The 144,179-nt window shown below is 35.3% G+C and overlaps 2 protein-coding genes across 2 annotated transcripts; both read right to left on the bottom strand.

Moving 5' to 3' along the window:
- Window positions 1-40,819: 40,819 nt before the first annotated feature.
- Window positions 40,820-51,909, bottom strand: COLCA2 (colorectal cancer associated 2). The gene is made up of 4 exons (XM_003764245.2): window positions 51,636-51,909; window positions 45,029-45,083; window positions 43,096-43,325; window positions 40,820-41,434 (listed from the first exon to the last, which is right to left on the bottom strand). Exons 1-4 carry the CDS (start codon window positions 51,744-51,746, stop codon window positions 41,054-41,056), a joined length of 777 nt encoding a protein of 258 aa, XP_003764293.1. The 5' UTR covers window positions 51,747-51,909; the 3' UTR covers window positions 40,820-41,053.
- Window positions 51,910-66,401: 14,492 nt separating this feature from the next.
- On the bottom strand, window positions 66,402-123,533 carry C3H11orf53 (chromosome 3 C11orf53 homolog). Its single transcript, XM_012545037.3, has 7 exons — window positions 123,528-123,533; window positions 120,686-120,790; window positions 110,881-110,932; window positions 110,006-110,115; window positions 74,409-74,451; window positions 69,101-69,402; window positions 66,402-67,513 (listed from the first exon to the last, which is right to left on the bottom strand). Exons 1-7 carry the CDS (start codon window positions 123,531-123,533, stop codon window positions 67,112-67,114), a joined length of 1,020 nt encoding a protein of 339 aa, XP_012400491.3. The 3' UTR covers window positions 66,402-67,111.
- Window positions 123,534-144,179: the final 20,646 nt, after the last annotated feature.

Genomic DNA, 144,179 nt, shown 5'->3' with positions numbered 1-144,179 from the left:
TTATAATTTGTTTCTTTTGTAAGATTTTAAAATTCATTTTATGCACTTAAAACCATTGTTCTGAGAAGGGGTCTCCAGGCTTTACCTCACCATAATGAGGTTCATACAAATTCATGACTTGGGGTTCATGGGGTTCTGCTCTGGTCCAGCTTTCTCATATTATAAATGAAGGGAAGAGGTTTTCCCAAAGATGTATAGATTGTAAGCCTCAAACTTAGAATTTGAATTCTGCTCCTCAACTCTAAATCTCTTTCTCTATGTGGCTTAAAATATAAGATGAAAAAACTGCATAAGTCAATCAGGTGAAATTACTGGGCTTTGTGTGCAAATTACTGTAAAGATATGAAATAAATGAAAACCGATGGCAGTTATCCCACTAAAACAAACCTCATCTGGATTGGAACTGGGTACAGAAAAAATTTGCATTCAGTTTTCTGTTTTCCAGTCACCAATCTGGCCTAGTAATTTGTAGTCACTGCTTCAAATAAAGAGGGAAAGAACAGAAATAAAACATAGCAGATGGACTAGAGGCCCACATTGCCACCAAGCTCCCTCTCAGTCCTCTGCTCCCTGGAGGAAGAGATATCCAGGATGGCTCTATCACCTGCAGATAGTTGGGAAGCCTGGCTCCTTCTCCGACTGCTCCGCAGAGTTCCTTTTCTACCTGAATTCCTGTTCAGTTATGATCTGACCCGGACATTTGCCCATTGTATCTCTGAGGACAATCTCAGGACAGAACATTTAAGTTTTATGGGGCTCTAGCTAGCTCCGGGAGGCCCTGCTGTTAGTGGCCACAGAAAGATAAAGTTGATGGAGTAGATTGGCTGACTCAGGTTATAAAAATTCTGGACAAAGGCTGCTGCCACCTTTTGGAATGCTCTGTATGAGTCGGCCTGTAGACGCCTCCTCAGCAAAGTCCATCCTGTCCCCTGCACCTGGATGGAGAAGGGATATGGAGTGACACGGCTGACAAGCTGCTTTGCCCATTCAGCCTGAGCTCTGTTTCATTCTCCTTGTGAACAACACCCATGCAAATCAGCCAGGAATTTTTAGTAGAGAGGGAGGCTGGAAATGAGAGTTTCCATAGGGACTGCAAGGGTGAGGCTTTTTGCTGAGGTCCTATGAAATCTCAATCTTCCAGATTGCCTTTACTGAGCTTGGCAATTGCCATTTCCTTGGGGGGGACTCGTGGCCAAGTTCAATGGAACTTGGTTGAGAACAGAGGGCTGCATAGTGTGTGAGTAAGGGGGTGTTGGTAAACACAAGATCACAGAATTTTAGAGCAGAAAATACCTCAATGGCTATCTCATGCTCAGAGAGGATCTACTGGCTTCAATTGGCTATAAATACAGGGACATCTTGTGTTAAACTGAAATGTCTTTTTCCAGCTCCTATTTATTGCTCTAGGTTTGACTCTTTGGGACCAAATTGAACAAATATGATCCCTCTTCTACTTGACAAACTTTTAAGTACTAGAAGATGGCTATTATTCCCCACCTTGTACACGCCGCCTTTTCTTATTCAGTCTAAATATCCCAGTTCCTTAACTGGAACCTCAAATGGTATGAGTTCCAGGCTTTTTATTATGATGGGTGCTTTTTTCTGGATACTCTCTAGCTTATCTATAACTCTCCTAAAATGGAACACCCAGAACTGAGCATAATTTAGTTTAATTCGGTAAGTGTTTATTAAGTGCTTACTGTGTTCCAGGTGCTGTGCTTAGCACTTGGGTTAACAAAGACAAAAATGAAACAATCCCTGCCTTCAAAGAACTTATCTGTCATTGGATGGGGTGTTGGAGGAACATAAACATAGAAAATTAAGTACCACGTATATTTATATATGTGCATACATGTGTAAATAAACACACATATATATATATAGTATATATAACATGATATTTCATATATGTGTGTATATATAAAATACGCACAGTCAGAATTATTTCCAAGAGGTAGGGAGGCAGAGGTCCAATATGAAGGGCAATTTGTTGGTGATAGAATCCTGATTTTAGAAGATACAATAGAAAGGTAGGGTGATAATTATAACTAATTTGTATATGGTGCTTTCTATGTGGCAGACTAAATTTGATCCTCTCAACAACCCTGAGAGATAGATGTTTTTATTATCCTTACTTTAAAGATGAGTATACTGGGGTACACAAAGTTAAATGACTTACCCAGGATCCTACAGCTAGTCAGTGTCTGAGGTTGGATTGAACTCAAGTTTTTGTGGCTTCTTAGGCAGTGAGGTGGCACAGTGTTAGATTGAGTGTTGGGAGCGGGAAGGTCTTATTTCAAGTTTGACTTCAGACACTTACTAGCTGTGTGATATTGGGCAAATCATTTAACCCTATTTGCCTCAGTTTCCTCCTTTGTAAAATGAGCTGGAAAAGGAGATGACAAAACCACTTTGCCAAGAAAACCTCAAATAGGGTCATAAAGACCAGTGTTCTAACTACTGCACCATCTGGCTAGTGTTAAACAAAGTGAGATAGGGATGCTGAATAGGGATGTCATGAATGGTTATAAGCAAGTGTGAAATGATGGCCCAAAGAAGAAAGCAAATTGTAATACATTTACTAGAGTGTTAATGCACTTAACAGTGTAACGTAACAGTGATAATGTTGATTTCATTATCAACCTCAGAACCAAAATCCTGTAGAAAGGAGTGAGGAGGAAAGGAAGGGGAAAGCTTTGGTGCTATCTGGTGATGAACACAAGCATCAGTAGAGCTTGTATGGTTATAGGAAAGTCAGGGATAGTTTAGAGACTCACCTTTAAGTTCTCAGCCAGCTCTGCTCTGCTCTAGAACATTTCAATGTTAATTAGATTGTATTTCCCTTGGGGTGTGTGGTGATGTCCTGGAGAGTCTTTCTGGGATGGAGATAGCAGGACATATGTTCTGTGTGATAGTCAAGTCAGGCATCTATGGATTCTTGGAACTTGATCTTCAAGTTTGAACCTAGTTTTGCTCAATTAAGTAAATTATCTTTCCAGGGTAGGGGGAACATAATCCTCCATATGTGATCTGGCCAGGGTAGAATGCAGTGGAACTATGATCTCCTTTTCTTGGAAGCTATGTTTCTTTTAATGCGGCATTTTTGGTGGTCCCATTTTCCTTGACCGCTATTCAGCCTGAAGCCAGTGAAGCTCCTGAATCTATTTCAGAGATCTCCTGTCTAACAATGGGTTCTCCCATCTCATAGTTGTGAAATACATTTTATCAGTCTTTGTGAGTTCAAGATCCCAGTAGCAAGAAAAGGACATTGGGACTTAACCATACAAAATCTATACAATGCATAGGAGATAGTCATATATCCAAAACAAGGCCATGATCTCTTCTCCAAAAGCAAACTTAGCTCTCTGTCAGATTCTCTCTTCCTTCACTGATCTCCATGTGAACACGAGCCAGAGCATTCTGGACCTTGGTTTTTGTGTACTTATAAAAAGGGGAAAATCCTCCTACTTTCATGGAATTTCATTATTGAGGAAGAAGAGGTACCATCTGTGGCTCAAATCCCTTTTGTTTCATAGACACTCCAGTTAGGGGGGCAGGGTAAAATAAGCATTTATATATTTCATACTATATGCCAGTCACTGTACTAAATTTTTGTAAAGGAATATCTCCTTTGGTCTTTGCAACAGCCCTGTGAGGTAAGTGCTGTTTTTAATCTTCATTTTACAGTTGAGGAAATTGAGGCAGACAGAAGTTAAGTGATTTGCCCAAAATCACACAGCTAGTAAGTATCTGAGACCAGATATAAATTCAGGTCTTCATGATTCCAATCCCCCACTCTATCGATTCTTCTACCTAACTACCAAATAGGAGTATGTTAGGAGTAGGAGGAAGGAAGGGAATCTTTGAGCTGATCTGTAGTTCCTGACCTCCATGACGAGAGATACAGTTATAGCCTATTTAGTCCCTCTTTCTCAGTGTCAGGCAAAGCAGTATGGGTGCATGGGAAAGTAAAGTCCAGGGTTTCGACAAAGAATAAAGTAGGGTTCTGTGATGAGTAATGATTTATAGTTCAGCTCAGGAACCAGTGGCCAAGAAAACCCCAAAAGGGGTCATGGAGAGTTGGACAGGATGGGAATGACTCAACTACTACAACATGCCAGCCAGGAGGAGTAAACACATTGCAAAGAGTTGTAGGCTCTCAGAGCACAGCCCCAAAACAAAGGTGGGCATTCCCCAGCAGGCAGTATGGAGAGCCCAATTATTCCTTCATTAGTGATCAATGTCTGCAACACCATTACACACAGGGATGAAAACAATCAGCTGCCACATATTCAAAAAAGACTCATCTAGATCAATTCTGATGGATGTGGCTCTTTTCAACAATGAGATGATTCAGGCCAATTTCAATAGACTTATGATGGAGAAATGGACTGTGGGGACTGAATGTGGATCACAACATAGTATTTTCACTTTTATTGTTGTTGTTTGCCTGCTTTTTTCTATCTTCCTCATTTTTTCCTTTTTAATCTGATTTTTCTTGTGCAGCATGTGAAAATATGTATAGAAGGATTGCACATTTAACCTATGTTGGATTACTTGCTGTCTGAGGGGAGCGGGTTGGGGGAAAGAAGAGAGAAAATATTGGAACACAAGATTTTACAAGGGTGAATGTTGAAAACTATCTTTGCATGTATTTTGAAAATAAAAAAACTATTATTTTAAAAAAGATTCATTTAAATAAAGTATTTGTTGAGCAACATGTGAGTTCTCTATAGTGAGCTGAAGTCCAGCAGTGGAGGTAGAGGTGAGGGTAGAAGCTATCCAGAGAAGTCATGGCAAGATTTCCAGAAGACTGGTTCAAATTCCAGCTCTACCTCTTTTGTGGCAAATTCTTTGGATAGATGATTTTGTCAGATCCATGCTCAGGTTCAAGTTGGACTAGTCAGCCTTGAAGGTCCCTTCCAACCCTATTTCTTGATCATATGCAACAAAAGTCTGTATTCAAGCCAAAAATGGTATGTTTCATGGTTTTAAACAAATCATAGCATCATTCCTCATGCAGATGGAACTAGATTAAAATGTAATTGAGAAATAGCTAATAAAATAGAGGAAAATAAAATAAAACACAAATAACAATACATTTCAAAACTAAGTCAATATAAGACCCCCAGAGATCCTTAGGTACAAATTAACAGGTCCCATGTACCTGAATTTGACATTACTGGTATATTTCATTAGGTGGGGGAAATGTAGACCTCAAAAAGGAGGTGCTCCTAGAATTTGGAGATGTCAGAAATTATCATCTTTTGAAATGTGTTGTAGAAATCAACAATGACTTTGTTCAATGGTTTTTTTCAATCATGTCTGACTCTTTCTGACCCTATTTGAGATTTTTTAGGTAAAGATGCTGGAATGGTTTGCCATTTCCTTCTCCAGCTCATTATACAGGTAGGAAACTGAGGCAAGTGGGATTTAGTGAAGTGCCCAGGTGTGCTAGGTCAGGTAAGTGTTTGAGACAAAATTTGAACTGAGAAAGATGAAACTTCTTGTCTTTAGGTTGGAACTCTATCCACTCTGCCACCTAGCTGTCCTCGACAGTGATTACAATAGCAACATAATAATACAATAGCTATATATAATATTGTAAGGGTTGCAAAGTACATTACACACATTATGTCATTTGATTCTCCTAACAGAGCTATCAACAAAACCAATGCATTCCTGGTCCACATTAAAAAGCCACCAATTCCAGGGATGAGAGATGGTTGTCCGTCCTGGGGTACTAAGTTCTCTTCTGGGAGCCATATTTTAAGAAGGACTTTCATAGGCTGGAGAATGTACAGAAGAAGGCAAAAGTGATGCTGAAGCACTTTGACTCTGTCCTAGGAGAATTATCTGAAGGAACTGAGAATATTATGATTTAAAGGGCACATTATTGCTGTCTTTTCAAAACCTGAAGAACTGTTCTGTTTGGCCACGAAGAGCAGACCCCAGAATAAAGGATGGAATTTACAAAGAGTGTGAAAAGATAGAAGAGTCTGCTGCTCCAGACTTGGGATGGGCTGTCTTGGGAGGCAGTGGGTGAATGCAGAGGATTCAAGGACTATTTTTAAGATATGTTGGAAAGATTATTATTTTCTTTTATAATTAGTCATAGGTGAACTTAATACCTATTTTCATTAAATGAAGTAAGTAAAGATCTTTTTTTTCTTTCTCTCAGCTAATCATTGCCCTAATACTTTCAGGTCATGGAGAGAAGTGATACTACCTACAGTGTTGCATTTCTCCTAAATCTGGTTACCCACCTTTATCAGTTTATTGAGACTTTATATTTTTCTAAAAGAAAGTTAAGTTTTAGATTAAGTAATTTAAAATAATATTTTCTTAATATTTTTAAAAGGAGGAGGGAAGGCTTAGCCTATTTTCATACTATGTGGTTAGTATCCAAACCTATGTCCCTGTCTCACTCCTGAGCTGATTGGACATTTAAATTTGATATTCTAAAGATATCTTCAAATGTAGCTTGTCCAAAACAAAGCTCATTATTATTCATCACAAACTCAGCATTACCAAAACAAAGCTTATTATCATTTATCATAATATTAATAAATTCAACCCTGTTTTGAATCTGACTTCCTTCTCAATGTTTTTGTTACCATAATCTGCCCCCCAAATCAGGTACATGATTGCTTCTGAGACTTGATGATTCTTTGATACAGTCTTCAATTATCATCACACCATGAAATTTGAACCCTAACCATCTCCCTCATTCTCCTTTCATCAGAACTTTGGAATCTGAACTGGGATGCTGGATTATAGGTGATAGGTACCTGGAACCAGGCCTTCTCATCACTTTCAAGCCTCTCCCACACCATGATGCTCCTCTCTTTCTCTGTTCCCTTTTAATATGTTGTCTTCTATTTTTACCATGTGAGTTCTTAAAGGCAGAAATATCTTGCTTCCTTCAATCTCTAGCACATAGAACATCTTCTAGCACATTATAAATGCTTAATTGTTGGTTTTTTAGATAGTTATAATAGCTAATATTTTAAATTTTAAATCCAAAATGTTTCATGTATTACATCTCATTGGATCTTCACAACAACTTTGGGAAGGAGGTGCTTTTATTATCTTTGTTTTACAGTTGTGGAAACTGAAGGAAGGTACAAGGTTAATAGTATAAGCAAATATATATAATTGGGAACATATGAGTTATATTCACAGTATTGATTAATATTCTTTCATAGGATTTCTGGCAGGGCTATACCAGTGGTGGGCAGCAAGGTTTTGTGAACCCATAAGAGATGAAGCCTGAATTCTATAGAGAAATGTGATTTGACTGGTTCTACCCAGAACACATAACTGATTTGAGTTTTCATGATTGAGCTTTTCTCTATTATACCCCACAATGTGATAAAGGCCTTCCCTGTCTCTCTTCTTCATTCTGTGCTGTCCTCTGCTTCAGCAACTATTTTCTTAGAAGATCTTCTGAGAGTATTATATGCTCCTAGAAGAATCCTGAGGAGAAAGATAGAATGCCAGGTCTGGAGTCAGGAAGACTCCTTTTTCTGAATTCAAATACAGCCCCAGACCTTACTATCTGGACAAGTCACTTAAGCTTGATTGCCTCAGTTTCCTCCTCTATAAAATGATCTAAAGAAGGAAATGGCAAACCACACCAGTATCTGTGCTGACAAAATCCTAAATAGGGTCATGAAGAGTTGGATTGAACATGACTAATAACAAACTTCTTTTCATCAGTACATGTGGAAATGTGTTAGATTCATTCTGCCTCACCCTGAAGGCCAAAAGTAGGAACAAAGGGGATAAAAGTTAGAGATGCACATTTCAAATGGATGTTAGAAAAAAAAACAAAAAAAACAAAAAACAAAACAAAAAAACAACCTTTCTAGAAGCTAAAGTTGTCCAAAAATAAAACCAAGTGGGGCAGCTAGGTGGTACAGTGGATAGAGCACCAGCCTAAAGTCAGGAAAACCTGAGTTCAAATCCGACCTCAGGCACTTAATACTTTCTGGCTGTGTGACCCTGGGCAAGTCACTTAACCCCAAATGCCTCAGCAAAAACAAACAAATAGATAAATGAAACCAAGTTCATGGGGGTAATGGGTTGACCAGAGTTTGAGATTGGGTGGGTGGTCTTTAAGCAGACCCTGAATACTGCCAGGGTAGATAACATTTTTGTAAAGCATTTAGTATGGTGCCTGGCACAGAGTAAGTGCTTAATAAATGCTTATTCCTGCCCTCCTTCTTCAAGTATGGATTAGATTAGTGATGCCTGTGATTCTAATATGAGGCAGTTAGGTGATACAGTGAGTAGACCACTGTACTTAGAGTCAGAAAGATATGAATTCAAATGTGATTCCCAGATACTTAAGTATCTGTGTGATTGCTATATGAGCCAATTTCCTTATCTAGAAAAGGGAGATAATAATAGCACCTTCTTCCTAGAGTTAATAGGATAAAATTGAGATAATAGTTGTAAAGTACTTTGCAAACCTTAAAATACTAAATAAGTGCTTGCTATTACTATTATTAATAATTTTGGTGGGGCAGATAGATAAATAGTGGATAGAGCACCAGCTCTGGATTCAGGAGGATCTGAATTCAAATCTTGCCTCAGGCACTTAACACTTAGTAGCTGTGTGATCCTGGGCAAGTCACTTAATCCCATTTGCCTTGCAAAAATACTCCTAACAACAACAAAAATAATTCTGATAATGAGAGTCCCATCTAGTTATATGAATTAATGAAGCTTTGCTTATGTAAGGTCCTTTAACATGTATTGGTTAGAAAATGAAGATCCTAATGATCAAAGTTTGCTTTTTAATACTTTAACTTCAGGAAGAAATACTTTCCATTTCTTAATCCTTGGAAGAAAAATAAAGCATTTATTCTTAAGAATCAGACTTGTTCTGTGAACCTCTTAAAGGAAAATTTGGAATTATGGGTAGAAGTTCCAGGGAAATAGATTTTGGCTTAATATGGTAAAAAATAGGAGATGAGAAAATTGCTTATTAGAAGATAGCATAAAACTCATGAATCAGGGAGGATCCTGGGAAGTTGGAGGAGTAGGTCAGAAAATTAGAGACTCTCCAGATTTTCCTGACAAACTAAGCAAAATTCTTCCTCAGGATGAATGGATAGTGGTTATAAACAAATAGGAGTTGGAGAAGAACTGTGGTCCTCCTGGGATAATTGGAGAAGATCCAAAGAAAGATTTCAGGACAGAGATTTGACCAGTGTGAAGTATAAACATCTCTAGGCTAGTTCTGATGAAACTACAAACTGCAAGTAGCAAGCATTGGAGCTAGCTGGGTTGGACAGTAATCTCAGTCCCACCCAAAGGATTTTTACCTCCCAAACAGTGTGAGGATTTGGGTGACTGGATTGAGGAAGATTGAGGGAATCTCTACCGATAAGGAATGCCAAGTCTGTGGCTCTTAGTTGTGCTGTTTAGATGTGGCTCTAGGCAAGAACAAACCAGCACTTGTTTGGGGAGGTCAAAAGCATTGGAGTAGCGACAGTGCTAACTGTGGTCACTTATAGGAGGTTAGAATTCCTGGTTTTGGGTTCTAGGCCAGAGGGAAGCGCTGAAGGAAGACCTGAGGCCAGAGGCAACATCCATACCATCTAAGGATTAGATGTGGACTATACTAGCAAGCCCTTATTTTTTTTTTAAATAAACAAAGGAAAAAACTCCAACCATGTACAATTGTCAGGAGAATGGGGAAGACTATGGTTCATCTTCAGAGGAAAATATTAATGTAAAAAAAAGTTTCTCCTCTCCCCAAGAGTAATATTCAATGATCAACTGCCCCCCAAAAAGAAAAACATAGAAAAACTCAAAAAACCCACTTAAAATCAATTTTAGAGAGATTGAGGAAAAACTAAAGAAAAAAAAGAACAATTCAAGAAAAACTAGAAAAAGAGATCCAGAGTCTTAAAGAAGAAAATGTCTCTTTGAAAATTAGAAATGGGCAAAGAGAAGCCAACAAATCTGTAATAGACCAAAAAATATAAAGAATGAAAAAATAGAAGAGAATTTGAGACATGTCATAAAAAAAATAGCTCTGGAGAACAGATCAAGAAGAAAAAGCATAAAAATAATTGGACTACTTGAAAACTATGATCAAAGAAAGAATCTTGATACAATAAGAAATAATTAAAGAAAATTGTCCTGAAGTTTTAAAACAAAAAGGGAACGTAGAAATAGAAAAAAAATCCACTGATCACCACCTTAAAGAGACCCTTCAAGGAATATCTACAGGAACATCATTGTCAAATTCAGAAACCCTCCAGATCAAAGGTCAAATTTTACAAGCAACAAGAAAAAATCAACTCAAATACTGAAGAGCCTCAATTAGAATCACACGAGACCTAGCAACTGCTACATTAAAAAACCACAGGTCTTGGAACACTATATATCAAAGAACAAAAGAGCTAAGGTTGCAGCCCAAAATATCATACCCAGCAAAGTTAAGCATAATCCTGAATGGACAAAAATAATACAATAAATTGATTTTGTTGCAATCCTTTCCTCCCCAGATCCTTTAGACTTAACAGAAAATTTAACTCATAAAATCCCAGAGAAATATAAGGTAAACATTAAAGACTAATTTCAAGAAATTTATTAAGCACAAAGTGTTTACATTTTATATGTGGAAATGTAAACAATATGTCTAAGATTGCCATCAGTAATTGAGTAGTTTGAAAAAAAGATTAGGTTAGAACTAACTATTGTGTGATTCAAAAAGCAAAACTCAGTTAAAATTGAATTAAGAAACTTAAGGTTAGAAATGACATCTTTTATTTAAGGGTGATGTTTTTCTTGTTGAATTGTGTGTATCTCTTTGTGATCCCATTTGGAATTGTCTTGGAAAAGATACTGGAGTAGTTTACCATTTCCTTCTCCAGCTCATTTTATATATGTATAAAGTGAGACAACTGGGTTTAAGTGACTTTCTTAGGGTTTCACAGCTAATATGTACCTGAGGTCAGATTTTATCCACTACATCATCTAGTTACCCATTTAATAGTTTTTAGTAAATGTAAAAGGTTCTAGAGGAACCTTGCCACAATGGCTAGAGAGCTGCCCTGCTTTTAGGTCCCGATTTCTTCCTAAGCAAGGCATTTTACTTAGGTTGTCAGGGTCCCAGGCAACTCCCTAAGAGCATCTTTACAAACAATTCCTAACGTATACTGACAGCATCACAAATCCAGTTACCCCTTTATCCTCCTTTCCCTTCCCCCCCAAAAAAACCTGATGGGAATCATAGTCTAGCGTGAGATAGACTAACTAAAGTTTATAAATCTTTCTAAAGAGCCTATGATGTTTGCCTTTATTTTGGGTTTGAGTTTTGAGGCTGGACCCAAATTATTTCCATTGGCTAAGAAGCATTGTATAGTAGAGAACAAGTTAGCAAACATTTATTTGTTTGCATATTTATTTTAAATCCTATTCTCTCCCTCCTACCTTCAATCACCCCATAGAGAAAGTAAGAAAAACAAAACCTGATATAAGCAAAACAAATTCTTTCATTGGTCATGTGGGGGACAGCTAGTTTAGATACTTGGAGTTGAGAGATGGCATGTTTGCTGCAAGGAACAGTGTCTCTGAATTATATAGTATATAGAGAGCAGTTAAAGATAAGAAGACCAGAAAGATAGGAAGGCCTCAGGTTATGAAAGGTTTTAAAAGCAAGCAGAAGATTTTATATTTGATACTGGAGGTAATAGGAACCCTCAGGAATTTCTTGAATGTGGGGGGAAAGGGATGACATGGTCAGATTTTCATTTAAGAAAGATCAATTTGGCAGGCAAGAGGAAGATGGATTGGAATGTGAAGAGATTTGAGCAGTACATTAACCAGCAAACTTTTACAAAAGTCCAGGGATGAGGTGATGAGGGTCTGCCCCAAGATGGTGTGAGCTCAGAGGAAAGAGGGGGCATATACAATAGTTGTTACAATGGTAGAAACAATAGCACCTGGCAACAGATTGTATATGGTGGGGGGTGTGTGTGGAGAAAATAGTTGAGAATGGCACCTATTTTTCAAGCTTTGTAGATTAATATCTTTGACAGAAAGAAAACTCAAAAAGGATTGCGGATCTGGACAAAAAGATGAATTTGATTTTTGATGTTCTGAGTTTCAGCTGTTCATGAGAAATTTGAGATGGCCAAAAATCAGTGAGAGGTGTGAGACTGAAGGTGTGGAGAGAAGTTAGAGATGACCAAACAGATCTGTAAATACTGTATGGAGATCATTGAATCCATGGGACTTGAGATTGTCAAGTGACATAATATAGAAGAAAAAGGAAAGAAGGTTCAGGACAGAGTCTTGCAGGGCATTTTATTGTTACCAGATGTAACATAGAAGAAAATCCAGCCAAGGAGGCTGAGAAGGAGAAGTCAGAGAGGTAGGAGGAAAACCAGGAAAGTGCACACCACCACAAAAACCTAGAAAGAAGAAAGTATAAAGAACTTAGGGGGAGATAAACAATCTAACATCTTCAGAGAGGTTAAGAAGGTTGAAAATTGAGAAGAAATCATTAAATTTGGAAATTAAAAGATCATTGGAGAGAGTTATTTTGTTGAATTATGAGATTACAAATCAGACTATAATTAACAGTTAAGGAGTTAAGAAGGAGTTAAGAAGAGAGTGAGAGAAAATGAAGTGGAGGCACCTTTGTAGACAAACTTTTTAAGGAGTTTAGCCACAAAAAGGAGGAGATATATAGAACGGCAGTAGGGTTGAGAGTCAAGTGAGAATTTTTTGAGTCTGAGGGAACCTGCCAAAAGACAGGGAGAGATTATTAAAGATAAGTGAGAGTGGGAATGAGCTAGACAATCTGCTAGAGAAGACAGGATGGATTAGAACCACTTGTATATGTGTAGAAAGAGTTGCCTTAGCAAGGAGGAGGGCCACCTCTTCATGTGAGACAGAATAAAGGATAGAGTAGTGAAAGACACCTAAGTGATACAAGAAGAAGAGGATAGGGAAGAGGGAGCTCTTGGCAAATGCCCTCAATTTTTTCAGTGAAATCTGAGGCACAATTCTCAGCTACAATGGGGAACAGCGAGCCATAGGAGATTTGAAGAGGGAAAAACAATAGTGTTGGGTAACATCAATTATTGAAGTACAAAAGGACTATCTTGCTTCAATAAAGACTCTAGCTGAAATTACGTAACATAAATTTTGTGGTGGACAAAATCATGGTTTTCAACTTTTTCTCCACCTGTATACAGCAGCAGGTTAGTAGGAGCAGAAGTAGCAAATGGTGTGAGTAATACAAGTTTGAAACTTGGCAAAGCAAGTCTCTGATGGAATAAGAGGCAACAGAAAGGAAACAAATATTTATTTTTATTATTATTTATTAAGCACCTATGTATCAGATACTGTGCCAAGTCTTTTACAAATATTTTCTTATTTGAAATTCATAATAAACCTGAAAGGTAGGCATTATTATTATTATTCATATTTTATGGTTGAGGAAACTGAGCCCAGATTTGGACTCAGGTGTTCATGACTCTAGGTCCAGTACTGTATCTGGCATCTATCTGCCTCTAAAGAAACAAGGGACTAAAAAGAAAAGATCAAAGTATTTGTTGAACTGATTCACCCAGGGATCAAGATGGGAAAGAGGAGAGAGTATAGCTAGTATAGGGGTGATGCTCTGGAAAAGAACTGAACAATGGAGAAATTGGGGGTCACGATGAAAGTGAAGATCAGGGTTAGGGACTACAAGGCTGAGGGAGGGAAAATGACAGACTAATATCAGAGAAAGGCATTTCAGAGTTTGTAACCAGAAGTAGAATACTTAATGGGTAATGGAAAGATTAAGAATGTGGCCATCTCTGTGTATGCAGAATTCTCCCAGAATGAGGGCAGGAATTAGAGAGGAAAGAAAGGCTGGCAAACATGAGTTCATTGAAGAAGGAAGGAAGAAAGGTGCTGGAGGTTAGGACAACAACCACCAGAATCTTGATTAGGTGATAAATATGAAATAAACTTCAGAGCAAGAAAATTCACTGAATGACAGATATAGAAGTGGAATCTGGAAGTAGTGATGGGAAACAAAGAGTATTCTTTCAATATCCCCACTATGAACAATTGATTGAAAGTGAAAATACAAATAGTCTTGGAAAGGGCAGCTAGTATCATCAAGAATTATATTAGTGAAATACACTGTTGGTGGAGTTATGAAGTAATTCAACCATTCTGGAGAGCAATTTGGAACGATGCCCAAAGGGCTATCAAACTGCATATGCTTAGACTCAGCAGTGTTTCTACTGGGATATAAGTCCCAAAGAGATCTTAAAGGAAGGAAAGGGACCCACATGTGCAAAAGTGTTTGTGGCAGAAACTGGAAACTGAGTGGATGCCCATTGTTTGGAGAATGGCTGAATAAATGATGATATATGAATGTTATAGAATATTATTATTCTATAAGAAATGATCAACAGGCTGATTTCAAAGAGGCCTGGAGAGACTTACAGGAACTGATGCTGAGTGCAATGAGCAGAACTAGGGACATGGCTCTCTTCAACAATGAGATGATTCAAACCAGTTCCAATGATCTTGTGATAAAGAAACCCAGAAAGAGGACTCTTTTTGTTGTTGTTTTTTTGCATTTTATTTTCTTTCTAATTTTTTCCTTTTTATTTAATTTTTCTTGTGCAGCAAGATAATTGTATAAATATCTATGTATATATTGGATTTAAGATTTTTTTTACCATGTTTAACATATATTGGATTAGTTTCTAACTAGAGGAGAGGGTGGTGAGAAGGGAGTGAAATTAGAACATGAGGTTTTGTAAGGGTTAATGTTGAAAAATCCATGCATATCCTTTGAAAATTAAAAAAGCTTTAATAAAAAAGAATTATATTAGTGAATAAAAAAAGATGGAGAGTGAGAAAGGAAAAAGTTTATGATGAAAGTTTATAATGGAAGTTGGGCAGAAGAGGATGGGAATAAGGGAATGGTCAATGGGAGACAGAATAGAGTTTGAAAAAATGGAAGCCAGGGGTTCAGAGTCAGTGGAATGGGGAGCATATGGAGGGCTGAATGTATGTTAATCATTGTGGGATGAGTTCACTTAGGTTATCATTTTCCAGTGGGGTATGATTTTGGGATGGAGTGTCCCAGAGCATTAGAAAAATGTCTGTAGTTGGAAAGTGGACAAGGCAACTGTTACAGAGTTGCAGGAGTCTGGAGAGGGTGCCTGGAGTGGTGGAATGTCTTCTCAAAGGAGAAAGGGGACTCCCCTCCTTTGAGAACAGGTGCAGAGGCAAAGTTTGCAGAAAGAGAAAATATATTGTAGTTGGAATCAAGAGGCCTTCATTTGAATCTTGGCTCTGATACAAGGTATGTGATTAAGGACTAGTTATTTAAACTGGAGCCTCTATTTCTTCATTTAGAATAATAGTCCTTGTACTACCTACATCACAGAGTTTTTTGCAAGGAAAATGTTTTGTGAATCTTAAAGCACTGAGGAAATGTGAGTTGTTAATACAGTGCTGGAGATTTAGATAACCTTGGAGGGCTCCATAGCATTGATTGGCTAATTAGACTTTTCTCAAGCCTCTATAACCTAAACCATTCTTTTTCTCCTCTTCCTCCTTCCTCTATTTTTTAAAACATGAAATAATTCTTAATTACTATCAGTCAACTGAAATTGCTCTTAATTTTCCAAATTGGATGGCTTTTTCTTTTCATCCTTCTTGATCTTTCTGTAATATTTGACTATCCTCATTTCCTTAATATTGTCTTGTTGGCTTGAACATTATCTTTTTTTCCCTCTAAACATATTTCCACACTTATTACACTGCACAAGAAAAATCAGATCAAAAAGGAAAAAATGAGAAAGAAAAAAAAAACAAGGAAGCAAACAACAACAAAAAGGTGAAAATATTATGTCATGATCCATATTCACACCTCATAGTTCTGTCTCTGGATGGAGATGATTCTCTCCATCCAAAGTCTAATGGGAATACCCTTGAACCACCACGTTGTTGAAAAGAGCCAAGTCCATCACAGTTGATCATCACACAATCCTGTTGTTGGTGTGTACAATGTTCTCTTGGAACTATTTACTTCACTTAGCATCAGTTCATATAAGTCTCCAGGCCTTTCTGAAATCGTCCTGCTGATTGTTTCTAATAGAACAATAATATTCCATAATATTCATATACCACAACTTACTCAGTCATTCCCCAACTAATGTGCACCTGCTCAATTCCTTGCCACTACAAAAAGCACAGCTACAAACATTTTTGCATATGTAGATTCTTTTCCCTTTTTTAAAAATCTTTTTATTCTTTCTTTAGGATACAGACCCAGTAGAGACATTGCTGGATCAAAGAGCATGCACAGTTTGATAACCCTTTGGACATAGTTCCAAATTGCTCTCCAGAATGGCTGGATAAGTTTACAACTCTATCAGCAAAATTTTAGGGTTCCAATTTTCCCACATTCTCTCCAACAATTATCATTGCCTTTTCCTGTCATCTTTGCCAATCTGAGAGATGTGAAGTGGTGCCTCAGAGTTGTCTCAATTTTCATGGCTTGAACATTATCCATATGATATCCTATAACTGTGTATGTTCTAAAATTCTACCTTGGGCTCTTTGCTTTCCCCATCCCCTTATCCTCTCCTTTGAGTGACCTTGTCACATCCCAATGGTACAATTATCATGTTTTTTCAGAAAATTCCCAGATCTATGGGTCTGACTGATATATTTCTGTACTGATCTCCAATCCCAGACTACTGTTACTGGATATTTTAAGTTGGATATCTCTCATAGGAGATCAAAATTCAACATATCCAAAGCAGAATTTAGCATAATTTCCCCCAAATCCATCCCTATTGCAACTTCCCAATCAGATTTACAAAACTGAAGTTATTCTTGATTTTTCACTTTTTTCTTCTTCCTCCCCAAAACCAAATTAGTTTATCAAATCTTGGGAATTAATTCTACATTTATAACATCTCTTACCTATATGCTCCTCATTTGGATCGCCAGCATAGTCCAGGCCTTTATACAGCTATTCTGGATTATAACAATAGTTTTTTAATTGTCCTGTTTCAAGATCTTCAATTCATCTTTCAGTTTCCATAGTAATATTTCTGAAATTCTATGCTTACTGTATTATAACCCTACTTATCATTTTCTAGTGATCCTCCCTTATCTTTTGAATCAAATACAAATCCTTTATTGGTATTTAAAACCCTTCAAAACCTACCTATTTTTTTCAGCCTTATTATACAAGATTTCCCTTCATACACTCTACAAGTTGCCAAAATTGCCCATACTCATCACACTCTATTTCCCATAACTATACCTTTGAACAAGCTGTTTCCTTTGTCTGGAACATGCTTCAATTTACCTCTTCCTTGTATCATCCCAGGTTCAAAGATCAATTAAAATTCTACCTCTGATAGAAGACTTTTCTTGATTAATCCAGCTACTAATGTTTCCTTCTTTCCTTATCTTGTATTTATTTTGTATATACTTATAAGTACATAAACTATCCCTATTATACCTGATGTCTCACCTTATAAAGTGTCCTCCTTGAGGGCAGGGATCATTTCATTTTTGTCTTTGTATTTACAGTGCCTAACACACTGCTTAGCACATAGTAGGCAAATAATAAATGCTTGTTTACTAATTACTTGAATATTAAAATAGCAGTATATAAAATTAACTGATCTCTATGGTCACTAATATTTATGTAATAACTCTGAAAAGGATATTTTATATGGTAAGACACAATTAAATGCTAACATCTAGGATATAAATTAAGAGCCTTCTTACACAAAATTACTATTCTTTGTTTATTCTTTAAATTGCCAAGCCTTTGTTAAAACAAATAAAAAAAACTCTTAGCCCTTTCCTGGGTTAGAAGTCTACTGGCTATACTGGCTCTGATGGTGCTTCAGGGATTAAAACAAATAAACCCCTGCAGGTGGCTCAAATTCTAAATAGTTGCCTGGATTTATCAGGGGAAAAATTCATTTGTTTCCTTAGTTCTAATAATTTGTAGAACCAGTCCCTCCAAGTAGAAATGTTGTTTTATATTGTGTGAATTTCTTTGATCTACTGTTTCTTGGCTTTATGATATCCCTTTCACCTTTGACTTAGTACAGGAGAACAGGAAAGGAAGTGTGCTACAGACTCCCAGCCCCTGTAGCAAGAAGACTGTGAAAGTCTTTTGCAAATCAGTAAGAAATTTAGAGTGACAACTGTTTTAGAAACTCAACATTTGTGCAAAGCCTACATTGAATTGCTTAAGATTGTACATTAAAGATATGTCAACATCGGGTCCTTTTGGATAAGGGGGTTTCATCATAGAGACTATGCTTTTGAATAGTCTGTTCCATTTTCTGACAGGATCATAGGACTGAACTTTTTTTTTTTATTTATTTATTAGCCTTTTATTTACAGGTTATACGTCTGGGTAACTTTACAGCATTGACAATTGCCAAACCTCTTGTTCCAATTTTTCCCCTCTTACCCTCCACCCCCTCCCCCAGATGGCAGGATGACCAGTAGATGTTAAATATATTAAAATATAAATTAGATACACAATAAGTATTCATGACCAAACCGTTATTTTGCTGTACAAATAGAATCAGACTCTGAAATATTGTACAATTAGCTTGTGAAGGAAATCAAAAATGCAGGCAGGCAAAAATATAGGGATTGGGAATGCAATGTAATGGTTTTTAGTCATCTCCCAGAGTTCTTTCGTTGGGCATAGCTGGTTCAGTTCATTACTGCTCCATTGGAAATGATTTGGTTGATCTCATTGCTGAGGATGGCCAGGTCCATCAGAACTGGTCATCATCTAGTATTATTGTTGAAGTATATAATGATCTCTTGGCCCTGCTCGTTTCACTCAGCATCAGTTCGTGTAAGTCTCTCCAGGCCTTTCTGAAATCATCCTGTTGGTCATTTCTAACAGAACAATAATATTCCATAATATTCATATACCACAATTTATTCAGCCATTCTTCAATTGATGGGCATCCACTCAGTTTCCGGTTTCTAGCCACTACAAAAAGGCCTGCCACAAACATTCGTGCACATACAGGTCCCTTTCTCTTCTTTATGATCTCTTTGGGATATAAGCCCAGTAGTAACACTGCTGGATCAAAGGGTATGCACAGTTTGATAACTTTTTGAGCATAGTTCCAAATTGCTCTCCAGAATGGTTGGATGGATTCACAGTTCCACCAACAATGTATTAGTGAGGACTGAATTTTTATCTTACAGAAAATTGTGCTAGAGGGATTGAGTGAGTTATTCAAGGTCACATAGGTAAGAGTTGTTCTTCCAGCTGTAGATTCAGTCCATCTTCCTCTACATCACAGAACTGTTGACTTGTTGACTGTTTTATTTAAACTGCTTTTCAGACTTGGTGTGTTTCATTTGGCCTTTTCTTTTGAGTGTCTAGTGATTTGTGGTCCTGAGTTTGAGCCAAAAAAAGTTAGTTGTATAACTTTAAAACATTCCTTTTTAAAACACCATCTAATGCCATTCTTTATTATTTGCCAATAGATGATCTACTTACATTGGGATAAACAGGATTTTTACCTTGTTGATGGACCATGAATGGGAAAAACCAGAGTTTTAGACCGAGTCATGTTTTTTTAATTTGACACTAAAAACACTGTTTGAAAGTGAGAGTTTTTCTGGACTTAGATTTTCACATGATTAACACTTTCATAGACCCATATCCTCATTCTAATTCCCAACCATAATACATATGATTGAAGGAGTTGCATTTTTTTACTGTTGAAGAGAATAAAAATCTCTTACATGCCAAATGATCAAATCAGATAATTTTATTTCTAATTCATTCATTCCATAAATATTTAAGTTCCCGGTCCAGGTCTCCTACAATCTGTTGGACCACTTCTTCAAGTGCCCAGCAAACCCCAGGACCTGGCTCACTGTTTCCCTCTACTGGTCTATTTATTTATTTATTTTTTACAAATATCAGCTATATTCTATCACTGACTGCTCTTAGAAAATAGCACCTAACACTTTAAGTTTTTAGGCCTACTAGTTTATGTAATATAGGTAGATAGCTATAGCCATGCATTTATGTATATGATTATTTAGCAATGGGCATATGTATGTGTATATAAATACACACATATTTTTGTTCAGTTATTTTTCAGTTATTTCCATTTCTTCCTGACTTCATTTGGAGTTACCTTGGCAAAGATACTAGAATGGTTTGCCATTTCCTTTTTCAGCTTATTTTAAAGATGAGGAAACTGAGGCAAACAGAGTTTAAGGGATTTGCTGAGGGTCATACTGTTTGTAAATGTCTGAGGCCAGATTTTAACTCAGGAAAATGAGTTTTCTTGATTCCAAGACTGATGGTTCACTATACCAACTAGTTGCCCATACACACACACACATACAACATATGCATATATAAAGTATTATATATCATTTATGTATATGTGTATTTGTACACTTGTATACACAAGCAAAAATAAAATATACATGTATATATTTAGAAGAATATATATATGGATATACCATATACATTTAACATATATGTTCACATATACATTGTCTAGAAGCACATGTGTTTAAAAAAATACAATAAAAATTCAAAGGCAAAAATTTTAAGAATATTAAAAGTTCTTATGGTCCTGTTTGTTAACTTCTGGGAACTGAATCTTAGTCCTTCATTTTCCCAATTTCTTTGACTCATTTTGCCCCTATTCAGCTTCCTCTGAGAACAAGCTCAGGGCTCTAAGGTAACAGTAGATATTTGGTTCCAAATTGTTTCACTCCACAGAGAGAATATTAAATACATAAACAATTCACAAAAACCAATATATAATTGATATAATCATTTTTCTTTTTGGTTCTTTTTGGTGAGTCCTACTTTCTCTGCAGAGAGCTATTAGAGCCACACTGTGATTTTGACCTTGTCAGAAAAGAAATGAATTTTGGTTAAATAAAAAGGTACCCCCTAGGGTGATTTATTCCTTTCCTCAGGAACCCACATAAGCCTCTCAGTCTGCTATAGCAGCAGTTATAGCAGAGTTTGGTGGTCCTTCCAGTAGGAAACAACCCTGGGGTTATTAAAGAGGCAATGTATTCTTCTCATAGGACTTTCACTACTTGAGAATTCATGATGGTAGCGAAGGCAAAGTTCATAGATTTTTTTTTTTGGTTTGTTTTTTGTTTTCCTTCATGCTCCTTCAGTTTTGAAGTCACAATGTGATCTTTTCATCCCTAAAAAGTCTGAGAATTAAGAAATGAGTGCTCCAGGAGCTGAATATTATTTGAGAAATCTTACCCTATTCTAGCAGAAAATGTGGTTGCTGAACTTTAATCACATAGTGATATGGCCTCTTTCTCCTGGACCATTTGGTTGAGCCTATGTGCATCTACCATGTGTTTCTATTATTACTTCTCCATGCTTTGCTCCAGCTGATCATAGAATTGTTCTTATCAGCCCCTTCCACAAGTACAAGATAACTTCAGATGTACAAAGTACTAACAACTGGAAAGTTCAAGGAGAGCCTCCTAGAAAATGTGACACTTAATCTAAATATCGCAGGAAGATAAAGACCCTGAGAAGTGGAATTCAAGAAAGAGGGCACCCCAGGTATGAGATATAGACTGTGTTAAAGCATGGGGAGAGGACATAATATTTCTATTGCCTTAACATGTAGTATCGTAGTAGTATATAATAGATAAAATATCCTGGAAAAAAGAGGGCATAGAGAATATGAAATATATTTGGAAAACTACATTAAAAAGACAACTAAGTGGTGCTGCAGATAGACTGCCAGGTTGCAAGTTAGGAAGACTCATCAAGAGTTCAAATCTGACCTCACACACTAATAAATGGGTGATCCTGGATAAGTCACTTAACCCAGTTTGCCTCAATTTCCTCATCTGTAAAATGACCTATAGAAAAAATGGCAAACCATTCCAGTACTTTTGCTAAGAAAATCTCAAATGGAATCACAAAAAGTTAGATATGATTGAAATGATTCAACAGCAACATTTTAAAAAGAATTAGATTACAGAAGGTCATATATGCCCAGTTTAAGAAATTTATATTTTATCCCATAGGTAATGGGGAACGATTGAAAGTTTTGAACCAAGATGACATAGGTCTTAGAGTCTTAGGAAGATTATTCTCTCTGTTTTTAGGAGGTTGAATTAGAGAAAGATGAGAACAGAAGTTGAAAATTCACATGGGAGATAGGGTGCTGGATATGAATGAAGAGAAAGAATTTGAGAGATATTGTGGCTATAAGATCAATGAAACTTGACAACTGATCACTCAGAAGGAGAAGAAAAGGAAGATTGGAGGATAGTTCTTGGTCTGTGAACATGGGTAGCATCCTCAATTGAAATAATAAAAGTTGGAATAATGATAAGTTTTGGGGAAGAAGATATTGATTTTTATATTATATAGGTTGATGCCTGTGGAATACCCAAATGGAGAGATATCTAGAAGAAAGCTAACAACATAGAACAGAAATTCAGGAGGGAGCTTAGGGTTTGAAAGTCTTCTCTGTAGAGATGATGCTTGGCCATGACCCTCAATGGGATTTCTAAGAGAGAAAGTCTTCCAAGGGAAAGAAGAGAAGAATGCCCAAAAAGAGCCATGGGGAACAGCTATACTAAGGGGCCAAAAGATGTATGGTGAAATTTCAAATGAGACTGAAAAGGAAGGAGCATTCCTACTTATGTAGGAAGAGAATAAGAAGAGATCAGTGTCACTGAACCTAAGAAAATGAGAGTCTAAAGGAGAAGGGAATGATAAACAAGACTGAAAGCTACAGTGAGGTCAAAGAGGATTGGGAATGAGATAAAACAATTGAATTCAACAATTCAAAATTTTTGGTAACCTTGGAAAAGTTGGTTTTCATAGTGTAGTGTAGTTGAAAGTCACTTTGCAAGGTGTTGGGAAGAGGGCGGGATTTGAAGAAGTAGAAGCAACAAGTATAAACTGTTTTAAGAGTTTGGCTGTAATTGTTAGTCTTAAAAATGAAAAGATAGAACTCTCCACTAATGAAGAGGAAATTAGAGCAACTTTATGCTAATGAATTTGATAACCTAAGTGAAATGAATGACTACCTTCAAAAATATAGGCTGCCTAGATTAATAGAGGAGGAAGTAAATTGCTTTAAATAGTCCCATTTCAGAAAAAGAAATAAAACAAGCTATTAATCAACTCTCTAAGAAAATCCCCAGGACCAGATGGATTTACATGTGAATTCTACCAAACATTTAAAGAACAATTAACTCCAATGCTATATAAACTATTGAAAAAATAGGGAACAAAGGACTCTTACCAAATTCCTTTTATGACACAAACAGCTACTGATATCCAAATTAGGTAGGATGGAAACAGAAAGAAAATTATAGACCAATCCTCCTAATGAATATTGATGCAAAAATCTTTAAAAAATATTAGTAAAGAGATTATAGAAAATCATCCCCATCATAATACACCATGACCAAGTAGGATTTATACCAGGAATGCAGGGCTGGTTCAATATTAGGAAAACTATTAGCATAATTGATTATATCAATAACCAAATTAACAAAAACCATGTGATAATCTCAATAGATGCAGAAAAAGCATTTGATAAACTCCAATATCTATTCCTATTAAAAAGACTTGAGAGTATAGGAATAAATGGACTTTTCTTTAAATAGTCAGTAGCATCTATTTAAAACCATTAGTAAACATCATATGTAATGGGGATAAATTGGAACCATTCCCAGTAAGATGAGGAGTGAAACAAGGTTGCCCACTATCACTGTTACTATTGAATATTATATTAGAAATGCGAGCTTCGGCAATAAGAGTTGAGAAAGAGAATAAAGGACTTAGAGTAGATGATGAGGAAATCAAATTATCACTCTTTGCAGATGATATTATGGTATACTTAGAGAACCCCAGAGATTCTACTAAAAAGCTATTAGAAGCAATCCACAACTTTAGCAAAGTTGCAGGATACAAAATAAATCCACATAAATCATCAACACTTATATATCACTAACAAAATCCAGCAGCTAGAGATACAAAGAGAAATTCCATTTAAAATAACTGTCGATAGCATAAAATATTTGGGAATCTATCTGCCAAGGGAAAGTCAGGAACTATATGAGCAAAACTATAAAACACTTTGCATACAAATAAAGTCCTATCTAAACAACTGGAAAAATATTAAGTGCTCTTGGATAGGTTGAGCAAACATAATAAAGATGGCAATACTACCTAAATTAATCTATTTATTTAGTGCTATACCAATCAGACTCCCCAAAAAGACTATTTTAATGACCTAGAAAAAATAACAACAAAATTCATCTGGAAGAAAAAAAGGTCAAGACTTTCAAGGGAACTAATGAAAAAAAATCAAATGAAGGTGGCCTCGCTGCACCAGATCTAAAACTATATTATAAAGCAGCAGTCACCCAAATCATTTGGTTTTGGCTAAGAAATAAACTAGTTGATCACTGGAATAGGTTAGGTTCACTGGACAAAATAGTCAATAACTTTAATAATCTAGTGTTTGACAAACCCAAAGACCCCAGCTTTTGGTACAAGAATTTACAATTTGACAAAAACTGCTGGGAAAATTGGAAATTAGTATGACAGAAACTAGGCACTGACCGACACTTAACACCATACGCCAAGATAAGATCAAAATAGGTTCATGAACTAGGCATAAAGAATTAGATTATAAATAAATTAGAAGAACATAGGATAGTTTACCTCTCAAACCTGTGGAGGAGGAAGGAACTGTGACCAAAGAAAAACTAGAGATCATTATTGATCAAAAAATAGAAAATTTAGATTATATCAAGTTAAAAAGTTTTTATACAAACAAAACTAATGCAGACAAGATTAGAAGGGAAACAATAAACTGGGAAAACATTTTTACAGTCAAAGGTTCTGATAAAGGCCTCATTTCCAAAATATATTAGAGAATTGACTCTAATTTATAAGAAATCAAGCCATTCTCCATGATAAGTAGTCAAAGGATATGAACAGATAATTTTCAGATGAAGAAAAGGAAAGTATTTCCAGCCATATGAAAAGATGCTCCAAATCATTATTGATCAGAGAAATGCAAATTAAGACAACTCTGAGATACCACTACACACCTGTCAGATTGGCTAGAATGACAGGGAAAGATAATGCGGAATGCTGGAGGGGATGTGAAACTGGGACACTGATACATTGTTGCTGGAATTGTGAATACATCCAGCCATTCTGGAGAGCAATTTGGAACTATGCTCAAAAAGTTATCAAACTGTGCATATCCTTTGATCCATTAGTGTTACTACTGGGCTTATATCCCAAAGAGATCTTAAAGGAGAGAAAGGGACCTGTATGTGCAAGAATGTTGTGGCAGCCCTCTTTGTAGTGGCCAGAAACTGGAAACTGAGTGGATGCCCATCAATTGGAGAATGGCTGAATAAAATGTGGTATATGAATATTATGTTCTGTAAGAAATGACCAGCAGGACGATTTCAGAAAGGCCTAGAGAGACTTACATGAACTGATGCTAAGTGAAATGAGCAGGACCAGGAGATCATGATACATTTCAATAACAATACTATATGATGATCCATTCTGATGGATGTGGCTCTCTTCAACAATGAGATGAACAAAATCAGTTCAAATTGTTTAATAATGAAGAGAATGAGCTATACCCAGTGAAAGAACTATGGGAAATGAGTGTGGACCACAACATATCATTTCTGCTCCTTGTTATTGTTTGTTTGCATTTTTGTTTTCCTTTTCAGCTTTTTACCTTATTTCTAAATCTGATTTTTCTTGTGCAGCAAGATAACTGTATAAATATATATACATATATTGCATTTAACATATACTTTAACATATTTTTTAAAAAAGAGTTTGGCTGTCAGCAATGAGGATATACTCTTTGTTTCCAGGGGTAAATGTCCATTGTCACTCCTATTGTTTGGTATGGTGATAGATAGACAGAATAGTAAGACAAGAAAAAGAATTTGCTGTTGTTGTTCAATTGTATCTGATTCTTTCTCATTCTATTTGGTATTTTCTTAGCAAAGACACTTGCTTACTTAGCAAATATCCAATTCATTTTACAGATGAGGAAAGTGAGGCAAACAGGCTTAAGTGAACAGCCAAGAGACATAGAACTAGCATGTATTTGAGGTTGGATTTGAACTCATCAAGATGAGTCTTTCTGACTTCAGACTCAGTACTCTGTCAGTTGTGCCATCTAGCTTGTCCAATTGAAAGAATAAACATAGGCAAAAGAATTAATCCCTTTTTAGCAAATGATTTAATGATACTTAGGGAACCTAAGAAACTCAAGTGAAAATTTTTGATTGAAAGAGTTAATAACTACAGCTAAGTTGCAGGATATGAAATAAACCTACATGAATCATCAGTATTTCTGTATATTACCAATAAAACCTAGTAAGAAGTGATAAAAAGAGAAATTCCACTTAAAATAACTATAGAATGAATACCTATCAAGATATACACAGAAACTATGTGAATACAATTTACAAAATAATCTTTATGGTAATAAAGACAGATCTAAATTGGAGAAATATTAAGTACCCATAACATAATAGCCAATATAAGAATGAAAGTGCTAAATAAGTTGAATTGCATAGTTATTACCACAACAATCAAAATACCAGGGAATTAATTAATATATCTAGAAAAACAATATCAAAATTCACCTGAAGAAACAAAAGGTTAAGAAGTCTCAAGGGAAATAATGAAAAGAAGCAGGAAAGGAATATGTCTAGCAAATGACAGATAAATTAAGAAATTTTGCACAAACAAATTCAATGCCATTAAGACTAGAAGGGAAACTGTTAATTGGGGGGGGGGAACTTAACAACAAATTTTTCTGATAAAGGTCTCATTTCCAAGATATATTCAAATTTTTAAGAATGAGAGCCATTCCTCAATTGATAAATGGTTAAAAAAATCTGACTAGGTAATTTTCAAAAGATAAAACCCAAGATTTCTATAGTCACATTTAAATATTTTAAATCACTAATAATTAGAGAAATGCAAATTAAGACATCTTTGAGTTTCACTTCATAGGCATTAAATTTCCATAACCAAAAAAAAAAAAAAAAGGAAATGGCAAATATTTGAGGGCATATAGGAAAATTGGACAATTAATGCACTATTTATGGAGCTAGCCATTCTGAAAAGCATTTCAGTACCATGCCTCCTACTAAACTGTACATGCCCTTTGACCCAGCAGTGCTATTACTAGGCTAATCCCTTAGAGAGTTCAAAGAAAGAGGAAAAGTTTATATATATAAAATCACATACACACAATATAAATATTTACAGCAGCTGTTTTTTGTAATGGCAAAGAACTGAAGTGTGGGGGGATTCAATGAATTTGGTAATGGCTAAACATACTGTATGAATGAAATGGAATATTATGTGCTGTAATAAATGAAGAAAGACAGGTTTCACAGAAATACGGGAAGAGGCCACATTTGAACTCAGATCTTCCGAATTACAGACTTGGCACTCTATTGTGCCATCCACCACTCCAATATCTTTGCCAAGAAAGCCCTAAATGGAAGAATTGGACATGGCTGATCAACAGATTGAAGGAGGAGTATAATTTTAACAAACTAAAACAGGAGAAAGGTAAATAGGGAGCTTGTATGGACCAAAACATATTTGTGAGATAACACTGTGATTCTAATTTTCTTGATAAATGGATCAAAAAGTTCACCTGTTTACATGCTCCCCAAATGGATTCTGGGAGCTAATGACTGATCCCTTGCTTCAGTGAAGGTGAATGCACTAAGAATATAGAGAAAGGAGGAGATTCTTGTTCTCGGGCAGTCAGGCTTCCTCAAGTACATACTGAGACTCTGGAAGCCTGGACAGAATGGAACAGATCTTCACAGAGCAGTCAGACTGTCTGAGAAAAGGATCTGGCTTATTGTACCTTTGATCCATCCTTAATCCCCAGAGAAATTCTGAGGGCAGAAGCAAGACTTCAGTCTTTTCTTTCTGTTATTTACAAAGCTTAGCTAAGGGTGCTTAGTACTTTGCATTCAGCTCTTGAAAGAAGAGAAGTTTGAATGAGGTTGGTACACAGCCTGTGCTGCAGACTATCTCCTTTTCTTGGGAGAGCAGTTAGGGGGAAGTTATTTACTTTTTATGTACTGAGAAGGCTGGCACAGCTTAGTTTGCAGAAAGACAGCTGGGTTTTGAGTGGAAGACTTTAGTTATAATGCCAGAACAATCATTTACTACCTATGAGATGCTGGGTAAATCACCTTATCTCTCTGAATCACAGCTTCCTCATCCACATTATCTTGTTGATTGCAATTAATCAACAAGCATTTATTAAGTGCCTACCATATGGTGAGTGATACACAAGGAGCCGGCGATACAAAGACAAAAATCAATCTACTTCTGTCTCCAAGAAGTTTTCCAAAGTACCTTCCTACTAGAAATCTATGATCTTCTAACTGATGGATGAGCAAGCGGTTAGTGATCTGAGTGGGGATTATAAACAATGAGTCAGGAAAAAAGCCTTGTAGTAAGAGTACCAATGGCATAGTGGGAAGAGGATTAGACTCTCGAAGATCTTACTCCATCACATTTTACACAGCCCTGAAGTATGAATCTGAAAGCTTTTAACTATAAAGTCAGGATGATATTCTTTGACCTGCCTGTCTACCTGCTTCATTTCACAGGGTTGTTGAGAGGCTGTAAAGTGCTTTGTTGACATTAAGAAAGTATATATAAATCATGATTTATATTCCATCAATCTAGTCCTTTTGCTACCTACACTACTAATTAAAGATGGAATAATTCTCTTCCAGCTTTTATGTTGGGGGAAGAGAAGGATGGTAGCCATTTCCTATTTCTAGAATCATATCCAATCAAGGATAACATATCCAGTACTGAAAATATTTTCTGACCCTTACATTCCAGTTCTGCTCCACTCAACGAGAGATGAAGATTATGACTGTTCGTACTTGCTGAGAATAGTGAGAAATTGACCTGATTCAGAAAAGAACCATGTATTTGCCATAGTTGAGATTTTATCATAAGGACAGTTTCTAAAATTGCACATATTGGGGTGATATGGAAAGGATATGTGAAAGAAGGGCAAATCTTCTGTGTAAATAGAGATCAAGGATGACATTCATTTAATCGATGGGGATGTTAAGGCCACCTAATGTAGCTGTGCTTGAGGAAACAAAAGGAGATATAGTAGAGAGCCCTGGATGAATTTTACTTTACCAAGTGAGGGTTTGCAAACTCGTCATCCTTCTATACCAAAGGACTTTTGCCAAAATAAAAAGAACACCAGAAGCTATGTAAAGAATTAATTTAAGAATATGATATTCCTTTAAGAATATTTTATTTTTTCCAATTATGTGTAAAAATTTGTTAAACATTCTTTTAGCAATTTTTTTTTGTTTCAAATTGTCTTCCTTTCTACTTCCCCTCTTCTACTTTTAGAGAAGGCAAGCAATTTGATATAAGGTATATATGTGCAGCCATGCAAAACACATTTTCATATTAGTCATGTTGTGAAAGAAAACACAGACCAAAAAAATAAAAACCCATGAAAAAATAAAAAAGTAAAAAAAAAGCATGCTTCTATTTATATTCAGACTCTATAAATTCTTCTTCTGCAGGTGGAAAGCATTTTTCATCATGAGTCCTTTAGAATTGTATTTGATCATTGTTTTGCTTACTCATAGTTGATCATCATTGTAATATTGCTGTTACTGTGTATGATATTCTCCTAGTTCTGCTTACTTCATTTTGCATCAGTTCATTTAAGTTTTTCCAGGTTTTTCTTAAATCATCCTGATTATCATTTCTTATAGCATAGAAGTATTCCATTACAATCATATATCACAACTTGTTCAACTATTCCCCAATTGATGGGCATTCTTTCAGTTTACAATTCTTTGCTACCAAAAAAAGCTGCCATGAATATTTTTAAGTCCTTTTTTTTTCTTTTGATCTCACTGGATCGGTGAGATCCAGTAGTGGAATTGTTAAGTCAAAGAGTACATACAGTTTTATAGACATTAGGGCATAGTCATAAGGTGTTTTTATATATCACTTTGAAGGAACTGTGAATACTTAGCATGGAGAAAAACAAGTTCAGGGAGAACTTTTAAAAAATATTTGAAGGACTACTTTGCAAAAGAGAACTAGACTTGTTCTCTTAAGACAGAACTAATAGCATTGATTTGAACTTGTAATGTGGGCTTATTGTCATGAAAATTTTTCTATCAGTGTTATTCAAAACTTTAATAGATTGTCTTGGAAGGTAGAGGAATTCTCCTTATCAAAAGTCTTCAAGCAAAGGCTGGTTGTATGTTGTATAAAGGAAATTATTTTCCAGAAATGAATTGGACTAGATAGCCACCAAGGTCCCTTTAAACATGAATCTTTATTATGTACAGCTTGCTTTTTTTAGAAAGTATAAAATAAATTTAATATGTAACTTACAAAGTTGCCCTGTTTAGTTTGTTACCTTCTGAATGGCTTTCAGGTCTCCTCTATGTGTTAAAAAATTGCTTCAATGATGCATCTTTTTTTTTTTTTTTGACATTATGCTAGTTCTTTTTTTTTTCACCAAATTAAAAAGAACAAGAAAAACACATTCCTTATAACACATATGCATATTTAAGCAAAGCAAATTCACACATTTGAGAAATCCATATGTCTATTTGTGGCCAATCTGTGGCAAAGCATTCCGAGGTCCTATTAGTCTGATCAGCCACAATCAGACACATCAACTTGACTCTAACATTGTGATGCCATTTTGGTCTTCGAGAATGAAGAACAACCACCAACTTTGCATCAGGCCCTGTGCTGCCCAGAAGGTAAGGGGAGAAGCTCATAGTGGATATCAGCAGGCTGCTATATATGAGGACTGAAGATTTACACTGAAATGGTATAATGGCAATATAATGATAAAGGATGTTATCAGAGTAATATATGATCAGAAAAAAAACCCTATTGGTTGAAATCCAAGACCCATGTGCATAGCATTATAGCATTTACTTAAGTATATGTCATATCCTTCTACTGGATTGGCAGCTCCATCCAAACATCAATGTTAGGAACTATATATGTATGTACACACATATATGTGTTTTGTATATATCTCTATCTGTATAAAATCTATTTCTTTTTAGAACAAGCATAGTCTGTACAGACTAGGAATTTAACAAAGTTTGCTAAGTCTTTAGTAATGTGGCTAAATCAGGGGAGGGCAAGGTGGTCTAAGACCACTTCAGCATATGAACATAGAACAAGGATTAGGAACAAAATCAGCAACCCTAAATGACAAGTATGGGGGGAAATGGGTTGAGGAATTATTCTTCCAAGATGACTTATATTTTGCTTCTTTATTTTGTACTGATCTTCCTGCCCCTCATTTTCCTACTCAACTCAGCCTTTGAGATTTCAGTCCTACAAAGGATTCCTAGCACCAAGGTTTCCTGGCTTTTTTTTTTATGCTTCTCAGGAACTTTGATTTGGATCTCATTTCTCTCCTCAAGGGGAGATTGGCGCTCCCATATCCCAGATTGCCAAATCACCAGAACTGTTGAACAAGTATGTGAAAAATCCTACGAGATTTCTTCAAAGATATAACAACAAAGATAAGATTTTTCTATGATCCTTGGATGACTAATATCAAGTGAGACATGAAACATGGAGACTGCCTGTAATCACTAAATGTATTTATTATGTCATTACATAAAGTTGGACAAAGTCCAAGTTAAAGAGGAACTATAGTTGAAGAGGTCCTCCTGAGCTCTCTAGGGGTGTCACTGTGCTGATTTTATGAAGCCTCAGAACTTGGCAAGCCTTCTAAATGAGACCCATAATCTCTACAAAGAGTTTGTCCTAATATCCACAAACTATCCATGGCAAATTGATGGGAGGACTAGAGTGAGAGAGTCACATTGAATGGACAGGCATGAATGGTTTGTAGGGAATACTCCTGTTGATAAGTTTGCAGGTCTACTAGAGTATTAAAATATTGGAGTTCTAACCATCAGCCTATTAATAGATGCCAAAGGAAACTAGGTTAATTAATGAAGAGATCCCAATGATAGAGGCTTTCCTTCTCTTGTTAATGTATGTCTATTTCCACTAGGGCAGTCCTCCCCTAGGTGATGGTTGTTACTTTAAAGTAGGAAAACTGAGCCAGGTCTCTCATCTGTCTCAGTTAGTGAATGCCCTTTAATAACCTTCAATGGTGGCCTATTATCCTATTTCAGGGTAGTAGCCTTATTCTAATGGAGCTTCAGAGATCTCTAGTAGCCAATGACATATCTCTCCTCTTTCTTCATATGACAAATCTCTTTTCCTTCCAGATTTAGAAAAAGATGAAGACAAATGATGAGAAGGAAACATTCGTTGTTTGTTATTCTTCCAAGGTAATGGACTCAGACTTTGTGAAAGAATACATGATAAAAAATGCAGGGAAGTCAGGAATTTGGGATCAAAGCAGGCAGACTTTAAGTAAACTCCCTCTCAAAGAAATCATAAAAGAAGGGAAAGGATCCACATGTGCAAAAATGTTTGTAGCAGCTTTTTTTGAGGTAGCAAAGAATCAGAAAATGAGTCGAGGAAAATCCTTAATTAGTGAATGACTGAATAAGTTATGGTATGAAAAAAATGAAATATTGTTAATCTAAACAAAATGGATTTTTTCCATTCCATCCTGTTTGGATGAACAGGCTGATTTTAGAAAGGCCTGGAAAGAGTTATATGAACTGATGCTGAGTGAAACAAACAGTACCAGAAAAACATTGCACACAGCAACAGCAGGATTGTGTGATGATCAATGATGACAGACTTGATTCTTCTCAGAGATTCAGTAACCAAAACAATCCTAATACACTTTGGATGGGAAACATCATTTACATCCAGAGAGAAAACTATGGAGACTGAATGTAAATCAAAATTATAAATTAAAAATAAAAACTATTAAATTAATATTAATTAATATTTTAATATTTAATTAAAAATTAAATTAAATTAATTTAAATTATTAATATTTTTTGATTAATATTAATTAATATTTTTAAATATTAATATTTTATAAATTTAATATTTTTCCCTTTTCTTCTGTTTTTTTTTCCTTGTGGTTTTTCCCCTTTTGTTCTGATTTTCTCTCCCAACATGACTCATAAGGAAATATGTAAAAAAAAAAAAAGAATGTATATGTATAACCAAAAAAGTTTTTTACATGTAACTGGGGAAAATAAAAATAAAAATAAAGAAATGCAAATTAAACCAAAAAAAAATCTGAATTTCCCCAGTCTGTTACCCACTTAGGGCTGCCTCTAGAGCTCAGCGACTGTTCTGCTCCTCTTTCTTGGAAGGATGCTCTGGAGTAGAGGGACATGGGCTTGTGAAGGGTACTTTGTTGATTGTCAATTTCAGTTTAGTTTGAAGAAGCTGCAATTTTCTTGCGGCTCAGAAAGTCAAAGATTATTCTATTTCTGCAGCAGGGATGAGGCAGGCAGAGACTTGCCTTGGTCTATTAAAAAGTCTGCCAGGAACCCAGGAAGAGAAAGAGATGCCATGTTAATTAAGAGTGTGCTCTTTCCTGCCAGAAAGGTGAGTGCCTCTTTCCTCAAGCACAGACTCCAAGAAATCTTAATATTTGGCCCTGGGTGTGTCCTGCAGACAATCTGATCCCTCTGGGAATACTTGCCTCAGTTACAGCACAATTTGCATTTTTATTCCATTTACCGTTACAAGACACTTTTAGACACATTACTTGAGCGTAGGATGGGGAATTAAAGACCTGGGTTTGAATCTTGGCTTCTATTAGCCGTGTGACAATTTGGGGCAGATTGTTTCACCTTTCTAGATGCCGGACACCTCCTCTGTGAAATGAGATGACTTGATTAGATGATCTCTAGGGTTCTTCTTTCCTTATCTTAATACCATGATCTTATTTGATCTTGAGCTATTGTGCAATACTGTGAGGTGGCTAGTGCAAATAATATGAACACTTTATAGATAAAGAAACTGAGGCTTTGAACAGGATGAATAACTGGCTCCCAGGTGACATGACTAGAAAGAGAAACATTGGAACCCAAATTTAGATTGCTTGTTTCCAAATTCAGTGTTTTTCCCATAACCTCATCATCCCCCTATAGTAAAAGCCCTGGATTTGGGATCATCTTCCAGTTCTACCATTTATTATCAGGATGATCTCGGGTATCTCAGAATCTCATCTGTGTAAGTGAGGGGATTGTTCTAGATGACTTTCAAGGCCCCTTCCCATTTGAATAATGAATGACAATACAATAATGAAGACAGACTGATTATATTGCATGATGAAAATTGGACAAATGTAGAAATTCTAAAGGTTTCTTAAACTACCTTCTATTAAGGACCATGCCTAAGTGTGAAGGAGCAGGTCAGTTCTCCAAAAGCCCCCACAGCTGTGAATCATAACCCCCCTGAAGGAATTGCAAATAAGCCTTTACTGTCTCAGATGTTCCTTGTGGATTGGGAATGAAATAAATCGGAGGCAAGAAGGAAGAGGAGAGAGGTCAGAGAATGCACCTGCCTCTCAGTCTCCTTGTATCATTATCACCCTCACTTGAAGGAATCTATTCTGCTGGTCAGAATCAGATCCCCAATAGCCACTAGCAGGTGGCTCCTGTAACAACCTTCTTTGGGATACTCTAGATTTACTCAATATCTGGAAACTGAGACTCTTCACTACTAGATCCCTTGCCATATGTATCTAGGTGACACAGTGATGGAGTGTTGGATTTGGAGTCAGAAAGAACTGATTTCAAATCTTGCCCAGACATTTAATTAGCTGTGTGATCCTGGGTTAGTCACTTAACATTTCAAAATCTCAGTTTCCTCATCTGTAAAATGGGAATAATAATAGCACCTCTCTTGTAGGGTTGTTGTAAGAACCCCATGGGATAACACAAGTAAAGCAGGTTGTAAATCACAAAGCTGTTTTTATTGCTTTTGTCGTCATTATAGTATTGTCATTGTTATGTGCTTTGACAGGAGATGGAAAGCAGTCTGGTCAATCCTTTTAAGAATAGGGGTTCTCCTGCCTTTTAACACTTAGCAAATAAGTAAATTAAAAATGATAATAATAATAACTAGCATTTATGTAGTGCAATATTAATATTCTCCATTTTATAGATGTGAATACTGAGTTAGAATAAGGTTCAATGATTTGCTCAGGGCCATACAGATAGGTTTCTAAGGACAAATTTTGAAGTCAGTTTTCTTTACTCCAATAGCACTTGGATGGTACAGTGACTAGAATGCCCATCCTAGAATCAAGAAAATTCATCTTCCTGAATTCAAATCTGACCTCAGACACTTCCTAGCTGTGTGAGCCTAAGCAAGCCACTCCACCCTGTTTGCCTCAGTTTCTTCATCTGTACGACGAGCTGAAGAAGGAATGGCAAACTGCTGTAGTGTCTTTGCCAAGACAATTTCAAATGGGGTCACGAAGAATCAGACATGACTAAAAATGACTAAAGAGCAATAATAACTTCTTGACTCCAGATTCAGTCTTCTATCTATATTACCTGAAGATTGTTGTTCTTACCTCTATAGATCTTAAAGAAATGGATGTGCTGGGGTAGCTCAAGCAACTTCTCACTTTAAGAGGCAGCTAGACTTCTTCAAATAGATTTATTTGTTGAGAAAGCAAGCTATGAAGTTCATGACCTGTCTTGTGAATCAGTCAAGGAGTTCCAGTGATGTTTGTTTAAATGGCACTTTAATGACCAAAAAAGTACCCAGAATATAAAAGCCCAGGGACAAAGGCAAACCGTCAACGACCTTCCTATTTTAGGTATAGGGATGTGTCAATCATGCAGCAACATACGGGAAGGAAAAAGTGAGGCAAATCTAAGTAAGGAAAAATATTGGGAGTGGAAATATATCTACAATGGCTATGGAGGTTCATTGACCTTAAATCCTGATGCAGACATGTGCTACTTGTGCAATCTTGGACAAGTGATTTATCCTCTCCAGGCCCTGGATGGCCTGGGCTAGATGGTCACTGAGATCTATGATTCCCCTATACCTTTTTTGGTGAGCATCCTTCTCCCTTTTTTTGGTACTTCAATCGATAATAATAATCAGAGCACAGTTGAACAAAGCTATCTCTATGATTCCATCTATCAAGCAAACTTGTATTGTCTCTACATATTCATGGGAGTTGCTTCATTTCCTAAGGCTTTATATTTGTCTTAGTTAAGTATTGTTGTTGTTAAATACTTAACAAATCAAAAAACGGAATCAAACTCAGGTGACCAAGGAGCAATGAACAATGTCTGACTAGGCTGCTGTATTTAGAAAGTGAGAATTCCTATGCAAAAAAAAAAAAGTGTAAAAAGATATCATCTAGGAAATGAATGCTCTGAAAAGGAGGCAGACCAGTTACATAGGAAGAGATAGAATGAAAAGTACTTACAGAATACCAAAAGATCCAAAAGTAGGCATCCTTCATGTTGGGTCAATTCTCTGAGGAGTTTTTAATGAATAAAGGTGAGCAAATCTCAGGTTGCAATATGATCTGATGGAGGGATAGCTTAAATTATAGATTCATTGAAGTTGATTTGCCCTTCTACTAACATTGTAACCTGAACGATGGTAAATGAACAATCACATGGATTATGTTGTTAAGCTTCATTAGTAGTTTATATGCCTACTACCATTCTATTCATTTTAACACTTGATTTTACTGATCTGGGTCACCTCTTCATCAATATGAATTGCCATTCTAAGTAGTGAGTACTTGGAACAGTAGTTCCCAAACATTTTGGTCTTAAAACACTTTATATTCTTACAAATGATTGAGAACTTCTCCAAAGAACTTTTGTTTAAGCAAATGATGACTATCAATATTTAACATATTAGAAATTAAAACATCTTAGTATTATTATGGAAAATACTTTTGATTTTGTAGACTCTCTGAAAGGGTCTTCAGGATCCTCAGGAACCCCTAAATTATATTTTAAGAACTTATCACTTAGATAGGCTTCAAGAGTTGCAATAAATTGCTTAAAATTTTGAGCCTTTGAAATTTGACTTAAACTTACTTTTCTAGGTTTATTGCTCATTCCTCCCCTCAAATCACACTGCAGTTCAGCCCAACTGTCCTTCTCTTAGTTCTTCAGAAGCAGCACTTCATCTCCTGCTCCCATCTCCTTGTACTGGTGGTCTCCCACTCTTCTCTCTGCATCCAGAGAGAGGACTGTGAAGACTGAATGCAGATCACAACATAGTATTTTCACCTTTTTATTGTCGTTGTTTGCTTTTTATTTCTCAGTTTTTTTCCTTTTTGATCTTATTTTTCTTGTGCAGCATGATAAACATGAAAATATATATAGAAGAATCACACATGTTTAACCTATATTGGATTGCTTGCTGTCTATGGGAAAGGGGAGGGGGGAAGGGAGAAAAATTTGGAACACAAGATTTTGCAAGAGTGAATGTTGAAAACTATCTTTGCATGTATTTTGAAAATAAAAAGCTATTGTTTAAAAAAAAAAAAAGAAAAAACAAAAGGAAGATGGGAGCTCAACTCAGGCCCTAGACACTAGCTGTATGTCCCTGGGCAAGGATTAAAGAATGTACTCTCTTGTCTTAAATCAGTTTGCTTTAACATCCAACTGAAGCTCCACTTCCTTCTACACAGAGTCCTTCCTGCCGTCCTCAGCTGTTAATTCATTTCTCTCAAAATTAACTATTCATATTCAGAAGTGATACAAGGATATTATCAAGATCTCTTTAAAGAACTTTGGAATTGATTGTGTGATGGGGGGGATACTGACCCAAGACCACTCAGCAAAGTGTCCCTGAATCAAAGAAAGTGCTGTGCTCTAGGAGAGAAGCAGAATTGCAATAGCTTAAAAGAAATATGAGATATGCAAATTTGGAGACATTTCCACTACAAATACTTGTGTGGACTATTTATGTCCAACCTGTGGCAGAGCTTTCTGAGCTCAAATTGGTCTGTCCACCCACAGTCAGACACAGTTGATCGTGAAGTCATTTTGTTCCTTTTCAAGAATGTACAACAATCATCTAGGATATACTGTGACATATTTAACATATATAGGACTGCTTGCCATCTGGGGGAGGGGGTGGAGGGAGGGAGGGGAAAAGTCAGAACAGAAGTGAATGCAAGGGATAATGGTGTAAAGAAATTTTTTTCAAAATAAAAAAAAAATTAAAAATAAAAAAAAAAGAATACATCTAAGTACTTGTTGTCTTCCCTAGTTAGATGGTAAGCTAATTGAAGATAGGGCTGGTTTTTTTCCTTCTTTGTATTCCTATTTCCTAGCACAGTGCCTGGCATATAGTTAGAACTTAATATATGCTTACTGATTGGCTTGAAAAAATCCATCAGCCTGAACTAAGCTTACCTTGGTTAGTTTTAGAAGAGGTGCTATGGTGGGTGGTGCTGGACTTGGAGGCAAGAAGATAGGAGTTCAATTAACACAATGTTGGTGGAATTGTGAACTGATCCAACCCTTCTGGAGAGCAATTTGAAATTATGCCCAAAGGACTATCAAACTGTAGCAGTATCTCTACTGAGTCTGTATCCCAAAGAGGTTATAAAAAAGGAAAAAGGACCCACATGTGCAAAAATATTTGTAGCAGCCCTTTTTGTAGTGGCAAGGAACTGGAAACTGAGTGGATGCTCATCAGGTGGGAAATGGTTATAGTTATAGTTATAGTTATAGTTATAGTTATAGTTATAGTTATAGTATATGAATGTTATGGAATGTTATTGTTCTATAAGAAATGACCAGCAGGATGATTTCAGAAAGGCCTGGAGAGACTTACATGAACTGTTGCTAAGTGAAGTGAATAGGACCAAGAGAACATTGTACATGGCAACAAGATTATATGATGATCAACTCTGATGGACTTGGCTCTTTTTCTAGTGATTTGGACTTGTGATGAAGAGAGTCATCTGTATACAGAGAGAGAACTGTGGGGACTGAATGTGGATCACAACATAGTATTTTCACCTTTTTGTTGTTGTTTGCTTGTTTTATTTTTTCCTTATTTTTTTTCCTTTTCGATCTGATTTTTCTTGTGCAGCATGATGAATGTGGAAATATGTATAGAGGAACTGCACATGTTTAACATATATTGGATTACTTGCTGTCAAAGGGAGGGGAGCAGGGAGGGAAGAAAGGGAGAAAAATTTGGAACACATGGTTTTGCAAGGGTGAATGTTGAAAACTATCTTTATGTGTATTTTGAAAATAAAAAGCTATTATTAAAAAAAGAAAAAAGATGGAAGTTCAAATTAGGTCTCAGCCACTAGTTATATATCCTTGGGCAAGGATTAAAGGAAATAATATTTGTAATGTGCTTAGGATCATTGCTGGCACATGGTAGTCATTAAAAGGTCTGTTTCCTTCATCAGACAACAAATACTTAGACTATCCATGAGAAGTGAATGCATAATTTTTTACTCTTCCATGAAAATTTACCTACATTTAAATACTATTAGTGGAGACAGGACTATTTTGGAGTACTGTTTTTATAGACCTTAAGTACATCCAAGACTTTCCATCTTGTTGGACCAGAGCTTGTCTTCTTCTTACCCGCTTCAGAAAATCAGGGTATTTTTCCACACTTAAAGATGCCTTAAAAGGCATCAAAGTTGGGTGTGAAGGGACCCGTTTCATTTTTTCCTCTAAATGAATATATGCTCACACAGACGCATTGTAAACTAAGGGAATTAAATGCTGGATTCTAGTGATTTTTTCGTCCTATATTCCTGAGCATCTTTTTGACCCTTTCTAAGCCTTACTTCACTGGTCAATAAAATGGGTGAGATTAGTTACTCTATCTACTCTTCCCATAGTTATTATAAGGACCTAAGTAAGTTCATATATATGAAAGTTTTTAAACCAAAAAGCCATTTTTTGAATGTAAGGAATCATCAGTAGTTAAAAGTAGGGCTGAATACTAATTCTCCATCTGCTGCTATCCTGATTTTCTCATTGGGACTCATTAAGTTAATTCAGTTCTGTGCTTCTTTAGCTTTGGTTTAGTATTCAATATTACTTGACTACTTCAAAGAGCTATATTGTTCATAGATGTGGATATTCCCTCCACTAAGACTTAGCAAAGTTGTTATTTTCTCCCTTTGTTTTTGAAGAGGACCAATGATCTCTGGAGTATGTTTTGACTTGAATGTGAACTGGATTTGAGTATGGAGAGAGAAACAGTCTTGAATTCAGAAGATCTGGGTTCAAGTCTGCCTTTCACACATCACAAGTGTTTGACCTGAGCAAGTCTATTAACCTCATAGTGCCTCGGGCTTCTCTCAGATTCTGGTATAGATCAGTTGGCTATTTGACTAGGTGGGTAAACATCACATGGAGAGTTCCCCCTGAAGATGAAATAATGGATAGATCCATAAAAATCACTGAACATTTTTCTACCTTGGTATGTAATTTCTTGAATTGCGGTCACCAACACAATCACTGCACAATGGTGAATCTTTTGATGGCAAGTCTCTCCAAAATTAGGTCAGTGGAATCCTAAGAGCATAATTTATCCCTGTCTTCATATATAAAATTTTACCAAACATGGACATATCCTTTAGGGATCATCTCTATGCCACAAGGAGGCATCACAGGAGGGCTCCAGTATGCTGGGAACCACTAATTCAGAAAGCAGCAAACATGTACTATTTAATAATAAAAAATTATTTATTAGTAAAAAAATGAAAATGTTATACAGGAGAGTAAAACAAATAAATGAAAGTTTTCTTTAAGGAATCTTAACTGTAAGTGTACAAGGCAGAAGTGTAGCTATGGCAGGATTTATTATCAATGACTAAGTTAATGTCAGGATATTAAAAAAAAAAAAAACTGTAGTGAAGGTGTAAACTGAACTCGGTGATCTCCATTCCTAGATGGCATTTTTTGAGATGTTATCTAACTTGAGTAGCAAAATATACACGTATAATACTTCAAAGAAATCCCATTCCCACTAACTGTAGCAGATGTCACAATCTGCTTCCCTTCTATAGAAATCATCGGCCACGGCTGTCGGCAGGGAATGGGAATAGTCTATATAGTCTGTATCTGAATAGGAGAAATACTCTGATACTTTGATGGTGTCCAGGTGCTCTGTGTCCCATGATGTGCAGTAACAGACAGAGGAAGAAGAGGAAGAGGTGCAACAACCGTACTGGGGATGAGAGTGGAAATGATGGTATGAGTACTCTTCTGGGGGATACCCACAGTTCCTGGTGTCCAGGGAGGAAGGAGAGCTGTAAGTCACTGGAGCCAAGGATGGTTGCTGAGGTAGGGAATAACTGTACTGCAGAGGACTGGACAGAGTGGATGATTCAGAGGGTGATGCTGGTGCCTGAAGAAATATAAGAGCCCAGGGAACAAAACAGTTGTTAACTCAGCCAGTATGAAAGAAATCAACTACTGTGCTTTATATAGCCTAGAAAACAAACCAACACACACAAAAAATCAGGGAAGGGGAAGGAAGGGATAAACATCCCCCAAATTATTTTCCTTGTTAACTATTTACTTTCATTACATCATACTCTGAATTTATTTGTGCAACTCCTGACAAAGGATTGGTTTCCAGATAACTTTTGCTTCATTGGCTTCCTTTGTTATAACTGTGTTTCATATGACACTATTCTTTAACCACAAACCCCCATCATGTTTCAGTTCACCTGCAGAATGAAATATCAATTCTACCAGACAGTGAGTTGAATATATTTCTGATAGCTTTCTGGACATCACGAAACACTTGATGGATAGGGAGTGCCATTTCCCTGACCAGTCATCTTCCAAACTCCTAGGGGATTAGATGGCAGACAGGATGGCCCTCTGGTAGGTAGTATTAGCTCTTTCTCAGCAAATGCTCAGAGAAGAACAAAAATTGCCAAGCACAGCCTACCCAGATCATCCAAAAACTTGATCCTCAGTGCTACAAAAAAAGGACATTCAGAAATCTAACAGGCTTTCCGTAATATGTTATCAACGGTTTTCCAAAGTAGAAGGTAATAGATAACATGTTTTTCCAGTTCCTGGAGAGAACACACAAACTCAATACTATTCAGTTGCTATTTCCCATATAATTCAAAATTTCAAGGTTACACAGAGCTTCAAGTTCCCATGGCTAATAACTTGGTTCCCATTCTTGAAGTAGAAACTGCTGCTGCTTTTTTTTTTTTAACTGAAGAATGTTTCAAAAAGGATCAAAAAGCCTGAGATATGGATTTCTGATCTTATTTTGAAGCTGATTATATTTACTGCCTGTCTGAACTTAGTTTTTTCATCTGTAAAGGATAGATTGGAGTACATGACTTCTCCAGCTCTTACCCTATGATTCTATAGTTCTTCAATCAGGCTATATATAATGAATCTTAAAACATTAGATATCCCATAAATCAGAGAAGCCCAACCAAAGTCTCATCATTTCCAGGAAAAAAAAACAACTCCCATGAGAGTCGCCTAGCATCGTGTAGGTCTACAAAATGCTAGAATAAAGAGTAAAAATTTAGTAAATAAATATAAAAACTGTGAATTTAATGATAAAAAAAATCAAGCAAAATGGCTATTCCATCCTTAATACGGACATGCTAAATTTTAATTTTGAGGAAGTGTGAGGAAAGTATGAGCTCATCAGCCTGTGCTGGGTTTCCTAGGAACCAGTGTTCATAACACTGGTCTTCATTTAGTCAACATGTTATGGTTTACGGTTTTAAAAAACACAAAAGATTGCCTTAAATACTCATTTTAATGTCACCTCTCAATTTAGATACTAACTACACTGGGATGCAACCAGCTGGATTAGGTTTGAGAACCTAGAGATTATTTATGCATTCTAGATTCTAAAACCCAGTGTTTGTGTGGCTGCTTCTACCTCCAGTGGTTTTTAGATGGTTCTTTGCTAGTTTCCTCTGCTGATTTCCTTGTTGATAGTGTTAGTATGATTTCTCACTATTACTTTACTATTGAATGGACAGCATCAATCAAATGGAGGAAAGAATGGAAATACATTACCAGGCTCTCATTAAAGCAGAAAGGGGTGGCCTGAAAGCTGTCCTGGAAACATGGTGGGACGCCTTGTGTGGAGCTCAGTGAGTGGTCCAGGAGCGTCTCTGTTGGAAGGTAGGACTCAAAGACCTGGTCAAGGCAGCTGGGATTTTCTTCACAGGATGCACAACTGGAAAACTGTCGAGGCTGAAAATAGTTGGGAGCCGGAGAAATAGTCTCTGGCTCAAAATAGGGGGCTAGGAGAAAAGAAGAGATAGAGATTCAGCATTTCAAGGTGGTATTTGCAGGTTTGGTTATGTGTTTGTAGAGTTTTTAGGTCAAGCCAACTTGGACTGAAAAATAATCGACTGAGGAAGAATTTCTTTGGTGTTTTTAGCAGTTTTAATTGTCAATGCAGGTCCCAGAAAGGTGTCAATCTAGAGAGGCAGCATTGCATAGTGGAAAGAGCATTGTATATAGTCAAAGGATCTGGGTTCGAATGTTAGCTCTGCCTCTTGTTTCTTTCAAATAAATGAGAAATCAAATGAGACAAACAAAAAGCACTTAGCACAGTTCCTGGCACTCTATAAATGCTTATACCTTTCCCACTTCTTATCTCAATTTTCTCCTCTGTAAAATCAAAAAGTAGGACAAGATGACGTTCAAGCTCCTTTCTAGCTCTAAATCCTTCATCCTATTGTGGATTTGGTTGGAAATGTGAATGGACACACCCATTCTGGTTGTGTCTTAACAGGAATTGAATTCCCCTCTATACTGCCTTTGTACAATCTCACAGACTTACTTACAGTGCATATAGTTTGAAAACTCAGGACGCTTTTTGAAAATAACTTACAGAATTGTCTGTTGTTTCAAAGAAAATTTTAATCAAATAAAACAATGGGGACTATTGAAGTTATTATCTTAGTATGTTTTTTAATATCTATTCATGATATGGAATATCAAGTGAATGTTTATACTTCCTCAAAAGTGAACTTAAAAACTTAAAGTGACATTAATTACCTTAAGTCACTAAACATGAAAATGGAAATATTTTCTCAGGGAACAGAGCATTCCTAAAATTATGTAATTAGAATGAGAATTGCTAACTTGACAAAATGCCAAGGACAAAATAACACTGTAGAATTTTAAAAATTGCTGCAATTTCATTCCCAAATGGATTAATCAAATTATGATTATAAATCTTAAAATTTTATGAAAAGAAAGAATTGGGCTGTCAATGAAACTGATATAAAAACATAAGGTGTTTTTTTATTATTATTTTGAGATTTGTCAACATTATTTCATGTGACATTCAGACCCAGGAAACTATGAGGTGAGGTTTCTGCATATTTGACCTACTTCAAGTCTTGGATGTGGAGTGGAATAAGTAGGAGTGTTTATGTAATAGAGTTATTCAGATTGGGCTGAGAAGAATTACAGCTTTTTGAACTCTGTTCTGGGGAGAGAGAGAGAGAAAGAGAGAGAGAGAGAGAGAGAGAGAGAGAGAGAGAGAGAGAGAGAGAGAGAGAGAGAGAGAGAAACACACCACGAACCTGTGTTGGCTAGAAACTAAATGAACAGCTGAAAAAGCATTATCTAAGAGCCTCAGGATGTTCAGTATTCCCCTTAGTCAACTGAAAAAGATATCAACATTGTGAATACCAAAACAATGCTATATCTTAGCTAGTTTTAGATATTCTTTGCTAAGAACCTAGAATAGATGGGGGAGAACAAACTGTTTTTGCCGCAAAAGCTTGAACTGTCCTCAGATGGGGACAAAAATATGTACTTGTTTGCTTGTTGCATGCTCACATGGATTCGTTGTGCCTTTTTCTAGTTCTGATTGGTTGAATTCCAGTTAAATGGCAGTGCCTACCTTAACCTCGAATTCAGCATTAGAAGCTCTGAGAGGTGGACTCTGGAAATAGGCTGGGGAAAATGGGATGCTGTTTGTACTGACCTGCAGAAGAAGGCGAAACTGTTTCTGAAAGCTGGACGCTGGTGCTCCGGGACAACTGCCAAATCAAGAATACAATCATTAAGTAAAATGAAATAAATTGTTTTGATAAGGGGAAAGGTAAGACATTAATAAGTGACAGGTTTTTTTCCCCCTTGCAATAAGGTAAGTCATATGTGTTTTTTTTTCTTTCTAACTTTAGAATAAAGAATTAGGGACAATGATTGTTATTTGATTTACTTTTCACTTTACTGTTCTTAAGTTCTAAGATTAGCCCATAATGCTTATGTTTGGAATATATCTAATCACTTTTTTTTTTTTAAAGAAATGAAACAATTTAAAGAAATGAAAGTAACTGGGGAAAATGTAGAACAGAGCCTCTCACATTCATGTGTCTAATTAAAAATGTTTCATGAATAGGATTCATTTATTTCAGAAAGTTGATCACTTATGAAATACTGATTTTCTTCCTTTTAAAGGATTTTCTTAAACAATGTATTATTTGAATAGTTGTGAGGTTTTATTGGGAGGAAAATAAACCCCGTTAATTCTGTCATTTGTTAAAGAATAAAAAAAAATCACATTTTCCCCTACTGATTCATCTTGTTTATCCATGCACTCAAAAATCATTTATTAAGTACCTATGGTTCATAGATCATTGTGCTAGGTTTTGGGGGAGATATCCATGAAATGTCACAAATTGCTGATTTTGATGAACTTAAGGCAAAACTCAACCAAGGAGGCAATTTAGAAGTATGTTAAGTGTTAATTAGTTGGAGGGAGATATGACAACTCTTTTAGTAGGTTCTGTTACTTTCTGTGAAAGCTGCGGCACCATCAAAATATTCTGGAGTCATTAGAATGTTCTTTCTAATTCGTTTAAGGACAAATAAATTCAGAATTTTCTAGCTGGATTAGTAATTTAGTACTAATTCTCTTCTGGTTTCAGGTGTTAGCTTTAAATTTTAAAGGGACCATCATAGTTTAGAGTTTCAGGAAGGGATTCCAGGCTGTAGTCAGCACAGCATACTCAACCACTAGGAAAATTGTGCAATCATCCGATGCTGAGAACAGGAGGTGGTACAAACTTTGAAAGTGATCCATGTCATAATGTCATGAACCAGGAAGCTGGAAAGATTTATCAGATCTTTATGCAAATATTTGGCTGCTGCTAGAGATCTCACAAGGAGTAGGTTTTTTAAAAATCTCCTTCATTGTAGAGTTCTTATTAACCCCTTTCCTGCCCCTTTGATCACTCTGTCCACTTTTCTACATTTTTATCTCAATGACGTCAGTTTACAGTAATCTATTTGATATTATCTTTCTCATTGTGAGTTTACCTTTTCCTTTCCACACACACACACTCCAAAAAAAAAAAAAAAAAAAAGACAAAGAAAGACAACCCCTCTTTTTTCTTCCAAAATGACACCTGTGGCAAAGAAATCTACAACTTGTCATTTATAGGATGATAAGATAATAGATTTTAGAGCTGGAAGAGACCTTAGGGAACAACTAGTTCAAGGCCATCATTTTACAGATAAGGAAACTGAGACCCTAGGGTGAAAAGAGTTATATTTATAAAAGAAACAAAAACCCTCCCAAATATTGAGTAGGAAGAAATATAAAGATAAAAGATCATCTTTGGGTACATAACAACTGAAATTTCCATCTACCCTAAGGTAAATCCTCCTCCTCCTTCTCCTGCTTCCTCCTCCTCCTCCTCCTCCTCCTCCTCTCCTCCTCCCCCTCCTTCTTCTCCTCCTCCTCCTTCTTTCTCTTTCTCTCTCTTTCTCTGTATGTATGTATGTATGTAAAAATGAAGATATTTTTTCTGCTGGTTTAGGCTCCCTGATACAATGCAACACAAATAGCTGGCAACAAAATAAGACCGGGAAATTTTATGTTGTTATTCAGTTATTTCATTCATGTTCAATTCATGATCCCATTTGGAATTTTCTTAGCAAAGATACTGGAGTGGTTCGCCATTTTCTTCTCCTGCTCATTTCACAGATGAGAAAATTGAGGCAGACAGATTTAAGTAACATGTCTAGGGTCAACCAGCTAGTGTTTGAAGTGAGTTTTAAACTGTCTTTCTTGACTCTAGGTTCAGTGCTCTATTCACTGTGCCATCTAGCTGTTTAGGTGCCACCTAGCTCCCCACAGAGTATATTTGATGGTTGTATTTGATAAATGCAATTTTAATTGGCTCCAAGTTCCAAGGAGGCATTCTGAAATAATTTGATGAAAATTGTTTTAACAGGGGCAGCTAGGTGGTGTAGTGGGTAGAGCACCAGCCCTAAAGTCAGGAGAACCTGAGTTCAAATGTAGTCTCAGACACTTGACACTTCCTGGCTGTGTGACCCTAGGCAAGTCACTTAACCCTCAGCAAAAAAAAAAAAAAAATGTGTTTTAACAAAACCACAGAACCCTATCTGATGGATCAAGTACTTAGTACTGTCTGATTTTTGCCCTTTACCCCAAAGCAGGTTCTTCTGAGGGTGTTCTCCCATTTCCCACCATCTTCCACATCTCGGGTGACAGGTTTTTTTTCTATCTAGACTGTAGATGGAAGAAGTGTTTTTGCCCCTAGCTGCAGGGACGTGTGCTGATGTCATCCTCCCGGGCAAACTGAGTGTTTATTCTCTATATACCTACAAGCACTTGCATCTCTATCTAGATATAGTAGAAGACTAATAATAAACATATAGATAAGCTACTTGGAAGGGAAATAGATATGGGAGATGGGAGGACAAGTGATATGTTTTAACTCTAGTTTCAATTTCGGACATCTGAAAAATAGGGATAGTAATACTTACAAAAATATCCGTTAGTGGGCTTCTTTGGGAAAGGGACTTGATAAATTGTAACATGGACAGCTAAGTAGTGCATCAGATAGAGTGCCTGGCCTGAATTCAGAGAGACTCATCTTTACCCTATTTGCCTCAATTTTCTCATCTGAAAAGTGAGCTGGAGAAGGACACAACAAATCACTCCAACATTTCTGCCAAGAAACCCCCAAAGGGAGTCACAGAATCAGACATGATTGAACAAAAACAAACTTTAAAGTGCTCTAAAGTGTTACTTTTACTGAAGTTGGATAACAATAGCCAGCCTTTATAGTGTGCTTTAAGGTTTGCAAATCATTTTATAAATATCTCATTTTACCTCACAACAATCCTGGGTGAAAGATGCTATTATTATGAACATTTTACAAATAAGGAAACTGAGGCAGGCAGAAGTGAGTTGATTTGCTCAGGGTCATCTGAGGCAGAATTTGAAGTCTAATGTTTGTCACTTCATTCTTGAGCTGTAAGCATTAAATCATCACAACCTGCTTCTTGTCAATAAACTATCCATGGCTCATCCCATGTACATTATGTGGGTCTGACAATAGGGAAAAAAATCCAGCTGCTCTACCCCTCCCAATCTTCTTATATAACTATATATACACATACATGTATAATTATAGTTTTATAACTATATATATATATATATATATAAAACTATAGTTATAGTTTTTTTTTGTTTGTTTTTTTCTGAGGCAATTGGGGTTAACTGACTTGTCCAGGGTCACACAGCCAGGAAGTGTTAAGTGTCTGAGGCCAGATTTGAATTTAGGTCCTTCTGACTTCAGAGCTGGTGCTCCTTCCACTGCCCCAGCTAGCTGCCCCCTAGTTAGAGTTTTTGATGTAGACCTGGATCCTATTTAATTAAATCCATGCAAGTGGATTTGGAAAGAAGTTTGGATTTAAAATTTAAGAGACTTGCATTCAAATCCTACATCTGTCATTGACTTTGCTCAGGTTACTTAAATTCCTTGCCTTAGTTTTTCATCTTGTGAAATGAAGTATTTGGACATGATGGACCTTGGATTTCCTTTCTGTCTCCAAATCTATCATCCTATGATATCCCCTAAATGTTTAGTAATGCTCGTCTAGAATTGCTGCTAGGATTGCTAGGATTGGTTTCTCATGATCTTCATTTCCCAAATCTTGGTAATTTTTTGATCAGCAGCACTCATCAACCTTCAAATTCCTGTCTACTTAATTTTTTTCTTCTACAACCATCTCTGAACTGATAGTGACATATGTTAATGGTAACTAGATTTATACTCCAGATACTTCCCTAATACAGAAGAATTTGCACAGACTCAGACCAGATGAAGTGACAGATCAAAAAACTCAAAGTAGTTTAGCAGCAAGAATCCTGGTCTTAGAATCCAGTATATTACTTTTGTGACCATTAGCAAATCACTTAAACTTTATAAACATCAGTTTCCTTATCTGCAAAATGGGGATAATAATCTCTGCCCTGCCTACTTTACCTGGATGTTGTAAGGGAAAATGCTTTCAAAAAAAAATTGTGAGCACTCTGCCAAGGTAATGTGTTATTATTGTGTTGGCTGAGGTCCTGCATACAGTCATTAGCTTCCTCAGGTGTTGCCTTAAAACAAATTAAATAATTATATCCCAGCATAGCATAGGAGCCACCATATGCTGGAAGCTCTCCAAGTATTTCACTGGCACTCACTCTCACCTAAGCCTTATACTCAATGCTCTTCTTATGAGCACTATTTAATTGCTGTCTAGGCTCTCTTAGAATCACTTTTTGATAACTCCCAACTTTAATTATTATTCATATTAGCTAATATTAGAAAGATACACAGGAAGGCCAGGGGCTGTTGGTGCCCATGGACATTTAGAGAAAAACAAAACAAAATAAAAAATAGCAGAGGAGGCACAAAGCTCTCCCTGGGGATGGCTAATGGGTCAGAGAAGTACTGGGATTTAGTCTAAGCTAACCACAGCCCAGGATGTCAACTCCTCCTGTCTAAACCCCAAGCCTCACTCTCCCCCACCTCCCTCCACACATCACAAGACACTGTTCCCCTGTGTGGTTTTATAAAAGCCAAATGGTCTCTTAGGACTAATTTCCCACTGAAGCTCCTGACTACGATAGTTCTCTTCTAACTTTAACAGATTTATCAAAGCCCAACCTCATTTTCTAAATCAGTGGCTCTCCAAGTGTGGTCCAGAGAATCTTGAGGGTCTCTGAAACCTTTTCATAGGGCCTACAAATTCAAAATGAGTTTTTTATTTCTAATATGGTAATTATTTATAACCCACATAAACAAAAACTCTTTGGACAGATCCTTAATAATTTTTAATAAAATAAAGATACTGAGAACAAAAGTTTGAGAACCACTGTCCTAAATGATTTAATTTTCAAGTGAGCTGTGAATATTTTGAGCTGTCTAGTTTTAGCTAATGAGGTTTCTTCCTGTCCTGAAGGCTCAGTGACTAATGGTTCAGAGGTAATGAAACCCTCCAAGTCATTAGTAGTAGTGGTGGTGGTGGTGGTGGTGGTAGTAGTGGTGGTAGTAGTAGTAGTAATAGTAATAGTAGTAGTAGAAGTTGTAGTAGCAGTAGCAGTAGTAGTAATAGTAATAGTAATAGTAATAGTAGTAGTAGAAGTAGTAGTAGTAGTAGTAGTAGTAGTAGAAGTAGAAGTAATAGAAGAATAAGAGGAGAGGGGAGCCATCTTTACTGGTGAAGTGCTTTTTTTGAAGGATGGTTCTTGAAGGAAGTGATAGTTAATAGAAAGAACTCTGGGTTTGGAAACTTGATGTGAATCCTAGATCTCTTACATAATTGTTTTTGTTTTTGCCTTGTGTTTTTGGCTGAATCATTTCACTTTCTCTAGACTAGTTACACAGTTTAGGAATTTAGACAGTTTAGGAATTTAGGCTAATAGTTTTAAAGATGGAAGAAACCTCAGAGATTATCTGGCCTAACCCTTTCATTTTCCAGATAGGGAAACTGCAGAGATTAACATGCTCAGCATCTCACAGTGACCCAAAATAGGATTTGTACCCAGTGGTCTGATTTTAAATACTTACATTCTTTCCATTTATCCTATTTCCTCTTTTGTACCATGACACAATAAAGGGACATTCAATGATACAGTGAAAATTGTACTGCATTTGCAATCTGAGGTTCTGGATTAGGATCTCAGTTCTGACACTTAAACCCCTCTGTGGCTAATGGACTTAGTTTCCTCATCTGTGAAAATTTGAGGATTTTGGATGACCATTAAGGTCCTATCCAGCTCTAGATTTATGATCCTTTAAAACTAGATGCTTTCTATACTCTTTTACAGATATAAATCTAAATTGGTTAAGTTTCTGGGAGAGACATTCCTTGGCAACATTAGTTGTCCAGAGCCTGTGGCAGAGAATGAGTATACATTATCTTACATACATCTTTACTCAAGGAGACTAACTTGTTTGTTGCTTAGTTAATCCAAAAAAAAGAGGGGGGAGGTAAAACCCTAAAGCTCAGCAATAGTGGCTCAACCTCTGGAAAACTAACAGATAGCATGTCCTGCTGCTTTCTATTGCCTCTTCATGGTGAGTATGGCAGACAGCAGGGTTTGGGGAAGACACAGCATGAGGAGTAGCTAGGAATTCTACATAACCTTACAGAAGGAAGGGCATCTGAGCTCAGGGCTTGAGGATGCTCAGGCCCTGGAACCTAGATGGGGCTAAATGACACAGTACAAGTGTTGGGCTAGAATCTTTTTCAAAGTAAAGTGAAGGATTTGTGCTTACGGTTCCCCCTGATGCCGCTTGGTGAGCCCTCCTCTGCTGCAGCAGCTCCTTCACTGTGATCTTCACCCGGACCCCTTGATACACCTTCGGTTTTTCTGGGGGAAAGTTCATTAATCAGAGCCCAAGAAAGCTTCTCCATGATTAAGGATCAGAGTTGGCCATGGGGGCAGACAGGAAGCAAGAATCTAAACATGTTCTCAGATGTCTAAAATGTCTGAATATTTAGAGAATTTCCCCCAAGGTCACAGGTAAAAGGTTCCTTAGGTTAGTTAAGCTAAAGGGAGACTAGTTTTTGCAAACAGCCAATATGAGATCAGGTAGGCCATAGTAGAATCCAACCAAACAGAAGTAGATGGGTCTCTTCAGCCATCCCTCCCCCAGCCCTCAGTGTTGGGGATTGGCTCTCATCATGGGCCTAAGAAAGCCTTTCAGAACTGGAGCCCTAGGTTTCTCTGTCTTGCTCTTTTTCTCCCAGGGAATATTTATTAACCTAGAGGAGAGGGATCTAGCACCTGTGCGTGAAGTTGACCTTTGACCTCACCCTAGAGTGATGCTCCTATTTTGTGTTATAGCCTGAAGTCCACTCCTGCCCCTGGGAGCTGGGCATAGTCCAGGTCCCCTCTGTCCTAGGACGTTTGTGGTGAGCCAGTCCTGGGGCAGAGCAACACTCAGGTGGGGTTAGATCTGCCCTGCCTTTAGGTCAGCTAGGGAACTGGACACACAAACACATACACACATACACACCTATACACGCACACGGAACCCTCAAAGGTGGCCTTGGGCGCTCCCTCCCTCCTCTGATGAGTCCCTCCTTTCTTAAAAAAAATTTTTTTTCCCTTTCGCTCTCCTTTATGCCACCCCTATGCCTTCCCGGTTCTTCGACTCTTCCTCCTCCCTCCTTCTAGTCCTCTCTCCCCCTTCTCTTCTTGCTCTCTCTCTCCCTCCCCCTTCCTTCCTCTCACAGGCTTGTCTGCCGCCGCCAACCAACGGCGCCTGGGAGCCTAGAGACTAACTCTGTGGACCCCAATGTGGCCCATGAGGACCACAGTTCTCGGGCAGGTGCCGGCTTCCACATTGGGCGCTGGGAGCAGCGGGGGCAGACTCTGGGAGCCGTGCGCTGAGGAAGGCAGGAGTTGGGACCGAGTCCGAGCCCTCCGCGGAATGGAAAAAGTCGGGGCCCGCGGAAGTGCCAGAGGGAGCCGAAGCCACCGTGAGTAGTCGGACTCCCTAGCTGGGCTGGAAGGGGCAAGGTGAACAAAAGGGTGGTCTGGCTGCGGGGCCCTAGTAACCCTTGGGAACTCCTGGGGCCCCACAGCTCTGCACTAGGAAGGACCGGGCTCCAGGGGCCGCTGGGCTCCCGCGCTGACCGCGCTTTGGCCACCTGGCTGGGGCGCACGGGCCGGCAGCGCCTCGCCTGGTCACTACGGGGACCACAGCTGGACAACGCGGACCCCCAGGTTCGGCCCGCGACTGGTACCAAGGTGCTTCTAACAAGGGGGAACGGGGGCCCGCCGGTTGTAGGACGACTCCGGGGTTGTTGATAGCTACCCACTCTCTGGTTCTGCGCTTGTCTCCCTTTCTTTTCCTTTCCTTTCCTTCCCTTCCCTTTTTTTCTTTCCCTTTCCTTCCCCGCCCGGAGCCGCGCTGCTCTCCTTCACTCAGGCGGGCACCCCACGGATTAGCTAGAACTTCGTGGAGAGGCGAGGGGGGATCACTCCGGGGGAGTCCCGACACACCGCTCAGCCTAACTCAGCTTGCTCGGGCTGCGCTGCGCTGCGCTGCTCTGCGCTGCGAGTCTCTAGCTCCCCCCGGCCGCAGGTTCTGGGCAAGCAGGTCTGGAGCCAGAAAATTCTCGGGGAACAAACAGAGAATCTCGGGGGCAGGAATTTGGTGGGAGCGCAGAGGTCTTGAGCCCCTTCCGCCCCCTATCACTGTGAGCCGGCCCCCGAGAGTGTGCGCTCGGGAAGAGTGGCCCCGGCACGAGGCGTGATCTTCTTACTCCCCAGCACTCCCTGGCATACACTGACTACTTATTCTCCCTTTCTATCCTGCCCAGGCAAAACCAGTGAAATATGGCGGGGTCCCAGCACCCCTGTCCCCCTCGACCTTGTTCCCCGGAGCAGCAGCCCCAGGTTACCCGACATCCTGTGGAAGCAGCTGGGACTGTGGCTGGATGCTGCAGCTGCAGTTAACTCAGCTTCGAGGCAGGCTCCTGTGCTGGGAGAGAAGAAGATGCAACATTTTTAAAGTTTCACAAACCCTCTGGCTGCACTGGCCCCCCTGGAGCTGAAGACAAACCGAATTAATGTTTTATACCTTCGGGTATAGGTTTGAGTTTCCCCCCCCTTATGCCAAGTATTTAAAACCTCTAGAAACCCATGATTTGACAATCAATGATTGCGCGATACTTTCAATTTGAATATTCAAAGGCTTAACAAAATGGACTATCTTCTGCAGAAATCCTGCACATAGAAACTCCATGGAGGGTCCGGAGAAACAGAGGATGACATTCTTGAGGGTCTTGGACTCTGCTTTTACTTCATTTTGACCGTTTTGCCCACCTTCCCACAAATAGAGCAGATGTCCCCAAAGATACTCTGTATTTCTGTCTGAGAGGCAGGGCCTGGGCCCCAAATGTTCTAATCTTGCCCTTAAGACCATACTGGACCAGGATGATTGTTCAAGGGCATTCCTACATCCACTATTTCAGTTAAAGGGCAAATCACAAGATTGGGGGGAACAAACATGGCTGCTAATGAGTGGAATAGGCCTGAGACAATGACAATGTGGTCACTTTCAGAGGCCTCAGGCCCAGGCCCAGGCCACATCTCTGGGCTTCGTCTCCTTCCTGCTCCTCCTGGCCCACGTGCGGGCTTCCCTCCCCTTTCCACCCCCACTCTCAGCCTGGGCCTCAAATGCCATAGTTTCAGCACAGATTGCCTGCCCATTAAGACCCTTTGCTCCTCCCTATGGAGCTGGGGATGCAGGCCTCGCCCTCTTGTGATTTTCTGAGATTGGTTGTTTCTTGATTATAAAATGTTCTCTCTCTTTCCAAAACCCTTTTGTGAGCTTTGCCCTCCCAACTTCAGATGTCCTGTATACCAAGAAACATTAGACAAGCTTGGCTCCTGTTTATTTCATCTGGGGAAAAAAAAGTGTCAGAGATGTATATTTCTCTCCTCATTTTTTTCAATGAGAGATAGGCCTGAGCAAGAGACAGGGCCATGTATGACCCTGGCTGACAGCTGCTTGCCTTTTCCACTGAGAGATTATATTGGCTTGATCCAACCACACAGGAAGATTTGAGAGGCAGTAATAGTCCCAGACCACAGGCTTTAAATGAAGAAGTGATGGAGTTAGCCTTGGGCTAAAGTTTTTACCATTCTCAGGGAGGAAAGGAAGGTGAAAGGATGGTGTAGTCACAGGGGTCCTCAAACTATGGCCTTCGGGCCAGATGCAGCAGCTGAGGACGTTTATCTCCCTCACCCAGGGCTATGAAGTTTCTTTATTCAAAGGCCCACAAAACAAAGTTTTTGTTTTTACTATAGTCCGGCCCTCCAACAGTCTGAGGGACAGTGAACTGGCCCCCTATTTAAAAAGTTTGAGGACCCTTGGATGAAGATGAGAGGGGATACGGTGGGATAATTTTTGTAAAGTAGCCTGACAGATTCCCAAAGAGAATTCAGGAGTTGCAGGCTACTACTAATCTTTCCAGTCTCCTAAAATTTACACCTTTGGTGCTGAATACTGCTAAGCAAGTCAAATAAAGAGAAAAGGATGTGGAGTTGGAGATGGATCAATTCTGAGTAAGCTACTAAAATGACACATACTCTTGGGCCTGAATTTGAGATTCACCCATACTTGGATTTATTATGTTCTAGGAACAGGAACAGAGCTAACAGACATAAGGTAAGAAGAGGAGTATGAAGGGTCCCACAAGGTTGTTTAGTAGTAGGGACTTTGTATAATGAGAACCTTCCTTTCTCCTAGCACATTTAACCCCAAGATCTCATCCATAGCTATAAGGATTCTCATTTCCTTAAAGGTGCCAGAAAATCCCACTTTTTCTTATCTCAGGCTTCCCCAATGATGAACACTGAGTACCAGATTTCTTATTTGCAAGAGCACACACTGAAAGTCCAGTGGCTAGGTCCTGGTCAGGTTTATCCCATCAATACAAATCATGATTTGGGACTATTTTCTGAATTTACCAGTGAAGACACTAGCATCGTCTTAACAAGAAAAACTCCTCTTCTTCTTTCACCCTCTTCTTATTTCTATGTTTTCCCTCTTGGTTTCTTCATTTGTCAAGCGGGGAAGTTGGATGAGGTCATCTTTAAAGTCCGTTCTAAGATCATAGATATAGAAGTGGAATGGACCTTACAAATCCTCAACTCTAACTCTTTCATTTTACAGTTGATAAATCTTGGGCCCCATCAACTCGAGAAATGATTTGATTACATGTAGCATATGGCTGGGCCAGAATCTGAACCCAGGTTTTCTGATGGCAAGACAAGCAGTTTTCCACTGTACTAAATTACCTCTTGTCAAGACACTAAAGATACAATATTCTTAAGTGCCAACTCCCTGTTTCTTGCCTTTCTTTCTCCCTCTTTTCTCATTTAAAAAGTTTTTCCCCCTCCATTTATTCCTGTTCCTCATTTTTTTCACGTTCTCATTTTTTGCTTTTACCTTTTCCTCTGTTAGCATCTAATCTTCCTCTGCCCCTGGACATGGAACACTGCCTTGAAATGGACTGCTTTGTGATTGAAGTGGGAGGATCAGCAAACCTATTACTCCATTATGATGTGGGCTCTGAGCTTCAAGAATAAAATTGCTGTGTCTATGTTATTTCCTTTAAAGAAAATAAAACAAGCACACCTAGTTTACATTCCATGGAAGTTATATTGAAGAGAAATCACTAGGTCTCTTTTCTTGGAATCTATTCAGGCTGCTACTGGTCACAGTGCTCTACCTGAGTCTGTGATAACTGTAATAAAAATAAACCAAGTGGTTTCCTGTTCCGGTGACCTTTGTGGTATACAGGTCTCCTGACCAGTTAGTTTACTTGCCTTAGATTCAGAGAACAGGATATCCAGGCCTGAGACTAAGATTAGGATAGTTAGGTTTTTTTTTTTTTTTGCCCTCTGGGATGGCTGGGAATTTGGTTGTTGCAATTGTATCTGCAAATGGTTACACAGTCACTCCCAATGTTACTAGAGTGATAAGCATTTAGGTGTGAAACAGGTGTTGGTGCAGAAGAAGGAAATTATTTATTTATTTATTTATTCTGGAGAAGAAGCCCAAATGTTTGTGGTAACTAGGAGGAATAGTCCCTGGATTAATGCTGCCATTGGATAAATATTTTTTTTTAAAAAGATGATACACTCTCTGGGAGTGTAGGAGGAAAGAGAGAAGGGGGAAAATGAAATTTACATAAAACATATTTAAAATGAAGAAAAAGGTATACATAATAGATTTGCATTTTCATGTGAAATATATTTTTATTATACTATATTATGGAAATCCTTGCTTTATTCCATAAATTAAAAATATATAAATTCACAAAAAAGCTGAAGCATCCAGAGTATGCTCTGGGAATAGGGACAGAATTCTATAATTAGAGTATTTGGGTTCAAATTCTGCTTTGTTGTTCACTACTGATGACTTTAGATAAGTCAATTAACCTCCATAGGACCTCAGTTTCTTTATCTGTAAAACAAAGGGTTGGACTAGCTGACCTGTAAAGTTTCTTCCAGCTCTAGATTGATAGATGATCCTTGAATCCTGTGTTCTAGTCATATTATTGTGGAAGCTTTTTCTTTATTTCTTATCTGTTAGTCATAAAATCTGTGAAGGCGTGGGGAGATTAAAAAAACAGAAAACATATGTTGAAATGGAGAGAGATAAAGCTGTTAATAAATGTGGATAGCAAGAGAATTGGCAGAAGTGTGCACAGGCTGCTGATTCTGCTCTCATTAGTAGTGCTATTATTCTAAACAATTTAGAGGAATTTACTCATCTGTGAGTATACTACCACTTCTAGTGTCCACAAAGAGTCCCTGTTAAAATGGACCTCTCAGCATGAAGGTCGTCAAGAATTTAAAAAAAAAAATCTTCATGAAAAGAGATACATTTTAATTCTTCAGCATGCTTTGGAAACACAAAATAAGAGAACTTTGGAGTATGAAGCTCATTCAGTCCAACCACTTTTTTTTTTTTTTTTGGTTAAAAAGTTTTCTATTTTTATAGCTACTAAATATGTAAAATTTAAGCAAGTCTTTATCTGAAGTAGTTACTGCCATGCAATGTAGGGAAAATTAATTGGTGTATTTTTTCCTTCTATATATCTTCAAAGGGTTAAATGATATTGAAAATTAGTTTTTTCAATTTCACAATCACTGCATTTTTCTTGTGACATCAATAATACTGCAAAGTTCACTTTACAACTAACTTCAGATTCAGCACTAGAAACCTTTCAAAAGATCCAGTGGCAGCACATTTACAAATACACTATTTATAATGAATGCAATTAATAAAGAATGACATAAAAAAGACAAGGTAATTTTTATATGGACATAATCAACAGTACAGGTGAGACTAAAATGCATTTTAATGGAATATTTACACCTTACTTTGCTTTTAGTCAACTGAATATGATCATGTATTTTTCACAATTTAAGTTCTGTTCAGTCCTTGTTAAGACTTACACATTAGAAGATGCATTGATCTTTACTGGAATAAAACCTCAACCTATTAAATATTGTTTGTAGGTACCAATATGTTTGCAATTGCTCTGACCGTGTCTTGTACATTTGTCGTAGTGCAACCACTTTCAATGCAAGAGTCCCTTCTGTAACATCTGTGATGAATAGTTATCTGGGCTCTGCTTAAAATAATAAAGATAGCATTAAAATTGGGAAGGAAGGAAGGTAGAAAGAGTACTGACTTTGGTCTTGGCTTTGAATGAAGTCTCTGCTACTTACTACTTGTGTGACCTCGGGTAAACCAAGGATATCTCTGGGTCTTAGTTTCCTGTTAAGATGAAAAGGTGGGACTACATCTGAGATTCCCCTACAATACTGAGTCTTTGATCTAGAAGAGTTTGAAGTTCTCTTTCTTTCCCACAATTAAAAAAACTGAAACCTGGACAACTTAAGGGCCTTGCTGGGCTTCCATAGTTAATACTTGTCAGAGGCGAGATTTGAACCCCAGTTTTCATATCTTCAATTCCAACAGTTTAACTTTTTCAGGAGTTGACCAACCCAAATTGTATTTTAAATCTTTTGTTGAAATATTTCCCTGCAACTTTCAGATGTTATATCGAGTTGTGAAGCAACAAAGAATAAACTCCCCTGTCAGTGTGACACTTCAACTATTTCACAATGTTACCATGCCTTGAATAGAGAGAGTCTATTTGTAGATGAGCTTATCCCTGCTTTTCAACCATCCTATGTATGACTAACTTCAAGACTTCAAATTATGTTAGTCGCCCCCTTGTGGATTCACAGTCACCTGAGGAGTGGAATATCACAGGATATTTTGTATTTCTTTTCAAAAATTTCAAACTCAGAAGTCTACCAAAACTTGTGATACTTAATCTTGTGCATGGATGTCCAATTATGTGCTAATGAAACTACCCTTTGTAGCAGAAAAGCATTTGCTATGGGAAACATATGGATATTCAGACTTTAAATATAATAGTTTTTAAAGGTAGGTCATGATTTGACCCTTTCAAGCTTGTATTAAGTTAATTATATTATATTAATGCAAATTTTAAAATATAAATTTATGAAATTTATAAATTAAATATAAATTATAAATGTTTTAAAATATTAGTTTGATAGATCATCAACTTCCAAAAAAGTAATAAAATTCTGGACATATTAAAGACAATTATTCCTCAACACTCTAGTCTAAAGATTCTTAATTATTTCATGTCATGGATCCTTTTGTGAGTCTGGTGAAACTTATAAATCCCTTCTCAGGATAATATTTTCAAATGAACAAAATAAAATACACAGGATCATAAGAAATTATAGTTTTACTAATTATGCTAAAATTTTAAAAATGCATATATTTTTAAAGGTCATAGACACCAGGTTATGAATCCCTGATCCAGAATGTGACATTTGGTTCATCCACATAAGGTTCTAGTATATTCTCTGACTTTTACTGGTTATGTGATCATGAGATCATGGGGATTCATTTGATGTCTTCATGCTTCTAGGCAATTTATTATTATTATTATCATTATTATTATAGCTTTTTATTTGTAAGACATATGCATGAGTAATTTTTCAGCACTGACCCTTGCAAAACCTTCTGTTCCAACTTTTCCCCTTCTTCCCTCTCCCCCTCCCCTAAATGGCAGGTAGACCAATACATGTTAAATATGTTAAAGTATATATTAAATGCAATATATGTATACATATTTATACAGTTATCTTGCTGCACCAAAAAAATTGGATTTAGAAATAAGATAAAAATAACCTGAGAAGGAAAACAAAAATACAAGTGGACAAAAACAGAAGGAGTAGAAATGCTATGTTGTGGTCCACACTCATTTCCCATAGTTCTTTCACTAGGCATAGGTGGTTGTCTTCATTATAGAACAATTGGAACTGATCTGGTTCATCTCATTGTTGAAGAGAGCCACGTCCATCAGAATTAATCATCATATAGTATTGTTGTTGAAGTGTATAATGATCTCCTGGTTTTGCTCATTTCACTCAGCATCAGTTCATGTAAGTCTCTCCAGGCCTTTCTGAAATCATCCTGTTGGTCATTTCTTACAGAACAATAATATTCCATAACATTCATATACCACAACTTATTCAGCCATTCTCCAGTTGATGGGCATCCATTCAATTTCCATTTTCTAGCCACTACAAAAAAGGGCTGTCCTGAGCATATTTTTAAGAGTTTTAAGTTACAGATGCTACATGGTCTAGTGGATACAAGTAACTAGGTGGATAAAAACTGGACCTTGAGTCAGGAAGACTGTTCAAATACTGAATCAGACACTAACTTTATAGCCCTAGACTCTGCTTAAAATTATAAAAATAACATTAAAATTGGGAAGGATGGTGGTGCAGTAGAAAGAGTACTGGACAAATCACTTAAATTCCCTCAGTTTCTTCATGTGTAAAATGGGGATAATAATAGTATCTATCTCCCAGGGTTATTGTAAGGATAAAATGAGATGGCATTTGCAAAACACTTTGCAAATTTAAAAGAATTATTTAAATGATAGCAAGCATTACTTTTGATAAATTGCTGATGTACTTGAAACCCAAAGTGAATTTCTATTCCAGGAATTTCCCCAAACTGATAAAATTTCTGGACCAGAGGTCTCTTTCCAGCCCCTCAAAAGTTATTAATAGAAGGAGGAAACTGAGGGGTGGAGATTAATTATTCTTATGAAATGTATGCTCATAAACCCAAGAGTCAAAAGAATTTTCATTTTTTTCCATGAGCCTTTTATATCAAACATTATCAAATATTTGATAAGATATTATTTTGAGCAAGGTATGCACAGCTTGCAAATGCTCAATTTTTCTTATCTAAATCTATTTGTGTTTAATAATAGTGGCTTATACTACTTAAGACATTCATTTTGGAGAGTTATGTTTTATTTATTTTTCTGATTATTAAAAGATATTTAGCTTAGCACAATGTCTGGTACACAGTAAGCACTTAATAAATGTTTATTGATTGATTAAGTTAGGAGGAACTGTATTCAGGTCTTTGAAACATTCCTTTGGGTAACTGTACGCAAGTTTTGAACCTCTCAATGCTCCACACAACAAACACCCTAATACTGTAAATAGCAGGGCACATCACAAGTGATAAGGGCACATTATTTGGGCTTCCTGACAGGCATTTTACCAATAAAATCACAGATCCAGGTCTTTTCTCTCCAAATCTTGGCCTTATGTATGTTTCCTTACTCATTTCAGTCATGTCCAACTCTTTGTGATCCTATTTGAGGTTTTCTTGGTAAAGATTCTGCAGTGGTTTGTCATTTCCTTCTCCAGATCATTTTACAGATGAGAAATTGAGACAAACAGAATTAAATAATTTGCCCAGCATCACACAGTGTCTAAGGTTAGATGTGAATTCAAGAAAATGATTCCAGGCCAGGTATTCTATCCTAGCTGCTGACCTTTATGTATAAATATCACCATTTTAATGGACAATAAACCTTTGTAATTTATCTTTAAATAATATACCTTTGATATTATGTATCTTTAAATTTTATCAAAGATGAAATGGTTATTATAAAGAAATTTACAGCTCTTATGTTAGATCATTTGTAATATACTAGCCTTAAGTGTATTATGCATGTATACCCTTTATTTTATTTTTTAATGTATTTCCTTTATGATCATTCAGCTATAATGCTGAAATTGGAAAACTGTTTCTTATAAAACTTTTAGTAGTAAGTTATAGGGATAGCAAATAATTGATCATATGAAGCCACTTTCTGTATTATTATATACTTGTATTGATGTGGCTTCTTTGGACCTTTCAAGTAGAAATGTAATAAGTATATTTTGCATGTGTTGTCAACAAACCCTAAATTCTACTTAATATCAACATTTGCTGTTTTATCCAAACATTAGCCTTAAAGTTTGACTAATGTTAAATCTCAAGAAAAACCAGAAAGCTTTTAATCTGGCCTTAAAGAAACTATTGTTCATTTTTGGCATTTGTGTGGACAGTTAAGTAAAAAGGGCACATTTTGTGTTTCTATCTTTGTGATTCAATAATAGCTGGTCAACTCTGGTTGATATTAACATTGTCATAAACATTGATAATGAGTAAAGTATGAATTTCAAGCATAGTCTATGCAAATTGCTACTATAATGAGGATGATTTTAGTGTATCTCTTGTGCATATGCTCATTACTTTACAGTTACAGTTCATACATCATTTTAGGGTTTACCTTTTTTAATGGGTAGCTGGGCTTCTTCCATAACAAAAAAGATTGTTTGAAATGTATTTTCATGGATTATACGGATTATTAAATAATATTCAGTTATACATTATATAGCATGGATTATAAATAACAAGTTTTAGGCATACATTTTCTCATTGAAATTTCCTAGCCTTCCCTCCTTATTACAATAGGATATTCATACTGTATTATTCAGATAATGGCAAATCAAAATAATCTATTAAAGGTTATTTATTAAACATATGAGGTAAAGGTGTGGTTTTCTTTTCTCATTCTTTTGGGATTGTGTAACATTATGGAGAAATACAAACATGTAGAAAGATGTATTGTAAAGTCACTCCTATGATCTATGGGAGGATTATCCATATTATATCTTTTGCATGGACAAATCTTGATTTCAAGTTGGCATCATGATTTAATTTGCTTATTTTAGTACTTTAACATAACTATCTCTGTTTACTCTTAATCCTACTGTTAGCCAGAATCTTATCTGGAGCTGGAATGGAAGAGAAGGGCTGGGCCTTTTATTCAGAAACAATTAATTAAAACTCCTCTACAGGAAGGTATGAGGCAAAAGATGGGAGAAGGGAGGTGGTGGTAGTAGTCATTGGGGGAGAAGGAAGCAGGAAAGAGAGAAAGTGAGGGAAGAAAGAGATCCATTTTCCTTAGGCTGATGCTTTGCATCAAGGGGACCAAGCATGAAATAGACTAATGATCTCCAAACTTTTTTTTTACTCCCCTATGATTAAAAAAACTTATTTATGACATATATACATACGTGTAAATATTTGTATTATGGTGCTAATAATCATATCCATTTTAAAATGCACAAAATAGGAAATTTTAATATTTGCTCCAAGATTCAATAGGGAGTTACTAGAGTTTATTGAGTAGTAAAGGAATGACATGTTTGTATTTATATTTTAGAAAAACCATTTGGCAACTGTGGAGGATAAATTGTTGAAGGAAGAGATTAGACCAATGAAAGGTTATTGCAATAGTTCAGGTAAGGAGAAAAAATTGTCTAAACTAAAATGGTGTTGTGCTAAGTAAAGAAAAGGGAGAAGATGAAAAATGTGAGGAGAAAATGGATGAGATTTGACTATGGATTAGATATAGGTGGGATGAGGAAGGATGAGAAGTCTAAAGTGACTGGGAAAACTTGGGTAAAGGAAGGACAAGAGAGCTCTTAATAATAATAGGATGTTTGAAGGGAAGAAAGATACTTTAATGGTATTTTGGATCCAAATCAAAGTCCATCCATGCTTGCTTGTCTTGAGTCACTATGTCCCATTCAGCATTTACTCTCAACATGTCTAGGGCTCATCCTCTCAGTGGCATCTATTCCAATTGCTAAGTGATGGAAGGAAGATTGAGGAGGCAGGAGCTAGAGGTAGAATTTTTCTAAAGTTAGTTATGCTATTTCTATAACTATAGTTTAAGTTGCAAGAACATTATGGGGCTGAGATTGGGTTTAGTGAAGGAAATGGAGAACAATGTAGAAGAGTAGAGTTGTGGTGGTATTAGAAATAAACCTCACAATGGTTTTCAAAGGAATTGGTGGAATTTGACTTTTTTTGCTATCCTGCATTTAAAAAAAATTAATAATTTTTTACATCTTATTTAAATTATTATTACATATAGAACCAGACAGGGCTATGATTCTCTTTAGGGGAGGGGAGGCAAGGGAAAGGGAAATAAGCATTTGTACAGCATTGATGTGTCAGACATTGTGTTAAGTACTTTACAAATATTATCTCTTTCAGATTCCCAGGTCTTTCTTTGGAAACAATTTTAACAGACTAGTAGAATCTGAATGAGAAGCAAGAGAAAGTAGACATCTGGAACTCTGTTACATAGTAGCTGCTAAACTAAATACTTGCTGATTGGCTGATATACTTGGGTAGATCTTAAGTGTTTAGTGACCACTATTCCTTTGCTCCAAATTCTGTGTACTTACCTTAAATCCAGTTTATAACAATGTGAATGAATAATGATATGCATAATCATGATACTGCTGCATGATTACATAGTAAATTACATAGCTTAAGTAAATGGTTGCAATTAATTACTTTTATACAGCCAAACCAATTTCTAGGGTTAGCTGTAGGGAGGAGAAAAATTAAGTGCAGCAAGAAATTGCTCATAAGCTAGACTGTGTCAGAGTGGCCATTTCCTTTCTCTTTTTCATCAGGGGTAAATTACCTCAAAGAATAGATATTCAGAAGATGTTCAGAGAGTTGGGTCCTTAATACTATTCCTAAGTAGCTGGCATTAGTTGCTCTCTCCATTCACTTTGATTGAACAAAAATTTAATACCCTTATTATTAAGTAGGGAGAGATGTTGGGGGGGGGGGGAGGTAGGGGAGTAATCAACTCCTCTTTCCAGAAACTAAATGGTACTTTTTTTTCTTTTCTTCTTTTTTTCTCTTTTTTTCTTTCTCTATTACCCCCAAGGGATGGGGGAGGGGGAAGAGGAAGGGGGAGGAGAGAGAGGGAAATTAATTAAACTGAGTGTTGAGAGTTAAGGGAAGTCTTCTCTCCTTATACATTATACATTGGAGATTTCATCAATTGGCAGTTCAAAATTAAAGAGATTTTCATTCACTTCTAAATGTGAATGAATTTAATCAGTCAATAAGCACTTATTTATTATGGAACTGTATCAGGTACTGCAGATATAAAGGGGGAACCCCCCACACCAAAACCATAACAAGAAATAAGAACCCTTCTTTTAAATAGATTCTATTAATAGAGGTCAAGAAAGCCGAATCTAAGCTGAGGGAGTTGAGGTGAAAAAGATACAAAGGTGATACTGAGATGAATAAAGAAATGAAAAGAGAGAACAAAAATTGAGTTGGGAGAAGGAAAAGGAATGATAGCATCTGAGAGCTGGAAGGGATCTCATGCTCCATCTTGTCTAATTCATACACGACAGGAATCCTCAGTTTAACATAGCTACAACTGGCTACCAGAATGAGAGGGACTGAAACATAGGAACCCAGGATTTTGTGTGGCAGGCAAAGCATGCAAAGCATTTAATGATCTGGGTGGCCATGAAAGCTTAGTAGGAATCATATTGGGAATGTGCTCAAAGATCATTAAATCACAAAAAATTAATTGAGAACAACCAAAGTGAGATTAATTAGTGAACCTAAAATGTTATTTTATTAATCTTTAAAGAGAATTATATTCTTTTGGTCATGGTCCCACAGGCAAGGTATTCCTTCTAATAATTACATGTGCATTTATTTATTTATTTTTGTCCAGGATATGTCCTAATTCGTTTTCTTATATAAACATTCTGTTATATCTTGTTGACAACATCTGATATCTGGCTTTTAGGTGACTGATCAAAATTCTTTTCTGATTACATTTCTGTTGTGCTATTTCACTGTTACTTTTAGTCTCTATATTTACCCCATCAGGGGTCTAATGGCTCTGGTTAATTAATATTTATGTTAATGAGAAAAATAATTTTTGACATTTATCTTCTCTCCTTCTGGTCTAGTTTCTAGTCTGGATAGATTTCAGAGCTGAGTCCTATTTGTGAACATACTGAATATAGTTGCCAAGTTGTAGTCTCCCCGTCTGGTTGTATTTGTAAATAATGTTTTCTTTATTTCCACAATTAAAAAAATTCACCCAGAATAAAAAAAAATCCTTTTAAAACTTCCCCCTTAAAGCAATATTATATGAAGGGAGGTTTGCTTGAAATGGGTTATCCTATGTTAGATCTTATATCATCATCATCATCATCATCATCATCATCATCTTCTTCTTCTTCTTCCTCTTCTTCCTCATAATCTTCTTCTTTATTATCTTCTTCTTCATCAATTTAACAAATATCTTAGATGTGAGATTTCCTTTCATTTGGGCATATCAACTGGTCTATAATTTAGTATGTAAATTTTAGACTTGTATGAGGCTTAAAATGGTTAAGTGACTTGTTTATGCCAAATTAGTGTCAAAGGCAGGATTTGAACCTCCATCTTCCTGAAGTTAACTTCAAAGAAAACTATTTTATATTAAATGACACCAATCTCCTAAATAATATGATAGAATATTCATGAAAATCAGTTATGTTGTATGGTCTATATTGGCTTTGATATTAATTAAAGTATTGGGGTCAAGAAATAATTCTGCACTTCAGTTTTATGTTTCTGAAAATATGTAGTAAAATTTTACTGCAATGAAGTTACTAATTCTACAGCAGAATTCAATGGTCTTTCTTGGAAAATAGAATTATAGAAATACCAAGAGACAGTTAACTGCTCCAGTAGTCCCATGATACAGTCCTATGGATGGCCTATCAATGCTCCAGGGCATGACATTAAAGATGTGTATTACTGTATTATCAGCATCCCTTTGTTAGATGTCTTTTTGATGCTCTTAAAAAAGTTAAAACAATTATTATATCCCTTGAAAATTATTCTTTGAATGAACTGACAGATCTATTTACTGAGTGAAAACATCAGCATTTGAAAACATACTATTACAAGTCATTTTTTTTTCAGTAAGCTCTTCGACATTCATAGGATCCCCATACCCCATTCCCATCGTCTTTTGTCCAGGATGGATTCTCATGAAGAGATGTTGTATCCAGGGTCTCATCTGAAGACAGCTGAATCACCTTGGGGGTTAAGTCATTGGTCACTGTCATAAAAGGTGTGAAAGAGTAGGAGGAAGGAGGAGGGTAACTTGGTGTATAATGCAGGTCCTCTAGGGCATGCAGTGAGTAAGACTGAGCTCCAGGGAGAGCAGCCCCCCAATTAGAGCTTCTATGTTGAGAGGGACTTCCAGATTCTTGTGATGAAAGGCAATTAGTACTAGTTGGTAGTGTCTGCAGTGGGTCTGAAGACACCACATCTGGCTGATTAAGGCTATCCGGCACTGTCTGCTCCCATGAATCTTTCTTAAAAAAAAAAAAAAAAAAAAAAAAAAAGAGAGAGAGAGAGAGAAGTTGCTGAATGTTGGCAAGAAATAGTTACATTTTCATGTCTAAGAATGTCCCACCAAATATCCTATGCATGACTACTGGTTAGAAAGTAGACTATATTTATTTTTTTCTCCTCTGCTAGGTGGAGCTTTAGTTTTGAATCTCATTTAAACTTTGGCTTATTTTTATGAAATTTCACTTCCTCATTTAGATTAGTATTTACTATCTGTACACTGTTCTCCTCTCTCTCTCCCTCCCAGAAAAAGAAATAAGACAATAGAATAAAATATTTTATTACGTTGTCCCTGACATTATTACATGTCCAAAATCCTTCAGTCCAATGCCAGACACTGAATATGGCTGAAGGCTAAAGCTAGACTTTCATATCAAAAGAGTAGCCATTTATTCTAATAAGCCTTTTATAATCTGGAAGGAACATTTCCTCCATCTCTCCCCTTCCCCAACTATAATGCTGCCTAAAATTAGTCTCTTAAAGACTTCTTGGTTCCTAAAGTTTTTCAGTCTTCCAGAATGCTTGATTAAAATGCAAATATTGTTGAGAGATTAACACCTCTGATCGAGCCTTTATCAGAGTTTATTGCCTTAGCTGTGATTACAATAGTTAAAAAGAAAAAATTACAAAAATAAATTGAAAGACTGGAACTGGCTAGGAAGCTTAAGGATCGCAAAAGAATGGAATGGAAGACAGATGACCTACTTCACATTTTTACAAATTTGATATTCCATATTCTTTGAAGAACAGAACCCTCATGCTATTTTCTTGAATATTTTGGGGAAAACTTGAATAATATCTTTTCATTATATGTCTTTCAGTTCTCACATCTATAAAATAAGGTGGGAATGCTTTTCTCCAAAGAATTCGAGAATAGTGAGCCGAACTGGACTTGTGATTTTATGGTTAAAGGAATTCCCAGATGATTCCATCTATCAATGCAGGTAAGACCCTTCTTTGCAATTTATAGGCTGTTCTAGAGAGATAGTTGCCTAGAATACTGATCCATCAAAGTAGCAATTAGAGCATAAATCCTTGTCTTCCAGGCTCCAAGATAGGCTTTCTATTTACTTCTCCCACAGTATCTCCCAAATGAGTTAAGATTTACCAAATCACTTAAATCCATTGAATATTAAGGCAGTGACAAGAATAATGAATCTGCATCTGTTTACAGGATGAACTTTTTTTTTCCTCAGAAGGTTGAAACCAATTTCTAAGAAGGGTTTTCCTTCAGTGAACATCCTTAAGTAGTATTAGGCAGTGCTACACTAGAAACCCCATTCTTTAGGAGATGCACTAAAACGTTTAAACTGTGTCCTGCAGTGATTTTGCTGATTTAGGGGTGGGGTGGTGGTAGTAGTAAAGGACTTAATTCAACCGGCCTGAAAGAATACAAATCAATCCTAGCAAAAAGTCTTCCTGACCAGTATCTCACTGGTCAGGTTGGGAGCAGTCTGGGTGAATTCTCCAACTTGGTTAGTAATACAGATTAGCAATCTGCAGAAATTTGTTCCTTTGTCAATTTATTCTCAGAATATCAGAATACTCACAAATACGAAGTGGGTGGAATCACTAGGAAAATGTGGTTGCAGAAGCGGTGGGGGCAAGGACGAAGCACCAAAGAGAGAGCTCGTGCTGGGGGTTAGAGCTGCTGGGCGGTAGTCTCCGTAAGGCTCAGAAAAGTAGGAATCCAAGATCGGTGGATAATTTTGCATTGTAGAGGACTCACAGGAAAAAGATTTAGCCATGGTTGATGGAAAGCCATCATTTGAGAATTGTTTAGTATTGTGGAAATCCGAGTCAGATAAAAAAGATCTTCTAACACCATAGTAACCTGATGTTGCAGGTGAGCCTGTTGCAAATTTTAAAACAAAACAAAACAAGGGCAAGGGGAGAGGGAAGAATATTAAGTTTAAATGAAGACAGCTGGTCAATCATCTTTGTGCTCTATTGTACCTTATGAATGCATTCCTGATAAGTATCCACGAGTGAATATTCTGGGAAAAAAAATTTTCCTGAGCTATCACTCTTAAATACTCTGATCAAAACAACTATTATTTACTCTGCTCTAAAGTAGAAATCCATCTGGGACTGCTTGGGAAGATTAGAGTGTTATCCAATCAGTCCATGCTGGTGCTTACAGTCTGGCTCCAAACTTTCTCTCCAGACTTATCTATTACTATTTTCCCTCATATGTTTTGTGTCCCAGAAAAATTGGAATTGCCTTCCTGAAACTGTGGCTCATGCCATTCATGATACCTGGAATGTACTCTCCATACCTTGTTCTCACCACTCTCCTCCACCAGTTGAAATAGAGGCCTAGTTCCAATTAGCTTTCAGTTTTAGCTTAGGTGTAATTTATTCTAATAAATCTTTCTTCATCAGATGTTATAAAATCAGAAAGTAATATCTCCTTCCTTTGGTTTTTCATAGTATTTTTTCTGTACCTTGATTTTGATTTTATAATACTCTGATTTCAGTGGCTCTCTGCCATACTTCTCTCATTTGACTAGCTCTTTGAGGGATAAGCACAAGAATCTTGTTTTTTTTCCTTCTAAATTTTTATATATCTGGAAATGTAGAATAGCGCTCTACCTCACTAAGAGTATTTAATAATTGTTATTTCATTGAGTTAATCAACTTTGCATTCCTTATGTCCAAAGTATCTACTTAATAAAAATGGCTGAAATAAATGAATTTGGATGAAAAAAAAAACAAAGTAGAAATATCTTTCAAATGATCTTTAAACTTGATTAAACTTATGAAACTGCTTTCTCTGTATTTTTTATTGCCAAGGTTCCTTCTATAGAGGTTATTATTCAAGTTACCTTTGTCCTTGAATTAGGAGAAGGTTTGGATCCTAGATTATATGGTTTTGTACTTAACCATTCAACAAACATCAATAAATAATTTATTTTGTGCAAGGCATTATGGCCACTTGGGGTAGTGGTATCCAGAAGTACTTAATACAGTGCTTTACATGGAGAAGACATCCGATAAATATTCATTGTTGGTGGTGATAACAATCTGACTGAGGCAAAGACAAAAAGCTAGGGTTGGCATTTTTTGGTCTTTATTATACTTATATTATCTGTCTCCCTCTAGTGGCTAACAGGTGATCCTTCCTTGGAAACCAGAATGAGAATGATGCCTGGGACCTTTTTAAAGAGTGAAAAGGGCTGGGATGGAGGGTGTAGAAATTCAGTACAATTCAACAAGCATTTATTAAATTCTTGCTATTTGCTAGAGTCCTCATTCTAAACACTGGGAAGACAAAATGTAAATAGTTCCTGCCCTCTAGGAGCTTACAAAGAAAAGATATATACAGATAAGTAAATATGGAAATATTTGCAAAACTGTTTTGGGAAGGTAAGATGGGAAGCCTAATGTTTGTTGAGATCACAAAAAAACTTAGTATAGGAGATAGTATCTGAGCTGTTACTTGAAAGGAGCTAGTGATTGTAAGAGGTAGAGATGAAGTGGGAGAGCAATTAGCCATGGGGAATAACTGGCCCAATCAAAAGTAAAGAGAAGGGGAAGAAATATCAGGCACAGGGAGCTGTAAGAGTGCCAATTTGGCAGGAATACAGAGTTCGTGGAGGGGATTAATAGGAAATCAATCTGGAGACACAGGTTGGAGACAACTATGATATCTTCAGATACCAAAGAGGAGGAATTTCAAGATGACCATATTCATATAATGAAGGAAAGTTGATGAGATGATTGGGATGGCAAGGAAAATGTTAAACACTGCTTTGTAACTGTATAGTTGTTCCATTTTAGGGAAAAGTCACATTCTTAAAGGTAGGTAACATTTATTTTGCAGAGGAATGTGATGATATATCAGCTGAAAATACATGTGATTGCAAAAATAAATGTGCTGCTGACTGAGATATCTTAATTAATTAATTCTGGAATCATGTGCCCTATTGGAAGCTGCATCTCCATGACATAGGGACAATTCTGAGTTGTCTTTTCCATTTTTTACTTCAGTAGAGAAGGAGGTAGCAAAGTAGGGCTGGAGAGGGAGTTCTTCAACTAAGAGCACCAATTAATCTTCCTTTCCTCTAAATTCCCACAGCACTTGATGTTATGTTCTTTATTATTTCATTTATATTAGCTTTATTTTTAGCATTCATGTATAAGTTCCATGGAGTGAGAGATCTTATCTAATAGCTTCATTATTTCATTTCACATCATATTATTATTATTATAGCACATGGTATAGTGCCATACATATCACAAATCATCTCAGGATGGAAGATTTAAAGATTCAATGAACTTGAGAAATCACAATCTGACTTCTTTACTTTACAGATAAAAAAAAAAAAGGAAAGAAAAACTGAGGCTCTGAGAGGCTCTGCCATATGTGGCAGAACTGAGATTCGAACCCAGAACCTTTGAAAATCAAATGAAATTAGAATTCTCCAGAAAAAAAAAAAAAAAGAATGTCATTATAGTCTACTATTTCATCTTAAGCTCTATATCCAAAAGCTTCTAATACTACCATAAGTTTGAAGATTGCAGTTACAGCCTTTGTGTTAAGAGTGCCATTCCAGGGAAAAATCTACACAAGTTTGAAAATTAAATCAACAAATAAAGCTGTGTTTTACACAACAATATTTAGACTACAAGGGTGGGTAAGGCTAAGAATGGAATATGTAAATAATGTTCCCATGCCTTCATATCCAAATTTCCAACTCTTGGATAGAAAGATCCTAAAAAAATTATCCTGTTTTTAGGAATATGACAATTTTTAATTCTTAAAAGAATAGAAGATATGTTAAAAATTTTAGATAAAATTAGAAATTTCAAGAATTGGTCAGCAGTAGCCATTCTCAGGTTCAAAGGATTAGTAAATGGAATTTGGGAATGCAGGATAGAGAACTCTCGCTAGAAATACTTGGATTTTCAATTAAAATACTTTTCTTGACCTTATCATTGGAAGTGAAGATATTGCAGCTACTATTCATTCACTTAATAAGTATTTATTTAGTGCTTACAATGTATGGGGCCCTATAATTGGTAAACCTGCAAAATTACTAATATTTTTTCCCTTTTGAAATTACTTTGCTTTACTTTGTTAATGAATTTTATTTACTCTTATGTTTGTTGTTATCTCTTTCCCATCCTTCCATCCTCACCCTCATGGGGCTTATAAACTTTCCTGCAGCAGATAGGTGTTGTTATAATCTATCCTCTCACCACCATCTTAGTGTTTTTTATATAGTGGGTTCTTTAAAGTGTTTGTTGACCCAGATTAAATAGTTAGTTGTGGATGACACAAAGATAAAACGTTCCCAGCCTCTCAAGAAGCTTATGTTTTCCAGGATAATAGAAGTTTTTCTCATCTCAGAGGGATTCTAGAAAGTATGGAGGCCTAAGTTTTATTGATTTCTCCTCACTGACCATATATAAGGAATGGTATTTTAAATCCTATCACGACAGATAGATTTTATTTTTCTTTCTTTCTTTCTTTCTTTCTTTCTTTCTTTCTTTCTTTCTTTCTTTCTTTCTTTCTTTCCTTTTAAATCCTATCATGATAGATAGATTTTATTTTCCTTTCTTTCTTTATTATTATTTAAATCCTATCATGACAGATAGATTCTTTCTTTCTTTCCTTTTAAATCCTATCATGACAGATAGATTTTATTTTCCTTTCTTTCTTTCTTTATTATTATTTAAATCCTATCATGACAGATAGATTCTTTCTTTCTTTCCTTTTAAATCCTATCATGACAGATAGATTTTATTTTCCTTTCTTTCTTTATTATTATTTAAATCCTATCATGACAGATAGATTTTCTTTCTTCCTTCCTTCCTTCCTTCCTTCCTTCCTTCCTTTCTTTCTTTCTTTCTTTCTTTCTTTCTTTCTTTCTTTTTCTTCCTTCCTTCCTTCCTTCCTTCCTTCCTTCCTTCCTTCCTTCTTCCTTCTTTCCTTTCTTTCTTTCTTTTTTTCTTTCTTTCTTTCTTTCTTTCTTTCTTTCTTCTTCCTTCCTTCCTTCCTTCCTTCCTTCCTTCCTTCCTTCCTTCTTTCCTTTCTTTCTTTCTTTCTTTCTTTCTTTCTTTCTTTCTTTCTTTCTTTCTTCTTTCTTTCTTTTCTTTCTTTCTTTCTTTCTTTCTTTCTTTCTTTCTTTCTTTCTTTCTTTCTTTCTTTCTTTCTTACTTTCTTTTCTTTCTTTTGTTTGTTGTTAAGGTAATTGGGGTTAAGTCACTTGCCCAGGATCCCACAGTTAGTAAGTATTATGTTTCTGAGGCCGAATTTGAACTCAGGTCCTCCTGACTTCAGGGCTGATGCTGTATCTACTGTGCCATCTAGCTGCCCCTGTCATTATTTTCAAAGACCTAATTGTTAACCCATACTACTTAGTCAGCTTCCTCTAGACCAGAGATTTTGACCCTATGGTTCATGGACACCAAACAAATCGATGGGTGAATTTCTAGGTGGGGGAGGGGGAGGTTTGAAAATTTGTTTTAAAAAAAAATTTGAAAACTATATTTCGAGATAATTGGTGTCTTTTTAAAATATGTGTATTTTATTTTAAATATTTAGAAACATTATTCTCAGAAAGAGTTCATAGGCTTCCCAAATTTGCTGAAGGGGTCTATGGCATACCAAAACAATGTTGTGTCTGTGATTACTACCGAAGTAGGTGACATGGTTTCAATGCAGATAATAATGATCATTCTAGTTAGGCCTTGTATGAGTGAGTATATACTTTAACATAAGTTTTGGAAGAGAAGATGCATTTAGCAATATTATTATTTAGTGCTTTAAGTGTGTATGCCAGATGAAAGTCAAATTGCCTGATTTTAACCAAAAAATAAATAATTGAAGAGATGGTTTGTTGTACTCACCTGGCATCTGGACAAATGGAGACTGAGAGGAATTGGTACCACTCTGCAAAACAAAGACAGTTGGTATGTGTTCTCCTGCCTTTTCAAGTTCAAGCCAAAAGACTGTAGACATTGTTTTACAAACTTCATTTTCAGAAACTTTGAGGTACAGATTTCAAGTATTATAGGAGCAGGTGTAGCAAACAGAAAGAACTCAAGCTCTTAAATGCTAACAATGGTTTCAGGAATGCTAAAATGGAAGAATTCATCTTTTGTTATTTATTATTTACTTTCTTATCTTAAGAACTATGAGTGGAGATTCTGGTTCTAAGGTACAGAGATGGAATGTGAAATAAAAAATATGGCCCTTAAAGTTAAGCTCAGGAGAGGTAATATATGTAATAACTGATGTCTTTATATACAGAATCTCATTGAAATCTCACAATAACCTTGTGAAGGAGGCACTATTTATATTATTACAGATGTGGAGACTGAGGCATAAAAATTTGTCCATGTTTACATAGTAAGTATCAAAAGCAGTATCTGAATCTAAATCTCTCTAATTCCAAGTCCAGCCCTTTACCTATTGTTAGACCATGCTATCTATGTACCAGAAACATTCTTAGACTCAAGGTCAAGAGACTCACATTCTATTCATAGTTGGAATATTATCATAATCATAGTCATAGAATTTAGAGCTAGAAGGAATGATTCCTTCCAGGAATAATCCAGGGAAACAACCCACTGTCCCTGCCACCACCAACATCAACTACTGACCAATAGCCAAATGACTGATCAGTTAATCAATCAGCTACCAGACTATTAAGGCCAGGAGCTCTGGGCTCTGTTTCTGGGTCTCATTCTCTTCCCTTATTTCCTTCCTTCAACTGTCATTTATGGAAATAACTCTTGTGGAGTGACACATGCTTCTGTAAGTTCTTCTCTTTCTTCCCCTCTCTATTCTGTCTGCTTCCCTCCAAATCTCCTTAAGACCCAGAAAAGAAACTTTTGCTATCAAAGTTCTTGGCATCATCAAATGGCTCATTAGCAGAAACATATATGGTGGTATTAATGACAATGATACTAAAGAACTATCAGTCTTGTCTCTGTACACTGAAGATCACAAAACCTTTCCCTTTGGTTTGTAGATGAGATTTCCTGTTCAGGTTGTTTCCCTAATGGCAATGTGACCTTCCTAAGAACATACACCATTAAAAAAAAACAAAACAAAACTCCAGTGCTTAATACCATATGTATTTTATGCTTAATAACTACTTTTTGATTTATTTATTTCATTCATTTCAAAGAAGCTGAAGCCCAAATAGATAATTCTGCTATTGAGTTCTAATCTAATATTCTGGCTTTGACTTCTTAGCTTTAATGTGAATATTTTGGAAATTTCAGCATATAACGTTTCTGAGTATGAAATAATCAAGGCTAGAATGGTTTAGTATCTCACTGACATATAGTGTGGAAAGAAGGTACTAGACAAAATCACAATATCATATTTCCTTGTTTTCCTTACCAGGTTCTCCTGCCACAACCAGCTAGAAGAGCTATTAATATTTCCTCCTCAAATTCAGCCTTCTTTTCATAATGCTTGTATTAAACCTATGCTTCACTTATTGATAATGTATAAAGGGGTCTTATGAAAGGTTAAAAAGGCTCTTCTGTCTCTATTTTTGATTAAGAAAATCCAGTAGCTCCCTATTGCCTATAGGACTAAATGCAAATTCCCTTTTGAATTTAAACTTTTTGACAATTTTCTCTAACCTATCTTTCCAGACAAATTTCACAAGACTATCTGTTACATGCTATATTTCAGCCAGACTGGTCTTCTTGTCATTCTTCTTATATAGCACCCCATATCCCATCCTTTGGCTCTTGCCTGGAAAGGTCTCCCTCTGTCACTCTGTCTCTTGGAATCCCTGCCTTCTTTCAAGACAGTCAAGTGTCACATTCATGCTAAGCATTTTCTGATCTCCTCAGTTATTAGGGCTCTTTTCTTCTCCCAATTTATTACATATTCTCTCTGCCTCTCTACATTAAATATACTTATATAGATATAAATAAAAGGAGTACATATAAGTATATATAAATATAACTGTGCATATATGCACACACATGTATATGTATACACACGTATATGTGCATTTATATATTTATATTTATTCATCCACTTATCTATTATTTATTTTTTCTGTAAGTTCATTTATTTACTTATTTTGCTTTACCTAGCACCTAGGATAATACCTGGTGCATAGTAGACACAATAAATGATTGTTGAGTTTAATTCCTTACATTGGCAGAAAGGGGATGAAAGGAAGAGTTTCTGCAGTTATTTTTAGTAAATATATGGGAAGCACAGGAAAAAAGAATAAAAGGATCCTTGATTTAAAGCTGAAAGGGGCCCAAGAGGTCACCTAGTCCAAACTTTTCATTTTCCAGATGAGAAACCTGGAACTGAGAAGTGACGTATTGGCCATGATCACAGAGATAGTGAGTGGAACATGTGGACATAGGAGTTTCCTCTATTAAACTCCCCTTTGAACCTTTATCTTACTCATTTTATGAGTGGGGAAATAAAAAGGATATATAAGTGCTATGAGTGTGGCAATGAAAAGGTAACTCTACAATGATCTGTTATGCTTCTGTGGTGACAGCAGAAAGAAATGATTATATTGGCACTTCTGGAGTCCTGGACTAATAATATACGTTATTTGGGTTAATATCACTTCTCTTCCACTCCTTTTCCACAAAAGACAGCTGTTAGCAACCCATCTGTCTGCCAACTGAGCTCAACAATAGAATATTGTTCTAGCTCCTGAGATAACAGTCTGTGTTGTTTAGGCTTTCTTTTCTTTTTCATTCATTAGCTACTTCTGTTAGCTTTCTTGTAATCCCTTCTTGACTTTCTCTCTCATAGAGCTTCTTTCTCTTTCAAAGTTACATTTACTTATATTTATTAATTATAATATGTAAATTATATTATATAATATAACAATATATTAATAATATAATATTAGTATTATATAATAATTATATTATATAACATTATATATTATATTATATAATAATATTATTATATTAATAATATATTATATAATAATATTATTATATTAATAATATATTATATAATAATATTATTACTTATATTTACATATATTAAATTAAATATAATTAAATTATAATTATAATGAAATTAATTATTATTAAAATTATTAAAAATAGCTGTTCTATACTTTTGAAACCTCAGGATTTTAATAACTAATACAGCCTTCAAGAATAATGAATTTTATTTACCATTAAATGAAGATTCTTAAATCTGTTTTTTTTTAGATTTCAACATTTATTTTTGTAAGATTTTGAGTTTCAAAAAATTTTTTTCTTCCTCTTTTCCTTACATCCACCCCTCCCCAGTACAGTAAGCAATCTGATATAGGTTATACATGTACAATTATTTTAAATATATTTTCATATTAGTCATGTGGTAAAAGAAAAATCAGAACAAAAAAGAAAACCATGAGAAAGAAAGAAAAAGCAAGCAAACAAACAAAAAAGGTGAAAATAATATGCTTTGATCCATATTCAGTCTCCATAGTTCTCTCTTTGAATGTGGATGGCATTTTCCATCTTAAATTTATTAGAATTGTTTTGGATCACTATATTGCTGAAAAGAGCTAAGTCTATCATAGTTGATCATCACATAATCTTATTGTTACTGTATATAATGCTCTCTTGGTTCTGCTCACTTCACTCAGCATCAGTTCATGTCTTCCCAGGCTTTCCTGAAATCATTTCTTACAGAACAATAATATTACATGACATTCATATACCATAACTTATTCAGCTATTCCCCAACTGATGGGCATCCACTCAATAAGAATCCTAAATCCTGAATGTAGAACTTCATGCCTTTCTGTGTTCCTTGCTATTTCTTTCAATTAAATATAGCTCAGATAGTTTCTCTTTTCATCTCCCTTCTGACAATGTTTGCACAGAAAAAGACTAGGGAATGCTTTGGTGATTTCAACCACAGAGATTACCTTCCATCTGTACTTTATATATCTTATATGTATTATTTGCATGTTCTATCCCCAAATAGACTGTGAACTCCCTGAAGACAGGGATCATGATTTTATCTTTTGTTACAGCTCTAGCACTTAGCATAGTAAGTGGCGTACAGTAAGCCCTTAATGAATGCTTGCTGATTGGCTGACTGTAACCTTTCAGTTGATCTGCTCCCACCTCATCAATGAATGGAGTCAGTTTAAGTGCAAACACTACATTGAATATGGAGCTATGCTGTGGGTAACATCATATATCTTTTTCCTCAATTTTCAAGTACAATGTTTTCACTTTCTATTCCTTCGTAATACAAAGTCATGGAATATTAGAGTAGGAAGGTATTCTAGTCTAACCTTCTTATTTTTAAGGTAAGACCCAAACAGCTGATGTATTTTGCCTAAGGTCATATAAATGATGATGATCATACTTCTATCAATTTGGGTCTGCTATTTTTTTCCCTGTAAAGTATCAGGTATTATTGCAATTGGGTTGATTGAATGTTAGAATCAGTTTATTTCTGAAAATTCAAGGCAAAAAGATCAAGTTTTTTTTTTTTTTTTTAATGAGGTGTGAAGGGAACAACAGTCCCACGGGAACACTGAGAAAGGAATAGGAAAACATGATTTTTAAAAAAAAGTTTGTATTATAAATATGGTAAGCTGAGAATATTAGCTTATATGACTATCTAGTTTCATCTGTGCTCTTGACAGGTTCCTTCAGATTCTCTGTAGGCTTAGATTCACCTGGGTGTTATCTATTTCAATAATACACTCTTTAGAAAAATTATTAGTGTATGACAATTCAACCCTATATAGTCGAATAAATAGTAGAATATTTATCAAGCCTCCACTTCTAGTGTTCCAACAGAAAGGAGACAATCTAGGAATCACAAGTCCTATGTTCTATCTTGTCTCTTTCATAAATTAACTCTGTGCCTTATAGCAAGCTCAACCTCTAGTCATTGTGCTTCCATTTCATTATTTATAAACCTGGGAATTATGGCACCTGACATCCCTACTTCACAAATCAGCTGTGAAGATTGAAAAAGATAATCATTGAGGACACGCTGAAAAAATTGAGTGATACATTTAAAAGATATTCTTAATGAACAAGTAGAGAAGTGTCCTTGCAGGTAATTGGATGTAGGCAGTAGCTACAGGATCCAAGCACATCAGATACACACTGGATCTTATTTCTTCCCTCATATATAGAAGAAATTAATAGTGATTTCTCTGGTGAAAATGTCATGCCCTCTTTGGATACTTTGTCAGTTAGAATTGAAGAAGTCTAAAGAATATGTTGATGTTAGGATTAGATAGGAATTTCAAATAGAAAGATTATTTCAGATCTGAAAACTTATTTGATTATTTTAGGAAGAAGTAGCTAAGAAATCAGCCTTCAGAATGAAGGCTAGGAGTGATGAGAATCTAGTATCATACACACATACAAATTTTTAGTCCCCTTGGAAGGGAAAGCTCAGATCCATATTACTATAATTCTTGTCTTGTCATTTACACACAGACACACAGACACACACACATACAAACACACACACATATATATCCCTACCTTCCCCCTCCTATATTACACACACACACATACATACACACACAGAGTGCACCTCTTCAAATTCCAACCTCAACCCTCTCTCTAGAAATGATGGCAAAATGAATGGTGAATAGCTCATCACTTCTGACCAAGAAAGATGGCATATAATTTTCAGTTTGCATATGGCAAACAACAGGATCCTGCAATGCCAGGTAGCCAAATTTAGAGGTTTATATTTGAATGAAATTTGCCAACCTGCAACTTCCTGTAGCTAACCCCGCAGCTTCACAGCTGCCCCAAAAGCCCCTCCATGAAAATGAGTTAATTTGAACTAATAGGTCACTGAGGTAGTAAAGTGATAAGATTAGGAATTTTCCTTGTTCACATTTGTGCAGGCGTTTTTATGGCCCTGTAATATTATTTTTTGTGGGTGCCAACTTAGATGAGTGCATCATATTGAAATGTATGAGGCTTCCTAAGCACTTTTCAATCTTGTTCAAGAGTAGGATTATTCTTCTAGTATTCTGAGTTATAATATTGATTACATTGCTTAAAAAGATTTTCTTTCTAAAATTTATAGATGTCATTCTTGTTGATCCAATAGCAACGGTAATCATTTGTTTCTATTTAATGTCAATTGCCAAGGCAGTTAAAGCTCTTTACAGACTTAAAAAATTATATGTGCTTCCTTTTTTCACATTCTCAGCATACCTGTGATAGGGAAAGGGACTTTGATATTATGGTGAACTCTATGAAAAAGCACATATTTGAATATACCATATGTTAAATTATCAACTGAAAGAGATGAAAGAACTTAAGAATTTTTTAAGAGAACATATTTTTACAGAAAAGAGAACCAGAGTACGGATAGAGTAGGGATTTACCCAAGATCACACAACTATCTAGGGCACAGCGAGGATTAAAATGCAATTATGATTCTTAGTTCTCCTGTCAAGGACCCTTACATATTTCCATAAATGCACACAAATAAATGTATACACACAAACATATGTAAAGTAAAAGACTCATGTTAGCTTATAATATGAGTGACAGTTTTGTCTTTTGATACTTGTAAACAGCAACTCCATAGTGTGGAGGTAGGTGCTTAAAGTAATTCAGTTCCCTGGTAAAGCCAATAGTTACATCCAAGCATACTGATATGTTTCAGTGTTCTAATCATTAGCCAATCCTTTTCTTTTTATAAAGTGATTTAATTTACATATCATTCCTCTGCTTGATAACTTTCAATGCTCCAGAATAAAATTAAATTCTTCAGTTGCGAGCTGACTTTGACCTAAGTTTCTAGCCTAATTTCATTTAATTCCTCTCTGTGCACTCAATGTGCCATATAAGGTGCACCAGTAGCTATTTATTGAACTTGAACTTGACATTCTGTATTCTGCCATTGTTCAGGAGTCATTTGCACAAGTTATTCCTTCATACCTGACATGCATGTCTGCATTCCCCTTCCCCACTTCAATCTGCCTCTTTAAAGTCCTATTTTCCTTCTTTCAAGGTTCAAGTTAGATGCTAAGAGATCCATGAAACCTTTCTTGCTCCTCCTATCTGTAGTCCTTAATGTTCTCTATCTCCTGAAGTTATCTTTTATTGATTTATTTTATATGAGCTAGAGGCTTTCGTCTTGTTCTCTTAATATTTGGGAGTATCAATGGATAGCTAGAGCTGACCATCTTTTATGACTAATTCTTGTTACAATATTGTCTTGTCTCCTTTTTTTATTCTACATGTTCTTTTCAAAGTGTTTTATGTCACTTCTGATATACAATGCCTAACATATGGATGCCTCCATGGCTCTACTCTACAGTTTCTACCATTCTCTGGGTTAATTGTAATTTAAATTCTGTGGTGTTCTCTTCTTTTATATGTATATGATGGTTCTCTGTGAGCAGGTTTTTTGGGGAGGTTTTCTGGAGGCAGTCTTAGTTTCAGTTCAGATCAATAATCACTTTAAATGCAGCCAGGTATTACAGTAGTTCTTTATTGTTTCTTCCAAAATAGCCCAGTTAGCTTTCTTTGGTTCCGAGATCTCTTGTTACTAGCTTCAGCCTCTCTCTGAATCTTGGTTCTGCCCAACTGCAGATTAGCTTCTCAGTCTCCCTAACTGAACTCTGTCAATCCCGAAGTGATTTCTGGCTCTAGCTCAACTCAGACTAATGGCTTCTTCTGAACTGACTCACTTCACTAACTCAGCTCCTTTTCATGCTCTTTTAGAGGTGTGAACTCAAAGCTGGACTCTCCCTCCGAGAGTGGGATTATGGGAGGTATGAATTCACAAAGTTACAAAGTTACTTGTGAACTCCAATGTGTGAGCCAATGTGTGAATTCTCAAAGGTGTAAACTCAAGCATTGTTTCTATCAATACTAGTGACTTAACACCTTATAAGGATTTGCTCTAATGTGTGAACCAATAAGCATTGTATTAATTCCATTGAGTTAACACTTGGATGCTAACAAAATTCTTTCAAGGACATGGGTTCAATGATCTCTAATGCTGTAGCCATATAACATCATTGTGTGTATACTGGTGTTAAAAATGGTATCATATCCCTATTAAGATTTATTACAATGAGTTCTGCATATTTAAGCACTTTCATGGGTATCTGTGAAGTATTAAGGCATTGTACAACTTTCCAGATGCAAATCAGAGTGATCTTACCCTTAATTTTAAGCTTCATTCTTTATCTACCTATACCACCTGTTTCTTCTCCACCTTCTCTCCCCCAACATAATTTGTGTTTTACTTCCTCTGTACTTTGGCTCTTACCATTCTCCTCACCTGAAATGTCCTCCATTTATTGCTAAAGTGGGAATTATCTTTACAACAATAAGTTTGATTTACATATTGATAAACTAATTCAATTAGATAGCCATCTAGCTATATGTCACAATCTGGACAATATGCTTTTTTCATCTATTTTGTTTTTAAGTGTAGATGATTAGGTTGATCTGTTTCTACTGCTCTAGATTTCACTGGGAAGAACTACACAGTCCTGGAGCTAGAAGTGTCTTCTGTAAAGATGAGCAATTAACGTTTAACACTAATAACAGAGAATGTTTCTCTTTTTAGATTTTGTATAAGATAAACATCAAGATCATAACATTTTGGATGATTCCATGCTGTATACCTGTTTTGATAATGATAACAATCAAAGGTGTTTTTAATATATATCAATAGGCATTTTTGAAGCATTCTTTGGATAAAATGAATAAAAAATTATACAAGAATAAGAAGATGTAATATGAAAAGATAAAGTTTGCTCCCTCAACTACAAAACAAACATATGCTAAGTATCTATCATGTACAAGACGTTGTGGGTAATAAAAAGGTGAATAAAACAGTCTCTGTCCTCCAGGAATCAACAGTTTAGTTGGGGAGATAGACATACTTGTGAAAAGATAACAAAAGACTGACTATGATAAATGCCAAATGAGTAGTAGAAACAAACACTACTTGAGTTCAAAGAAAGAAAAGATCTTTTTGAGTTAGTGTGAACAAGAAAGGCTTTGTGAGAAAAGTGAAATTCATACTGAGTCTTGAATCAACGAGGGCATTTGAACAGTTAGAATGTAATGAGGAGGGTATTTCAACTGAAGATAATGGTGACAGCCCATTCTGAGAGGAAAATACAAACTGTTTGGGAGAAATTTAACTAAAGCAGTGACTTAATAAAGACCGTCATATATCTACTTTGAAGTCTCATAACAGATAATTTTTCATTATAATAAAATGCTGTTAAATAGCTTTATATACCTTACTGTAAGCATTACTATTTGAGATAGGTATTATTCTCATTCTAGACCAAAAACTGAGGCATAGAAAGTTTTTTTGATCTTGCAACAAGAATTAGAAATAAGTTTCCATGATGGAATAATGCTGACATGATGTTTCATTTGAGAAGGTTTAACCCTGAAAACCTTAACATATATAGGATCTGTTTAAATATATAATTATTTTTGAATTTAAGTATAATTCTTTACATATATTCTTTCCAAAACTTCATCACAATACTTCCATCAACTCAATGTTCTATTGAATTCTGATCCTTTCATCATTTTCTTTCTCATTTGGCTTAATCTGTATGATGAATTTGGCACTGTTGCCCTTGAGTTCCCTTTCAAAATTGAACCCTCCTGGCTATGTGAAGATAGCCACACTAATACACTGTTGGTGGAGCTTTGTATTGGCTCAATCTTTTTGGATAGCAACTTGAAATTATGGAAAGTATCTACTTTAGGTCTCATACGATTTGACTTCAAGCAGCTCAAAACCAGAAAGAGCTAATATAAATTAAAATATTCATATTACATTTTTTATACTAGCAAGTAACTTAAGATTTAGTAGATGCCCGTCAATTGGGGAATGCCTAGACAAATTATGATATGTGAACATAGTGGAGAATTAACAGTGCTATTAAAAAATGAATATGAAGAATACAGAGAAGCATGGGAAGATCTACATGATCTGAAGCAAAATGAAGCAATTAAAACCATGAAAACAAAATGTACAATGATTGCAACAATATTAATAGGAAGAAAAACAACAAAAGAAAATGAATGTTGTACAATTTTAAGGATTAAGCTTGCCCCCTCTCCTCTCAATAGAAGAGAAAATGTTTGCAGAGGTGGGGGACTATAGATATGGAATGTGGTATAAATATAGTATTAATTTTGTTGTTGTTTTGGTTAAGTTTGCTGTTGTTGTTGAGTCACTTTTCAGTCATGTCTGACTCTGTCAAATCCATTTAGGGTTTTCTTGGAAAAGATACTGGAGTGGTTTGCTCATTTTACAGATGAGAAAACTGAGGCAAACAGGGTTCAAGTGATTTGTCCAAGGTCACACAGCTGTATTGCTTTTCAAATTTTCTTTTTTATTCTTTATTGCAGGGGATGGCTCTGGATAAAGCAAGTAGGACAGTATATATTGAAAAATGTAGATAATATTCAAAACAATAACAATAAGAATTTTTTTAAAATGGCATTTCTTATATAAAATGTATTCTCTGATTCCTCTACTACTATATTTTTTTTACATTATTTCTTATATTGCACTTATTTGTATATATTTTACCTCCCCTAATGTAGTATAACCTCCACAGGTCCTTCACAATGATTAGCATAGGACCTTGTACACATTAGCATTTTATAAATATTAATTGACTGTATGAATGAAATCTACAAAATTAATTTTCCTCTACTCTAATTTTTTACTTTTTTAAAAAAAGATCATTTTAAATGACTAATTTTAGGCACCTGCAGTATCTTGCTCTTCATTGAGATGATGAGTTTACAGAATTCTAAATTTCAGATGACTTCTTGAAGTTTTACTGTGAAAAAATGAATAGTTATCTTGGGCTGGAGATATTATGTTTAGGGTATCTTAGTATTATTTATGAAACCTAAAGAGCAAAATAAAACACATTTTACTTTGGAACATTGGTTGTGCTAATGTAATTTAGAATAACCACAAGTACTCTGCTAATAAATCCTATACTTTACTTGGAACTAAGTTATTTCAGTCCTTCAATTGGATCAGATGTCTTGTTCTGACTGTTTCACTGAAAAAAAAAACAAAAACAAAACAAAAAAAAAAAACCCTGATTATTTTTGTGAGACGTGTGAAAGAATTCAACTCCAGAAAACAGTTTTAATTTCATGACATTTAAAAAATGAAATGATTAGGAGAACAGCTGAGAAAATAAGCTGCTTGTGAAAGTTTGGCTTTTTTGTATTTCTGTGGTTGTGAAGGAGCAGGTGGTTGGGTGGGGAACATGGAAGCAGGGAAAATGTGGTTCTGTTTTCTGAACAGTGGGACAGAGCAGGCTTCCTAACTTCAAACAATGGGTCATTCTGGACAAATATGCAATGAAAGAATCAAAAAATAAAACATTCATCAAAATGAATGGGAAGGTTGTGGTCTGTACCATGGGCATTGGAGTTTACAAGGCATTGCTCATTCAGAATGGGATTTCACTCTGTCTTTTCATTCCCTTTCTCAATCTTATAAAGGAGGAGAATTGGTTATGTTAATGATGTGATATGCAAAATGACATATTCTGACCTTGAGCCAAAGTACTTGGTGAGGCTCCAGGTTAGACATTGATTCTCTTTATCATACAATCTATTGAAAACTACAGAAAAGAGGCGGCTCTTGGAGATCAAAGACAAGTATCTCATGCTGGTGGGATGGTAACCTAACTCATTAAAAGGAAATGGCAGTTTTTGTAGGAGATTTAAAAAATCACTTTATCTGAGTACAAAGATGTTAACGGATAACTTTTAAAATAAACATTAAAAAATTAAATTATTAACAAAGCAGAGGAGATACCAGTTGGATAACGTAGTGACTGAGTTCTTCCGTAAGTATGTAAATGTCATGGAAATACTTCAAAAGGTCTGTGATTTCATCAGTATTACTACCATTCATATAAACCAGAATCCATGCATGTTTTATTATATTATTTCATGAGTTCTTATGACCAAATACACTAACTTCCTGGTGGACAATGTTATAGTGATGAACCTTTTCAAACTTAGGCTGCTTATCCTATGAAAATCTGTAATTGAGACCATAGTTGAAGATTTTTTTTTTCAACTCAATTAAACCAGCTACAGTTGAACTCTGTTAGCAAAGTCTTGGAAAAGTTCACACTGGAGTAGGATCTTATTTAAGCTTATTCATTCCCCTGTTCACTGAAATAAAAGTTATAAAAGTAATAGGATGGAATACACATTTATGACAGATGAAGACATGGAAAAAATGTATCGAATCTCCTTATGCCTGATTAAAAAAAAAAAAAAAAACTACTATGTTGTTTTCTCCAGTAAAACAAAAATGCAAGTGATTTTGGGAAAGTAATTTGAGATCTCTGAGCTTCAATTTTCTCATCTGAAAAATGAGTTGGATGGACTAGAACTGATGCTAATCTAGGATCCTTTCATACTGATTTTCTTTTTTTGTGTTTTTATAGTGTATAGATCACCAAAAAGTCGGTTCTTTTCTTTCTATTTAATTATAATGTTTATACTCTCTTTATTTTTAGTTTTGAAGGTGATTACAGTAACAACAAAGATGACAATTATTACAATCTCAACTATAATTTTACATACTAGTTATTCTTGCCAATTCTTGATTTTTCAAGGGATGATTGTTTAGTTTATCAATTTTCCAGAAGACTGATTTCTTAGGGCAAGTTATTATTCATTGGCACTACCATTCAATAATAATAACAATTAAACTAGGTTAAGGATACAAAAAAAGTTATAGTTATGATATGAATAAGTTATAGTTCTTGACTCCAGAGAATTTAAGTTCTATTGGGGAAATAAAACAGAAATACAGATGTAAATACAGAATGTAATCAACAGGTATTGAATTGAATTTGTTGTTGACTTGAATGTAATAAATTATAAGTGTCATTCTGAGTAATTTGAAGAATGAATGAGTCCACTGGCAAAACTGAATCATGAGGTTAATCCAAGAGCGATTGACTTATGACAGTATACTTATTAGAAACACTACTACTACAAGAGATTGAAACTTGGTGAAGTAAGTAAATCAAATAGCTGGCTGAAATTCACTGTAAGTTCTAGTTTTTTACTGATCCTGATCCTACATTGGTATAGGAAGTTTCCCAATGTGGTAAGATGTTTTGAATTTTGGTAGTCCAGAGAAATTCATCCAAACTAGTCTTTCTTAATGTTGGCTTCGAGTCCAAGTCAAGTCCTATTTTCCATAGAAGTGAATTATCTTTCTTACTTCTCTGTCCCTTTTCCCCTGTTTTAATTACTAGCACATTGGCTTTTTGTTGGTGATGTGACAAAGAAGGAGAGATCATATCAAGTGTATGGGGGGGGGGGGCAGGAGATTAAACACACCTGTTTCCTAAGTTTAGCAGTTAGAAATGTATGTTAATACTGAAATGAGGAATTTTTATTATCAAGAAAGCCTTTTTTCCATTAAAATGAATCATTAACAATTGGGTATACATTGTACCATCTTGCTTACTAATCTGGATTATGTTCAATTATCATTTAATAAGTCTCGTACCATTTTTTTTGGTGAGGCATACCTCTTCCTTCATGAGATTTATGTTTATTGTTTTTGCTGCATGCTTAAGATATCTTGGTATTGTAAAACTGTAATAGTTTTCTTTAGGAAAACTCTCAAAGGGGCACACGAATAGTATGCTAATCTAAATAACCTGTGGAAGTGAGTAGATCTGATAACCTCAGGAGGAAAAGTTTTTATTAGGAATAAGCAACTCTAAATTAAACTGTTTCTGCTCTTCTTGTCCTCAGAGTTGTCTCTTTAGAATTTCTCTTTATATTAGGTATGAGCCTAATAGATCTCATATAATCTTCCCATACTCTAACAGTTCTTTGATTTATGATTTCTTTCATAAATATCAAAATTCTAAAAATGGTCACATGAAAATGAGCTGATGCAGTCATCATTCCCTCAGCTATTGCTCTGCTTTCAAATAGGTCCCCTCAGTACATTCATCTGAGAGGTATTTTGTCTTTCTGATCCTCAGAAAAGGAATTCTCTTTCCTAACATTTGATCTGAAATATTGTTTTTCCTCAAGTTTGTTTTATCAGTTTTCCTAATACAAATATTCTTTTCACACTGAAGCTGTTAACACATAATACAAAAGGGACAGTGTCTTGTACTAGGATACTAGCTTAGAAGAAAATGTAAAAGAGTTGAGCTTTATGAAAGGGTAAAAACAGTTGCTTCTTGACTACTAAATATGCTCAGGTAAAAAGAACTATGTAGTTTCTAAAATAGATGAGATATCAGAAGTCATCCTATAAAATGAGGGCAGGTCTGATTTTATATTTGTCTTCAACACCTAGCATTGCACCTTACACATAGTAGGTATTTGATAAATGTTTATTGAATTGATTTAAAATCAGTTCAACCAATATCTGAACAGAAACTGCCTAAACAGAAATAGAGCAATAGATTCCAGGGATTTGGGAGCATAAAGATTTTGAAGAGACTATTGAAAGATATTCCTGTAATAGTACAGGATAGCCTTAAATAAAGGATCTCTGGGAATTAGAAATGGAAGAGTCTTCTTAATGCAGAAGAACAGAAAACAAGGAGGAACCATTAAAGACTAGTTAGCTTCAGAAGAGAAATTAAGTACACTCCAGGACTCCATAGGCTGTCCTGGAAGAAGTTGTACATGCTAATAAACTTAGAAGCAAATTTTGGAAGGGATCAAGAATGCTATAAGACTTGGAAGCAGATAAATAGAGTGATTCATTTATGTATTCACTTGCCTATTCATTTGTCAGTTATTAGATGATTATTTGTTATGAACAAGGTTTTGAATTAAGGATCATGTAAAACCAAGGAACAGCTCTAACCCAATCTTATATTATACTCTTACATCTACATATCTTTGTTTAGTACCTATTTACAGTTAAGGTAAGGAAAAGAACAAGTCAATCTTTAGATAAAAGTTAAAGTTATGATCAAGGAAAAAAAAAACAAAGAAAGCTTTACTTTGCAAATTCATTATTTTCTAGCCTTAAAAAATTTTTTTTTTGTTTTCTTTCGCTTTATTTTCTCTCAGTTTTCTGGTTAAAGTTCCTTTTGAAATATTCTATAAGAAATGATGAGCAGGATGATATCAGAAGGAGATCAAGAAGGAGAAGAAGAGAATGGAGTACATGTAGAGTAAAAATAATTGTATGGGAGTTTGGTCATGCATTGCTTAGAGGAAAGGAGGAGGACATAGGGAGTGATCAAAGGATACAAAAGTGGAGAAGAGATTGATTGGTTCCCCATACATGAATGGCTTCCAGGCCAGATGGTATCCAGGTGAAATCTTCCTGTAGAATAAATTTGCTCAACAAAGAGTTCCTGCACATAATTTCACAACTTCAGATATTCAGCATCATCCCTTTGCTCAAGTTTGGCTTACAAAATGTGATGAAGATTCTTAATCTCTCAGGCTCCTTTTTCTTTAATTTTCTTATTCCCTCCATCCTCCTTCTCAAGAAGTCAATGTTGGCTTCAATATTATTTCACAGGTCAAGACCTTGGATTGGTGAGATCAGTGGAATTCTGGGTTCTGATTTTTTTACTTTGGAACTTGAAATATGCATTTTTTTTGGTTGTGGATATGACACAGATGCAGAGTGTTTCTTTATATTGAATCATCACCTTGTAAAGTATGGAAATTTGGAATACTATTAAATTTGCTCTTAACTCTAAAGTTCATTTCCTTTATACTTCAAGCAAAATACCTCCGGCAACAAAGGTTACATGTGGCGCCCAATCAGTCCCCAGAGCTGACATAAGGGGACTGTGTGAAATTTTGGGGAGCAATGTTGTATCAAGTCATGGAGGACTCATCACTAAAGGACTTGCAATGGTAAATGAGGATGAGAGTTTTCTGATCACTGTTGATCAGAAGAGCTAATCATTCATCAAATGAACAAAAGCAAGCTAATGATGTTCCTGGCTCTCTCTTCCATTTAGTTTTGATAAATTATTAAACAAAAAAAGAATGTTGAAAATTGTCTTTACATACAAATTGAGGGAAAATGAAATATTTACAAAAAAGGAAATCAACTCTTAAAAATAAATATTAGCCTCCTCCCCCAAAATAATTATATGACAAGTGGTCAACGTGACAAATAATTTTGGAATCCCTATGGTAGGGGTCTCTTTGCCTGAATTATGGAATTATGAAGAATGGGTACTGAGACTTCTGGACTATATCTTGGCATATATTTCTGTTATTTTGAAACTCATGCAGATTAGGATTTCAGTGTCATTCCATGAAATATCTGAGCTAAGAAATAAGGCAGAAAGATAACAAAAGGAAATAGAAGAGATCTGCAAAGATTTTCATACCAAAGGTTTTTCATCACCAAAGGTAATATAGTCACTATACTTATATTCTATGGTTCTAGTACCAAATGTGTTTCCTAAGGATGTAAGAAGAATAAAGACAGGAAAAAAATTAGATTAGACCTAATGTAGATAGAAGAAACATCTGTTGGAGATGACATAGTTTTGAGGCATTGAATGAGCAATTCAGAAGTCACCAGAAGAGAAGATACCAAAGCAGTAAAAAGGGCAATAAACAATTTACTGACTTAAAAATCTACTCTCATATTTTTGTTAAATTTTCATAACAATCATTCTCACACTGTATGATTGCGTGTAAGGAGGGTATTAGTGGGGAAAACACAGTCTTATTACATAGTAGACCACATTATTGTTGTACAGCAGCATCCTATGGTACAGGAATATGTCTAGAAGGGGATTGAAGTCAATGAGACATTGGTATTGGTGGTCGTGGTGATGGTGATGGTGGTGGTGGAGGTGTGTGTGTGTGTACTAAAGGGTTAACTATCTACATTATCAGTTGTGACAGCAAGCCTCAATTTCTTCTAAAGTCTTAATACCCTCTTTCAAAAAGAGTACCAAACTATATGCCATAAGGCAAAAACAGTATCTCCCCCCTTTTACAATGTAGGGATTTTTGACTCATTTTCCTTATCAGACTCTCCATTTATAAAAGGAAGAATTCTAAGGAAATCTAAACAACATTTGCATATGCATGGACTGGAAAAATATTGTTTTTAGCAAACATATTTCTCTCTCATTGGCCCTGACCCTCCACCTCAGCTTAAGATCAAGAAAATATCTCTTGCTCCTTTTAAGGTTAAATTACCCTTTCTTAATCCTACTTCACATATTTATGTAACACATGAAAAGTGGCTATGTACTTCTTAATAATAACATTAAAATAACAAAGAGCCAAAAGTAAATAGATACATGTCCAAATGTTGGCTGCTTTATTTATTTTGGACAAATGACTTTTTTTTTTCCTCCTCACCTTTTCACATGCCTCCTTGACCAGATTAGAATGATGATGAACAGGTAAACAGGGAACAATTTCCTTTTAAAGGGACAGATCTGTGAAAATGTGAAAGAGTTATAAATGGGACTCGTCTTCAAATCAATCTATTGGCCATTCACTCCAATTTATTCTCTGCTCTTCTCACTAATTCCAGCCTTTCACTGATGTCTAATGAACTACAACCTGCTCTCAGTCTGATCACCTAGACTGCCTTCTGTTCCTAGCCATCAGATGAGTAATGATTGCAAGCCATCACACACACACACACACACACACACACACACACACACACACACATGCATTCTAGAAGAACTAGAACACACTTCTCAATAGTTATTTGACTTATTTATTTTATTACATTTTGAGTTATGAGTTTTCTCCTACCTCCAACTCACCCTTGTAGTAGACAATGCCAACAAGTGGATTGCATTTTTCTTCACAAGTCCTCTATACCTGGCTAAAATATTCATATTACTCTGACCAGCTTAGTCATGGATAGTCTTTGAACAATGCTGCTGTTACTGAATACGATGTTCTCAATGTTCTGCTGATTTCATTCTGCATTATTTCATGTAGGTCTTTCCATGTTTTTCAAAAACCAATCTGTTTGTCATTTTTTCTAGAAGAGTAGTATTCCATCACAGTCATACACCACAATTGTATAGCCATTATCCAAGTGATGGCCATACCCTCAATTTTCTTTGCCCCATAAAGAAAGATGCCATAAATATTTTAGAATACATAGGTTCTTTCCTTTTTTCTTCTGATAATCTTAGGAAACATACCTAATAGTGGTATTACTGGATCAAAGTTTTATATCACTTTGGGCATAAATCCAAAATGATTGAACCAGTTTACAATTCCACTAACAGTGTAGCAGTGTTCCAATTTTTCTATATTCCTTCCATCATTTGTCATTTCCCCCTTTTCTCATTTTAGCCAATCTGAGAGGGGTGAGATGGTATTTCATAGTTGCTTTTGGTTTACATTTCTCTAATCAATAATGATTTAGAGTATTTTTGGACCATATGTAGCTTTGATTTCTTCTTCTGAAAATTGCCTATTTATATCCTTTGATCATTTGTCAATTGGGGAATGACTCATATTCTTATAAATTTCACTCAGTTCTCTATGTATTTGAGGTATGGATCTTTAATTGAAAAATTGTCTATAACATTTCCTCCCAATTTTTTGCTTTCTTTCTCTTTGTTATATTTATTTTATTTGTGCAAATCTTTTAAAATTTAATCTTGTTGAAATTATCCATTTTATATTCCATATGTTTTCTATATCTTGTTTATTCATAAATTATATATTTGATAGGCAATATGTTACATAGTTTTTTCATTTACTTATGATATCTCCCTTTATGGCAAGGTCATATATTCATTTTAAATATTTCTTAGCAAATGGTCTAAGATATTGGTCTGAACTTAACTTTCTGCCAAATTGTGAACAAGGGCATTGTAATGGTGTTTTTAACTCTGAAATTGTAGGCATCTTTGGATTCTGGTGTCTCTTAGGGTAAAGTATCAGTTTTGGGGGAGCAATAGCCCTAAAAGATGTAGATATTTGATTTGTATATTTCTGAGTTTCAAGCAATCTCAGCACATGAAAAAAATCTTTCAAAGGGAAGCCAGAAGACCCAGAGTATGTGACTACAAGTACAAGCATGTATTTGCTTATCCACATTTATATATAGTATGTGTCACCAGGATAATGAGAAAAGGAGACATATTAATGCTAATATCATCTACCTGGGGTATTTACTCATTCCTTGTTTATATAGGAAACATAGGTAAATAAACAAGTAGCATAATAATTCAGTGGCCAAATTCAATCTGAATTCTATTCTCTCAGTTCTCATTTTCTTGTCAGCTGTTGCCACATTTATTTGTAAAAACAAAGGAGTCTCAGATGGGTAGATATAAAATGTTGATAATTTTTCTTTTAATCTATGACTTCCCAGAATAAACATATAGTTTCTTCCCAAAAGATAGACATTAGTTTTAGTGGCTCATTCTATTTCACTAATGTTCAAAGTGGTTAGTTGCAATGTTCTGCTTGGTTTTCTGGAGGTCTTTGGATCAGCCTTCGTTTCAGCAGAATAATTACCACAAGAATATCCAGGGATAAAGTCCAAATTCTTTATTATTTCCTTCAAAGACTTGTCTCCTTGCTTGGGGCTCAGTTAGCTTTCTGGAGGACACTCCAGAAAGTGTCTTGGTTTCTGCGGAGGAAGCAAGAGGAACATGACAGTCTCCAGTCCTCTGTCTTCCCCGAGTCTGTCCTAGTCCCTGGAGTCTTGGTTTCAGTGGAGAAGCGAAGGAGAAGAGCCACCATGATGGTGTGAGATGAAATGAATGTCTCTCCTTGGCTTCAAGACCTTGAGCTTCAGCCTCCAGTTCTCTGTCTTCTCTGAGTCTATCTCTGACAGTTTGTCTCAGTTTATATGCTCTATTACAGTTAAATCTATTCATCATACTGAGTATAAGCCAATCATTATATCACTAGGGAAACATTATTTGTTGTAAGATTAATTCAATCATATGAACTAAAGAACTATTAATCACCATGCTAAACTAGATAACCATTGTATTATCAATTCCACTGAGTTAGCATCTTGTAAGAATCTTTGTTTCAAGTACAGAGTTCTGGCCCATTACAGTCAGTGGTCAGGGGAAAACATCTTCAGTTTTGAGATAATTGCTATTTGATTTGTTGATTAATAAAAAAAAAACTATGAAATAACAAACTCTTCTCATAAGGCACTTTTGCATTTGAATTTAGGTCTTTCTGACTTCATTTGCAATGTTATACTCTCTATGCAAAACTACCTCTTATTAAGATTACTTTTAATCCTAATTCTGTCCTTGGTCATGTGAAATTTTAATGTGCATGCCATCCTTTCTTTACCCAAATCATTATTTAAAATGTAAAATGGCATATAGTCAAGGACAAGTCTTTCAGTCATTTCACTCAAGACATCCTATGAATTTGTCACATCCAGGAAAACTGCTATTAGAAAATTTGAGGATGGGGAGTTCAGTTTTAGCTGAGGGAACAAGTGGTCATTAAGTTTCCATTTGAAGAACTCCAGTGAGAGGGAAGTTGGAACTTTAAAGGCAACTCCTTCTATTTCTGGACACTATTGTTATGAAGATTTTCCTCTTTTCAAACTCATCTCTCCCCCACTTCCCATGCCTCTACCCATCTTGCCTTAATCCTCTCAGCTTTAGGACTCCTTTCTCAGCCTCAGGATTTACAGCCTCCTTCAAAGCTTATTACACTGAGGGATTGATAAATGCCTCACCTGGTCCATTATGTCAGGTGGACTCAATCCATACTTTATTCCCCAGTCATCATTTAGCCAGCAACCTTGCTGGCAAAACCAGAAATCATGCACTCAAAGCAACACTTCAGCTTTGGAACTCCTACCTTTAGGTCTTGCTTCTCTGATTAGTGATTGCCTGGTTCACTATTTCATGTTGGACCTATTGCTATTTTAATTTTCTGCTTTATCATGCCAAAAGCCTTGCCACCCAGGCACCATAAGTCTTGACACCTATATACTTCTGCTGCTTCCCTCTTTAAGCACTTTCTATTTCTAGAACTATAATCAGTATTGCCATTACTACAAGAAAAGGTATTCTAATTGCTTCTATGTTTCCCATTATTATTTTGGTCACTTTACAAATCAAAATACCTCTCTCTGGCCATCACTTCTTTGTAAAATCCTTAAAGGCAAGCATAGAATCTAGAGCAAAATAACCAACTCATAAATACTAATTAATTCAATCTCAGTCCAAATTCTTCCTTCTGAAGTTAAGACATGTCCAATGCTTCTTTCCTATGATAACTGTTCAAAGATTTAAAAGACAGTTCTTATACCTCTTTCCATATCCCCCTCCTTCATAAATATTATCCTTTTAGTTCATCCAAGTCCTACTTTTGTCACAGTACATATTCATCTCTCCTTTTTATCCTATGTAAAACTCTTTGTCAGCATCTCTCATTTGGCATTTATATTACTACATAAATGTTTTAGCAATTAGATAATCAATTCCTTGAGGACAGGGACTGTGAAATATCCCAGCACTTAGCACAAATCTTGCACATATTAAATGCTTGATAATACTTGATGATTTTGATGAATGTCATTAATCTCAAGGTCTTCAAATATCAAATTAATTCTGATGATGCAAAGAAATTAAGAGAAGGAGCCTGCAATAAAACTTTTGGTGTAAACTGTCAATATGTAAATATACAAAACTTAGGTAAGCAGCAAAGTGAATTAGAGAGGTTAATGAAAGTAGGCAAATATGATTGTATCACTAAGGTACAATTTTTGTAATAAAATTATAACAAGGCATTGGAAGGTTATACCTTCATCAAACTGGAAAAGGTAATGACAAAACATTATTGTATCTTTGTCAACAAAACCCCAGATGGGATCATGAAAAAGATATATTTGTAGACAAGTCAGAAACCAGAGGAGCAAAGGATAGGGTAGAGTATTTTGGTCAACATCAAAGAAATAAGAAATAGGACTGATAGTTTCATCAGTGTAAATCAGCTGGATTGAAAAAGGAATTAGATGAAAAAGTGGGGAGTGAGGTTATGGGCCTAGCATAGAGAATATGATATAGTAATGATGGGAACTTTAATTTTTCAGATACTTGCTGGAGTTCTTTCTTGCAAAAAGCAGAGCAGATGATAATTTAATTAGCCTAAATGAAAATTTCATCCTTAAAGTTAGAAGAATCAATGAAAAGAGTATCTACTCTAGATTTGATTCTTGCTATGAGGGAGGAAATAACTTCTATGTGAAAATAACAGGAATCTTGTGGGTGGAAGTAAACATTCCATGTTAGAATTTGTGAAAGAAAAAAGAAGCAACTTTTGAATAGTTTGGCATATACTCTCAGGGGTCCTCAAACTATGGCCGAGGGCCAGATGCGGCAGCTGAGGATAATTATCCCCCTCACCCAGGGCTATGAAGCTTCTTTATTTAAAGGCCCAGAAAACAAAGTTTTTGTTTTTACTATAATCCGGCCCTCCAACAGGCTGAGGGACAGTGAACTGGCCCCCTATTTAAAAAGTTTGAGGACACCTGCTTATGGGAGAATATATCTTAAAGGATTTAGAGAAATGATTCAGTTCCATGCCCCAAAATTTTATAGGTGAAAACAAGAGGGATTGGAATATAAAGAGTGAAATCCTGAAGACATACAATAATTGTTAAGGAAATAAAGGGGAGTTAATATGGACACATAAGGACTTATCAATTAACATACATTTTAAGAAAATGCAAATAGAACAAGGGATAATATTAAGTAATAAAAGAGAAATGGTAAAGCATCAAACAGTCCTGTAAGAATATTGTCTGAAGTGGTAAAGTTCATTGCCTGAGGCTGTCAAGAAAAGCTTGGGTCATTGTTTTTCAAGTCTAAATTGGGGAAAAGAAGAAGGTAAAAGAATGGATAGGGCCAATGGATGGTATGGATGGTATGATGATAAGAGATAATACAGAAAGGGTAGACGAATTTAGCTTTTATTCAGGTCTTGTCTCTTCTGTTAAGGAGAATATTTGGACTAGGAAATATAGAAGAAAAATGGCTAGTAGAGAGTCGATATCTTAAATGAGTAGAGATATAATATGAGAATATCTATCTGCCCTAATAAGTTCAAATCATCAGATAAAAATAAATCACATTCCAGGGTGCCAAAAGATTGTTTTATGTGACTGGTAAACCATGATTACTGATCTCTGAAAACCTGCAGAAGAATGGAGAGGCAGTATAGGATTGGAAAAGGGTACATTTATTGATGTTCCAAAAAATAGAGAGAATCGTGTCTTCAAAATATAGTCCAGTTAATTTGACTTCATTTTTTTTCAGAATTCCAGAATATATTATTTTAAAGAGTTGGAAAATGAACATATAGAAAAGGAAACAGTGCTTACAGTCAGCATTGCTTCATCAAGAACAATGTCTCTACAACATCTCTAGCCCTCCTTCCTTTCTTGATAGTTGACTGTTAGCTTAGGAGAATGGTATAAGATATAGTTTATCTAGATTTTAGCAAACATTTGACAGACTCTCAAGCTATTATTATGAAAAAAAGATGGAGAGATGTGACTATAGGTTAGCCTACTGATGTGTTAACATCTGTTTTAAAGACTGATCCAAAGAGTACTCACTAATGTTCAATATCAATTTGTAAAGTAAGACTTCCAGCTAAAATGATTAAATAGTAGCTAACCTTCTAGTTGCTATATATCTCTTCAATAAAATCCTGAAGCTCACACCAGACTTAATAATGATTAAGAAAGCCAATGAAAAACTGTGTCTTCTTCCATCTATACAAGAGATCAGTTAAAAACTTGTGGGAACTAGAAAAGGGGGGACCTAACAAAGGATGTGCCAATGCAGGGTAGCTTTTGAAGGAGAGCAGATACTGGACAGAGACATGTCTAGCCTATAAGGCTTGATTGTTTAGAGGAAGTAAGAGTGAAGATTTCCTCTGAGAAATTCCTAAAAAAGTCAGAAAATCCAGGGTAGGGTCCTTGAAAATTTAGGAAATGGTTATGATCATGCTCTGCATAGGAGTGTTCAAACCTAGACAGCTCAAGTCTAGGAGATCTAAAGTCCCTAATTTTTCATCTTGAAATAGTAGACTCTTAAAATTTGGTGGGGCCTAACCTCAGGAGGTTGAGGTCAGCACAAGAATTCAGGAAATCTAGAACAAGATCAAACTGAGTCAATCACCTTACCCAAATATGTAGAAGTCCTGGTACAAAGGTCCAATTTAGAAAATAAAGCTGGAAAGATAATTAAATCATAGAAAACACTAACCAATATAAAAATTATTGCAAATATAAGGAACCTTAAAAAGGGAGTAGGAAGAAAGTTACTTGGACTCAAAGAAAAAAAAGTATTTCCCACAAGAATTATATGAATACCAAGAAGAAATGAAGCAATAGATAAAAATGAAATGAAAAATTCCAGAGGAAAGAATTGGAAGGAGGATAAAGAGCTTAGAAGAGAAAATGCTAAACTTTACCCAAATATCAGTCTGTTTGAAAATTAGACAAAAGGATCAATAATTCCATAAGACAGAAGAAAATATTAGAACAAAATCATGATATTGGAAAATATATATATTTGATATTATAACTTACATGGAAAACAAGTAATTTAAAAATCATTGGATTTTCTCAATCAACATTTTGTTTTTAAAAGCCTGAAAATTATAAGAAATTGTAAAGGAAAACCACTTAAATCTCTTAGAACCAGGGGACAAAGTAAAGAAAAAAGAATCCACCAAATATTTCTTGAAAGGGATGCCAAAAGGAAAAGTCCTCAGACATTTTAGAACTAAAACTCACAAATCTTACTGCAAGCGTCCTAAAAGAAGCTGTAGCAAGGGACCATAGTCAAGATCACATAAAATATAGATGCTTTGAATGAAAGTTAAAGGAGATTTTGATATAAATATTTTAAAAACCATAGATGGAGGCTTAGAACCAAAACCAAACAACTTACTCTGAAAAACTGAATATAATCCTACATGAAAAAAAAAATTGATCTTCAATTTAATGGAAGACTTTCAAGTATTTCTGATTTTAAAAAAATTACCAGAGTAGATTAGGAACTTTGAAACACAAACATAAGTATCAAGAGAAACCTAGAAAAGTAAATTTATTTGATCCCTTAGAAGGAACTGTAAGATGACAAGCTAACATTCTTATAAGAGTTCAGCACCTTCAAAGGATATTAAGAAAGTCATGTAATTAAAACAGAAGTCTTGAGATGGATTGTTTCTGTTGTGAGGATTTGATGAGGGAAAAGAGAGTAAAAAAAAAAAAGAAGGAATGAGGTAGAGCTTGCTCTTTCTTATAACTGAATTGCATGTGAGCAGTATATAAACATGGAGGAAAAGGTAAAGGAAGCCACCATTAGATGAACCTCACATTCATCTGAAATAAACAAAAGTGGTTGAACACACAGAGTTATAAACAACATATCAGATTTCATAGGAAAAAAGTATAGATTTATTATATAATTTTTAAAAAAACAAGTGGAATGAAATAGAAATTCATGGTTTCATAGAGAATATTCTTTAATGTCCTCTGAATGAAAATGCCTTTTTCTTCTTTTTTTATGTGTTTAAGTTTAGTATTTAAATGCAATCACTTTTCTTTGTTTTGGAGAAGGTAGAAGAATTTTTTTTGTTCTTCAAGTTACAGATACTTCAGAAAAATTAGAAATTATTTGCTTTTTCTAGTTATCTATTCCCCTCCCTAATTTACAAAAAATCAAAATGCAAATCACAGATGTCAACATTGCAATGTAAATGTTTTAGTTATTAAGAAGTAAATATAAATTAAATTGTGGTAGAATGGCAGCAGTTGGATATCTCATTAAACAAACCATTAGCTAACATCCTTGGTGGAATGAAAAGTAATTAGCAGGATAGGGTAAGGAGGTAAGCACATCTGTTTCCCAGTTAAGGTTTAGTAAATTCTAAACAAAGATCAAACAGCATGTCTAGACAATAAATGTATAACCTTCATTTGCCTGCTGTTCAGTGAGTGAAATGTAATATATATCTCTGCATTCATGATATTTATTTTTTCAAAGCAATTAGAAAATTACAACAAACAAGGAAACCTGGCTGATACTATAATCTTGACTATGTTTTGAATGGGATCGATATTTCAAATAGGTTATTTTGTAGGTGATTTGAATGTAAAATTAAGAGAAAAATGGAAAAATGAAAAAAAACCCTATGATTATAATTTAAAGAATGACTTAAGTACAAGCAGAAAAAGAACATTATTAAATGGGAACAGCTATATGATGTTCTCTGTTTAGATGCCAAACTTTAAAGGTATCATGACAGAGAGGACAGAGAGGACAAGTCTGGCCTTGGAGTCAGGAAAGCTGTGGTTCATGTTCTGCCTCTGACAGATACTAGCTATGTGACCCCAAACAATCATTGAACTTCACTGCCCGAAGAAGTTCTCTACTTAATACACACACACACACACACACAATACGTATTAATAGGTTTGATCACATGATCACATCTCATTTTACATATAAATATATATGTATATGCATGATTTGGCCTCATGCACACATGTGTATACATATGTATACAAATATATACATATGCACATATATATAGATGGTACATATACTCACATAAATATAAATATCTATACACAGTACATACATACCTACACACACACACACACACACACACACACATATATATAGACATGGTACATATGGTATACCCCCCCATATATATATATATATATATATATATATATATATGAGTATATCTCTATCTATGTATCTATCTATTCATGGTACATACACACACATAGCCTTCCACACTCCCACACATGTATATTGATTTTCACCCATCTCATGTCACTGTTGAATACCTTTCATCTCTCTGTAACCTAATCTGCATAAATATCAGAGCCAGAATTTGTCTGGTTTCCCAATTCCAAACCTACGACTCTTTTTACTCTACTTTGCTGCCACAATCCATCCTGCCAATATTGTATGTCATGGCATTACCTCCCTGATGTCATGGTCCTCTTTGAGAAAGGAGGACAAACAACAACAAGGTCTAGAAGGTTCTACAATGTTGGAAAAACTCTGAGAAATATCTTAGCAAAATATGGTGTCTATTTTCTGAAATTTAGTCTATAAAAATATCTAAGACTCATAATTAGTAGACTAGCTATTAAATGGCTATTTCTTTGGTTACAATTTCCAAAAAATGGAAAAAATTAAAACTAAATGACACCATTTAATATGGGTCACTTTCTATGAGTAGCAAAGGGATAAAAAAGGGTGATTCATTCAGATTGGAAAGGGACCCTTACTTGAGAAACAGAAGACATGAACAGAAACAATTAAAATGACTGCTGACTATAAATGTATCCCCTAACACTAAAGAAATTGCACTAATCCCTCTGTTTTCCTCATTATCTTTAATTACATTTGGTATATTTGAAGATCCCTAGGATCTGCTTACCCTAAAGTGGCACATTTGTAAGAAGTTCCAGTTTCCTTTTGTTTCCTTAGCATAAAACCATACAGATACTAACATTCTGTGAGTCATTCTCATCAGTTTGAAGTTCAGGACAAAACTGATTAGAACAAAACAAGACTGAAATCCAAGGGAAGTCATTTATCAAGAAATTTCCTGTATATAATCATGTCATTAACTTACTGGGTAAAAATCAAAATCAATTTTAAGTTAGAATAAAAAATAAGATTATGAATAGAGCATGCATTTAAAATAGCTTCAACAAACTATTTAAAGAAGTTATTGATCCTCTGAATTCATGTGTAAAATGAGTTAGAGAAAGAAACAGACATTGACATGTACTACTGGAATTTCCAGTGGAAATTTGGCTAGTGTAACAATTATTTCAAGAAAACCCAGCTCCCTCATCTCTGCTAGGAAAAAAAAATGACAGCATAAATTAAACCTTGAAACCAAATAATGATCAAGAAATCCAATGAGAAATTCTAGTGAATGATATCGTATATAGAGCCTATCTATAACTGCAAAATGTCAGCCAAAAGCTCATAAACAGTAAAAAAAAAGAATTCCACCTGAAAAGCCAGCAGCAGTATAAACAAGATGAAAGCCTCCCAGAGATAGACTAGAGATAGCTGTAGTTTACAAAATCTAGCTGGAGATAGCAGTAGTGGAATGCTTGCTGGAAACTCACAGTATGGACCTTGTCAGTAACCATGGTACATATACTCACTATAAATATAAATATCTATACACAGTACATACATACCTATATACACACACACACACACACACACACACATATATATATATATAGATATATAGATATGGTACATATGGTACACACCTCCCCCCCATATATATATGTGTGTGTATATCTCTATCTATGTATCTATCTATTCATGGTACATACACACACATAGCCTTCCACATTCCCACACATGTATATTGATTTTCATCCATCTCTTATATGGTACTGGACCTATGATTCCATGTACATAGGGATCTCCTACATGATAAAACAACTTTTATTAATGCAGATTGGTACTTTCTCTGAAATGTAACATTTTAGAGATCATGGAGAGGTTAAATAATTTGCGAACACAAAATGAGTATGTGTCTCCAACAGGATTTGAACTCTGGTCTTTGAGCTCCAAGTTTCTCTCTTAATCTCCTATGCCATACTGCTTCTTAGCTCAGGGGGATGCTTAACAAATGTGAGCGACATTCTTCTTAAGATATGTACATACATATATTATTATGACTTGGATCAAGCATAATCAGAGTAGATTCCACTGGGATAAACATTACATACATAGCAGTTATTCAGTTATTTCATTGAAATTACCTAAGACAAGATAATGACCAAAGCTCTGTGATTTACTCATTCTTATACTTACTGGACTGAGGTAGTAGGACTAAGGTAGAGTCAGTGGTTCAGACTTGTGATTTAGTTCATGTCTGTAATCCCTGATAGGGAAACTTCCTTAACCAGTGCTGCTCTGCCAATTCACTAATGGAGTTTTAGGGTGGTAGCTGGGGCACTAAGAAGTTAAATGACTTGCCCAGGATCACAAAAATAGTATGTGTTTTGCCTGAGTCCAGCCCTCTACCCACTCAGTCATGTTATTAGTCTCTTAGACATTAGGATATATATATTCTATTAATTAGACTTAGTTACTAGATGGCAAAAGAAAAACATGACATTGAAATTGTGACTTTAGATGACCTGAGGCAGGATCTTGAAGTTAAATCCTAGTTTATACAGCAAATGCAAATATACTTTGGCAAATGTCATGCTGTGTTTTGTCATTGAATATATTTCTGTGGATGCAGCTGCTGTGAGCCAATGTGTTCTTTGAAGTTCTTTCCGCACTGATTTATTTACTTATGCTTGGATTTCCTTTGGTTACATGTATAGTAGTATTTTTATTTGACCCTACAATAATGTCTCTTTTCTCTGAATTTCTATGGTACATGCTACACATCCAATTAATGGTGATGTTGGGATTCATGCCTCTTTACTGTCTACCATTATTACACAATATACCATTTTATTACATATTGTCTTCTATTGTTTTATAATTTATTTTCTGTCTTCTCTCCCCTCTTCCGAAGTAAGATTGTAAATTCATTGAGAGCAGGAATCATATTTTTGAAAATAATAAATATTGTGGACTAATTGAAAAACACTTTACAAATGACTGTAAATCCTGAAACATAGACTAATAAATCATTGGAAGGAAGGAAAAACCATTAATTAAGCACCTACTATGTATCAGACATTATGCTAACTGCTTTACAAATATAATTTTATTAGCTGTTCCTAATAATCTTGGTGCCTGGGTGCTGTTATCATCCCCATTTTATATCTGAGGAAATGGAGATGAGGAGCAGTTAAAACACTTGTCCAGGGTGACTCAGCCAGTAAATGTTGGGAACTGGATTTCAACCCAGGTCTTTCTAATTCTAAGGAAAGTTATCTATCCACTACATCTAGCTGCCCAAAGGAGAAAGAAATAGATAAAGAGAAATTGAAGATAAGATTGAGAGTGCTTCTGAGGGTGGGCAGTCTGCTGAAGAAGATGGTGGGACAGAGATTGGTTATGTGAAAATGCAGATGGACTGGTCTTGACAAGGAAAAGAACTATCTCTCAATTGGACATCTGAGAAAAGGAAAATAATAATGAGGGTAGTATGGAATTAATGGGATGTAGATATAGAAAAGAACAGAAGAGGCATATCACAGCACATGATCTCTATTTTCTCAGTAAATCTGAAAGCAAGGTCTTCAGTTGTGAGGTTAGGAGAAGACAATGGTATGGGAAGCTTGAGAAAAGAAAGTTTAGAATAGCCAATAGAGGAAATTGCTTAAAGCACCAATTAGGAAGCAGTAAAAGGATTGTATTGCTTCATTGGGGGAGCTAATTAAAATTAGATAACATACATTTGTACTGGACTAAGTCAGCTTATGTGACTTTTTCTAGATCTTTTCAGCATCATATTATAAAGTGAAAGACAGATAGCAGAGTGATACAAAGTTGAGGTATGGCAATGCTTCAGGGGAGGACATAGAAGCAAGGGAATCCAGAGAAGAGTTTAGAACTGAATTAGTTAATTAAAGGGTTGGTACTGGTTAGGTGAAGCCAGCTATCAGCTGTGGTAATGTCTGGCACATAGTAAATGGGGAAAGCTAGATAAAGTAGTAGATAGAGCTCCAGGCTTGAAGTCAGGAAGACTCATCTTCATGAGTTCAAATCTGGCCTCAGACACTTACTAGCTGTGTAATCCTGGGCAAGTCACTTAAGTTCATTTAACTTTGCCTCAGTTTCTTCATCTATAGAGAGGGAAATGGACAATCACTCTAGTATCTTTGCAAAGAAAACCCCAAATGGGGTGAATCCTCAAGAACTCTTATTGATTGACTAGATAATCAAGTATTTTGGAACTAGACTGAGATAATCTCATTTTAAGGCCACATCCCTCAGACTTTTTGCCATATAAGTAGTCTTATATGTAATCAGAATAAAACTTGAATATAATGGATGGCATATATAAATACTTAGGAATGCATATTGCTGGATTTAGGATTTCCAGCTTTGACATTCATTACTAATATTTCTATTCTGAATTCCGGTATCACAGAACAGATTTCGGTAAGATGATTCCATTTATACAGCAAACATATCTGGAGTTCAGTATTACTGACATCCAATTATTTTTAATAATAATGTTATATCATATCTAAATCCAGAATCAAGTTATCTTCTCACTATGAATTAGCACAAGATCACAAGAATGCTTAGTAATTTAGCCAAGATCTAAACAAGTTAATCATAATGAATCAGCTCAATCAGAAGTATCAAACATACTATTTGATTTTGGGCTGTAACACTACCAGATGTGTCCCAAGTCAATTAAAATGTAATTAGGAAATATTTAACAAAATGAATAAAAACACAAGAGAACATAGGTAATGTTAATATGTGGTTTTCTATGTCAATATGTAGCCCATAGAATCCTTATGCTTGATTTAATAGTCTTATCCCTATTTGAATTTGACACCATTGAGCTAAATGATTTAGATGCTATCCTATAATTATCAGGGCTTTTTCTATTTGGATAGATTTATATCATAAGAGAAATTGTGAGATAAACAAGAGGGTATTCAGCAATTTGCATCATGACAGTGAATAAATAATAAATGCCATTGTATTTAGGTGACATGGTAGTGACAGAGCATTTGGGATATAGTGGATAGAATACTGGACTTGAAATTAGGAGACTGATTTTAATTCTACCTCAAACATTCATTAGTTCTGTTTGACTTTGGGTGAATAACTTAGTCTTTCAGAGCTTCCTTTTCTCCATCTGTAAAATGGAGATAATAATGATTACAAGATCTGTTTTATAGTATGTGGTAGGAAAGTACTTTGTTAATGATAATATACTATATTATACAAGTTATTATGAGAAGAATTCTTTTGAATGATACTTTAAAAATGATATTGTTTTTAGTTTGAGGTATTTGCAACTTAATGAGGAGTTGGAATACAAATGTGATGGATATATAAAAATATTTCCAGAAATGACATGAAAAGTAACAAAGTTAAACACTGGGGAAACTCTATATATTACACATTAATGCTATGATGATAATGATTAATGTAGTGATTACAAACAAGTGTTAATCACTGAGAAAATTTTAAGATCATAGAGTTGGAGCTGGAAGAGCCCATAAAAATCATTTCGTCAAAAGCCTTCTTTCTGAATATTCCTAAACTGAGACTCAGAGACATTAAGCAACTTGTTCAGAGTTAGAAAGGTAGTAAATGACTCAGTGGGGATTCAAACTTAGTTTTCTAACTACACATAAAGCATGCTTTTCCACTGAGAGAAGTTGCTTCTCCTCGAGAAGATTTCATGATAAGGGCATATTTTAAAACAATTAAAAAGGAGAGGGATATGAATTGGTAGAATGTAGTATTTCAGGTAAGACATATCAGGTAAGGGGGGGTATAACCAAGCTATACAAGGGATATAAGAAGATATAAAATTTTAATTAATTTAAAATTAAAAAAATTAAAAAGTAAAACAAATCCCTCACAAATAATGAGTATTAGGTAGAGTAAATTGTCACATTAATCATGTCCAAAAATATATATCTCTTTCTGAATTTTAAGTTCCTCACTTCTCTTTCAGGAGATAAGTAAGGTATTTTATCTTCATTATTTTATAATCATTAACTTCAAAATTATTTTTCTCTACAATGTTACCATTGCATAAATTATTCTATTTCTGTTTACTTCACTTTGCATTAGTTCATAAAGATCATCACAGTTTCTTCTGAAACTTACTATTTGTCTTAGGACAAAATAATATGCACATATATACAATGTATTTAGCCATTCTCCAGTAGGAACACTTTCCCCCTTAGTTCCAATTTTGGGCCACCATAAAGAACTTCTGTCTTTGTACCTACTGATCATCCTCCTCCATCCCTTTAAGTCTTTGTAATCTGGGGCTAATAGTGTTATGGCTGGAGCAAAGTGTATAAAGAAGTTGCCAAATTTATGATCATAATGCCAAAATGGCTGAACCAATTCACAGCTCCCCCAGTAGCATTCTCCTGTACTTATTTTCCCATGGCCTCTTCAATATTTTTTGTTCTTTTCTTTTGCCATTGTCAGCTTGATAATTGTAAACTAGAAGTTTAATTTACTTCAATTTGCTTTAACTTTCATTTCTCTAATTACTAGAAATCTAGAGCATTTTTTCATGACTGTTGATTGCTTGAATTTCATCCTTGCCTTTTCATATCCTTTGACCATTTATATATTGTGGAGTAATTCAATCTTACAAATTTGAATTAGTTCCTTATATTTCAGAAATGAAACTTTTGTTAGAGAAATTTGCTACTAAGTTTGTTTTTTCAGTCACTTATTTTCCCTTTTTTATTTACTATGTTAAATATATTTGCAAAAAATTTTAAATTATATATAATTAAGATTATTCATTTTATCTTCTGTGATTGTCATTTATTTAGTCATGAACTCCCCCTATCCATAGTTCCACAAGGTAATTTCTTTCTTGTTCCTCTAATTTGTTTATGATATGACCATTTATATCTAGATGAATAAATTTGGAATTTATATTGGTGTGTGGTGAGTTGTCTAACTTTCTTCCAGAAAGATGTCTAATTTTCCTAGTAGTTTAAAAAAAATCAGAGTAATTCCTTCTCCATAGTAACAGTGGTCTTTGGGTTTATCAAAGACTATGCTACTGTATCTGTTTGCTTTTGTATGTTATATACCCAAGCTGCTCCATGGATATCTCTTCCTTCTCTCCTCCTTCTCCTCTCCCTCCTTACCTCTCTCCCTTGCTCTTTCTCTTTCTTCTTTCTAAACACTTGCTTATCCCTCTCATCCCTTTCTCCTTATATTTCCCTTTTGAACTTAACATATTTCTATGTCAAAATCTCTCTATGTGAATTTAATTCAGATGAAATTGAAATTCATGGGATGTCTATTCTCCCACCATTTCCTCTAGAATATAGTGTTCATTTTATATACCTCTATTACATGAATGTGATTTCTCTTTCCTTCTTCCCCCTTTTCCCACCCCTCCTCCCCCAATATGGTTCCTTATCTTGCCTATTCCTAAGATCACTTAAACTGAATAAAATGACCTATGGACCCTCTGCTATTTTAAAACTTTTTCCTATGATCTTTAAAAATATTAGTGTTCTGATAAATTGTGTTTCTTATTCCCCTTTTAGTCATCATATTAATAACATTTAGTATGTGTCAGGTATTGTGCCAAGTGACTAAGAATGTAAATATAAACATAAAGACAGTTCTTGATCTTAATAAACTTATGTTCTAAGGTAGGATAGATAACATATATGAAAGGAAGCTAAAAAACAAGGCAGAGATGGGGGGCGGGGAGGAGAAGACACCAGTTGAAGGACATGATGAGAAAATCTGGAAAACAGAGGTGAATAAAGATATGGCTGAAAAAACCTCTTTTCTTAAGATGGAGGTTCTGGGAAGAGCCAGACAAGGGGGGAGAGAGAAAGAGAGAGAGAGAGAGAGAGAGAGAGAGAGAGAGAGAGAGAGAGAGACACTAAAAGATATACTCCCAATGTGAAAAGGCCAGGGGTGAGATGAATTTTTATAATAAAGAGGCTGCATGGTAGAGAAAATCTGGACAATCAAAAGTAGAATCCAGAGAGGAATAAAAATAGGGTTAGCCTGGGTTTTTTCTTTAAAATTCCACATTTAAGCAATATATCTCCACATAATACCTTTTACATCTTTATATTTATTTATGTGTTTCTCTTGGTGCATACATTTCTATTTCCAAACCCTGTCCCAGTTTTCATCAGGAATTCATAGAAAACCCTTATTCCATTAAATATTGGTGATAGAAATAGCTTACTATGTTGAATAGAGGCCTGAGTATGGAGTCAGGGAATGGGTAAGACATTCTACTTCTATGTGACTCAACTATTTAGAACTTGTCTAGCAAAGCACATATAGGTGCTATATTGATAGGAATTCCCTTGTTAAAAGTTTTCCAAGCTGATGAATATTAATACTATCCCAATAGTTTAACAGTGACACATCTGTATGTTTATTATATTGTTTATTTTAACCATTAGGCATAGATCTACTGTTGTTGCAGATAGGGTACTGAACCTCCAGTCAGGAAGATCTGAGTTCAAATTCAGCCGCAGTTACCAGCTGTGAAAGGCTGGACAAGTCACTTAAACTTCAATCTCAGTTTCCTCATCTATAAGATGGGGCAATAATACCTACTGCACAGTTACAGTGAGGAAGAAATGAGATGATATTTGTAAAACATCTTACATATAAAAATAGTTATATAAAGGCTAGCTATTTTAATATTATGATTATGTATGTATTGAGATTGGTAGGAAAAGAAAGAATAGGATATCTCACATCAAAAGCATGCTGCAATTTAAGACTGCATTTAAAAGTTAAATTGAGACTTACATTAAATCTTGGATTACTTGTTTGCCTGGATCGTTTTTCTGCTAGCAGATCCTTGACTGTGTGCTTCACTCTGACACCTTGATAAACTCTCTTGCTGTAGTCTCCTGGGACTTAAGAAAAATAGTTCTGAGTTAAAATCAAATGAAATTAAGGAAAATGAAGTTGCCCTTTGGACAGCTCAAAATGAGAATGCTAATTCTCAGTAGAATAATAGCTAGCCATAGCTCATATTTCAGTCATAAGATATCAAGAGTTGGATCTGTTCTGTTATTATGTTATAAGCTATAGAAATAAGAATATTACTGGTCGATAAAAGTTATAGAAATAAGAATATTATTATTCTTATCTAATGGAGTAGTTCTTATCTAAGAGATGGGCCAATGAAAGAGGTGTTAAATTAATTGTAATAGTTTCAGCTAATATACAATGTAACTTTATTGCCTGGTAGAATGTTATAAGATGTAAACTGTGCCCATATTCCATAGTATTCACTAACGGTCTTCAAACTTAAATTATAAGTGATATATGATGTATACAGATCAAATTCCATTATATTAAAAAGCTTGCCATAATAAGCAAGATTTCTATTATTTTACTTCAGTGACATTGTATTTTTAAATCCATTGATTCTGGACCCAGTCTTCTTTGCACAAGAAATTCTGTCTCCTACCTGTCCATTTTCTTCTAGTTTATTATTGCCTTGTGGTTCTTTTCTCCTACTCCTTATTTTCTGTTCTGCCTCAGTAATAATTGGATTGATTAGCCACAGTCAGACACAGTAACTTGTTTCTAACACAGTGATGTAATTTTGTTCCTCTTTGAGAACAAAGGACAATAACCACTAACCATCTCTGTAGAAGAATGCACTTACATACTATCCTTTCGGGTAGAGCACAATTCCTCATTTCCTGTGTTCCATAGCATGGGCTAGGAAAGGAAATTGGGGGGAGAAAGAGTAGTATTCTCTTGGAAGTTAATGGGTTTACTTGTGCTACTTGCCAGATTATGGCAGTTTGTAGGGGAGAAGGTGCTGAGTAAGCATGTTTGGGATTAGGAATCATCCTTTTTTGATGTTCATTGAGTTGAATGGCTATAGCTGAAATAGTTTAAGGTTTTTAAAAACTATATCATAAAACAGCAGTCATCAAAACCATTTGGTAATGGCTAAGAAATAGTCGATCAGTGAAATAGGTTAGGTTCACAACACACCATAGTCAATAACTATAGTAATCTAGTGTTTGATAAACCCAAAGACTACAACTTCTGGAATAAGAACTCACTATTTGACAAAAAAAAAATGCTGGAAAAATTGGAAAACAGTGTGGCTGTAATTAGGTATTAACCAATATCCAATACCCTATACCAAAAGAAGGTCAAAATGATTTAGATATAAAGAGTGATACTATAAACAAACTAGAAGAACAAAGGATAGTCTACCTCTCAGATCTGCGGAAAAGAAAAGAATTTATGGCCAAAGAAGAACCAGAGTATATTATGAAATACAAAAAGAATAATTTTGATTATATTAAGTTAAGAAGTTTTTGACAAACAAAACCAATGCACACAAAATTAGAAGGAAAGCAGAAAACTGGATTTTGATAAAGGTCTCATTTCTAAATTATACAGAGAATTGACTCAAATTCATAAGAATATAAGCCATTCTCTAACTGACAAATGTTCAAAGGATATGAATAGGTAATTTTTAGATGAAGAAATTAAAACCATTTCTAGTCATATAAAAATGCTCTAAATCTAATCAAAAGTGATCAGAGAAATGCAAATTAAGACAACTCTGAGGTAAGACACACCTTTCAGATTGGCTAAGATGATTGGAAAAGATAATGATAAATGTTGGAAGGGATATAGGAAAACTAGGACACTAATACATTGTTGGTGGAATTATAAACTTATCCAATCATTCTGAAGAACAGTTTGGAACTATGACCAAAGGTGCTAACAAACTATGCATACCCTTTGAACCAGCAGTATCTCTATAGGACCTACATCCCAAAGAGATTAAAAAAAAAGGGAAAAGGACCCACTCGTGCAAAAATATCTCTCTTTTTGTAGAAAGAAGGAATTGGAAATTGAGTGAATGCCTATCAGTTTGAGAGTGGTTGAATAAGTCATGGTATATGAATGTTATGGAATATTATTGTTGTATAAGAAACTATCAGTAGGATGATTTCAGAGAGGCCTGGAGAGACTTAAATAAACTGATCCTAAGTAAAGAGAGTAGAATCAGGAGATCATTGTATACAGCAATATTAAGATTATATAATGATCAATTCTGATGGATGTGGCTCTTTTCAACAATGAGATGATTCAGGCCAGTTCCAATGGTCTTGTGATGAAGAGAGCCATCTGCACCCAAAGAGAGGACCATGGGGACTGAGTGTGGCTCATGACATAGTACTTCTACTCTTTTTGTTGTTTTTTGTTTGCATTTTGTTTTCTTTCTAATTTTTTTTCTTTTTGATCTGATTTTTTTTTTTTTGTGCAGCATGATAATTGTGGAAATATGTATAGAATAATTGCACATGTTTAACTTGTATTGGATTATTTGCCATCTCTGGGAGGAGATGGGAGAAAGTGAGGGAAAAAAATTTGGAACACAAGGTATATTTACATTATGATAGCCATTTTTGGCAATTAAAAGTAGCTGAAATAATATTAACTATCTTAAATTATTAACTTAACTTAACTATATATAAAAAACTATATATAACTAATAATATATAACTATATATTATATTATATATTAATTATTATATATTAAAATTATATTAATTATATTAATATATAATTATATATGATATATAATTATATATGATATATAATTATATATTATATTAATATACATAAATATTATATATGAATTAATATATACTGATATTTAATATTAAGTATTAATAAATTAAATTAATTTAATTAATAATTTTTATTTAAATTTATTTTATTTAAATAAATTAATTAAATTATTTAATTTAAATAAATAAATAAAATATATACGATACAAATTAAATAAATATATAATTAATATATTATGTATTATTATATATAATATAATATATAATTAATTATAATTAATATAATTATTATATATTAATAATATAATTATAATATATAATATAATATTAACTATATATATATAACTATATATATTAACTATAGTTAATTTAACTTAACTATAAGTTAATCTTAAGATATATAACTATCAATAGAATCACTGAGATAGAACTAGAAAGAACTTTAGCAATCAATTAGTGGAGACCTCTTAAATAGCACATTAAAAATATCAAATGTTTTCCTCACAACTTAATGAAGTAGAGAGTATAAACATTTCTACTATAAGAAGCAATGAGACACAAAGGATAGAGTACTGGTTTTTTTTTTTGGTAAGCAAAATCTGAGTTTGAATACTACTTCCAATACCAAATAATTGTGTGATCATGGGAAAGTCAAGTAATATCTCTCAATATCAGTTTCTTCATTTGATGGGGATTAGTTAAAAGATTGCTGTGAAGATCAAATGAGATCCTATATGTGAGGTACTTTGAAAACCTTTAAGTAATCATAAATTTTAGCTATTATCCAAATCCCTATTTGATTAGGGAGGGTGAGTTACAGTGCCACTAAAGTGGTGCAAGTGGTGCAACTGGGACTTGTACCTAGGTCTTCTAATTCCTTCTAAAAAAAGGCCAGTGGCTCAAGATATAGTGATTTATAAATAAAATGAAGTCCAAAATAGTTAGATATTCTAATTATGATCATTCCATTTTACATATTCTGAACCATGTAGTCCACAAGAGAGTTTAATGACAGAAATGTTTTCTTGGCACTATTTTAGGTAATTAGGTCAAGTTGTTAAAAAGTATGCTGATGAGACCAGTATTATGGACTCAAGACTTTTGCAAACTCTCTAGCTTTACTCCCATCCTAGTCATAGATTTTATCTATAATTGCTAATGGCCATTTTGTAAATAAATGTATACTTTTAGTCACAAGGTAATCCTGGTAAGCTAGTGTAGATAGATGACTACAAACCATTTCTGAAAAATGATATCAATGATAAATGCTCTGATGATGACACAGTATTTTCTTACTCTATATTTAACATACATTATTGACAAAATCATACAAACATAGCTAGATAGTTTAGGGGATAGGTGGAATGCTGGATTTGGAGATAGGAGAACTTAAGTTCAAATCCAGCCTCAGATATTTCCTAGCTATGTGACTCAGGATTTAATTATGGTAAAGGGGCTAACAACAAGGTATTAAAGTGACCACACCCAGTCATCCTCTAATGAGGTATAGATAATCCTTTAAATTAATAAAAAACAATGAATTTATTTGTAAAATGGAAGTAATAACCATATTACATATCTCAAGGAACCATCCTAAAGAATTTTCTAAACTGTAAAATACTATATAGATGAGATATCAATATTATTACTTATTAATGATATTACCTAAATAATGATAAAAATTTGACTATAAATTTAACTGAATCCATTACAAAAACAATGCAGGCAAAAATGGATAAAAGTGAAAATCATGAAGACCAAAATTGTAGCCTAATGAGATCTTTTTTGATCCTGAATTCAAAATCTACCATGCTAGATATTCCTCTTATTTTTGAGATATGTGAATTTGTTGAGTATGCTATCTACATTTTTTTTTCAAGTCAAACAATAATAATTATAATAGTTAGTATTTATATAGCAATCTATATCCATATATAAATCTCTCTCTCTTCTCTTTCTCTCTTTCTCTGTTCTTTCTCTCCTCTCTCTCTTTCTCTGTTCTTTCTCTTCTCTTTCTCTCTCTTTTTCTGTTCTCTCTTCCCCTGTTCTCTCTTTTCTCTCTCTCCCTTCTTTCTCTGTTCTCGCTCTCCCCTCTTTCTCTGTTCTCTCTCTCTCTCTCTCCTCTTTTCTCTCTCTCTATTCTCTTTCTCTCTCTTTCTGTCTGTCTCTCCTTTCTTCTCTCTCTTTCTCTCTCTCTATCTGTCTCTCCTCTCTTCTCTCTCTATCTTTGTCTGTCTCTCCTTTCTCTCTGTCTCTTCCTTTTTTCTCTGTTCTCTCTCTCTATTCTCTCTCTCTCTCTCTCCCCCTCCTCTCTTTCTCTCTCTCCTCTTTTTCTCCTTTCTCTCTCTCTCTCTCTCCATATATATTTTATATTTATATCAATCACTGTTCTATTCTCACAATACAGCTGGGAGGTAGGTGCTATTATTATCCCCATTTTACAGAAGAGGCAAATAAAAATTAAGTGATTTTCCCAGGACCACATAGTTAGTAAATGACTGAGTCTGGATTTGATCTCAGGTTTTCCTGACTCTCTACTGACTCTTTCCTCACTCTACTATCTATTTTCCCTCAATTCTCTATCTACTTTACCATATTGATGAAAGCTTTCCATGTTTTTTCTGAGCTAATTTTCCCCTTAGCACTTTAATTTTTTACTTACTCATTTCTGAATTTTTTGAAATCTTCTTACCAGAAATAAAGGATGCATGTTGGATTATTTTCATCTCTCTTTACCTTATTACAACCATTAGTATGCAATGCTCTTTCTACCTCAAAGTTCCTATCATCTTTCATGCTGTGACCAGTTCTTACTTGTGACTGGGAATTAAGTTTCTCTCATGTTTTCTCTACCTCTTTGAAGGATAGATTTATTATTTTATATTTATGAATTCATATGAACTTATGAACATATGAATTTATCATAGGGAGACAGATTTTGGCAAGCAATAATCTTAACTGTTCTTGTTTTGACAGAACTCTGGGAGGCCTCCAAGAGATCCCTGGATAATTGAAATCCTATGTCACATATAGTGTGCCTCTCTGCATGGATCTAATATAACCTGAATTTATCTCATTATGTCCAGGCAATCTATTGTATGCTCCAGTGACAATATTCTTTTAATTTCTGTTTCTTTTACCTTTACTCAAATTCTCTCTGCCATATTTCCTATGTCTAATTCCTGGATTTTTTCACATGAGAATACCTCCTTATCCTCTTGCTTTTATATAAGATATATCTTTCCAAAGCCATATTCCAACATTAGGTTTCACCCACCCAATATCTCAGTGATAATTAAGATCTCCAATCCTTGTAATCTAGTCTCTATATTTTAGATGTAAATAGTGCTCACAGTATCCTCATCCCTTCTCTAATTGACCTCAATCCTTCAAGGGTCATTTCCATCTGATTTGTCCATTTCATTAGGCATTCTATTTGTACCTTCCTCAAATCATTCCTATATTACTAAAGAATTTCATTAAATTCTTGATTTTTTCAAACATTTTTCCACTTCCTCATTTTAATTGAAATAAGTCTCCTTCCTGAGAATATCATATCCCTTTCAATATAAATGCCCCATAGTCAGAACTAGATCTTGAGTGAGATGTGACAGCTAAAAATATAGATTTGAGGAAATGTTCTGCTTGAGGCAATAAGTGAAACTATGAGTTTAGATGGGTTTTCCAAGGAAGCAGAAGAACTAAAGTCCAAGGAGGGAATTCACTGAACAAGATAATCTAGAGGAAGAAAAGTGTTGCTAAAGAATATGGAAGAAAAATAGTTAGATGAGACCAGAATGATATAGAGGTCAAGTAAGAAGGGAATTTTGGGAAATAGGGTGTCAAATGACTGGAAACTCAAGGAAAATGAAGTCAGAGGAGAAATTCCTTTAATTTAACAAGAAACAGATAAAGGAATAACTTTGTAGAATACTGGAGACAGAAACCTAATCATAAAGAACTAAGGAAAGAATAGTTGATGAGAAACAAGAATAGGGTGGTGAACTAGTGAAGAAGTAAAATATTAAGTGAATATTAAGAAAATGTACTAAGTATACTTACAATAGTTACACAAGATAAATTAAGGTAGTGACTCAACAATGAAATGTAGTCCAAATTGTTCTTAGGGGTTGACCAACCAATTATTTAACATTTATTAAACATCTATTATGTACTAGGTACTATGCTGAATCCCGGGGATACAAAAAAAAAAAGGCAAAAGACAGTTCCTGCCCTCATGGAATTTACGATCTAGTGAGATAAACCATAAGAAAACAAATATATACAAAGTGAGCTTATATAGGATAAATAGGGAATGATTAAAAGAAGAAAGGTATTGGAATAAAGAAGAGTTAAGGAAAGGTTCCTGTAGAAGGTGGATTTTAATTAGGCTTAAAGAAAGCCAGGGAGGTCAGCAGTTGGAGAGGAGAAAGGAAAGCATTCCAGGCTTGGAGAATGGCCAGGAAAAAAATACCTAAAGTTGAGAGATTGAGTGTCTTCTTCATGAAACTGCAAGAAGGTGAATTGAAGATTACATCTTGAGGAGTTAGGTATAAGAAGACTGAAAAGTAAGAGAGGGCAAGGGTCATGAGGGACACTGAATGCCAAACAGCATTTTCCATTTGCTCCAGGAGGCAAAAGAAAGCCATTGGAGTTTATTGAATAGAGAGTAATGACAAGATTAGACTTGAGCTTTAGAAAAGTCACTTTGTTGGCTGAATGGAGGATGGATGGGAGTGGTGAGAATATTGAAGCAGGCAGACCCAACAGCAAACGTGAAATCTGGAAGGCTTATTATATCTAGGTAGTAGTGTCAGAGGAGAGAAGAAGGTATGTATTTGGGAAATATTGCAGCGGTGAAATCAACAATGGCTTGGATATGCGATGAGATGAGTGAGAGGAGGCTGGAGTGTATGAAAGAGAGAAGAATCCAGGAAGACTCCCTAATTGAGAGCATGAGGAACTAGGAGGATAGTATTGCCCTTTACAGTCTGCCCTCTATAGGTAGGGCAGGAATGGGGTTTAGGACGAAAAATGTATTCTGTTTTGGACATATTGAGTTAAAAATGACTATTTGGACATATAGTTTGAGATGACTGAAAAGTAGTTGCAGATGGGAGAAGTCAGCAGAGAGGATGGGATAGGAAAAATAGGTTTGAGAGTCATCAATATAGAGATGGTAATTAAATCCATGGCAGCTATTAAGATCACAAAGTTAAACAGTATAGAGAGAGAGGAGAAGAGAGCTTAGGATAGAAACCTAAGGAACACCTATACTATAGTTAAAGAGTGTGATCTGAAAGGAGATCCAGCAAAAGATACAGAGAAGAATTGATCAGATAGATAGGGGGAAAACGAGAGAGATGCTGACAACTTAGAGAGAATAGAGTAACAAAGAGGAGGGAGTGATTGATAATGTCAAAGGCTACAGAGAGGTCAAGGAGAATATGGACTGAGGAAAGGCCACAGGATTTGACAGCTAAAGGGTTATTTGTAACTTTGATGGGACATTCCTGTCAGAACATTCCCCTGACTTCTAAAGCTCCTTAGTCTTTTTCTGAGGGGGAATGAAGAGAGAGTATTATGCATTTTGATAATTTTTGAATTATGGCAGAGATATTACTTTTGAATGGGGCACATTTTGTTTGGGCATTATGTCTATTTAAAGAACCCACACCTGCAGAGATCAGGGGTGAGCTTAAGAGTTTTTATTCAAATATTCGAGATACATGCTTACATTCAGATCAGTTGTTGAGAAAACAAAGACATGTTTCCGGACAGAAAGCACAAGCAAATTTATTAAGAAGAATAAAATGATCCTTTAACATTGAGTTTTGTTCTTTATAATATTGTGATGACATGTGTTTGACAAATAACCTATGATGAATCTATGTTTTCTTTTCTGAAACATCTTTACTATCACATAAAATATGGCCCATAATGCATGAACTGACCTTTCTCTTTAGTACACTGTTGTTGGAAATCCTATCAAATACTATAGGTAATCAAAATTAGATTCATACATTCTTAATGATTTAATTTTAAAAATAAACAAAAAGTACCGAAAAAGCAAGTTTAGATTTTAAAAGCTATAGACTTTTCATATAGTTGGTGAAAATTAAATTGTTTCTCCCTTTTTTATTTAAAAGACATTGTCAGAAGCCTCTTGAATGTTACAACTTTCATCTCTGTGCTAAATTTTATGGCTATTGCCTCTGTGTACAATTTCTCTAAGAAGTTGCTTCTTCAAAGCAGTAAGGTAGTACAATTCTAATTTCTAAACACCTTAAAAAGGAACATGTTTGTATTTTGAATTGCAAGAGAAAACAAAAGATACAATTAGATAATTAGATCAAGTTTTTCTGTATTTAATCCTTCTCAATGTGTAAGTGCTTTTGTTTAAAATAAGTCAGAACAACATTGATTGATGGATTGCTCAGTGTAATTTAGAACATTTCCTACAAGTTTTCCATTCTTAGCTTTTTAGAGCCAGGCTAAGAATGTAGTCCTAAATTCAAACTGCAAATGGAAGAATAGGGCTTCTGTTCAACACCTGGCCCTGAGTATTCAGGCTAACTTGGAATCAGGAAGATGTGAATTCTGACATTTGCGAACTGTGACCATGGGCAAGTGCCTTAGCTTCTCTGGGATTCATCTTCCTTATATATAAAATGGGACTAATAATGTCTACAGTATTTGCCTTAGATATTTTTATAACACTCAAATGAAATATGAAATTATATATATATAATTTATATATATAATGTATAAATATAAATATAATGTATTTTATGGGAAGACAAAGAAAGGAACTAGTATTTATTAAGCACTTACTATATGCCAGACACTAAGCTAAGTGCTTTACAAATATTATCTCATTTGAGCCTCATAATAATCCTGGGAAGTAGGGTGCTATTTTTTATTTTACAGATGAGGAAACTGAGTCAGAGTTTATGTGACATCCCTGGGGTTACATCTCTAGTAAATTTCTGAGGCTACATATGAACTCAAGTCTTCCTGGTTCTACACTCAGGGTTCTATCCACAACGTTGTTTCCCAGCCGCATTATACAAGCCTTTTTTTCCCCTTCTTTTATTACTGTTATAATCATCATCATCATCATTATTAATACTTTTTTCAAATTATATGAGGGATATGAATCAACAAATAAGAATTGAATTTCTATTGGGAGTCTAGCACTGTACTAGGGACTACAATAGTACAAAAAACATAAACCTCAGTTTCTGTTAGAAGTATCATATATACTGGTGTTTATTATAGAATGAAAATTAGTCAATTAACAATCATTGAACAATCATTCAGTTAAGTTGGATTAGGTTTTATTCTGAGATGAATCTAATATATGAATTGAAATTCCCTCTAAGTAAACTTGAATACATCCATAGGCTTTGAATTCATAGAATGGAGAATAATGTAGGATTTTTTTTTTTCAGTTCTAATCTCAAATGAGATATTTTCTTATCTAGTAGTTTCTCATAAATATGGACTAAATATGGTCTTACTCAAGGGTAAACTTGAAGTAAGCTAATTTTCAATCCCATCACTTAAATTTTACTATTCTCAAAAAATATTAAAAGTTCAATCTTATGTCACAAAAGAAAATCATTCTGGTAAATTTCTATTTTAGACTAAATAAATACCTAATTGTATTTAGAGAAAGTCATTTTTACAGATAGTCATAGAATGCTACTAAAATTGTAATATTACAAAGTTGTCTAAATGGCTATTCTTTTTAGATGACAGAAATCACCGTATTTCCTCTTTTTCTTTATTCTACATTGTATGTATATAGTGGCCAAAAGGTATAAACATTTTAAAAGTTTCTTTTTTAATAATGAATTTTACTTACCACTTTCCATTTTGGGTGATGCTGATGATTTTCTTTCTTAGCAGTAATGCAAGATTCCTGAATGACCTGCATGCACTCGTTAGTGGGCAATGAAGAGTCCTCAAACTAAAGGCAAATTCCAGACTGATCCCAATGGAAAAAACTTTTTGACAAGGTCTTGATTCTTCTGATGTGACTTGTTTTAGATTTGATTAAATGCAAATCTTTTGGTATGTTTCTCTACAATTTGCATCCTCAGTATAGATTACAGTCAGAGGCATATTTTCCTCTGTAAGACGATGTTTCACAGAGCAAAGAATGGTTTCATTTAGACACAAAAATCATTAACAGTTCATTAAAAAACCCCAAAATTCCATAACTTCTTGTACCAAAAAAACCCTCAGATCTGTGTGACATGACATTTACTATCACCACCAAGGTTTGGTTTTGCAAAATGAAAAAGGGTAAAGAGGTCTATTTCATTCTAGGTGTAAATTACATTTTAGTTTAGCTGTCACTATGTGCATAGGTACTTCAAATAAAATCTAAAAACAAGATTTCTTGTGGGTATAGATGAGGTATGGATGATTAAGTTAATGACCAAATAGAATAGGATTGCAATTAATTATGTTATTTCCAGAAATATTTTTTTATTAAAACAATAAAGCATTAACAAACCAGGAATTATTATAAAACAAACAAAAAAACAGAGAGCTTCTTCTTGAAAGGAAGTGACCACTTCATTTCTGAATTTATGTTAGCGGAAAAGTCAGCTCTAAAGAGTCTAGAAGGCATCCTATGTTTTAAGAAAGTATCTAGTTGTAATTCATCAGGCCCAGATGAACTATATTCCAGGGCACTGAAAGAATTGGCAGATAATAATTGAGTCATTATGACTGATCTTCCATTGATCAAGGAGTACAAGAGAAGCACCAGAAGATTAGAGAAGGGGAAATGATTTCCCAATTTTTTTTAAGGGAAGAAGATAGAATCTAAACACTATAGGTTAGTGGATTTGATTTCAATTGCAGAAAAAAATTCTAAAATGTAATATTAAAACATCAAAAAAGAAAGAGGTGATAACAAAAAACCAAGGTAATTTCATCAAAAAAGGGTCACGTTTAAAGCATATCACTTCTGTTCTCACCCTCCTCACCAGCATTACTAACCTGATAGGTAAGAGAAATGCTATAGATATAATTTTTGCTAGATTTTAGCAAAGTGAAAGGAGCTGTCTAGTTGAATGCTCTAGGGTGTTCTTTAATATTTTTATCAGTGACTTGGCTTATGTGCAGAGGAAGGCCAGGAGAATGTTAAAGGGCCTTGAATTCTTATCATTCAAAGATAAGTTGAAAGAACAGGGTTTATTTAGTTTGGAGGAGGGAAAATTTAGGAGGAACAGAATGACTGTCTTCAAATATTTGGAGGTTGCCACATGGAAAAGAATTAGACCTATTTTGCTTGGCCCACGGGACCAGGCTTGGAACAATCTGTGGAAGCTTAAAAAGAAACAAATACAGACTTGATGTAAAGAAAACCTTTCTTAGCCATTAAATAACTATATGAAAGTAGAATGGGAAATCTCTCTATGGAAGTCTTCCAGAAATGACTTGGAGGACCATTAGTTGAAAACATAGAAGAAATTCTTCCTTAGATATTGGTTAAACTAGATGGCTATAGGGATTCAGAACTCTGAGATTCTGGAAGACTAGAAGAAATGAATGACTTAATACCTTTTTTTTTCTGCCCCCTAATCATCAACCTTTTGTTCCATCTCAACCATCTTCTAGTTCCCAGAACTAAGTAAAATACTCAAGGTAAATCTCCAGGTACACTATACAAGAATCTTGTTCTGAATTTCATTGCTTTAAGCTCTTTGGTATGTGCACAGTCTCCTTTTATTTAGCTTTTGATCTTTTTTTCTTAGAAGGTTAGGTATTTAACTGTGTGCATACTTGTTCAGACAAGGACCCTACCTACTTGTCTTTGTATAGGTGCTTAGATCTCTAGGATTTGCTTTTTTCTCTTTAGAAGCAGAAAGAGAAAAGAAAATGAAAAAGAAATTGTGACTGTTCTGGAAGAATATAAATAGAGCATTTATTAAGTGCTAATCTATCTTCTAGTTACTATGCTATATTCTGGGGATACAAATACAAGCTAGCAAGGCTATTTCTGATCTTAAGGAATTTACAGTTTAATGGGGGAGGACAGTACAAAAAGAAATTAGAAACGAGAGGGATATTTTCTGGATGGCTTAATTTGAACCTAGAGACCAGGAAGTATATTTTCATTGAATTTTTCTTTTCCAAATCAATTAAACCGTCATTTCTTAATGCTCTTACATTTTCCCTGGATTTCCTAACTCATCCTAGTTTTCTTGAAAGAGTAGTCGAATCCATCATTATTACTGTACCATATAAATCAGCATCATAGAATCATAGCATTATCATTATCAGGGATCTTAGAGGCTAACTTTTCCAACTATCTCATTTCACAGATGAATAATTTTGTTGAGTTGTTTCAGTAGTGAAAGACTCTTCGCGGCTCTCGTTTCTTGGCAAAGATAATGGATTGGTTTGCCATTTCCTAATCCGGCTCATTTTATAGATTAGGAAATCGAAGCAAAAAGGGTTTTTAAATGCTTGCGCAGGGTCACACAGCTATTTGATATCTTTAGTCATATTTGAATTCAGATCTGCCAGACTACGGTCCCGGCATTCTACCCCCTATGAGTAGCTGAGGAGGAAACTGAAGTGCAAAGAATTTCAATGACTTGTTACAAAGTTGCACAAACAGTAAAGGATGAAGCCAGCATTCCATTCCAGCTCCTCAGATTCCAAATCTAGCTCAATTTCTGCTGTACCGCCATTATCATTAATAATTTACATGCGCCTAGTGCTTTATGATTTGCATATCACCAGAAGATTGGAAGAAATTAATGACCCGGAACCTTTCTTCCTAATGCTCAACTTGTAACAATCTCTGCTCAATCTCGCCCTCCTTTTAGCTCCCAGGGGAATCTTAGCTGGGGGCGCTGCCCACACAGTCACATTCCTATTTTAGACACGACAAATTGGAGGGGAACAATTTGGGAACACAGGACTGGAAGGAGGAGGAGGATTTGCTTTTAAATTGGGTTGGGGGGTGGTAAGGACAAATGACCGATGACGTAATCGCGCATCCATCTATCGCCGGAAGGCGGGCTGACAGGGAAAGCGCAACCGGAAGCTTCTTATGGAATTCTTCCGGCGCGTGTTGACGGAAGTCCTGGCAATCTGTGGGTCACAGTCCGCAGAAGTCGGCTTCGCTTTCGGCCGCCTTAGTGGTCCGGAGCCCTCGGGTTTGGGCCTAGCTCGGGAAGCAGCGTCCCTCTCCACTTTGTTGGGGAGCTGCTGGGGGCCCAGCCCGCGGGGAGCAGGAACGGCGGCACTTGAATGCAGCTCTGGCCGCCTCCTTGGCCGCTAGCTCAGGAAGGGCCCATTGGTGCCCTGGAGCAGGTTAATGAATGCAGCGGTCGATGAGCCCCAAACCCCGGAGGGGGGGAGGGAGGGTCCCTCAGCTTTGCTAATTTACATACGAGCCGCGTTTCTTAAAGTGGGTCAGCTGCCAGAGCAGGGACTAACTAACCACTGAGCTGGGCTTCCAACCACTAGGGGGCGTCGGCTCGTTGAGACGCCGGGGTCTAAATGGACCTTCCCTTTCCTCCTCCCCTCCCCCAACCACGCCACCCAAGGAGATGTGATTATATGTGGCCCGTAGCAATTTGTGGCGTGCGGTAATAGGAACAAGCAGAGAAAGGAAAGAACTGGAGTTAGAGCTGAATAAGAATCCCTCTCTTGGTCTCTTAATTCCTTGTTTGAAATGCGAAGTTTGAATAAGATGATTTCTGATATCACTTCCAGTTTTATTTCCGTCTCTCTAAGACACAATTTTTCCGAGGTAGTTAACTTACCTGAAAATGGGGGCAGATAGTGCTACCTATCACAGAGAGTTACTACAGAAATTATTTTACCTCCAGTATTAAAGTAAGCTTTGCAAGTCAACCCCTTGCCTGCCTCAGTTTTCTTGTCTGTAAAATGTAGCCCCTCCTACTCAGGGTGGTTTGTGAGGATCAGAAGAGGTAGTTCTTGTAAAGCCCAGTATAAATTCTAGCTATTATGTAACCTCACACACAGGCATTTAATAAATATTTAATGGTTTATTGATTACTTTATAAGAATGAGTGACCCAGTGCTATGGTGATAGAGGTTTGATGAGACAGGCCCCTGGTAGTTTCTTTAAGGGGCAGGAATAAATTTTGCTAAAAAGTTTTTTTTCCCTCTGAACAAAAAGATTTCTACACAGCATAACACAAAAGATTCCATGTGAAATTATGAATTCATTTCACATGGCTTGAATTTTGGGAAAAGAATATACATTTTACATATTTTCAAAATTGTCCTATTTGTGCTCCCTTCTGAACTTTTGTGCATTTTGTTTTGTTTTAAAAAATTGAATTATGGCATCATTATTAAAGATATATCTTCAGGGATATGTTTTATTATTTTCTCTAGAAAAGACAATGTTATGAGTGCTTTTCTATTCATATAAAGGTGAAAGAGACTTTTGCAACAAGAGGTATGTATATGGAACTCTGTTCCCAAATCTGAGACCTTTAAGACAATATTGAGGCCTTTGGGCTTGAAGCTTAAGGAAGTAAATGTCAGTAAGTTTTCTGAGCTTATCTCCATTTCCTCGAAGAATAGACAGTTGCTGAGGGAATGTGAGTGATCAGATATAAGTAGTGATTGGATATTCAGGTGACTGGATAATTCTGCTTGAGGAACAACCTGCTTCTGACCTCTATAACTAGAGTAAAAATGGAGAAAGGATAAAGACATGATATGTGTGATTAAGAATAGGAAGAGACCTTAGAAATTATGTAGTCACTTTTCAAAGATAGTTAGATGTATGATGGATAGTATACTGAGTTTGAGGTCAGAAGACCTGAAATCAAATTTAGATTTAAGACATTAACTATGTGACTATGAGCATATCACTTAATCTTTGTCTTCATCAATTTCCTTGACTGTAAAATGAGAATAACAGCACCTACCTTTCAGAGTTGTATCAAATGAGAGAATATTTGAAAAGCAGATAGTTTCTGATACATAGGAACTTAAATTCTTGTTTTCTTCCTCCTCCCCTCCCTTCCTCCTTTCTTCTCTTTCTTAAATCTGACAGCTGACAATCCTTGAGTATTCCAGTTCAAAGTGATCTTCCTTTCCATTAACATGTAGAATTTATTACCTATGCTATTCATTTGCCAGAACTCATTTATTGTTTTGTGTTGTGATTTGGTCCTTTATGTTTTTGCTCTACATATATGTTGTAAATTTTTTAGACTCATAGTTGGAAGGGAATTTTGAAATGTTGACAAGCTCCCATTTTTTATATGCAGGGAAACATGCCTAGGGAGATAATATGCTTTATTATACAAGGTATCCTCAACATTTTAGTATAGTTTTAAACTGTTAAAGCTTAAATGATTAGCCTTACTAAGCTTTAGTGGCTTAAAATTGCATTAGATTTTTGGAACATCATATATATATCTATTTGTATCTTCTACATTGTCTAGCACAATGTCTTGTCATATAGCAAATATGCTATATATTCTGATATCCAAAGTTGACCTGAGCTCTTTCTGATGTACCTTGTAGGTCAACTGTATTCAAAACAGATTGGTCTCAGAAAATCAGTCTTAAAGGGCCCTCCTACCTATCCCCACTTTACCCCCCTGGACAAAATCTTTTGTTTATATGCGATATCTCTGTTGATAACATATTAGAAATTAAAATGTTTTAAAACTAGTATGAAAATAGTTTTGACTTCATGGACCACCAGAAAGGATCTCAGGGCCTCCTAGGGATCTCTGGACTACACTTTTGGGAACTGCTGTTATAGCCATTTTCCTCCAGAAGAGAGATCACACTTCTAAGCCTATATCTAAGTGTAGTTTCTGCATAGGGATACACTTAACATAAATTTAGATCACAATTATCCCCTCCTCCTCTTAATTTCCATCTTTGAGAGGCCTAAAGCAGTGAATGCTTCTTTTACCATAGAAGAAATCAGTAGAAAACCATGAAGGAAAGTTAGGGATGAAATGAGATGTAAGGAAAACAAAACTTAAAACGGGCAAATTGCATTCTCAACATGACTTAGTGTAAGGGAAAAATGGAATGAAGCATATAATTAATTTTGGTAAGGTGAATCCTAAGTTGGAGTCACCCCTTAGAATATTTTGATGAGGGCATGACATCCTTTGCATAATGGCTAACATAACAGAGACTTCTAGGAAACTATAGACAGAGTGATTCTTGGGAAGGGGTCCAGAGCTTTCTCCAGCTCACTCTGAAATTTCAGATATCTTGTTTACCAAGAGTTCGGTAGAAATTTCTACACAGAAAGTTTAAAAGTGATTTCTTCATATTTTCTATATCCCCTATTTCTTTTCTGCCGCCAACTCTGAACTGATTGTCAGATTTAGAATAACTTCTCTGTGAGATTAAATTCCTTGATAAGGATGTTTTAAGTCTTGTAGACAATTTGGAAGAAGAAACTTGCTTCTTCTGATCTTTAGTGACTTATCATATAGTATTGTTGTACCATTGGTGATTCATAATTATAAGGAATAAGAGAACTGAAAGAATTTGGGGTTGAGAAACCATTTCCTTTTCTGTCTTCTTTCATTCAGACATTATTTATTTTGGGAGCTGCTAGTTCTGCTTAAGCCACCAGATGGCGCGTGAGTTCTATAAATTATTTACCTAAAAAAAGACCTTTCTTTTTGCATAGGTATAAGTATATGCACCTGTTAGCTTCTAGCATATGAGAATAGAAAGTAGAGAGGACAGTTAAAGAATACCTAACTATGAATGTGTGAAGAATTTAAAAAAAAAAAGCCTCTTAGTGTGTTTTACTTCTTGGAGGTCATCTTCTATTCTTCCCTCTTAGTCAATATTTTCCTTTCAATAGATTTGCTAAGTTTTATTCATTTTATCTCAATAGCATGTTTTTGTAAACCATTCCCTTCTTGTCACTCACAACTATTATCCCAAGGCCCTCATCATAACCCTAACCCTGATATCTTTGCCTTCAAATTTAGACTCCCTGCTTAAAGTCTCCAATTCATTCTCCACAAATCTTCCAAAGTAATATTCCTAAAGCATTGATCTGAGCACGTCACATTACTCAAAATTTTTTGAGGATTAAATACAAACTCATTTGTTATGTGAGAGAAGTGATTATTTCTCATATTAATAACCAATATTAATTGGTTATAATTTGGTAGATGAGTTCAGAGCTATAAAAATACCATTTCATAGCAGAAACTTCTAAAAGGAGTATCTTTTTTTAGAACAAAGCATTAATTAGGACCAAGGTTTTTTCTTTTTTGTTATTCCTTATTCAGAAATCAGCCAATGTGGATTATGCATGCAGCTTTTGAAGTTCAGGGTTGATAGTGAGATGGAAAACTCAATATTTATTCAAAATGTAAAGAAATTTTAGATTAGGTGAATTGATGGATTATGGCCCATTGTGGTTTACTTAGACTGGTCTGATTAGAAGTAGATTTTCTCTTTTGTCTAGATTATCCTAGATCTGGATATACATAAGTCTCTTTGACCAAGATGGAATCATTTTAGCATGTCCTCCAAATCCTCATAAGTCCATCTCTCATTATAATAAATTTCTCATCACTTATTAATCAATGAGAGTTGCATTATTAACCAGTTAACCAATAAGAGTTAAGTCGCCCTTTAGAAACACTCACTCTTCCAAGGGTTGAATGAGTTCTATAAGAGGTCTTTGGCATTGAAGAGCACCAATAACATTTTTATTAACAATATGCTAGTATTATTAATACAATGATTAATTACCTGGAAATATGTCTAAGTTTTCATATGTCACACATATAAAGTCCTTCAACCCATGTCAACCTTTCCAGGCTGATTGTTACTTCTATTTTTATTTTAAGCCCCAGTTATTCACATGTGATATTCCATTTCTGATCTCCTGCCATTGCAGGTTATATCCTTCATTCCTGGAATCCATGTCTTCCTCATTTCTACCTCTTAGAAATGCTATCTCCCTTCAAAACTTAGTATACTTCTTAGAGGAGAACTTTTCTGACGCCTTACTTAGCTGATAATACTCCCTGGAATTACTTTGTATTTACTTTGCATTTGTCTTGATTTTACATATATATATATATATACATACACACACATATGATTATTTTTTTGGAATATAAACTCTTTGAGGGTATGAACTATTTTAGAGTTTATCTTTGTATCCCTAGCACCTAGCACAGTACCTGGCACAGAGCAGGAGCTTTATAAAAGCTTGTAGATTGAGTGTATAATGAACTTTTTTGAGGTAATCAAGCATCTTTATACTTCTTTAAGAAGTAAACCATATTTCTTCCTTTGCATTTTTTCATAGGCCCAATACAGACTATAGTGTTATTTGCTTGCTATGGAGCCTCGACATATCTTGTTCACAGACTTGCTATTGGGGATTCAAATTTTTAGGATGTATAGGGAAATAGGAGACAACAGCTACTGGATTGTGTGAATTTGACATGAATGGTGAAATATAGAGCCCTTTACCTATACAAAAATCTATAGTATAATGTCTGGCTAGCTCTCTGGAGGGCCGCAGGATCAGTCAGAATCAGGATCAGTCAAAGTCCTTGGACTTTAAGAGAAATGAAGGAGGCAGGCAAGCTTCCTCATGGCTCATCAAAGATGAATCCTGGACTCTGGAGTCTGGAGCCTGAAGTCTTCCCTGAAGATCTGTCTGAGACAGAGAGACTCTGACTCTCTTCCTCAGCTCTCCAGTCCTTCCCTATAATTACCTTACTATTGGAATCCTTAGAAAGTGTTAAGTCATTAGAATTGATAGAGACAATAATTATCTAATTTAGCATGGTTCAGTATGATTGATCTGATCCTACAAGGAGATGTTATGGGCCAGAACTTGATACAAGGTACTAAGTGAAATTGAGGAGACAATTTTTAAATCTAGTTTAGAATTGATTTAATCCTACAACAAATAATGGTTTCCCAGTGATATAAAGATTGGCATGTACTGAGTGAACAGTATATAAGCAAGAAGCTCTCAGGGCCACAGAGCACTCTGGGAGATACAGAAGCCCACTCTCAGAGGCGGAGTCAGATTCATTCCGTTTTCCACCTTTCCACCTTTGTGCTGGCTGGAGGCTGAAGGACAAACCTTTGGATTTGGAGACAGTCAGAGGGAGTTCTTAGAACCAAGGAGAGAGATAGGTCTCTATTAAAGCTAACCAGGCCCAAGCAAAGAGACAAGACTTGGAAGAAGAAAATAAACGTTTGGATTTTTATCAGCTGGCTGTTTTTGAGGTGATTATTACTTTGAACTGAAACTAAGGCTGCCTCCAGAAAACCTCCCCAAGAAATCTGTTCCCAGAATACCATTACGTTATACAAAAGAAGAAGAACACTACACCTTACCATAACACATTTCAGCAGGCTCCAATCCTGAGGTGAAGAGAGCCATCACATCACCATATGATCTAAGTATATGTTTATAGAACCATTATCTCACATTTAGTAGGTACTTAGCCTTAAGTATTCTGCTGTTTTGGATTCAAGTACACCTTTTCAGAGTTCCAGCCCTCTACACTATAGAGTAAAAAATAATAATGATCACGCAGTGATAATACCAGTTCTCTCATATATTCAATCTTTCCCTCTCTAACATGCAATTCTAGATTTATTCACTCACTTGATCAAGTGGAATATGGATGGGGTAAGGAATATAATACTTTGAAGTGTATATTTTGAAAAATGATGTTTGGACTTTAAATCTCAAATTTTATCCTCCAATTTTTAGCTCTGTTTTGCATAGAAAATTCCTAGTCCAGCAATGAGTAACTGTTTAAAACCCTTTGGTAGAAGAGTTAAGCGCTATAAAAATCCCATTTCATACCAGAAACTTCTAAAAGGAGTATCTTTTTTAGAACAAAGTATTAAAAATATTTAAGCTGTTTTAACTATTTGATTTGGCGAACACTTAAGTTTCTTCTGTATTCAAAGCTCTGATTTAGGCCCTGTTTTAGGAACTGAGAATATAAGAATGAACATTGGAATGCTGTCCCAATGCATCTTTCCACCTCCACTCTCTGGCCCCATTCAATATCTTCTTGACACTACTGTTGGAATAATCGTTCTTATGCATAGATGTAATCATAACCCTAATGTTATCACTTCAGGCACATTAGAATATATACTTCTTAAGGGCTGGGCCTTTTTAAAAAAAATTATTTTTTTTAGATCTTCAACATTTAACACATGACTAGGACATGGTAAACCTTAAATACTTGCTAAAGGACTGATTGGTCTTATTATTCTTTTGCCTAATAATCTCACTTTCTTCCATATAGTCTATGCACAGCCAACTACAGAAGTAACTAGGCTGCAGTGGATAGAAGGCCAGTCTGGAGTCAGAAAGACTCATCTTCCTGCGTTCAAATCTGGCCTCAGACATTTACTATATGTATGACTCTGGGCATGTCACTTAGCTCCATTTCCCTTGGTTTCCTTATCTGTAAAATAAGCTGGAGAAGGAAATGGTAAACTACTCTAGCATCTTTGCAAGAAAACTCAAAATGGGGTCACAAAGAGTCAAACATGACTGAAACGACTGAACAACAACAGCAAAGGACTAACTACTCCAAATATCCTATTTTTATAATTCTTTGTTTTTGTTGGGTTGTTCCCTATGCCTGGCATGCCCTTCCACTTTGTCTTCATTTGTTGAATTCTTACTCATTATTTAAAGTTTACATCAAAAGCTACTTCTTCAAGAAAGCCAACTGTTCTTACATGCTTTGTTTTGCTTCACATGATTATATTTTCATGTAATCTACATCTTCTTGGTCATTACAATGCTAAGTCTTATGATTTTGAATCATCTTCATTTTCACTTCCTCTGTGTAGGAACCTTGGACTCTGCTCCTACAGTCGGATTCAGACTTCACTTCCTGTCTACTTCCCCCACCTAGTTCCTCCTTTATGTATATAGTCTTCTTCCTTCTGTTTGTCTACTTAAATGTCTATTTAATCTATCTGTGTTTATAGAATTTCCTCTGCTATACTTTGAGCACCATTGAAGAAAGGACTGTCTTAGCTAGACTTCATACCTTCTTTGACATTTAGCATAGCACTTAGTAAATGGTAGGCACTTAATGCATGTTTATTGAATGAAAAAAGATGAATGAATAAATTGGTCTTTGAATGTAGCCACTGCTTGGTTTGATTATCATGTTCCTTTTCCTGGTCACTAGCATGAAATATGATCTCACCCCATCCTAAGTATCCCTCATTTTGCCTAGCTTTTGATGTTGACCTATGCTTAGCATATTTTTAGGCCCCTATATTTAGATATAAACTTTGCCTAACTATTAATTCTGTAGTTTTTGTCTGAACCAATTATTAAGTCTGCTGTAAAAGACATCAATTTTTAAACTATTCTATATTTTAAAATCCAAGAAAGAAAGAACTGTAGGGAAAAGCGTATAAGTGGGAAAATATTTAAGGACATCAATTTTGCTTATCAATCTTTGATTGTGGGTGGGAGTATATGAAGGATATGTCAAATGTTCAAGTTTTCTCTTCTATAACTATTGCTATAAGCCTAGGATTTACATTTGATAATTTACTAAAGCACAATTATTTCATCCCCCCCCCTTCCCTTAGTTACACTTAAGGATATATTCTTATTTTTTCTAGATTCAGTTGACTTCCAAAAGGGTTGAAAGTGATATTGTGTTTGGGTAATATACCAAAGCCAGTCCTGTAGCTGACTAACTGAAGCACTTTACCAGGATTAAATAGTGGTTCACCTGGAAATATAACACAAGTTCTAATACTTAGTTCTGTGTTTTAACTTTAGATCAATGCTTGTCTTTGTCTATTTAAATGTAGAAACATCTTCAAGGCAACTTAATCAGTAAATGGCACATTATCTTCTGAGTCCCCAGACTGGGAGGATGGAGAATGGTGGTATTGGTGGTATTAATTGCAAAGGGCTGAAACTCTCAGTAGATGCACTGGAATCCGACAATGGAACACTTAAGGCTAATTACTGATTGTACAATACTCTATTAGCATATGCTTGGAAAATGACCCTTCCCACTATTCTGTGCTGGCTCTATCTTTTGGTGTATACAGATAATTGTAGGAGGGATTAGGAGGTGGAGTAAAACAAGCTAGAGTCACTTTTGCAGTGGATGAGGAGAAGGGAAGTTGTGGAGAGCTTGTGTCCATTTCCCTTCACTTCTACCCCTAAAGACCAAGAATAAAGACCAAGGACTTTTGCTTATCCTGGCTCTGGCTGATTCTAAGGCATCCAGGCTGCTAACTCGCTTTTCACAATGAATGGACAGAAGAAATAGCTTTGGAAAAGATTGAAATCTAACAGGAGAGTCAGATTTAGAGTGTTTTATGGCTAAAATAGCAAAAAATTTATTAAGCAACATAGTAGATAAGTAAGGTATATATGCATATACTTGAGAAATATCATTTTAATGTTTCTGTTTAATTAGATTTATTTGATTATATTCTATTCACTGGAATATGATTAGATTATATATTCAGCAAAAAGTAACAATTTATAAGACAGTCGTGTCATTGATACAAGCTTAATTTCTCAGTATTTTAAAAATTATCTTTGTGAATGCTAATTTTATATGTGACCTACACTGATAATAAGTTATCTAAAGTCATGTTTATGTTTTTTGTTTACCAAGTATTATTTGTTATTATTATTTATTTGGTCATTTGGTATGCGTTATCATATTGTTGTTTATTAATTATAAAGATTCATTATCATCTATGGTTTTTTCAAGCAGTAGATCTGATAACCCAGCAATAATGGCTTACATTATTAGCATTTGTATTTTTAATGGTGCCTTCCACCTGTAAGCTAATTTTATTGCTGATATGAAAATATGATAAGCATCATTTAATTTTATTGCTACTTTGCAATATAATGAATCATAAAAAATAAACAAACAAAACAAAAAACCTGCTTATCTAAATCACCACTTCCATTATTTTCCCATAATTTCATAAAGAATTAGAGGATTATCAGAATTAGGATTTCAGAAGTTCAACCCATAATTGAACAAAATCCCATGTACAACATCCTTGGAAAGTGGTCATTTAGCTTTTGCTTGAGGAATTTCACTGAAATGGAATCCATGATTTCCGTAAGCAGCCTAGTCCATGATAGCTCTGATGATTACATTATGAAATACTAAATAGTTTATCTTTACAGTTTCCATTTATTACTTGTGGAAACAAGAATGTTCCAAATAGCCATCCATTCATCTATCTTCTTCTGCTCTCTCTCTCTCTCTCTCTCTCTCTCTCTCTCTCTCGATTTTATTTTTGTTCTTTAAACGTCTTGGAAATACTAGTGTATAAAATGGACTATAATTTATCATTTTCATTACATGACTACCATTACTCTCTCTTACATGGTGTCATGTTGGGTGCCAGCAGTGCCCATAGGCTTTTTCAACAAGCTGCTTAGTATTCTGGGATTGCCTTATCTGTATCAGAGACTTAGGATGCAGGCTTCTGTCTTCCATATCCCCACCTCCAGCAGATGTTCTTGCCAAATTGAATTGTACCATTTCAATTCAGTTATGATGATACTATACAGGATGGGGATTATGTCAGTTGTTCATGTCAGAAATACCTACAGTTTTCTAAGGTAAAGGAGGAAGAGATTTATACTCTCTTACCACAATCCCTTCAGCTTCCATTGATCATTTAAACAAGGTCCTCTATTAGATCAATCCATTCCCATTATCTATTGTCTCACAATTCTCTTCCCTTCTATGACTAAATTCCTTGAGGTCATCTATAATTAATGGCCTAGTTTTGTTTTACCTCTTATTCTCTTCTTAACACTTTATAGTCTGACTTCTGACTTCATCATTCAACTGAAATGGCTCTCTGAAATTTCTAATGATATTTAATTGTCAAAACTAATGGCCTTATTTCAGTCCTCATTCTTCTTGACCTATTTGAAATCTGTGATACCATTAACCACTCTTTTCTTTTGGAACATTTTTCTCTCTAAAGTTCTGTGACACTACTTTTTCTTCTGTCTGAATGAACATTCTCAGTCTGCTTTGTTAGTCTTAGGTAATACCTGCTAACAGTGGGTGTCCTTCTGGCCTCTGTTTTGGGCCTTCTCCTTCTATACGGGATGTTACAAAAGTCATAGTGCAATTTCAGAAGAATAAATGCTAATAAATAGCAAAAATTGAAAGGTTGATAATCTAAAATGTTAAAATATTGATATTTTCTTTATTAAAATTCAACGTGGCCATCATGTTGTGCTATTATACATTTTATGTGATTTTGGAACTTTGTAAAACTTTTCATTTGTTGTTCATTCACTGAAAGGATTACAATTGGAGTCCTATCCTTAGGATCATCCAAAATATAAGGTTTTGGTGCACACATGCCAGCTTTAATATGACCTCACATGAAAGAGAAATAATAGAAATGGCCAAGCAAAATGACCTCTTTTATTAATCCACATGACTGAGAAAGTGTAATCCAGAAACTATCACATATGTAGTGCATAATAAAAGATTGTCCGATCTTCTTAAAAACCATTTAAAAATATATTCAAAATTTGTAAAACTAAATATGCTAAAAGCAATTTAAATAATTAAGCTTTGAAATGAGTTTTGGTAAATTTGCTATTTATAATTTTGAAATAATTAAATCTTAAAATTATACTAAAACTTTTGATGATTTCATTAGTTTCATGGATTCAATTACCTCTTATGCTTATGACTCAAATCTATCTATTCAATGTTAATCTGACCTCCAGTCTTATGTTCTTATTAGACGTTGGGAATTGGATGTTCAATATTAGACATCTCTAACTGAGTTCCCTCCTCTTACCCAATATGGAATTTTTTACTAAGTCCTGTGGATTCTACCTTTGTAAAATTTGTTGTATACTTCTCCTTATTTCCTTTGACATTGTTACCAGTTGGTTACTGAGTTACCAGTTACTCAGCTAAAATATCTTCTATATGAAAACTTTTTCAATTCCCTCTAATGCTAGTCTTTCTCTGTTGATTATCTTTTGTTATACATGTATGTTTTCACATACACATGCATGTATATACGTGTGTACATGTATGTACTTATATGATGTGTCTGTGTGTGTGTAAATATCTTGTTTGGACATAATTATTTGTATGTTGTCTTTTCCCATTAAAATGAATTTCTTAAGAGGAAAAACTATCTTTTCTCTTTCCTTTTATCCATAGCACTTGGCACAGTGCTTGGAAAATATGAACACTTAATAAATGCTTATTGATTGGTAAAGATCAAGACTATAAATAGAATGAATTCCTTAATTATTAAATAGACATGAAAAGATAAAAAAAATTTAAGCAAATAGACATTGCTGAGAAATGTCAGATATGCTTCTCACAAGAATCTCAGCACAGAAGATGGAGGGAATGAAAGAACAAGCATCTATTAAGTATCTACTATGTTCCAGGCATTATGTTAAGTGCACATTACAGATATATTATCTCATTGGATGTTCATAATAATGAGGGAGATACCAAGAAACCAAGTACCATTGTGGAGGAGAGACAATCCACGAATTAAAGCCACAAAGTGGAGATATGACAAAGAAGACAGACCAACTTTTTTGAATCAGTACAGTTCAAGTAGTACATCTCATTTTTTCCCTCCACAAAAATCTCAGAGGCTAGTTTGTTCAGGATCCTCTATTCCTTAGGCAGCATGGATTCTGGAAATATGTGTGTGGAGAGAGACAGAGAGACACAGAGATAGAACAGAGAACAGAGAGAGAAACAGACAGAGACAGAAAAAGAGTGACAGAGATGAAGACACAGACAGTTATCCCCTTTTCTCCCCCTCTCCTCCCAACAGAATTTTGATCAAGAACTCTCTAGAAATCTACTTCTGCAGGGATTCTCAGATACCATTAACAACTCATCAGATATGGATTCTGGCTATTAAATTTCAGAATACCCAGAACCATCTACTATAGATCTTCCAATAATGGGAAGAAGAAAAGCAACAATCTCATGGGTTCATAACCTTGAGCTCAGGATTATTGATGTCCTGTCTCTCAGAGAAGTCTGGAACCATGTTTATCTAGGCAAAATTACTTTTACAGATAACTTACTGTTTATGTAGATGGTATCATAGACATTTTCTGCTTCATATCTACAATGTACTTGATATAAGAAAGAAAGATGTCATTCATTTAGGCTTACTCTGTGGCCAGATATGTTGGGGGAGTTGGCAATCATCTCTTGAAACATTTGTAGCAAACTTGAATCTTTCCTCTGTAGATAGACTTATCTATTTCCTGTTCTGTAAAGACTCACAATTGCTCTGAATGATTTTTTAAATTAGAAACAAAACACTACTGATTTATAGAACCAGATTATAGTTGTAAGAGAAATAATTAAATCTGAGTAGACTCTGTCCTACACATAAAAAAAAATCCACAACTGCCCTGTCTTTTTTTTTTCTGCTAATACATAGCCTCAATAATACTATTGTTGGTAAAAAAAATCTGTAGCCTTCTTAAAGTCCACTATCATTATTTTGGGGTTTTTTGACCTTTGAATTGTTTGTGATTTTAATTCTTCTCAGGTCCCATAGTTTTCAATAATGTAGGATCACCACCAAGACAATATTGTGCTGAAATTTTTCTTCAGAAATTAATAGTTTTGGATAATGGAAAACATTATAGTTTCCAAGTTTGATTTAGTTATCATGGGTAAAAGATGAAATGATTGAGGAAACAAAGGTTTGAGCTTCCAACCATATTGATTTATTAAACAATTTTGCCAGTTACACAACAGATCAGGTCCAGGAACCTTCAATTTGACACTAGACCCTGAATACAAGGGAAGAAAAAAAATGTTATGCATTAAAAGCAAACAACAGTATACAAGTCAATATACAAGATTCGGTAAATCTGATTCCTAATTAGAGTAAAGATTAGAGGTTTCTGAGTTGGGAGAGAGATGAGTGAGTTTTGAGAATTGGGAAGGAGAAGAGTGCACAGGTGTTATTCCCTTATATCAGAAAAAGAAGTGTCTCATTTCTCACAAATGTCTATATTCAAAGGAAAATAGAAATAATAACTATCATGGGGCCAATTTTTAGATAAAACATATGAATTGCTTGAGATGTATACTTGTGAGAAAACTCCTTGCATCAGTCTTCAGATTTATGTTTCTGGTAAGCATAATTTGGTCCTGGTTAAGGGATTAAACAACAGGTACAGATGTTCAGCTTCCCAGACATATAGGGGTAAGTTTAAAACACACAATAACATTTTCTCACAATTCCCATAATTGAATAAAGTTTTGTTTTCACAAGACAGAAATTATATTAGGATCTTAATTGAGTAGAAAGGCAACTGAGCTAGATCCAGAATTGAGTCACAAGAGGGTTCAATGTGGTCCACTTAATTCCCAACAATTCCTATGTATTCCAATGTGGACCCACACAGTTCTGGGCCTAGTGCATCATAAATTTGTAGTACTTGTTAAAGATATTTATCTAAATGTGTATAAATTTACATCTCTTAATCATCAAAACTAATGTTTTCATCTCAATCCTTATCCTCTTTGAGCTTTCTGCAAAATGTGATCCTCTTTATCACCTCCTCCTCTTACCTACTTCCTACTTTCTTGGTTTTTGCTATACTTTTCTCTTCTGTTTTTTTTTTTTAACCAACTTTTCTGATAATTCCTGATTAATCTCAGATAATTCAGCATTCATGTCATACTGTGTGTGAATCATGTACTCTGAGGCTCTGGCCCATATAATCTTTTTTTCTCTCTGTGCTTTCTTGTTGATTTATCCAGCAAGTATAGAGTCAATTTGATCTCTATGCAGATGACTCCTACAGTCTTGGTTTCTCCCTGAGCTCCCAGTCTTGTATTACCCATTGTATTGGACAATCCCACCTGAATGTCCTTTAGATATCTCAAAGTAAATATTTCCCAAACAGAATTCTTTGTCTTTTCCCTCAAGCCCTCTTTCCAAGCCTAGAAAAGTAGAAAACTACTATTCCTAGCTGCCAGTGACTTCTCTCCTCAACTCATCTTCTATTAATTTTATATGTATTTTGCATATATTTTATATACATGTATGGAGGTATATATTCTCTTTCCATTAAATTTCCTATTGCTATTGAAGATAATACCATCTAGTTGCTTAGGTTCACAATCTTAGTAACATCTGGAACTTCTTATTCTTACTCATTTCACACAGTCAGTTGCTAAATCTTGTTTCTATCTCTACATGTCTTGTACATGCATATCACCTCCCCTCTACTCACACAGCCACTCCTTTACTTCAAGGTCTCATCACCCATTGCCTATACTTTACATAGTATATGATTTGATCTCTCTGCCTTAAGCTTCTCCACACTCCATTCTAACTTCTACACAATAGCCAAAGTAATTTTCTCAAAGTTCAAATTGCTCATGCTTCCCATCTGCTTAACATACTTCAATGGCTCCATATAATGTCTTATTCAGTCATTTTTCAGTTGAGTCCAACTCTTTGTGATTCCTTTAGGGCTTTCATAAAAGACACTGGAGTGTTTTTCCATTTCCTTCTGCACCTCATTTTACAGTTGAGGAAACTGAATAAATGTAAACTCTCTTTGACATTTCTATTTCTTCTCTACCCAGTTCCTTTCTATTTTTCTGGTTTTCTTATACAAGCCTTTTCTTTTTCATTACTCTGAGATTATTCTCTGTACTCTGGCATTCTGGTATACTGACCTCCTCAACATTCCAAACATACAACACTCCATCTTCTGTTATTATGCTTTTGTTCTGGCTGTACTTCATGCCTCCAATGTACCTCCTTATCACTTCTTCTCTAGAAATCCACATTTTCCTTTAAATGTGCTCAAGTATTGCCTTCTATGACATGAAGCCTTTTCTACTATTCCTAGCTGCCAGTGACTTCTCTCCTCAGCTCATCTTCTATTAATTTTATATGTATTTTGCATATATTTTATATACATTTATGGAGGTATATATTCTCTTTCCATTAAAACAAAAGCTCCTCATTTGAGTTTTACCTTTGTTGTACTCCAGTGTTTGGTATTATATTTGAAACATAATAAAAACTTAAATTCTTGCTGAAGATGCATGTAGCACAAATTCAGTTTCATGTATATTATTTTTCTATTCTGCATTGAATTTGGTAATGCTAACTTGTATGCATGTTTAAGTTCAGAAGTAAAACAAAATTTAATGTCTATTGATTGGTTGATCCGTTTATGACACTTGTGTGATTCAGTTTTTAGGTTTATACAGAAGGAGTATAAACTGGGTCTTATTCCAGCTGATCACTTTCTCTTTGTTTGTTAGGGGCTTACCTGGAGAGTACTTAGAGCAAATCTCCAAATATAGCTAGTGCCTAAACCTCCGAAATTATGGATAGTAGGATTCTTAGCTTCTAGCCCTCAAAATATGCTTGTACATCTTGGGTACAGGTTACAGAAAATCAATAAAGAACATAGTCCATAGAGACAACCCAATTGTGCTTCTTTTCCAGTGAGTCCTACTTTCCACTAAGGTTCTGAAACCAACTCAGGGTTCTCTCCAACTCAATATCTCTCCATGGCCTCCCATAAAAGGAGAATTTGGGGTGGATAGGGTACTTTCCCCAATATTCTGATAAAATTTTCCCTAAGAATGGAACCTCCTTTCTTTCAACTTGTAAGGAAATCTAGTGAGAAATCACAGTAAGTCTCGGGCATGCCTTGGTGTAAATTTGTTTGCTGAGAACTTTGAAAAATACTCCTAGTTATTTGATAAAATCTTATTAGGAGGATTGGCCATTCTCCTGGCACCTTAATTAATGAATGTCCTTTATGGCAGGCCTGCTAACTCCAGAAATCCGGTCAGTTCCTGGAGTAAATATAATCCTCCTAAAGGAATAAACAAATTTTCTCTTTGATGAACCTCTTGCAGTAGAACATCCCTGTACCCAAGAGGGTGCTGCTTTGCCTCAAGGGTCGCTTATCAAATGAGAATATTTAGCGTAGTGCCTTCTTTGTTCTCAGGCTGTAAAAACCCCTTAATGGAAAGGAACTTTGAGAATTCAGGCAGGAAACTTGGTGCTCCTTGCCTAACCTCCCACTAGAGACTCTGAATAGGTTGTGACCTGGATTCTCCCAGTCAAGGAATTCAGATGTTAGTGTTTCCTCAGAGTGGTGATGATGTACCTTGTATGTTGTGTGTTTGTTTCTTATGTTGTTTCAGAAATCACCATGTTTGTTAATTGCACATTACTTTTATGCTATAAGTTTCCTCTTTTCTTATATCTTGAATCAAGGTTCTGAGCAGTAATAAACTTGTACCCTCCCTCTTTAAGACTATGTCTTTTGAATGTGAATTTCAAACCTACACCAATTTACTGAATAACCCTATTTTCAATTGTTTCAGGATCTCTTCAGAAGAAAGGGTAGAGGAGAAAGAGGCCAATGATCTGTTGTTTCTCTTCAATAAGTCAGCACATCCTTTGCAACTAAAATACCTTATTCCTGATCCTTCCTTCAAACTGAATAAGTATAATTCTTCTTTCATTAGCTAACTCTTCAGATAGGTAAACCATGTAGTCTTGAAATACACATATACATATATACACATGCATGGCTTTGTACACATTTTTGTGTACAATTTCTCATTATAAGAAGTAGATGTTCTAAGTTCTTTGCTGGAGTCTAATCTCTTATTGGTCCTACAAGCAGAAAAAGCTTTGTCGATAGATTTAAAAATGCAACATATTTAGAAAAGAAAGAAAGAAATGGGACACATTTCTGTTGTCCTTGGACCAATACAAAATTGGTAAAGACTCATTGTTTTCTGTTAATGAATTTTTCCATTATAGCAACTCACAGTGTGTCTACTAAGCATTGGGACTCTATTAATGGAAGATGAATTTTCATCAATGAAATCAGAGTTCCTTACGTATGACAGCTACCCATCTAGGTAGAAATGTTGAACAATGTTATTTCTGTAAATTTCAAATACTATTTTATATCTCTGAGGGAGATACCTTTTCAGGGGAGAGCTTTCCATAGTTCATTTTTCTTCTACTGAGTTCAAAGTTTTTTTATAAAATTGAACAGAAATGCTGTGAGATTTAAAATGTTCCATACCTTTCAATCAATTAATTCCATCAATATAGTGGTCTACTATAAAAAGTTGTAAAAGCTCAACTGTTTTCTTCTCATGGTTTACCAAGGATGCCCTTGATGGATGCATTGTTGCTAAGATTTCTGAACCCAGACCAAATATCTTTTTCTAAATAGAGGAAATGGAAGCATTTTCAGCAGAACACTATAACTAGGTAGTACTAAAAATTATCTATTTTCCTATCTGATTGATTGCTTCCCCTTACTAGTGCAAGCTAATAGGAGTATTGGTGACAAGCTATGCAACTCAAACTAATATGTACACCCTCAATACCTACCATACACCAGAGAGATTACATAAGTGAATGAAATCCAATCTAACACCTTCAGATCTCTTTACTTCTTTCTTATATCTTTGATGTTCTGCCAAAGTAATCAACTCCGTTCAGCTGATTCTAATGAAAAAGCACTCTTCATTTCAAATAATACTATGCCCTCATGTATTCTTAACACAACATAATAATTGATTCCTGCTTCTAATCCTTGTGTAGATTTCTACTCTATGGCACCCTCTGTAGTCTTTCAGAAATGCCATATAATTAATTGTTGTCCTTTTCCTGAAGTAGAGGAAACTCCTGAAGGTGATTTCCCTTCTTTGCAAAGAGCAGCATTATTTGTGCCCTCTTTTGGCCTCTCAGATCAACAGCATCCCTAGACACTGTTGTAATAGTTTCTACTTTGGTAGCAATCATTAATCACCACATTAATAGAGAAACCAAGTAATTTGAATGGACTCTTTCTACCTCTATTAATTAGGATTCATTTATATTTTATTAACTCTATAAAAAACAAAAGGAAAAACATATTTTTGAAACTTCCTTTTATGAGCCTAATCAAGTTTTCAAAAAATTATCAGACTCCTAAATTCTTTTATAATGCTTGAAACATTTAAACCCAAATCTGATAGACAAGGAGAAATCTTTATGAACTCAGAGCAGATAATCAACTGTAGTCTCTTATTTAAATTTTATTTTGATAATTCCCTCCTTTCTTCCCCCTTAAAATTTCAGGTGTATCACTAAGAACAATCAAAGTATATTTTGCTTGAACAAACAAGTCTATTACCAGTTAAAAGCTTTTCCCTCAGAAAGTAAATTTGATATCCTAATAAAGATGGTATAAAAGCATTGTTTGCTTTGGTCCTCTTAAACATGAAGCTAGTGTACACAATAGGATGGCACCAGAAATGTAAAACTGTTAAACAGAATCAAAATTCAAACTGATTTTTTTTTTTTAAAGAAAGAAGATGGAAGGTGAATATTAGAATGTTTGGCTCTTTTCAAATGGTGGTCTCTTCTTTCAAAAAAAAACTTTAATGTAGTTGATTATTAGACTGTCAACTATAATTTCAAACTAATTTAAATACAAATGTCTATATTGCTACAGATTATGCCCTCTTTTATCTTGACCTATTTATTAAGTACTGGCTCAGCTGTGATCTTTGTCCATGTGGTGTAAGTTTGAAACTACTGATCACTTCCTCTGTCCTCGTCAATTACTAAGCTTTTTACAAATTTCCCTCCCTCCCTCAAACTTGTACATTTTTAAAGAGCCCAAGAAAGATGAATTAAAATAGGAGTTTTGGACAAAAGAAAAAGTATAAGTAAAAAATTTTTTAAAAGAATTTGTGGGGTATTTCTTCTTCTTTAAGTAATATATTACTGCAGACCAATTTAGGGCACCTGAAAATTAAGACAGGTTTGAAGAACTCTGAGTCAGCATGATCCTTGACTGATATTTTTCTTTTGGGAAACAACTAAAAGATGCAGATATTTAAAGGAACTGATGTTTAAATGAGATAGGAAAATAAAGGAAAAACATTGTCCCCTCCTCTCTCCTTCTTCCCCACCCCATACATACAGGGAGGAGGAAAAAGGAGGATAAATGGATGGGCACATCTTTAGGGAATATGTATGGTCAGGAAATACAGATGGCAGGGGGGAAAGTATAGGAAATATGTGTTGCCAGTAAATAGGCAGGACTAGGGCAATCCTTACATGCAACATTGTGATCACTGTTGTCTTCTGATCATAGCATAGCATCAGATTGCTTTCCCTTGGGCTGCTCTCTGCAAGTCATTATCTCCTTTTCATTTGGTTGCAACTGTTTTGTTCTGTCATCTGCTGGTCTTCAGATGACTTTTCTCTACTGAAGGGTCAGCCAATTCTTT

Source organism: Sarcophilus harrisii, chromosome 3, assembly GCF_902635505.1.
Source record: "Sarcophilus harrisii chromosome 3, mSarHar1.11, whole genome shotgun sequence".
Lineage (NCBI taxonomy): Eukaryota > Metazoa > Chordata > Mammalia > Dasyuromorphia > Dasyuridae > Sarcophilus > Sarcophilus harrisii.
Note: the sequence above shows the minus strand (reverse complement) of the source record. Positions and strands in the feature narration are given on the sequence as shown.

Excerpts from the sequence above, each read along its gene's own strand:
- COLCA2 (XM_003764245.2), bottom strand. The coding sequence starts at position 51,746 with ATGAACTTTCCCCCAGAAAAACCGAAGGTGTATCAAGGGGTCCGGGTG. Across the intron at positions 45,084-51,635 it reads AAGCGGCATCAGGGGGAACC|TTGTCCCGGAGCACCAGCGT; the intron begins GTAAGCACAAAT and ends TTGATTTGGCAG. Across the intron at positions 43,326-45,028 it reads AGTTTCGCCTTCTTCTGCAG|CCCCCTATTTTGAGCCAGAG; the intron begins GTCAGTACAAAC and ends CTTTTCTCCTAG.
- C3H11orf53 (XM_012545037.3), bottom strand. Across the intron at positions 110,116-110,880 it reads GTGCTCTACCCGAAAGGATA|TCCCAGGAGACTACAGCAAG; the intron begins GTATGTAAGTGC and ends ATTTTTCTTAAG. Across the intron at positions 67,514-69,100 it reads ATTCCACCCACTTCGTATTT|AAAGATTCATGGGAGCAGAC; the intron begins GTGAGTATTCTG and ends TTTTTTTTTAAG.